This window comes from Lygodium microphyllum, chromosome 23 (genome assembly GCF_053477565.2).
Source record: "Lygodium microphyllum isolate KBCC chromosome 23, Lygodium_microphyllum_v1.1.10, whole genome shotgun sequence".
NCBI lineage: Eukaryota > Viridiplantae > Streptophyta > Polypodiopsida > Schizaeales > Lygodiaceae > Lygodium > Lygodium microphyllum.
In genome coordinates, this window is record NC_141157.1 from 60,772,740 (window position 1) to 60,916,918 (window position 144,179).

Consider the following 144,179-nt stretch of genomic DNA (forward strand, 5'->3'; position numbering starts at 1 on the left):
AGCTCCAACTGACCCGCAAGCTATCTAGGAGCGAAACATCATTCCTGTGGTTGCCCTTTTCACCACTCAACCTTTGGCCCATGAATCAAGCAGTGCCCTCTTTGGGTTTATCCGCGGTGGATCATGGAGGTGATTCACCCGTGCAAAATATATTTCCTTAAATAAATCCTTTAAGAATCAAGCACAAACAAGGCATTCAACCCTAATGTCATTTTCCAAGAAAACATTCATTTATTCCCATGGCGACTTGTCATCACAGACCCTTGCCATGTTTTTACTATAAATCACAAGCACTTGGAATAATCATCCAAACAACAACTAACAACCAGTTGAATGTGAAAGCATTTAGGATGTTGTTCAATTAACCAACAAAAAAAACCAATTGTATTCTTGTCAAACAATGCAAGAGTAGTCGCGATAACATTTCCATTGCATATCTGCTCTCCCTCTCGGGATCAATGAGTGATTCAATATCAAATTTACTGAACACTTGTATGCACATTTTTTAATGTCATGATTATGCCATTCATAACCCTTGACCAATTCTTCCTTGTAATTGCTCTATTAACGAATAAGCTACATGCAACTAGGTGCAATTAAATTTCCTTGATATATGCACTTCGCAAGCTCCATCTTACGAATATGTGAGATGAAATGATCTATACTCGTGCATCATAGTATGGGGCCTAACGTGTCTCACACAAGAATCAAATCAACTATCTATCAATTTGGAAATACATTACTTACGATCGGAATCGCAGTTGGATTGATAGTGATGTCTTTGCCCAAAGCTTTGTTTATGGTTATGGGATTTCCATCCACACATGATATTCTTCGCTTGGGGGCCATCGTCCGCAAGTAGACTCAAGAGATTAAGAAGGTGGAATAGATTTGTGATGGGAGAGTGTATGAGAAGATGGCTAAGTTGAGAATCAAGATAGAGGGAATTGTGCAACCTCTCAGGGTAACTCCTCTCTCTCTCTCTCTCTCTCTCTCTCTCTCTCTCTCTCTCTCTCTCTCTCTCTCTCTCTCTCTCTCTCTCTCTCTCTCTCTCTCTCTCTCTCTCTCTAGTTTGCTCTTTCTCCACCGCCGATGTACCACATCGTGCATCCAGGAGGGATCACCTGCTATTAGCGACTTCGATGACTGCTACTACATCCCAAGATAGTATATCTCCCTACATCTGTTACATATACACATCGCACCACTTTATCACAGCCGACAGTTGTTCCCCTATCACTATCTACATTTGTTCCCCTTTTGTAGCCATTATCTGGAGTACCAGAGCTACATACACACATACACATACACGACACTTATCACACTCACAGCACTGTATTTTCAGTTTCCAGTTTTTAGCTTTTCACTCAGCACTTTTATTTTGGATAGCTGGACCTCATCAGTTGTATCACAGTTTGTCTCATAGGTCAGTTTTGGTCTTTAGAAGACGTTAATATAACTTTCTTTCTTTCTTTCTTTCTTTCTTTCTTTCTCTCTCTCTCAAGCTCTCTCTCACAATCTCTTGGAGGGGTATCCTTATCTCTACCTCTCTCTCATAGCCTCTTGGGGTCTCCTTCTACTCTTTTGTGCCTCCCCATGCCTCATATTTATAGTGAATTAGAGAAGAGGGCTTGTAGTTGAGATGTAGAGCTCTTTGTGGAGGGGGATCTTGAAAAGATTAGTGATCTGATGCTCAGATCATAAATATGATGGTTCCATTGGCTCCGAAAGGGGGGTAAAACCCCAAGACACGTGGTTAGAAAGCTCTTGGTTCACTCCTTCTTTTCTCTGTTTGAAGTGTTGTTTTCTATCTATAGACTGTGATCGCAACGCGCGTGGTTTCGCAAATCCTCTCTTTTTTTTTTCTTTTTATAAAATCTCCAAACTAACTAAAACATCATTTGTCTTTTCTTAATGACATCCAATCCTAGAAATCTCCATATCTTTTTTTAGATAATATCTAAAATGTTATTTTTGCCCAAAATCTAATATTTTTGGACCATCCCAAACTATACACATTAATACTAGTGATTAATATAACTCATAAGTCTCGTTCATGTTGTAACTTACGTGAAGGGCGGCTACGGTCCTTGTCAATCCGAGAAAAATATCGGATTTACGACTCAATTTTTCTAAATAAAATATTTGTAATTAAATAAAAATCATTAATTATTAATGCTAGTTAGTTTTTACATTAGTTAGTCTTTAGTTAGTAATCTTACTAACTTATTAACCAACCAAGTTTTATTGTGCGGAGATATTACATTCTCCTCCCCTTAGAGAAATCGAGATGTCCTCATCTCGAGAGAAACTGGGGATATCATTTTGGAACCTGTGGGTTATGGTCCCACCATGCTTTCGTTGCGCTACTCTGATCACTCACAGATATGCAGTCTTTTGAAGAAAACAACCTATTATATTTGGTATATCCGAGTCTTGATGACAAGAGAAATTTTATTGTAGTTATATCTCATGGATATCTTCTAGGCTTTTCCTAAGCACTTGGTATATTCTGGATCACTGGAGCTTGTACAACTTTATTTCTTGTAAGCTCAAGTTTTCTTCGACTTCCATTGGGACAATTGATATAGTTATGTCCAATGTTGTGGCACTCGAGAATCGGTGTTTAGGGTGCTTTGGGCATTCCCTTTTGAAATGACCTAACTCCCTGCAATAGAAATAGCGCGGAGCTTTATCGCTTGTGGTCACAAGATTCTTGGGTGTCCTTGGTAGGATTTTCTTCTTTAGACCAAAGTGTCTTAGGATTCTTTTAGTAGATTGGAGTGGTCCTTTATCTTGGAAACTACATTCCTAGATTGTCCTCCTCTTATATTGGGACTAAGCTCCATGGATAATTGAATTTGCTTGTAATACTAAAGAATACTTCCAAGCTTTGACATTCTGGTAAGACCCAATCTATATTAGTTGAGAAGGAATGACTAAATAAAAATTCATTGCAATTTATAAAAATCATTCCTTGCCTGTGTATCTCTAATTATTTACAAGTTATAGGCTCAAAATAGATGCAACTCATATTGCTCAAGTTAACTGTAGTTACAAGAGTAAAATTTATTCCAATACAAGTTGTATTTCATGTCGACAAAATTTCTAGAATTTCTAGTCATCTGGAAGAGGTGTTGTCAGATTTAGGCCTTTGTCTTCATCTGATTCCTCTATATATCCATAGACTACACTTGTGTAGCTTCGTTTTTCTTGGAGGCTCAACATCTTCTAGACTTAGATCAGGGTAGTCTGCTTGAATGTGTCCTAACTCATTACAATGGAAGCATTGACGGTAGGGATATCTCCTACGGATGTGCCCTATCTCTCCATATGTATGGCATTTCATACCCAGATCTCGGGAGTCATCTTTACTACAATTTCCGGATTTAAATTCTTGGACGATTGGATTCGCTCAGAGTAATGCGTCTTGTAAGTCCGTTGGGCACATTGCTTCAAGACCGTGGTTCAGAGGAGTGTTTAGGCCATGGCAAAACTTGGTACTTGGTGTGCAATATCCATTGGTGGTGTGTATTTTAGTAGGGTTACAAACTTTGAGTAGTAAGCTTCCAAAGTTAATTCTAGCTACTTTAGCTTAAAGAATTCATTCATCTTCAAAGTCTGGTAGGTTGGTGGAAGGCATTATCCGCGTACAGCATCTTTCAACTGAACCTAAGTAACAACGGCTTCAGAAACACCTTCATCTTTGCACCATTGCTTCCACCATAATCAAGCCTGGTTAACTAACTTACGTTTGGCTATCATTGCTTAATTGGTAGAGGCAGTTCCCGAAGCAAAGAAATAGTCATCAATCGACTCAATCCAATATATCTCTGCCTCTGTTGCGATGTCTATCCCTTCTCCGTCAAACCAAGATGGGAGAGTGTAGGAGAAGATGGCTAAGTTGAGAATCAAGATAGAGGGAATTGTGCAGCCTCTCAGGGTAACTCTCTCTCTCTCTCTCTCTCTCTCTCTCTCTCTCTCTCTCTCTCTCTCTCTCTCTCTCTCTCTCTCTCTCTCTCTCTCAAGCTCTCTCTCACAATCTCTTGTAGGGGTATCATTCTCTCTACCTCTCTCTCACAGCCTCTCAAGGTCTCCTTCTGCTCTTTTGTGCCTCCCCATGCCTCATATTTATAGTGAATTAGAGAAGAGGGCTTGTGGCTGAGAAGTGGAGCTCTTTTGGAGGAGGATCTTGGAAAGATCAATGATCTGATGCTCAGATCATAAATCTAATGGTTCCATTGGCTCCAAAAGGGGGGTAAAACTCCAAGACACTTGCTTAGAAAGCTCTCGGTTCACTCCTCCTTCTTTTCTCTATTCGAAGTGCTGTTTTCTGTCTATGGACTGCGATCACGACGCGCACGATTTCACAAATCCTCTCTTTATTTTTTTTCTTTTTATAAAATCTCCAAACTAACTAAAATATCACTTGTCTTTTCTTTTAAATGACATCCAGTTCTAGAAATCTCCATATCTTTTTTTGGATAATATCTAAAATATCTAAAATATACTAATTTTGCCCAGAATTTAATATTTTGGACCATCCCAAACTATACACATTAATACTAGTGATTAATGTAGCTCATAAGTCTCGTTCAATTGTAACTTACGTGAAGGGTGGCTACGGTCCTTGTCAATCCGAGAAAAATATCAGATTTATGACTCTCAATTTTTTAATAAAATATTTTTGATTAAATAAAAATCCTTAATTATTAATATTAGTTAGTTTTTACCTTAGTTAGTCTTTAGTTAGTAATCTTACTAACTTATAAATTTACTAACTTTTGAATTAATCAACCAACTTTTATTGTGCGGAGATATTACACACTCCATGAACCAATGGTAACTATGATCACTCCAATTGGACAAGAAGCCCTTATGGGACACCTCCGATGGAGCTAGTTGATGCATCGAGACCTCAGTTGTTGTCAAATTAGGACCCCGAGCTTGCAGGTTGAACCTCATGGGGATGGCCGGTATCTTCCGTTACGGGGTGGACTCTAGGAAACCTAGACAATAGAACCCATGCATTCTCGTGAGTGTCGAGCGAAGCCATCTAGGATAGTTCCCCGATGGACTACTAGAATGTGCTACTAGGAAATTGTTAGGTAGGCACATGACACTTACAAAGGCAAACAAAACAGAAATAGAGACTCAACAGAGGCTCAACACGAAGCATCAAAAAGTCCTTAGCTCACTTAAATCATTTCAAACCATCAAAAATCAACCAATAAGCTCCCAAACACTCTCAAACTTCATCAATCATCATCCTAACATCTTATATAGAAGAAAAACGTAGCAAAAAAGAAGCTCAATAGACCCAAATAGACCCAATTAGACACTATCAAGACATCAATAGAACATGTCATGACATCGTATCTCCATTATAAACCATCATGAGCTTTAAAACCATAATCAATCTCATCCAAAACAATCTCAAACACTTTCAAAACAACTAAACATCATACAAAATCCATCAAAAATCAATCATTTAGTCCAAAAAATAACAAAAATCAGCCAAAAAATGAAGTCATTTCAACTCTCAACACACATGAGTATAGGCATGTTCCCATTTGAGGCAATATATGGCTACAAGGTCTAAGTACCTTTAGTTTGTTTCATGATGAAGTGAACCTTCTTGCTCAAGAATAGTTTGAAAAGATGGAAGTCTTAATGAAGCAATGCAAGAAAAATATCAAATGGCACAAGAGATTATGAAATCCTATATGGATGATAAATGATAGTATGTGGATTTTGAAGAGAAATGATGGGCTTGAAAGTACCTAAGTTTTCTTATACATCTCTAAAGGGAGGACATAATAACTGTTGAGAAACATAGATCTAGAGCTAGTTAGCTATGGTGGATGCAAATAAAAAACATGATACATCATCAAAATGAGAGATTGTAACTCAAGTGAAATAAGTTCCAAGATAGATTTGCTTGGACTCATAAAGACAGTCTTGAGTAACTCAAACTAATAGCTCCATTGCATTGAAATGAGTGTCAACTACATGCTTATATAGCTTTTTGGATAGTACCACTATTCCTCACTGTGCTTATGGGATTTTTGGCATCTCTTCCTAGAGCATTCATCATTGTCTCTCTCTCTCATACAAAGCTACTTTTGGGCAAGCCTCTTTTGGGCACACATCTAGCCTCTACAAGCATTCATGTTAAGTATCATTTGCTATTCTCAACAACCCCTCTCAAATGATGAGTCTCTACCCTTGCTAGCTTTTTGCCCCCCCTACATGATGACATGGCCCGAGAGACTAGCTCTTTGGCAGCCTAGTCAAGTTAAGGCTTGAAACTTTAGATCTTTGGTAAGGGGTTTTCCATCCACTATGGGAAACAAATCTACTAAGTGAAAACAAGATCCATGATGGAAAATTTCTGCAAAAGATTTTGTTTGTAGCAGCGGAAAGTATCTTCTTCTTCATGCTTCTTCGGCATTCTTTGAATTTGTTCTTTGTCTTCTTGGACTTCTTTATCTTCATTCTCCTTGGCTTTTAATGTGCTCCTTATCCCTTTTGTTGATGTGTGGTATGTGCTTTTTACACTAGTCTTCTTGACACATTCTTTTTTCTTCATTCTTTTACCAATGGACACACTGATGGATACATGGCCTTGTATTAGGATTTCATACATGGAATTGATCATTTGCACATGGTGTAGAAAAATCATTTTAAAGTGTGGGAAGGTCTTACCAACTGGATTTTCGCTTAATGGTAGTGTTTAATCTTGATTACAAAATGCTTCAGAGAAATTGAGAAAGCACAATGCTAGTATCAAAACACACTTGATGGGAAAAAAAAGGGTAGATCACCTTAATGTCAAGGATTTTAATGGACATGTAAGGAAGATGATGTGGATGAATGAGTGTGATATGAGTAGGCTAGTGTCAATGAGGTTTTAGTCAAGGGCTTAGTGTAGCTGGTTTGGAGAGGTAGAGTGTGTGAATGAACTCTATTGACTAAGCTTAGCTTTTAACCTTAGTGAAAGGTTAATGAATAAGCTTCTAGATAAGCTAAAAAATCTTATCACAACACGAATGGTCATTTTGCACTAATTTTGGTAGTAGTAAAAAGAACAGCACTGATTTTCTGGAGTTGACTTTTGCAATAGCAACCCCTCGCCAAGCCTTAGAGCTTCAAGCTCTATCACTTCTTCTCTATCTCTTTAATTCTAAGAAAGCCCAATGTTGTGACTAGCTCGAGTGCATTTTCAAGGTCTAAGATTGGACATAGACAATGAGCAAAATGCACTGCCACAAAGGCAAATCTCTGACACAAAGCTTCTCATTAAACAAGATTAAGAAGCCTATTGTGATCTGCTAGAGCCCTAAAGTGGCATGACCTGTGGCCTAACATTGTACACAATGTGTGTGCTGTAACATTCCTCCATTTCTACATACATCCAATGCACTTCTATGATGTTTGCAACAGCTCGCGGCCCTAATAGACAAGAATACACTTCAAAGATGGTCTAAAACTTCTTCCTTAGAAACCATGTTTTGAGCTACTAGTCAATTACTATCTCACCTTACTGTGAAACGACATACAATCCTTAATAGTCCACCTCTAAAGACAGATAGTTTCCTCTTGCTATTTGTTGGATCACTCTGCAAATAATATGACTTCTCAAGGAGCTCAATGAAATGAGATTGAAAATGGTAGCACTCACACTGAAGAGCTACACTTCCAAAACTTTGATCTCTTCTCCACGATTTCTTGAACTGCAACACTTCCAAAAACTTGGCAAAGCCTCAATACTTGAACCTCCTAATCTTGAAATGAAGAACACACATTGGATAACTATGAGAGATGGAGAGAATGAGAGAATGGAAGAGAAGAAGATTGAGAAAGTGCACACACACTAGCCAATTAGCTCGGCCATGGCTTTGATACCATGTTGAGAAACACAAAACTAGAGCTAGTTAGCTATGGTGGACGCAACTCAAACACATGATACATTATCAAAATGAGAGATTTTAACTCAAGTGAATTAGGTTCCAAGATAGATTAGCTTGGACTCATAAAGACAATCTTTAGTAACTCAAATTGATCGTTCCATTGCATTGAAATGAGTATCAAGTACATGCTTATATAGCTTTTTGGATAGTACCATCATTCCTCATCGTACTTATGGGATTTTGGACATCTTTTCCTAGATCATTCATCGTTGTCTCTCTCTCATAAAAAGACACTTTTGGGCAAGCCTCTTTTGGGCACACATCCAGCCTATGGGCATTCATGTTAAGTATCATTTGCTATTCTCAACAATAAACTTGCTCATCACTATTATGGTCTATATCAAATCACATGGAAAGTTGAAAATCTTACTTAAAAACTTATTTTTTCTTCAACTACACACATTCACAATGTCTTTCATATCTTTCAACTAAAGTATGTTGGCCCTGACATCCAAAGTAATTGGTCTATCATCAAAACTCAATATGAAGCATGTTGCTAAAAAGTGAAAATAATTGAACTATTGACATCCAAATTGATTTTTGATGGTCTGGATGGATACCTTATGAATTCTAGTTCATTTCTATTATCATATGCACCAATTTGACATTCCTATCCAAAATTATGGGCCATTTTCTATGACTACCCTATTCAAGATAGCATTCCAAACTTCAACAATTTTGAACTTCTAATGGTGCTCCTTTCCAATGGAAGATTCATTTTCATTCTTCAATGGAGAAATTCTACAATGATATTTTAACATTGGGCTCTTACTTTTTCATATCCTCCATTTTCCATTTCAATCTTCAAAGTTTCAAGGACAAAACTTTTGGGTAGAGATGGATTGTAATAAAGTAAATTTTATATCCTTTTGGTTTGGTAAATTAGCTTATTTTAGGATGGGGTATAAAAGGCTAGAGGGCGCAAATGTAACATATCTTTCACAATAATTTGTGAAATTCTCCATTCTTAGAGCTTGAGGTTTTCATACCTCCCCACCAATGTTGCAATGATTTCTTGTAGTAGCATATCATCTTAATTCTCCTTGTACTTGATTCAATCTAGCTATGGCTACCTTGTGTTATAGTTTAATGTAAAGCTCATGGTTATGGCTAGTTATCTCATAGTGATTTCTTGATTTTCTTGGTTTTGAAGAGTATTTCAAATCAAGTTAGGCATTGTTCATTTCAATCAATATCACCACCATTCCAAGAGCTCTTAATTCTTAATAATATATAGAAATACACAGGGCTAAGGCAAGACTTTTGCACTAGAGTGATAGTAGAGTCTCGTGAGGATGAAAGGGATGTTATTGATAATTCCCAAGAGAGATTCCATATATTAGACTCAACACTTCAGATTTTGTTCTTGCAAATGATGCTTTGAAGTTCTATCTACATGTGAGGTGTCCGCTAGTCTCAATCCAAGGCGGCACCTTTTAATAGTCCATTAGTAGGTTTTCCAAAGTGATGTCGCTCGACACTCCCTTGGAGTATCACGGGGTTTGTTGTCACTTAGGCCCTATTGATTCTACATCGCAACAGAAGAGTTCTGATTAACCCACTAGGATCGACCTAAATTTTCAAGTTCCTAAAATCAGACGGGTCTCCTAATAGCCAGCTAGCATCAATAATTTTGAGTTTTCACTTCCTACATGATTACTCAAACTAAAGCAAACTTGCCATTGCACTTGTTGGTTCAAAGAGAATGGGAGATGGAGGGGAGTATAGTACATCAACCCTCCTTCCCATAAGGCAAAATCCCATTCTGTCCCCCTAAAACAATACAAGTTAGTTCTACCTAATAACTAGTTGGTCAATTTATCATCTTCATATTTCTATCGCTGATTTAAAAAAGCTCCCAGCTAACCGAGACCACCCTACTGTTGGATGGACCCGCCAGATTCATCCCCACCCGCTTTCCTTTGATGATGGTATCATCTTTAGTTTTTTAATTACCTACATCACATTTATTGAAACATACACAACGAGCTTCCTTAATTAGTCAGTTAAATCACAGGTTCCTTCACGTAATTTATTTCACAGACATGCATACAATTCAAACAACTTTTGAATAAAAAATAAATTTCTTTATTATGTTGGAAGTTTATTACAATTTTCATCTTTTCGATCTCTTGTGAAAGATATACATAATTCCACGAGGGTATTCTGTCCACCAAGATTCCTCCCTTGTAACTAGTATTAGGGTTTCAGGATGGCTCGTCTAATTTTGGGAATAATGCGGAATTTATGGCCAGAGTCCCCCTTGGCATCCATTTTTCCTATTGCTCGAGACTATCCCTACGGATAGACCTTTCCACTATGGATCCAGTCTAAGCCTCTCGAAGCAATAATCATGACCCCCTTGGAGTAGGGTCTCACAGCTAGCTTGGGGGTAGCCTAGTGCAATCTTTCCTTTTATCCTATTTGTTAATCTTTTTAATCAGAGATCTAGATTCTAGCAAACACAAACAATCCTTTCAAATAATAACAATCACACCATCATGAAGTTCACAGTTTCACATAGCCAAGGTCGATCCTTAACCCAAGGCAACCTTACATTCTAACAAGGATTCTTCTTCCCATAAAAAAGCATTGAGTACAAATCTTTCAACATTGTTAAGCAAGACACAAATTTCCCGCTTAGGGCTAACTTGCCCAACATAAGAAAATTTCCTTTAGTTGGTACTTAGAAAAATATTGCGATAATAATTTAATTACCCACACTCGTGGCAAGGACAATGTAGTGGCTGATGCACTCTCTCGCATGTGGGCATGCAAGGTTTTATCTATCACTGAACTCCACCATGATTGGATTGAAGAGCTCCAAGAGGCCTACTTGCTTGATGCTGAATTCAGCCCTCTTTTTCAGAAATTACAGCAAGGTGTTATGGATGACAACTCTCAATATCAGCTCCACAATGGCCTCATTTGGATCCATGGTCGTATCGTAATTCCCCATGCCTCTCCTTTTACCCAAAGGATCCTTCAAGAGATGCATTCTTCACTGATTGCTGGCCACTTAGGGGTCTTCAAAACATACAACCGCATTTCAAAAAGCTTCCATTGGAAAGGCCTATGGCAAGATGTTAAAGACTTCGTGTCTAGATGTGTGCCTTGTCAACAAAATAAAGATTGCACTCTTAAACCGTGTGGATTGTTGCAGCCCTTACCTATCCCCCCGAAAGGAAAATGGACCCACATTACCATGGATTTCATCACTAGTTTACTTAAATAGACTTTCACTTTTTAAGAGGTAATCAAATTCTAACCATTTTTATGTTTAGCAATAAATATATCAATTTACTTTACTAATCTCGAGTGTGCATAACGTCCTTTACTCATTTCGTGCAATAACCTCCTGTAACTATTTCCATCATGATTCTATGAATTAATTATATGTAGCAGTTAACCATTTGTGCATGTATTAATATGCTCTCTAGATGAAACTAACATCTCATGTAAGTGTAAATGAAAAAGGTAACATTTTATGCACTTAATTTTGGAAAAAAAGAACCTTATTACTTTATGTGTCGATATGAAAATAATAGCCTATTTTTGAGTTGTGAGCAACTTGGTTTAGCACAATGTCATTGGAAATTTTATATTTGATTGTGGTTGCATTGGCCACACCTGATGTTCCCTTTGTAGTGGCAATTCTGGTAACTTCGGGTATTCATGTATCTCTGGCAATAGGTTGCAGTGGATTTCATGGTCTTTCTGCCTCATTGCTTGGGAGCCATCATTCGCAAGCTGGTTCGAGAGATAGAAAAAGTGGAATGAATTTGGGATGGAAGAGCGTGAGAGCAGCTTGTCAAGTTGAAGACCAAGACAAGGGAAGGTTGAGTTAATTCGTTTCCTCTCTAATTCCCTATCTCGCAGCCTCTCGGGGTCTTCTTCCCTCTCTCTTTCTTTCTAATTCTCTCCCTCTCTAGCTTTCTCTTGCAGCCTCTCAAGATCTTCTTCCCTCTCTCTCTCTTTCTAATTCCCCCCCTCTCTAGCTCCCTCTCTCGCAACCTCTCAGGAGAGGGGGGTCTATCCTTCTACCTCCCTCTCTTTTCCTCCTACTTGCTCTATACTCCTAAGCAGACTCTCTCAACTGCTCCCTATGCCTCTTATTTATAGCTAAATTAGAGAAGAAGGGTTGTGGCTAAGAAGAAGAGCTATTTATGGAGGAGATATTGGCAAAATAAAAAATCTAAAGCTTCAAAGATGCAATCTAATACTCAAATCGCAAATCTAATGGTTTCGTTGGCTTCGAAAGGAGGGTAGAACTTCAGGACACTTGCTCAGAAATCTTCCAAATCACTTCTTCTTATTCTCCTCGTTTGAAGTGTTGTTTGCTACTTGTAAATTGCGATCGCAATGCACACAATTTCGTTATTCCTTCTTTTTGGATTAAATCTCCAAAACTGGCTAAAAAAGCCACTTGCTTTTTTTACATGACACCATGTTCTAGAAGTTTCCATAGCTTTTTAGGATATTTACAACAAATAATATCCAAAATATAAAAAATATGCTAGTTTTGTCCAAAAATCTAGTATTTTTGGACCATCCATACTACAGACACTACACTAATGACTAATATGGCTCATAACTCTCGTTCACATGGTGACTTCCGTGATAGATGACTACAGTTCTTGTCAATCTAGAAAAAATGTTGGGTTATGATGGACCTAAAAACGGGCCGGCACTGGCTCATGCACTAGCCGGACCTCGTCACTATGCACAAGACAACCCCTCGGCCTCGCGGCCAGGAGCGTCTATCAAAATCTCTGCCTTCCTAAACATTGCGTTTGTAATACGTTGTAGTCCAACTGATCCTAACCTAATATTACTCCTTAGAGGGAGTCCCTTTCACATAGCCAAAAGGCTCGAATCACATACACATGGGGTTCCTCCTACGGCTGAATGCCGTCAACCCTCTGCGACTCTCCTACACCTTGGGGATTGGCCCCTCGATGCGTCGCTCAACATTTAGACATTTCGCACAAACGTCGCTCAAGGTACCCAATAAGCGTGTCCAGGAATGTACCATTGTCCTTACTTGATTTCCCCTTTAGGATCCCACAACTAGCCTACAGCATGGGTATCTCACTGCCTCTCAACGTAGGTCATGTCCTCATAAACCAATTGCAATGCATGTCCAGGAGCTGATCACCGATACTCTTAAATTCTTTTCATGCTCTATGCATTTGGTGGATGTCTAGTGCTCAAACATTTAGCAAAACAGTATCGTGCACAAGTGCAAAACATTCTTTTAATGGTTTCCAACTACCGTTCGTGCTTCGTTGCATGGGCCTAGCACCGAGGTGATCCTCGTGCTACTAAGCTCTTAATTTTAATTATCATCCGTCCTAAATGCTATGCATAGAAATCAGCAACTTTCCCATCATCTCACACGGCATTTAGACATATTTCAACTTCTCTACCCTTCCCCGTTTAAGTATTGCATCGTTGGATAGGTTTATAGGGTATTTCACCATCATTTTATGTGGAAAAAACAGAAAAAAGACACACTAGAACAAGAAGGTGGGGTTGAACTGAGGCAAATCCTCATGCTTCAGTCCCCACAAACATTCACAAACATTGCTCTTATTTATCCTTATTTTTCGGAACCCAAAATGTATTTTTCCCCTATTTTTTAGGGTTTTTCCACCATTTTCTTGTATTTTCCCTTATTTTCCTACATTATTTAATTACTGAAAATTCAAAACAGGTTATGGGCTGTGGCCCTTAGTTCCTTCTTGCAGAAAAAATGAGAGTTTAGTTGATGTTCCTGTTCACTTTCCCATTTTTATGCCAAAAACCCTCATTTTTCCTTGTTTTTTCATGTTTTTCGTGTTTTAGCATATTATTTTGAACCATAAAATGCATATTTTTCTGATTTTTTGATTATGACCAGCAAGAACTCATAGAAAACAGTAACATGAACAATTTTTATCCCACATGAACAACATTTCATCCATCAAAACCCATCAAAGCTCAAATTTCCTTTGAAAATTTTAAATTACCGCTTATTTGCGTGTTTCGGGTTTCATGTCCATGGCTGTAGATTTGGAAATCAGCAGCACTTCATGTCCAGCACAATCACCAATCACCATTTCCAGCCCGTGGAGCAATCCGATCCATGCCGGACAAGCCTCCACCATTCTTTCTTCTTCCTTCTTCTCCCCACATGAACTTGCCTTTAGAAGAGAGAGAGGGAGGAGAGAGAAAGACTGAAATCAGAATTCTCCAAAGAGGGCATCATTGCGCGAGCGAAGGGCGGCGAAATGATTGGCATCCAGGAGGGAATGAGGGGCAGTGATCAGTTGCAGGGGTTGTTTGCAGGCTGCCATGGTGATCACCAAGCATGGAGCGCAAATTTCGGCGCCTGCTGTCGTGATCCTCTTCTCTCTCTCTCCACGATTTTTTTCTCCTTCATTTTATGTAACATTTCATTTTGGGCCCCAAGGGTCACTTACTCATTTGGCCAAACTCATGTCCACCTTTTCAAATCTTGCCCAATTCTTGGCCATTTCCCCGTCCGATCTCCGAATTAAGCTCTGAAAAATCCTGGGCGTCTGGCTTAGCATCCCGCATTGGCCAGTAGCTCGTGTCAACCCGCACGACTGTCTGAAAAATTATGAAAAATCAACAAGTGTCGCTCGGGCGCCTTTAAAGCGCTTTGGCGCTTAAAATCGTCCTAGATCGAGCCGCCGCCTTTGACAGTGAATATTTTTTCCTTGATATTCATAATTTTTAGCTATTTTTAAGCACTTCCCGTCACCTAAATTCCGCTCTCATTGGCGACCACGGGATAGGGCGACACAGCCCATCGAATCCACGAACATATCTGCACATAAACAACCAAAGAAGCATCAAACTGATACAAAACAATTATCATCATAAAACTCAGCACAATGCTCCCCCTACCCCTGGCAGAACCAAGGCATAACATCCACAAGGAGTAGGCCTAGCATCATTTAATAGAAGATCCGAAGCGAGTCACTAACCAGCTGCTCCAACACAGCCAAACTAAAAAAAACCTATCAAAGAGGTTGCCCTAAGTGGTAGTCTGCACTACTTACCAACTAAAGACAGCACAACTAGGAGCTCCTGCAAGGCGAGGACTCCTATAGCCTGATCAAAGTGTACTTTCTTCCAGTACATGTCTTCTTTTGGGGTTTGTATTGGATGAACATACTTGGGCATGTAAAAAGGAGGGAGCTGAGCGTAGTGACCCAAGGAGAACAGGGCATCGGTCTCAGGACCTGTCTCGGCACCCAAGAACCTACCAAGCCCTCACAAGGCGACACTTAATCCTTTTCTAACGCTCACTTTTATTTTCGCTCCACCCTTCCTTGTTTTGGTATTATTTATCCAGCAAGAAGCCACCCCTAGGAAGACAAGGTATCGGCCCCGGGTTTGACTCGTCCCCAGGAACCTACCAGGCCTTCGCAAGGCAATGAGCAACGGCTTATATATTTTTATTTCTTTTCTTTTCTTTGATAGGGGTTAGAACCCCTTTTTACACACCTTCGTATTGATATTCATCTTTTAGGATATTCAGGATTTCTTGGCATCATTATTCTTATCTTCTGGCAGGCTTCTCTAACTGCCTCACTACTAACAAGAACTCTTAGAACGGCTGCCTGGCAGGCTGGCAGAACAGGGCCACTAGGACTTCCTTCTCAAACAGGTCTTTCAATGCCTAACAATGTCTTTACAGGAGGGAATGACTACTCCGACCTCCCTCAAACATACTTAACCTAAACCTGGACTTCATGCCTTGGTTGCCGGTCCCCAACAAAAATGTATCCCCTCAACAAGTACAAATACATATATAACAGGAAAGAAAGATACTCGTAAAGGAGAAATATCACCTGGATTGGCCACAAGAAGCTTCCATCGCAGCAAAGGCTCCTCCAGGCTCCATCAAATTCCACAAAACACGAAATCTGTCCAGCACAACACTAAAACAAAAACCCAATTAAACGTACCTGCACTAGACAGGAAAATGGCCCTCTTGGCCTAATGAAATGAAACACTTCACTACAAAACTGAATCGGCCCTCTTGGCCTAATGAAATCAAACAATACTATGTAGAACATCCACCTGGGAACAACCATGATAGACATCAAAGCATACTATTCCCAGGGGAATAGAGGCTCGTAGCCCTATACTAAGTGCATTAAATTATGACCTATCCCTCCTGCATATATCGCAAGAGGTGTTCGCATCACATGTTGTCTAACCAGTCTGTGGGTCCAAGATAATAAAGGCAGATGAGTCTCACTTACCCTCTGCATCACCCAGATCAACCATCGTCTGCCAAAGAGGGCATGTTCAGAAAGCATACCCCACAAGCAACCAGGTCCTGTCTCATCGTCAATAGATATATCGGGACAAGGGCCACAATTAAAGAAGAGGTCTTCTTCATACGCAAGATTAGCCAATGAATCAGCAAACTGATTCCAATTCCGTGGAATCAGCTGAAAAGACACTCTATCAAATTCGTCTAGCAGGGCTATGGCAGTATGATGGTACATACAAAGGATGGGGTTTCGTACCATGTACGTCCCATTGAGTTGATTTAAAACCAACTGAGAGTCCCCTTTTACCAACAACTGGCGGATACCACCCTTCTTTGCAATATTCAAACCCATGATCAGGGCTTTGTATTCGGCCATATTATTAGTAAAATTCGCCCCGAGATAAGCAGCTAACTTCATGACAATGCGTTGTCGGGGGTCTCGGATGACAACTCCTACACTTCCTTTTTTACATGCACCCCTGGACGCCCCATCAAAGTACAAGGTGTACGTCCATAAAGGGTTTACATATCCCGCCATCCCGGACTCTACTCGTAATTATGGTAATCGAAATTCAGCATATTCAACGGGTGGACTGTAGGCTCCATCCCTCCATCATCATTGAATTCAACAGGGATGCTCGTCAAAATTTGTAGGCAGTGATGGCAGAAGACCTTGATTTCCCAAATAAATGTCCCGCCTTCTTGCTCAATCACTTTGTATCCTTTGCTCCACCAAATGAGCTTCCCCTGATGATACCTCTGTTCTAAATATGGGTGTTCTAAATAAGGGATCAGATGACCCATCAACCTCTATCACGATTTCCTTGCAGATGTTTGATCGATCTTGCCTAGACCTGCAAGGCAGTCATAGCATTAGTGCAATCAGAAGTAATAAGGTTTAATCTTATTAAGATTAACCTTATTTTTAAATTCTATCCCCTCAAGGTCAGCTAACAACACTGTAGATTTATTCTTTCCTATCCTAACGATCTTATAGGGCCCATCCCATTTGGGTTCTAACTTGCCTGGGAATAATTCACGTTGTGCGTCATAATACAGAACAAGATGTCCTTTCTTGAAGGTGTATTTCTTGGCTTTGAGGTCGTGTAGCTTCTTCATTCGGCGCTTCGCCACTTCTTGGTGCAATAAGCTCTACAACTTAAGCTCATCTAAATGTGCCAGTGTCGTCAAGCGCTCAAAAAGAGTGTCTTCATCGCTCAAAGAATGATTGATGGCAAACCGAATAGTCGGCAGCTCAATTTCTAGAGGCAAGACACACTCCTCCCCATATACTAACTTGAACGGGGTATGGCCAGTGGCTCGTTTGAAGGTCGTATTATAAGCCCACACTGCCACGTATAACTTTTTATCCCAATCCCGTTTCTTTTCTGAAACAATTTTGGACAGGATGCCCACAAGCTGCTTGTTGGTGCTTTCAACTTGCCCATTGGCTTGCGGATTATAGGGGGTTGTCTTGTTATGCTTGATGTTCCACAACTCTGTCAAACCTTTGATCACCTTATTCAGGAAATGGGTTCCGCAGTCCGACACTAATTCTTTCGGCGGACCAAACCGGCATATTATCTGCTCTAAGAGGAAACTAGCAGTTTCTTTAGCATCATCTTTCCTTGTTGCACGTGCTTCTGACCACTTTGTGAAGTAGTCAGTTGCTACAATGATGTACCGCTTTTGCGTAGTCGATGACGGAGTAATAGGACCCACAAAGTCTATTCCCCACTTCTCAAATGGAAGTATCGCCATAATAGGGGTGAGTGGTCGTTTCCTATTCTCTCGACTATCATGTCGTTGGCAAATATCGCATCGCTTAACATACGCAAACGCATCCTGGAAGATAGCAGGCCACCAATAACCTGCTCTCAAAGCCTTTTGTGCTGTGAGCCGTCCAGCAAAATGGCCACCGCAAGCAGAATCATGGCACTCATCCAAGATGAAGGGCACCTCATCAGGCATCACACACCGGCGATAGATATCATCAACCCCTTGCCGATATAATGTACCTGCGATCAAAGAAAACTTTAACGCTTGCTGCTTAATTTTCCTTCTCTCAGCCTTAGATAATTCGGATCCCGCCTCTCCGTTGATAAATAATGCGTTATTGCAGCATACCAGGAGGGAATAGATGCCGTATCTATTTTAAATAACCACTCCATGTCACTACCTTCAGCCACAGATTCTTTCGGTTCCCCAAAGTCCACAAGACATTCCACGATGCCTTGCAACCTTGGTGGCTTACTCCTGATTTCATAATCAAATTCTTGCAAAGTGATTAACCACTTCGCTAAACGATCAGGCGGCTGTAACTTATTCATCAATAGTCGAAGTCCCTCCGCCTTCGTATAAAGCACGACTTTCTCATAGAGAATGTAATGCCTGAATTTCTTGGTCCCAAAGACCATCGCTAGACACAGCTTCTCCATGTAGGTGTAATTGATTTCGGATACCCCCAGCTTCCGACTAGCAAAAGCAATCGGGTGGTACCACTTCTCTTCCCAAATTTGGGCTAAACAGCAGCTGATACTATACATCGTGGCTGCTGAAAAGATATAAAACACCTCACCTCTTTTAGGTGCTTTTAAAGCGGGCGCTCTTGCTAGCTCTTGTTTCACATCCTCGAATGCTACCTTACAAGGGTCACCCCATACAAACGAACAGCTAAAGGACAATAAATTTGTAAGTGGCAACGTTCTTTCTGCTAAGGCGTTGATGAATCTACGGTAGTAACCAACCGAAGACAGAAAGCTATGAACCTCTTTCGGAGTGCGTGGTGGACCCATGGCAACTATAACTTTGACCTTCTCGGGGTCTGTCGCAATTCCTACCGAACTGACCACATGACCCAGCAATAGCCCATAAGGTACTCCAAAAACACACTTCCGTGGGTTTAGGGCGATGCAAAATTGTCTACAACGCTCAAAGCATTTTCTTAAAATGATCAACTGCCTTGCTCTCACGGTGGCAGCCCCTAAGTCATCAATAAACACCTTCAACTCTTCAGGGGATATGTCACCGAATGTCTTATCTGCTGTTCGTTGCCACGAACCAGGCGCATTGCATAAACCAAAGGCCATCACATGGTACGCAAAAGTACCAAATACAGTGATGAAAGTTGTTTTCAACTTATCCTCTTCTGCAATTGCCATTTGGTTATATCCTGCAAAGCAATCCATAAACGAATATATCTCCCTACCCGCTAATTGATCCAAAATCTGGTCAATAAATGGCAACGGGTAGTAGTCCTTAACTGTCTGCTTATTCAACTCCCTAAAGTCTACACATAAACGGATCTGATTATTCTTCTTCTTTCTAATCACAACTGGCGAACACCATTCCGTGTGTTGCACAGGAAAAATCAAGCCCGCTTCTTGAAGCTTCTGTAACTCTTCAAACAGCCCGTCCCTCAATTCGAAAGGCATACGCCTTACTTTCTATCGTACAGGACGACTGCCCTCTTTCAACGGAATTGTATGAACAGCAAGACTAGGAGGAATGCCTCTCAACTCATCATAACTCCAGGCAAAAATATCACGGAATTCCTGGATCAAGGCCACATAGTCCTCCCTTTCTGCTGTGCTGAGCATAGAGCCTAACTTGATTGGCCGCGAATCACCAAGCGTACCAAGGTCTAGCTCGATAACATCTACATCTCTTATACGCTCTTGGCCCTCTATCGGCTCGTTCAAAGTGATCTGATAGATGTCCTCCGTGGTGGATCCCTCTTTGGACTCATCACTCGATGATGTCTCACTGGCAGATAAATCTTCTAATGTCTCCAATTCTGTAGAAGATAGAGGAGCTCTCTCACTCTGCGGGGACTCAGGATAAGCATCAACCACCACACGTTGGGCACCTCTGCCGAATATCAGTCGACCGGCGGGTATATCTACTTGGCAGTCCGCTTGCAAGATCCAAGGTCATCCAAGTAATACTTAGTAACTTGGCCGCCCTGCAAAACGAATCACCCTAAAGTCCAACATGCATTCTACATTTGCAACAGTGACATGGACCTTAGTAGTGCAGCCTTCCGGCTGTCTCAAACTGTCATCTGCCATTCTGAGAATTGTGGAGGTATCTTTCTGAATCGCAAGACCCAACCTTTCCATCAGTTCAGAACTCATAATGTTAACAGATGATCCCGTGTCGACAATGGCATAATCTACTAATATCCCATCGACATAGGCTGCAACCCTTGGGCAATGCTTCTTAGCATGCTCGAACCAGTCATCACCAACTCGTGCAATACCCAAAGGTTCTACAATATACCCGGTACGTAGGATCTTTCTAAATTCATTACGTACTCCTGGGGAAAGCTTAATAAGCTGTAAAAGATTCACATCCGGTTTGACTTCGCAAAGAGAGCTCGCCAAATCGAATTCATGATAGTTCGATAGAGCTCGCTTTTCACACCAAACCATCCGCTCTTTAGGTCGTTGAACCGGCTTTATTGCCTCTTTCTTAACTTTCACCTTCTTCTTTGGTGGTTCCTTATCGGCTTTACTTTCCACGGGCTTCAAAGGTCCCCCTTCCATGGCAGGATCCAAAACTTGCGCTCCTTTGTCGCCTTGTTTAGGGTTTCCGTCGACAGGCTTATCCCTGTCGGCTCCTCTACCCTTTTGACCTCTTGTAAGAACAGCTCGCAGATTAGAGGTTTCAGCATCATTAATGCGTACAGCCTCAATCAAACTAACCCCACTACCACTTGGTAGCTCCTCCACTGTAGTCTTTGGTCGTTGAAGTATTTGTTTAGGCCCATTTTCTGGCTGGGAGTCATTTCCTTGGGCACAATGATTAACAGGCCCTGGTTGCCGACTTCCTCGCTGGAGGGAACTGATCTTACTCCAGCAAGTAGCTGCTAAATGGCCAGATTTTCCACAAATGTTGCACTTAACATTTGGGCAATTTCTTGGATAGTGCTGCCCGCTACACCATTTGCAACTAAACCTCGACGGTGCACCCTCCTCCGGGTATCTACTTCCTATCAAATTTTGTTGTTTTTTAAGGAAGTTGACATCAACAGCTATTTGTCGATACTGCTCCGTAATCATGTCGGTATAATGCTTCATCATGTCCTTAACCTCGCCAAGAACATTGGAAGAACTCGACTCATAGCCTTGGTCATTACCATGTCGTTCAATCGGCCTAACAATTCGATTAGGCACAGGCTGTTGAGCTACAGGCATGGTGCTAGAATTGACCGCCTGGCCTCCACTACTTGGAGCCATTTGACTGCCCGTAGGCATCGACATGCTAGGGGGAGCTGGTAATAAAGGGACATTCTGCATCATGTTCCCTCTCCCATTAGGATTAGCCATCGCTATCCCTTGACCACTACTGCCATTGGTCATTGCCACATTGTTTCCCAATACTAAACCCATATTCGAATTGCCGTGAGAAGCATAGGCTGCTTGTAGTCGGGATTCCACCTCTTGTGCTCGTGTAATGGCAGTATCTATATCCCCCAAGGGGACATTACTCAACTGCAATTGGATATTAAAGTCCAAACCATGTAGGAAATATTGCAATTGGGCAACTACGGGGATAGGAATAGAGGTGTCCAACTTACGGAAAACCTCTTTTATCTTCTTCGCATAAGCACGAATATCTTCGTGTGGTTCTTGGCGGGTCACGTTGAGTACACGCAACCAATATTGCCCACCCCTTTCAGGGGCAAACTCCCTTCGAAAAGCTCCATAAAATGCATCAATGTTCAATATGGTTCCGGCTTCTAAACCATGATACCATATAGCGGCTCTTCCTTTGAGAGTCATATTGAAGAACATCATCAAATGTCCTTCCTCTTGAATGCGACAGTTAAACATCAGCTTTTGAAACTCCCTAATGTGGAGTTCCGCATCTTCCTCAACTAGCCCATTAAAAATGGGTAGCGGGTAACCTAGAGCCGGCAAATCCGTCGTCCCTGCTAGAATTGCAATAGGCTGCGCCATGACGAGGATTGGATTTGCACTAGGAATAGGGGACGATGGGGTTACACTTCCCGTACTTGACGTGGACTGGCTTATAGAAGGAAGGGGAGCACTAGAGCTTCCGCCTTCTCCTAACTTACTGCTTGTGGTCCTAAGACCACTAGATCCACTCCCTCGTAAGGGTTCAGCACCGCTACGCTTAGGGGAATATCTCCTAAAAATTTCAGCACGTCGCCTAGCTCTTTCGTCTCTTTCTTGCTTTTGGACTTCTGCTAGACGATGCTTATCAATAAATAACGGATCAATCTCAGTATCCTCTGGCATAAACTGCTAGTTGGTCCTTAAACAACCAGGATTCGAGAACAGCCACTTTTAAGCGGCTCCCGGCAGACGTACCACTGATGGACCTAAAAACGGGCCGGCACTGGCTCATGCACTAGCCGGACCTCGTCACTATGCACAAGACAACCCCTCGGCCTCGCGGCCAGGAGCATCTATCAAAATCTCTGCCTTCCTAAACATTGCGTTTGTAATACGTTGTAGTCCAACTGATCCTAACCCAATATTACTCCTCAGAGGGAGTCCCTTTCACATAGCCAAAAGGCTCGAATCACATACACATGGGGTTCCTCCTACGGCTGAATGCCGTCAACCCTCTGTGACTCTCCTACACCTTGGGGATTGGCCCCTCGATGCGTCGCTCAACATTTAGACATTTCGCACAAACGTCGCTCAAGGTACCCAATAAGCGTGTCCAGGAATGTACCATTGTCCTTACTTGATTTCCCCTTTAGGATCCCACGACTAGCCTACAGCATGGGTATCTCACTGCCTCTCAACGTAGGTCATGTCCTCATAAACCAATTGCAATGCATGTCCAGGAGCTGATCACCGATACTCTTAAATTCTTTTCATGCTCTATGCATTTGGTGGATGTCTAGTGCTCAAACATTTAGCAAAACAGTATCGTGCACAAGTGCAAAACATTCTTTTAATGGTTTCCAACTACCGTTCGTGCTTCGTTGCATGGGCCTAGCACCGAGGTGATCCTCGTGCTACTAAGCTCTTAATTTTAATTATCATCCGTCCTAAATGCTATGCATAGAAATCAGCAACTTTCCCATCATCTCACACGGCATTTAGACATATTTCAACTTCTCTACCCTTCCCCATTTAAGTATTGCATCGTTGGATAGGTTTATAGGGTATTTCACCATCATTTTATGTGGAAAAAACAGAAAAAAGACATACTAGAACAAGAAGGTGGGGTTGAACTGAGGAAAATCCTCATGCTTCAGTCCCCACAAACATTCACAAACATTACTCTTATTTATCCTTATTTTTCGGAACCCAAAATGTATTTTTCCCCTATTTTTTAGGGTTTTTCCACCATTTTCTTGTATTTTCCCTTATTTTCCTGCATTATTTAATTACTGAAAATTCAAAACAGGTTATGGGCTATGGCCCTTAGTTCCTTCTTGCAGAAAAAATGAGAGTTTAGTTGATGTTCCTGTTCACTTTCCCATTTTTATGCCAAAAACCCTCATTTTTCCTTGTTTTTTCATGTTTTTCGTGTTTTAGCATATTATTTTGAACCATAAAATGCATATTTTTTTGATTTTTTGATTATGACCAGCAAGAACTCATAGAAAACAGTAACATGAACAATTTTTATCCCACATGAACAACATTTCATCCATCAAAACCCATCAAAGCTGAAATTTCCTTTGAAAGTTTTAAATTACCGCTTATTTGCGTGTTTCGGGTTTCATGTCCATGGCTGTAGATTTGGAAATCAGCAGCACTTCATGTCCAGCATAATCACCAATCACCATTTCCAGCCCGTGGAGCAATCCGATCCATGCCGGACAAGCCTCCACCATTCTTTCTTCTTCCTTCTTCTCCCCACATGAACTTGCCTTTAGAAGAGAGAGAGGGAGGAGAGAGAAAGACTGAAATCAGAATTCTCCAAAGAGGGCATCATTGCGCGAGCGAAGGGCGGCGAAATGATTGGCATCCAGGAGGGAATGAGGGGCAGTGATCAGTTGCAGGGGTTGTTTGCAGGCTGCCATGGTGATCACCAAGCATGGAGCGCAAATTTCGGCGCCTGCTGTCGTGATCCTCTTCTCTCTCTCTCCACGATTTTTTTTCTCCTTCATTTTATGTAACATTTCATTTTGGGCCCCAAGGGTCACTTACTCATTTGGCCAAACTCATGTCCACCTTTTCAAATCTTGCCCAATTCTTGGCCATTTCCCCGTCCGATCTCCGAATTGAGCTCTGAAAAATCCTAGGCTTCTGGCTTAGCATCCCGCATTGGCCAGTAGCTCGTGTCAACCCGCACGACTGTCTGAAAAATTATGAAAAATCAACAAGTGTTGCTCGGGCGCCTTTAAAGCACTTTGGCGCTTAAAATCGTCCTAGATCGAGCCGCCGCCTTTGACAGTGAATATTTTTCCCTTGATATTCATAATTTTTAGCTATTTTTAAGCAGTTCCGGTCACCTAAATTCCGCTCTCAGGTTATGATCCTCATTTTAATTTTTGCTCCAGATCTTCTCTATTAAATGATTTTAGAGTTCTTCAAGTCCACTTTGCTAGAAGTTAGGAAGGTTTTAAATCAAAGTTGGGATACTACATTACAAAAGACTCTTGAGCACTTCAAGATAATTCCATCTAAAAAGGAGTTTCTAGAGGCCCAAAGGCGAATTAAAATTGAGAAAATGGATAAGAAGGTGTAGTAGAACATATTTTGGATGCGCCTCTTCATGGTTCTATTGATTTGTGGATCAATGATAAGGTTATATAGGAAGAAAATCCTCAAAATGTAATTTTTCTATCTACTATTTCTTCTTTCCTCTTATTTCTTGAATCTTCAATTGAGTAGTTGTCTCATATCTTCCACAAGTATTGGTATACAATGATGATGGTTTTCTTGCTTGTTCTGGTGTCACACAGACCAAGTTTGAGCAAGGCTCTACCCTTCCACACTACTTCCCAAATCTTGATCCAAATGTTGTAAAGATTTTCCATTCAAAGTATAGCAATAGCCCATCCCACACATAAAAATAAAATTAAACGAATTAAAAATTATGCCACAATTGAGTTTTCTGGCTATGCTCTAGGATGCAAAGGCTTAAGGAGTGGATGCTTTCTATGTTACAGTGCTTATGCCCTTCCTACCAATCCCTTGAGAAACCCCTCTTTGCAAGGGTATAGGAGGCAAAGATATCTCCTACAAAACAAAAGTAGCACATTTTTTCTAGAGAAAAATAAAGACAAAGAACATGGGGAAGTAGAGAGGAGCAAAAGAAAATGGCTCTTCGATTGACCTATAAGCCATATATATATATAATATCCTCAAATGCATTTATAGAATGCTATAAAGAGTAAATGATCTCCAAGAAAATGTGATGACAATCACATTATATATAAAGTCATTTTGCTAATGAGAATATTCATTTTAAGTTTCATGTCAATTCTCTATGGATTCCTCAGTTTCCTACATAGTGCATATTGTTTTAACATACCTAAGCTATTTTCTATAAAAAGTATTGAATATTTCACATAATGATTTTGTTTTTTTCATTCACCACCACATCTCATGGTTCTAAAGTAGAATGTTCTTGCTTGATATAGTGAGACTTGTCTATGTCCTATGTATTCCATATGAATAATAGTCCATAGTTTTCAACAAAGTATGTTCCATGCTTTAGTAAAACATACTATAGAGAAAAGGAGAATATCAAGTGCAAGAAAAAATGTAGTTATAAGATAAAGCTCCAAGTATCATACTCACCAAGTGAAATGTGATGTTTTTCTTTACCTAAGCTTTAAATATTGCTTCCACTAAACTTTTTATAGCCTTCTTGTGGTCTAAAAAATAGCTTGCACTACTCTTGCTTTGGCCTAAAAGTCTTAATAAGTTATCGAGATTGATCCGAACCTTCATACAATTATTTGTTACAAAATGATCTGTAATGTGTCCCCTTGTTCACTTGTAGGACACGTCTTAACAGCCCATCGGGAAGAGAGTCTAGAAAGTGCCACCCGGCACTCACAAGGAATGTCGCGTGGTTTGCGATCTAGGTTTTCCCGAGTCTGCCACGAAGCGGAGGCACCTGGCCGTTCCCACTTAGGACCGACCTGAATCAGGGTTTTCCTGATAGTTAAGTTCCTAGGAGGTAGCTAGCGTCGAGCCCCATACAAACTACTTTGCGTAGAAACATCAGGGTCGAAGCGGATTTATACTGCACTTGGTTCAAGGAGAATGGGAAACGAGAGGGATGTGAAACTCAACCTCTCTGCCCGTAAGGCATAGTCCCATTCCGTTCCCCTAAAACAGCATAAATCGGGACTCTAACCCTATAGATTCTAGGTTATTGTTACCTTGCTATCGATTCCTTTGAGAAAAGTTCCTGGCCAACCAGGACCACCCTTCCGTAGGATGGACCCAGAGTCACGTCCACCGCACTTTCCTCGGGTTGCTTTAGTTATCTAATTACCTACCACATTTAGTTTGATAAGCAAAGATAGCTTCCTTAATTAACCAATTAGTCACTGGTTCCTTTACGCAACTTAAGCACTGACATAGAAAAACAATGTCAAACAAGTTCCTTTTTCAACATTTGATCTTTATTTATCAAAGTCTTTGGAATACATCAAATAACTTGCCCGAAGGCTATTCCAGCAATCCTCAGGGATCGTTATTCCAAGTTCCGCCCGTTGACTAGTATATGGGCCTCGAGATCCCATCTCGAGTCACATCAGCCTCTTGTGCAGGATCTGGAGGCAAGGAATTTACGGCCAGAGCCTCCCCTGGCACCCAAGTGTCCTCCTACTCCAAGTAGCACCCACGGAGAGATCTTTCACAGCGGGTTCGGTCCACGTACCTGGCGCGGCTAACAACCCCCTTGGAGAGGGTCAGGTAGACAGTCGGAGGTAACTGGTACTACCTCTCCCTCCATGCTTTTAACCTGAAGCATTAGTTGTTTTTCCTGAATTAGTTCCTTGAGTAAAGAAGTACAAACAATACACCTAAGTGTACAAGCACGAGCTTTCCAGTGGTCGTTCGTACGACCAACTGCTAAGGTGTGATTCCTTCTCCCCAAATACTTCCAACATTCGATCCTGGATCAATCGCAACTTGGCAAGATCCCAAGGGTTTCGTAAGCTGAGTTGCTTGTTTACCCTTTTTCCTTGGGTTAGGGTTTATACCGTGTGTTGACCCAAATTGTCATTACCTTAGGTTTTCTTAAATTATAGTCAATAAATCGTGGGCAACCTTGTCTCCCTAACTTGGTTGGTCAATTGCTTTCTTAGAAATTCATTACTACCTTGGCTTCACAAATCAGCCTTCAAGGAAGAGTGTTGAAGCAGGATGCCTACTCAATTCCTAGGAAATTTAACTAGCAATTAGAACTCGCCAAACTTGGTCTAAGGTGTAGGGGTTCTATTTTGTGATTTAGATGCAAGAGCATATGACGTTACAGGTTGTTGCACGAGATAGGAGTCAACACCTAACTTGTGGGATTATTTTTCTTATCATATAGTATTCCTTGATCAAGAATACCTTTGATCAAGATATAGGGCTTGGGAGTCCTATTGACCCAATCCAAAACCCTAACCCTACTAGGCTGATAAACGTTTTGGCCCTAGGGTCCCTAAATTCCTTGCGGAGGTCTAGCATTTGGTCAACTGAATCTTAGGGTGAGAACCCTAGATCATTCTTGCACGGGTGATTAGATAATCCTAGCATTTCAAGAATGTGGGACCCTTAAGATTGGAAATATCAAATCGGCATCCCAAGTGCGATACTAGGCAGAATTTTAACATAACTTAACCAAACCCAGCACTTTGAGGTGTTCATCATATGCTAACTATTCACGACTTTATGATTTTCATTTAAGCTACTCAATTATATGCAGATTACTTAGTTGATCTAACCAACCCATGATTAAAGATGATCTTCCCTTTAAAGATGCAAATACTCTCTCCATTTTCTGTTCCTCTGTGTTGCGATAAACATTACCCCCTCTAGCGGAGTGCCAATCCCATGGCACTGGGGTGGGGAGCAGCAGCAAAGTTGGGATTATTGCTAAGTGGAATTGGCAAGCAGATGATGGCAATTTAAAAAAAAAAGGTGCTGCTGTGAAGGAGACATGATGGGGTGTTGATTCTGGATGATGTAGAGAGGTTCCAGCTTGCTTTGATCTTCATGAAGGTGCTCAGCCTTTGCTACCCATTTGGAATTTGTCGTTGGCGATGACTGTCACAACCAAGCCTCCACAAGCCATGGAAAAACACATGGTTCCAAAATCTATGCCAATGGCAGGCCCCGATTGGGTTACAAACAACCTGCAAGAGAAGGATGTGCACTCCCTGAGGGGTGTGTCTACCTCTCGATGAGGTGTAAGTGCATGTGCAATGGAACTGGGAGATGGGTCTAACCTTGGGCAAGCCCTCGGTAATGTCCCACACTTGAGGACCTAGTTTGTGTGTTGTTGGAGGTGCAGTGCAAAGCTTAGGGTGACAGGTTTGGGAGTCCTGCCCTTGATGTGCCCTAAGCGTGAAGTGGGGAGAGGGGCTAGGGGTGAACCCTAGGTGCGGTGAGCAAAGTGAGTTTTTTTTTCTTTTCTTTTCTTTTTCTTTTTTTTTGTTTTTTTAATAATAGAGACGGTATATATAGAAGGTGTTTGGCTAGTGCCGATCACCTCAGCCAAAGCGCGGGGTGGTTGCAAGCATTGGGATAGAAAGGCACGACTTTGGAGGTATTCTTTAATAGCAGCCCGGGCCTTCAGAGGTGTGGATGACAAAAAGGGATGGTTACACCTTGTGAAGCAGGTGTCATTCATGTTTTCTAAGAGTTCTAAGCAAAAAGAGGGAAGGAGGGTTGCCCTCATCATTAATCTAGTCATAGCTCTACTATATATTCCTAGATTGATGTCAAAAAAGAGGGGGGGAAGGTGGGCTTCCTCAGCAGTAGGCTTCTGTACTAATAGGAATTTGATCAACCTAAGATAATTGCAGGTGGTTAGGAAGGGGGGATCCGGGCAGGAGAAGAAGTTCGCGAGGAAATAGTTGGTGGATGGAAGGATATCCTCTACTCTAAAAACTAAGCATTCCTCGGGAGTTCGGGCATTTACATTATATATTCTAGGAAAATCAAAACCCCCATGAATAGTGCAGTCATAATCCACTCCATGCTAGTGGGGGTAGGGCATGTAGGTGGGGTCATTTTGTTCCTCGGGGAGTGAGTTGCAGAAGGCGGTCCATGCATCAAAATTGGTGTCCCAAATCCTCCTCTGCCACTTCGGCTGTGCCTCGTAGCCTTGGATGGATTTGGGAATTCGGTTCACCTTGTCCTGCCAGTAATCTATGGGCTCTTGCCTCCACCTAGTTATAATTAGGCATGCCTGGTCCAGCGAGCGTGGATAGGAAAATGACAGCTCAAAAGGTCTTGTCTGGAACTCTCAGTCATGCCAGATGATCAATTCCTAAGGCCAATCTATAGGGTTGGGGTCCCCTCGTAGTGGTACCGGCTTGTCAGAGAATTGTCTGGGTAGTGACCGTGCTCTGCGTTGTGCATCCTCTGCCAGCTCCTGCCTCCTTCTGGCTACCACCACGATGTGCTCTGGCATGTGGGCATCTTCAGGCTCGTCTGGTGGGAGGTATGGTAGAGGGGGACTAGGCGTTTTTCATTGTTCTTTGTCGACCTCCTGCTCCAAATCCGAGCCCTCCTCGGTATCTTGTTTGGCCACGGTTGGGGTCATTTGTGGTGGTGGTGCGGGCTGCTCCTGTTCTTCGAACTCCAGTTCCTTGAGCTCAATGGTGGAGAGGCCGGCACTGCGTAGGTAGTGGAATTGCTACTCCTTGGTGAGTCCCGTGCCGGTGGGGAGCTCCTATTCTTGAAGGCCATACCTTAGCGCCCATGTAGTCAATTCTTGTTTCCTTCTCACCCTCTCCACTGAATCATCGCCCTATGCTTGGGTGACATGTAGCACAGTGCTGAGAAAGGCTTGTCTTTGCTGACATTGGGGATGAGATAGAAGACCCTTCTATGTTCAGGAGGATGGTAGGGAGTTTGATTTACATGACTATCATAAGGCCAGACTTGAGCTATGTTGTTGGCCTTGTCAGTCAGTTTATGCTGATGCCTAGAAAGCCTCATTTGGATGCAGTTAGACGTATATTGAGATATGTAAAGTCCACTTTACATTATGGACTTTTTTATGAGGCAAGCAAGGATGTACAGGTTTTTGGATAAATAGATGCAGATTGGGTTGGTAGCATGTCATAGATAGAAGATCTACTAATGGGTTCATGTTTTCCCTTGGTAGTGTAGCAGTTACATGGAGCAGTAAAAAGCAACCGACAGTTGCTTTATTGAGTACAGAGGCTAAGTATAGAGGTGCTGCTATGGCAGCATGTGAGGTGGTATGGCTGCAAAAGTTATTAGATGATTTGGATGTCCAGGGAGATGGTCCGGTTGTCATTCATTGTGACAACATGAGCAACATACAGTTAGCTAGGAATCCAATGTTCCATGCTAGGACAAAACATATCAAGGTGCACTACCGCTTTATGAGAGAGAAGGTACTTGCAGGAGAGATTGACTTGGTACATGTCAACATACAGGATCAAATAGCTGACATTTTCACAAAGGAATTGGGTGTAGAGAAGATTCAAATGTTCGAAAGCTTACTTGAAGTTGCAGAGATAGAGTTGAGCTTGAGGGGGAATATTGAGATGGCAAGCTCAACACGTGCGGACGTTGATGATGGACTGCCTGGCTAGATGAGTCCGCACGTCTACACTTAACACGTTGGTGGTCATTATGATACTCACATGGCCACTAACTTATCACTTATTATATTTAATTTGTTACACCTACCTATATCTGGCAAAGATATAGTGCCAGTCGATTGGTGTAGTCTGTTATGCGCTGTTTGACTTAGTAGACCACTTTCCTTTATGTTGTATCTTATATATACTTTGTGTGCATCGTATAGTGTGTGAAAGAAGAAGAATAAATCGGCAAGAAAACATTTTTGCCTCCATCTCTCTTCTTGTGCTCTTGAATGAGCTTCCTCTTGTGTATACAATGTGTGTTTGACGCAACAGCTCAAGCAAGTCCCCCCATCACATGATTCTTGACATAACAGGCTAATGCGTGACATTTTTTGACCGTATCTTGATGATTTTATACTTGTCTTCTTTTATGACACCTTGGTTTATTCCAAGGAAGAGGAGGATCATGAATCCCAAGTTCGCATCATCCTTGAGACCATGAGGACTCATAATCTCTATGCTAAGAAGAAAAAGTGTGCCTTCCTTAAGAGGCAAATCGAATATCTTGGATTTATTGTGTCAAATGAAGGAAACTTTGTAGATCCTACAAAGGTTAAGGATGTCCAAGAATGGCCTCCAAGTTGATAGTACAAGATCTTCATTAAGGAGTATGCCTTAATCACAACACCCCTCACAAATTTGCTAAAAAAGCAGGTTGCCATAGTGACTTAGGCACTTTCAAGAGCACTAAATCCCCATCTTGGAACTCCACATCCCATCTTTTGTCATCGGCATAAAGCTTCATTTGATCTTGGGCTCTCTTCAAGTTAGCTTTACACTGCTGAAGTAAGGCATGCATTCTCTCCAATTCTTCCTTGCTTTGTGGATTTATTTTATCATTGAAGATTGCCATAGGAAGGGGCACCTTGTAGCCATACAAGGCCTCGAAAGGTGAAACTCCAATGCTAGCATGTGTGAAGTTATTATAGGCAAACTCAGCCAAGTGCAACCATGAGTCCCAAGCATGCTGCACATCATGACAAAAATGCCTCAAGTAAGTTTCCAGCCATTTGTTGACCCTTTCTGTCTAACCATCTATCTATGGATGGTAAGTAGTGGAAGGTGCTGAGTGTCCATAGAGCTGAAAACTGCCTGCCAAAAGTTACTCATAAACTTAGAATCTCGGTCATGCACAATGACATGTGATAAGCCATGCAATTTGAAAACATATTCCATGAATTGGCTGGCTACTTGAGAAGCATTATACTAAGTCTTCGTGGGAATGAAATGGGCTACCTTTGTGAGTCTATTCACAACTACATAGATGCTGTCCCAACCTTTTTTGGTCACCGGTAGGCTGGTGATGAAGTCCATAGTGATGTGTGTCCACTTGCCTTTAGGCATAGGCAATGCTTGAAGTAGACCAGTTGGCTTTAAGGTGTTGTCCTTGTTTTGCTGACAAGGCACGTAGCTCAAGACAAAGTCTTTCACATCTTTCCAAAGGCCCTTCCAGTAAAAGCTTTTAGCAATTTTGTCATAGGTCTTAAAGACTCCCAAATGACTAGCTATGGGGGTTGAATGCATCTCCTGCATGATTTTCTGCTTGAATGAGGAGGTATGAGGGATGGCAATTCGGCCATCATACCATAAAAGCCCATTTTTCAGTTGATACGAAGAGTTTTCCACATATTGTCATTGCTGTAATTTTTGAAATGCATTGCTGAAATGAGCGTCTAGTAGGTAAGCCTCCTGAAGCTCAGGTATCCAATCACTGTGTAATTCCATGATAGCAGAGACTTTACATGCCCACATTCTAGATAGGGAATCAACCACTACATTGTCCTTCCCACGAGTGTGGGTGATGTCAAAGTCATAGTTTTGTAAAGTGGCTACCCATCTCCTTTGCTTCGGAGTCAAATTCAACTGAGACAAGAAGTACTTGAGTACTCTATGGTCGCTTTTCACTCTAAATCGGCTGCCATACAAATAGTGATGCCATTTCTTGATGGCATGAAGGATGGCTAGCATTTCTTGATCATAGACATTCATAATCCTCTCATTTTCAGCCAGCTTTCGGCTCTCAAATGCTATGAACCCATGTTCTTGTAGCAAAACTGCACCAATTCCTCTCCCACTAGCATCGCACTGAATGGTGAATTCCCTAGAAAAATCAGGGCATACCAAGATAGGGGCTGAAGTAAGCAAATATTTCAGCTAATTAAAGCTTCTATCTGCCAATGCATCCCATAAAAATGCTTCTTTCTTCAGCCTATCAGTGAGAGGGGTTGCAATAGATGTATAGTGCCAAATGAATCTGCGGTAAAATGAGGAGAGACCCAAGAATCCTCTCAAGGAGGTGGTATTTGCAGGTGTGGGCCAATCTCTGACACACTGCACTTTCTTTGGGTCAGCTCTAATGCCTACTTCACTGACAATGTGTCCCAAGTACTCAACCACAGTCTGCATGAACGAACACTTTGCCTCCTTAGCAAAGAGTCTATGTTGTCTAAGTATATCAAATATCTACCTCATGTGCATAAGTTGAGCTTCCTTTGAGCGGCTATAAATGAGGATGTCATTGAAAAATACCAATACAAATTTGAATAAGTAAGGCTGAAGTATTTTATTCATGAAGCTCTGAAACGTGGCTGGTGCATTAGTCAAGCCAAAGGGCATGATTAAGTAGTAGTAGAGCCCACAATCGGTCCTGAATGCAGTCTTTATCTCATCCCCTTCACGCATGCGTATCTAATGGTAGAATAGGGTATCTATTTTTATAGTGACCTTATTCAGATCTTTGTAATCAATGCACATCTTGAAAGTGCCATCTTTCTTTTTGACTAGCAAGACAAGTGATGCAAAAGGGGATGAGCTAGCTCAATGAGTCCCATATCTAATAAATCTTTGACCTACTTGGCCACTTCTTCTCTTTCACATTTGGATAGCCTGTAAGGGGGTTTATTGACCGGCTTGGAATGGGGCTCCAAATCAATGGGATGATCAACTGCTCTCTTGGGAGGTAATGCTGTAGGTAGCTGAAACAAGTCACCATACTCCGCAAGTAGAGCCTTAAGGGCTGAATTATCCTGCATTTTTCGAGACTGATCTACGTTTTCCTTGTTTAATTGTAGCACAAAAATCTGGGAGTGTTTCTTGAACTCTTTCTTGAGCTGCTTGGCTGTAATAAGCTGAAATTCACTGTTGTTTTTAATTCCCTGCAGCAGGTGAACAAGCTTTCCAGCCTTGAAAAATTGCATGTACAGCAATTAAAAATCCATGGAAATGATGCCCAAAGTTTTCAACAAATTGTAGCCCAACACAATGTCTATCGGTCCCATATTGAGTGTAATCAAATCCACTTTCTGCTCATAATTTTCAGCAAGCTTAATAGGTACAATTGGGCACACATGAGCACTAATTTCCTCACTCCCATTGGCCACTTACACCCTCAGTGGTTGTTGTAAATCAGAGACAAAACATTTCACCCTGTCCATGACTGCTCTATTTATGAAACTGTGTGTGCTACCACTATCTACCAAGACAAATACATATTTCCCGTGAATCTTGCCTTGAAGATGAAGAGTGTTGAGGCTCTTAGCTCCTGTCCAAGCATCCAGGGAGATAGTACAAGCAGTGGTAGTAGCATGTGAATCATTCTTATCACCCATATTCGCATCCACATGATGCCATCAAAGACCCTGAAGCGGTGTACAACCCGGCCCGGGGGGAACTTTGCCCACCTCCCGGTGATTCGGAGCCCAAAACTCGTTTGCAGGTGTAGGTACTTCTTGGGAAAACTGAGAATGGACTTGGCATGATGGAATTTTGATGACTATGACATGACACACTCTTGTGTGCATGGGATGTACGGATGTATCTCAAAAAATGTACCCTTAGATATGGATGTAGCCATGTATGTAGTGATGAATGGGAATGCATTGCCATACTTGTGTTGAAGATGGATGTTTGTATCATTGGATACACCTATGCAGTAATGGCAGTGATTACACATGTATGAGAGCCTACCTTGTTGATACGGTCATGGAAATGCTTATTCTCATACTCAATAATGCTGAAGTGATTCCAAACATGCTAAAGGGTGCTCAAGTGATGCATGATGCCAAGCAAACAATGAATCCCATAGTGTAATAGAAGGAGAATCCAATTTTAGCCCTCTTGTGACTGTTTCAGAGTGCTGGAGAAATTGCTTGCATTTGCAGAGGTGTTGCCACTCCCAAGAATTGAGATGCTGACCTTGGAGAGTGCCTTCAATCCTTGCCAAGAACTCCGTTCAATTTTGGATACCCACTTGGAGCATACAAAGTACCTACAGCCCACAACAGACCTTTCCTAGGTGTAGACAGGGTGCTGAACTGCACAGAACAGTCCCACATTTCTGATTACAAAAATTTCTGTATAAAACCTGGGAACACGTCCATATGCTCATCTTGAAGAGGCATCATTGGCTTTGTTTTGAACAAAAAATTAAGTCAATCGGAGTTTTCTAGCTCTAGTTATAGCCAAAATAGTGACAGGTGGTCTCATGGGACTGCACCTAGACATGGCAGGTAATAGGGGGAAAAACAAAGCAAATGAAGATGTTCGGCAACAAATAAGGGATGCACACACCCCAAGGGATGACACCAACTTTGATGTTGAAGAGGAAGACCTCTCCCAGTCCATGGGAAGTCTTAGTGCACTCAATCATACCCTCAGCTCACAGAGACTAGACATGCGGAGAGGCATAGGGAAATAATGGAAGGTCAAGCTCAAATGGTGACAGAGATGCGCCAAATGACCTCTACCATGGAAGCACTTGCAGCCAAGTTCTCAATGTGGATGGAGTCCCAAATGAAAGGCAAGGAAAAAGAGGATGGACCAAGTATGCAAGCTGAAAGAGTGACCATTCCATCCGTAAATGTAGCCTATGCAAGTACCCAAGGTATTTTGGGAAGAATGGGCATTCCCAACATCAGCTTTGAACAAGGAGAGCCCTCACAAAGGCACGAAGAGCCCACAAACAATGGGATAAGAAGTAATTCTCAACCACCAACCGCGCCCATGCCACCTATGTTTGCTCAGCCATCTTTTGGAAGGAATCACTCAAACAATGGGTCATTTCTTGGCAGCCCAATGGATTAGCCCCATTTTTGGTATATGGGACAGCCCCCAAACCATGAAAGGGAGTTGAGAGACAATATCATTTTCTCAAAGTTCAATGGCCAGTCATCCTCCCCAGCTGAATTAGAAGAATGGCTCTCGAAGCTTGAAGACTACTTTGACATAATGCTAAGAAATGATGACCAAAAGATACACTTTGCCACGATACACTTAGAGGGCTTTGCCCACACATGGTGGTGGTACATAAAGGGGGAAAATTAGCAGCTTGTTGACACTTGGGATGCATTCAAAGCCCTTATGATTCAAGTCTTTGTATCTTTGACTGAGAAGGAGAAGCTTGCAAGGCAATGGTTTAGAGCAACGTGGGATGACGGTGCATGACTACACAAACCAATTCCTCAATCTCACAATGTATGTTGAGTCCATTAGTGACGATGCAAAGCTTCACAAATAATTTATGGTTTGGATCCCCAACTCTTGGCTAATGTTTCAGCCCAAAGGCCATCAGATTTTTTCAAAGCTATTGAGTTGGCTGAGAGGTACTCTTGTAAGTACCGCCGAGATGCTTCATTTCAGCATGGGTAGCAAAGAGGGGCATTTTAGCCATTGTTTGGGCAGCAAAGAGGACTTATGCAGTCACATTTTGGGCAGCAAAGAAGTGTTGTAAGACCCGTGCAGTTTGGAGCAGTTTTGATGGTGGAAATATGCCATTCAGCATCCCGAAGATCCCCACATACCCACCTTTAATGCCTCTAGGAAAAATAGTAATTTTAGGATTGCAAACCAAGGGAGAGCTGAAAATAGACAAGGGGACAGCAAGGAGAAAAATGTCTCAGCTTTTGGTGGTCAATGCTCTATCCCGATGGACCTCTACAAAGAGAGGAAAGAAAAAGGACTTTGCTTTAAATGCGGGGAAAATTATACAGCTGAGCATGAATCTAAATGTGCTTACAGGAATGTAAAAGCAAGGGTACATAGCATGTTAGTCTTTGATGAATTGGATGAGGATCATGAGGATGCTAGTGCCTTTGCAATCACGGCTGAAAATGATGAGGTTGAAGAGGAATGTGGGCAAGAAGAATTCTTTGACCCGGCTGACAGTAGATGTCATGTTCTCCTTGGGTCACAATACGCTCAGCTTCCTCCTCTTACAGGTCCGAGTATAAAATATTGAAGGAAAAAATATATGATTTTCAATAAAACAAGTTATAGAAGTACTCACCTAGCAGGAGTTCCTGGTCCAATTATCCTAGGTTAGATATGTAGATTAGACCACTACTTTAGATGCCTCCTTTGATAGTTCTTTTTAGCTGGAGCACTTGATTAGACATTAGCTCGAGATTTTGGTACAGACTATGCTAGGCCTATCCCTCATGGACTTCATGCCTTGATTTTGTCAGGGGATAGGGTGAGAGCCGTGTTGTGTTATGTCATGTAATTTTATTTTAACCAATTTGATGCTCTTTATGGTTCACCTTTGTGCAAATATCAGTTTGTGGGTTTGACGGTTTGAGTCTCCCTTGTAATATTCCTGCTCGTAAATATTGACTCCCCGCACACCGCGTAAACCCTACACAAGGATATCTTCCGCATTGTAATTGCCGGCAGTCTAATCCGTAACCCACACACATGAATACGGGACCTCCACATTGGCAAATCAAGCCGGGGGTTCAAATCCGCAAACCTCAAGTAAACACCCTCTTGGGAGGGGCAAAAAGAATAATATTAAAGCAAATTTTTTTATGTTTATCCCTCTCCCCCAATCGATGCATGCCTGGAGGAGAGGGAGTGAGGGGAGGGATGGGGCTAGGTGGGAGTCATGGGCTACATGCATAGTCCACATGGTGGAGCTCCCTTCTCCCCCCTCCGGCTATATAAACCCCCCTTAGTGGGGAGGGAAGGGGGACTGAGAGGACGCCGTGCTGGAGACGCCGCCGCTGTGGAAGTCAATCGCCGCCAAACTGAGGGACGCCATCGCCTGCAGCGCTGACAGCCACCGCCATAAACGTCCTCCCTCACGCCATCATCCTAATCTTCCCTGTCATCAATCCTTCCCTTCACCTAATCAATTGAATTCACGTAAGATTCTCAAGCTCAAAAGCTTCCTTGGAAGCTTCCACAAGGGGCTTCCTTAAGCCCTGTTTTTGCATGGCCACCCCGGGTTTTTAATCCGGGCTTGTTAAAGCCCCCATTCACCCCAAGCCTTCTCGTAAAGCCCCATTCGACGTCATCCTTCCTTTTCTTATTACCCCTCAAGCATCACCTTGATCCCACGTGTTTCTTGGGGAAGCAGAATCTTCCTAGATCTTTGGAAGCTTCTTTTTAAAAAACAAGGCTTAAAGCCTTGTGCACACGGGTTCCATCTCGGGTGTTAAAAACCTTCCCTTAAAGACCAATTCCCGTAAGTTTTTTTTTCCTATAGCTCCATTCGTAGAAGCCCCATTCCCAGAAACAAGCTCCAACCCCCACAAGCCCTCTCATAAGCCCAAACCCCACAAGCCTGCTCGTGAAAACCCCAAATTCCTGCAAGTTCTCATCCGAAGTTTGGTGAAGGTATCTCCTACATATGAGAGGGAGAAGGGCAAGATCTTCAGGCTGCTTTACGAAGGCTGAGGAGTTCACCGCCGATTAGGTAAGGGTGAAGGCAAACCGGAAGTCCGTAATTACGCCTATGATGGCCCCCAAGAAGTCACAAGTCACGCCTGCGGGAGGATCTTCTCCTAATATTCATGTGGATATTTCCCCGAACCCACAAGCCCAGATTTTTACTATTTTTGATTCCACGCAAAGTAATGCATTATGCACGATAATTTCATGGACTAGGAAGCACCTATGCATGTCGAATTTACCTAGCCTAGTTAAATGCAATTGGAAATAAATTGACTATTTGAACAATTAGTTCATGACATGAAATTGGTCATTGGTATTTTCAATATGATGAACGAAAAAAATGTAAATTGTCTATGCATCTCACGACCTTATCAATAGTTTCCCTTTCATGCATTTCAAAGTGACAAGCCTAGAAAACCTATTGCCTATCATTATAATGATGAATTATTAAGTGCATCTTTGACTAGACATGGAAAGATTAAGCGTAGGTCGCATTTTTAGGCAATATCTTCATTGTAATGATTCATTAAGGAAAGTCGTTAACACCTGTAGGAAATAGCAGAGCATGGAAATGATTCTATAAGCTTGCATGGAATAGGTTAACTCTAGCTTTATTTGGCATGAATTTCATTTAACTACATTGTATTTAGGAAAGGATTGCATGTTGCACATTCGTCGTGCGCAAAAAAAATTCATCCATCAAGAGTTGAATTTAGGAAAGGTTGCACGGTTTATTAAAGCATGAAATTCTAAAAGCTAAGAAAAAGAAGTGTGGGCATGATTCTTTAATGAAAGTCCTAGTAGGTTCAATGGAAGTTATTCTGCAATTTATCTTGCGATTTGATTTTAACAAGAAAAGTTAGAGTTATTGCGAATTTAGTGGTACGTAGAAGCAATGACTCACGTGCTTACGTGAATTGTGACATGTTGCAACTAGTTTTCTCCTTTAGATCAAGTTAACATCTCTAGGAATAGCTCATCCTTGTCGCAAGACAAGTAGATCAAATTATCTAAATCACCTAACCCGCAAGGGATTCGTATAGGCATGGTAACGTCGATACAATAAATACCCCAAGTGCTAACTAGGGTTTAGCACGTTAAGGATTCGGCCTAGTTTCACACTTGTTGCCAGGTCGAAACCCTCAAACCCAAAGGTCCTACCCACATTCACAGAATGTTGGGTCAATTGGATGCTCATGCAAATAATGATCTAGGGTTTCTACCGTAAGGATCATTTGGCCTAATGCTAAAACTCGGATTGAGTTGGAATCCCTAGGACGCCTAGTGAAATTAGGATTGGGCTGGGTAAGAAGACACCCTAAACCCTACTTCTTGTCTAAACATAATTTCTTGACCAGGAAACGCCGTTCAATGGGAGAAATGATCCCATGGAATAGATGCGACACTTGTGCAACAAGTTGCAACATCGCATGGTCTTGTGGTTTGATCACAAAAGAGTTTTGCCATTCCTTGGAATGAGGTTGGCAGGTTCTTGCGCAAGTTTAACTTGCAAAAGGATGAGTAATCATCCTGTTTCATCACCTTTCTTGGGGAAAATTTGCCAAGTTAAGGAAAATTAGGTATTTGCTTGGAAGCAAAGGATCAGTCAACAATTTGGAGCGACATGGTCGCCAAGATTTATGGTTAATGTATGAAACCTAAGGTATTGGTTAAGTTGGGTTAACAGGATATGGCCCTAACCCAAGGACAAAAGTATTAACAAACAAGCCCTTAGGGATCTTGCCAAGTCGCAATTGATCCCGGATCGAATGCTGGATGCATTCGGAGAGAAGGATTCACTCCTTAGCAGTTGGCCAAATAAACGACCATTGGATTTGATTGTGCTTGTAACAGTTTAGAAGCACTGTTTGCATTGTTTGCTCAAGGAACTAAAGGATGGACAGATATTTAAATGCTTTAGTTTGAAGGCCTGAAGGGAGAGGCAGCTGCAGTTACCCCCGACTATCTGCCTGACCCTAACCAAGGGGGTTGTTAGCTACGTCGGGAACATGGACGGAACCCGCTGTGTGAGGTCTCTCCGTTGAGTGCTACTTGGAGCAGGAGGACGCTTGGGTGCCAGGGGGCTTTGGCTGTAAATCCCTTGCCTTCCGGGCCCTGCAAAAGAGGCCAACGTGACTCGGGATTGGATCTCGAGGCCTGCATACTAGTCTACGGACGGAATCTTGGATTAGTAATCCATGTGGATTGTTGGATAGCCTTCGGGTGGAATAGGGATAGCCTTCGGGCAGATTATGGATTAGCCTATGGACTGGACTTTATGGATGTATTCCAAAGATAAATAAGATAACATGTTGAAAAGAAACTTATTTGAGATTGTTTTTCTATGTCAAGTGCTAAGATTACGTGAAGGAACCAGTGTCTAATTGGCTAATTAATGAAGTTGTTTGATGGGTGTCCAACTAAATGTGGTAGGTAATTAGACAACTAAAGCAACCCTGAGGAAAGTGCGGTGGATGTGGCCATGGGTCTGTCCTACGGATGGGTGGTCCCGGTTGGCCAAGAACTTTTCTCAATCAAAATGGACAGCAAGGAGATCTTCTCAAAGGAAATGAACAGCAAGGGCACTGACCTAGAGTTTAGGTTACTAGAATCCCGATTTATGCTGTTTTAGGGAAACGGAATGGGACTATGCCTTATGGGCAGAGAGGTTGAGCCTTGTATCCCTCTCGTTTCCCATTCTCCTTGAATCAAGTGCAGCATGAATCTGCTTCATCCCTGGCATTTTTGTGTAAAGTAGTTTGTTTGGGGTTCGACGCTAGCTGTTGTTTAAGAAAATGACCATTAGGAGAAACCCTGATTCAGGTCGATCCTAAGTGGGAATGACTGGAATACTTCCGCTACATGGCAGACGTAGGAAGTCCTAGATTGCAAACTCCGTAACACTCCATGGGAGTGCCGAGCAGAGCTTTCTAGACTCTCTTTCTGATGAACTGTTAAGACATGACTTGAAAGGGAACAGGTGGACACGTTATAGCCCTATCCCATGGTTGCCAATGAGAGATGATTTTAAGATAGAGAGCTAAAGCACAAAAGTGGCTTGAGATTCATAAAAGATATATTTTTGTCAAAAAATGGAACAATCACAGATCAAGGAGTTAGAGTTTTCCTAGATGCATTTCGATGCTGGGCATCCAAATGCAAGTGTATGCTAGTTGATTAGAGTCCATCTGTCCCCTATTTAATGGCCACAAGGTTTGGAGTTATGAAGCAACTATTGGATCAAAAAGCTAAAAAGCTAACGGACGCCAAGATAATAGATTTCAATGCTAGAAAGCTCGAGTAAATTACTCATGAATATGTGTGCATCACGTGGGTTCAAAATAAGGTATTTTTAAAATACCAATTTTTACATACAAAAGAGTGTAATATAAAGGGATTATTTACAAATTGAATAGAAAAGGGTTATGTTTTATTCAACAACAATTCATAGATAAGGATATTTATAAATAGGCCTTGAATGCAAGTGATGTAGAAGATATACATATAGTAACTTCCCCAAGCTAGAAAGTCACCCATCCAATCAAATCACAAATTCGAGGTTGTTTGCCCCTCTATCTGGCCCGAGACCACTTGCGGGATAGTGTGAATGTGCTAGAGTGAACCAATTTTTTTAAGTGATTAATAAAGTTTAAAATAAGAAACTAACACATTGGCTGCCCCAACTCTGGATTCGACAAGCACTCTCTCGCACTCTGCCACCGCCAAGCGCTCCGTTAATTGCCTAATTCTTTCAAAGTTGTTTACTTCCCAAGTGTTGGCCCTTTCATCCTCCTGGGGCTAAGGTGCTATAATTCTTTGCTCCCAATCGCTCTAGACCACACAACATTTGACACATTGAATGAAAATATAGAAATTCAATATTTCTCTCTCTTCTTTCTCTCTCACCATAAATGTGGTTGACATGGGCTGAGAGGATGAGGATGAATGGGTACCAACACATGACGAGATAGAATAATGGATTAAGAAAGTGCAAAGAAGGCATCATCAACTTTTCGTTTTTTAAATACGATGCATGCATGTGTGGATTATAGCGTAAGTGTTTTTTATTGAATTTTTATGATGAACCTTTTACTCTTGATATGAAAATGATTAGAAATGGTTGAATATGCTTCACCAATTCTCGTCACCAACTACTTCACTAAACTTCATAGGCTCTTTGTGACCCATCACTGTTGAATATCCACTATAAGTAAGTAGCCTATAACATCTTCCTTTTGCCTTTATCTAATCTCCCCCTCACGGGCACATCTATGTCAATGAACATAGAACCATGACTTCACAAGCAACCTTTCCAAAGACTAACAATAAAGAATGTGTCTCTTATAGGCCCACTAATAATGGTACTATCCATAGTATAAATTTCAGTATGAGTATCATTTGCTAGTCCATTAGAAATAACCACATTTGGACCACCATATCATTAAGTTAGCTCATCAAACACTACATCCTTGCTAACCAACATCTTATGAATAGTTGGATTGTAGCATTTGTAGGCATTTCTATGCTCCTATGAGTAGCCAATGAAGACACACTTAGCAGCCTTGGATCTAACTTCTTCCTCTTCTCATCTAACACATGTATAAGATCATAAATACTAGCTATACAAGTTTTGTTTAAGACATATACTATAGTCATAACTACTTCATCCCAATAATAGTTTGATAAATCCTTATCATTTAGCATGGCTCTTATAACCTCCATAAGCACCCTATTTCTCCTCCTTGCCACACAATTCTATTATGGTGTATAACTGTATTAAGCTGCCTTTTAATGCCATACTCAGCCAAGTACCTATCAAATTCATGAGAGACACACTCACCACCTCCATCATATTGCAAGTATGAGATATAACATCCAAACTCTTTTTTAGCATGTGTTTTAAAATCCTTGAAAAGATCTAGGACTTCATCCTTATGCTTTAGAATATATAGCTAAGTATATCTATTGAAATATATAAAAAACGGGACATAATATCTTGTACCAATGAAGGATGTATTATGTGTCAAATTATGAGGTGCCTCCTCCAACAGACCTGGAGGAGTCCTCTTAGTAGTCAACTGAAACTCATATCCATGTACATCACCATCTAGTTTCCCCATGAAAAACCTAGGACTAGTTGAACATGGGAATCTTAGTTCTACTTCATAGGGGAAGGGTGGACAAGTCACCCCTAATAGCAATCTAATGCCCACCTAAGAAAGACCACTTTGTAATCAATCAAAGGCGTGAGTGATGTTAACACCGCACTTAGTTCAAAGAGAGTGAGAGACAGGGGAGAGTGTAACTTGATCCCCCTATCCATAAGATAAAATCTCAGCTTCAGCCCCCTAGAACGGTGTTAAGCATGGTAATTAATCTTACCAATATTGGGAGAGTCACGATTTAATCAGCTCTATCTAGTGTTGGAAAGTTACCTAGCTTATCGGGTCCACCCAGCCATAGGCATTCGGTCATCAAGATCGAAGCCTCCCACTTTCCTCGATTGGATTTGCTTTAGTTTTCTAATTAGCAAAGCATACTACCACATTGTTTGGACATATAAAAATAGCTACCTTTTATTACTCTATTAAACTAGGTTCGTTAAACTCAATCTTTAGCACATAACAAACAATTTAGAAATCAGATGCTTTATTTCATAATAACAAGTAGAACCATCACTCTGCAGAGTGGTACAAATCTGTCTTTCCATAGAAAGACAACATCCAAGACCTTTCAATCCCTTGGGATTGGGCTATATGTGATCACACTCCATCCGCGGTCATCTGTGGTCAATAGAGAATTCATTGACTTAGAGCCCCTCTAAGCTTCCTTGAGCCTCAGGAGCCGTCCTACATAACAGGGGCACTTATCACTCGGCCCTTTGCCCTCTCAGGTTCTTGAGTGAACTAAAACCAAAAACACCTGCCTCCCTCAGGAGCATATGACCCCCACCCGCAAGTGAGTTTTTCCACACTCCGTAGAGTGTTAGGGAGCATTGCATTGGGGACCCCAACGTCCTGAAACACCACAATCCACAAATCGTTCTGTTATGCAAGCATGGAATCATAAGAGCCATAATTTATCATTCACAAATCCAAAAGCAATCATAGCCATAAAACATTTTTAACACACTTGTCAATGTATAGAATGTATAGAATCTATCCTCTCCATCAATTCCTATGTTTCTTCCTAAAAAACAATTGATAACACTAACATGCTTTTGTAAGTTTAAGTATGTTCTAACTGATCGTAATCTATGTAACAGACTAACTTATCCCTCATTAGGAAGTTGTAGAGTTAATAGCTTAAAAGTAATCTTTTTCTTATGTACTGAATCTGATTATCTCCGTTTGGCCCTCCATCGTGATTATGGGTTATGCCCGCAACCTTAGTTTGCTATGGAATAACTGATCCTTTGGGTTGAATGGATTAGGGGGTAAATTCCTTTTGCACTTCAGCTTTTTGTTGAGTTCCCTCAGCAAAGCAGCTACTTGCTCACATTGGGGAATTCTTTGAGCATGACCTCCCTCAATATCTGAACGTCTCCTAGGAGCCATGGAAGAAGCTTGATATATTTGAGCAATACTTCCATGTAGGTGTGGAGAGGGGGGCTTGACTGATTGCAACAAAGCTTTGTCGTGTCAACAGAGAGACTTCTACAAGGGTTGTTCTTCTCACATGACACTCTACCCGTGTTTATATAGTAAAGGGGGGAGGGGTAAACGAGAGAATGCTTGCTTTTTAGCATTTTTGATGACATCATCGATGATAAAGAGAGGATGCTTTCTTTTAGTGTCTTCAATGATATCATTGATGAAGTCAGAGAGGGGGCTCTATTTTTATAGTGTGAAGATAAAAATTTATGAATATATGGGCGAGTACTGCGCGTTGCGTCATTGAGCGGCGGGTATCACTCCAAGGCTCATGAACAAGGCAACGACTAAGGTGGCGACCAAGGCATAGACCTTAGCATACTTGGTAATGGGCTACAAAGGCTTCATTGACACCATTGGCTGTGTGTGGGAAGCTCCCACTAGTTGTAGGAAAAGTTTCTCGGGAGGTCATCTACGGCAGTGTCGTCACCCAAGTGCACTTATATGCCAAGTGACTATCCCATTAGGCTAGTTCTTTTTGTTGTTCTATACTACAAATATAGTTTTAAAAATCTTATCTTGGGAGGATTTCCCAAGAGTTCCTTCCATGAATTGGCATATAATACATCATTAATAATAACAAGTATCTTCATATTAGAGATAGTTTTAAAAATGTGAAATTTTGTTTTCAACATAAATCAATTTTTGGAATATATATGCACTTTGTTTATAAACTAAGTAATGGGGACATTACACTCTTCCCTCCTTAGAGAAATCAAGATGTCCTCATCTTGAGAGAAACTGGGGGTATTCTTTCATAAGGGTTGCCTCATCAATCCAAGTGGCCTCCTCTTCAGGATAATCCTTTCATTGCACTAGGTGTTCTCTTAGGATTCAGCTTCTTAGAGATTTCTCCCTTGTATCTAGAATCTTCTCAGGTTGCATTTCCAGAATTCCTTAGACAAGCATGACTATTATTCCTCATTAAGCAAGCATGACTATTATTCCAGAATTCCTTAGGCAAGCATGACTATTATTCCTCATTAAGCACATAATTGGGGTTTGGTACATAAGGTTTCAGTAGGCTTACATGAAATACATTGTGAATCTTGAGATAGGGTGGAAATTTAAGCTTGTAGGCTTGCCTTCCCATTACTTTTATTACTTCATAGGGTCCATAATACCTTGGACTAAGATTTTTGTATTTCCTCAAGGATAACAAACATTTTTGGGCCTTACCCTTAGAAACACCATGTCACCTTCCTTGAATGTTCTTATGGATCTTTCAAGATCTACATAAGACTTTTGCTGATCTTGAGTAGCTTGAATGTCATGTTGGATCAATTGGTCCATCTCTTCAAGCATTTGAATGTCATGACGGATCAATTTGAGTTGGATTTGTTGGTCCATCTCTTCAAGCATAGCATTAGAAGCCTCTACCTTGAGAGTGGGATCTAAGAAGTTTAGAGGTGTACAACATTCTTGCCCATACAAGTGTAACATGTCCCGATCGTCTGCTTAAGGGACACATCTTAGCAGCCCATCGGGAAGAGAGTCTAGAAAGCGCCATCTGGCACTCGCAAGGAATGTCAGGGTTTGCGATCAAGGTCTTCCCGAGTCTGCCCCGAGTGGAAGTGTCCGGCCATTCCCACTTAGGATCGACCTGAAGTCAAGGTTCCTTTCCTATCAGCAAAGTCTCTAGGAAGAAGCTAGCGTCGAGCTCCAGATGAACCACTTTGCGTAGGAACAATAGAGTCGAAGCAGATTCATGCTGCACTTGGTTCATGGAGAATGGGAAATGAGAGGGATGAGAAGCTCAACCTCCCTGCCATAAGGCATAGTCCCATTCCTTTCCCCTAAAATAGCATAAACCGGGATTCTAACCCTACTAATGTTAGGTCTTCATAGTCTCGTTGTCTCATCTTTTGAGAAAAGTTTCAAGCTAACTGAGACCACCCTTCCATAGGACCTGGACCTAAGTCACGTCCACCGCACTTTCCTCAGTTTGGTTTAATTATTTAATTACCTACCACATTATGTTTTGACATGCAAAAGCAGCTTCCTTAATTAATCAACTTAATCACTGGTTCCTTCATGTAACTTAGGCACTAACACAAAAACAATTTCAAGCAAGTTCCTTTTTCTCAAATATCTGCTCTTTATTTATCATAATCTGGAGTACATCAAGTATCATGCCCGAAGGCTATCCTAGCAATCTACAGAATTGCTGCTCCAAGTTCTGCCCGTAGATTGGTACACGGTCCTCGAGATCCAATCTCGAGTCACGTTGGCCTCTTGTGCCGGATTCGGAGGCAAGGAATTTATAGCCAGAGCCTCCCCTGGCACCCAAGCGTCCTCCCGCTCCAAGCAACACCAACGAAGAGAACTCTCGCAATGGGTTAGGTCCATATACTCGGCGCGGCTAACAACCCCCTTAGATAGGGCCAAGCTTGGGGGGGTCACTCATAAATATATGTATATATAACGTGAGTTCAAAATAAGGGGTTTTTTAAAGACCATTTTTATACAGTTTTTACATATATAAGGGTATCATATAAAGGGGTTACTTACAAATTGAATAGAAAAGGGTTGTGCTTTATTCAAGAAAATTTCACAAATTAGGATATTTATAAATAGGCCATGAACACACGTTATATAGAGAATATATATATAGTGAACCCCCCAAGGGGCCAGGCAGATAGTCAAAGGTAAGTGTTCCTGCCTCTCCCTCTTGGCTTTTAACCTGAAGCATTAAGTGTTTTCCTTGAATTAGTTCCTTGAGCAAAGAGATCAAATAATGTACCTAAGAGTACAATCACAAATATTTTGGAGGCCATTTGTACAACCAACTAAGGTGTGATTCCTTTTTCCCAGATTCTCCTAGCATCCAATCCTGGACCTTTTTCCTAGATGCTCGCAGCATCCGATCCTGGATTGTTACAACCAACTACTAAGGTGTGATTCCTTTTTCCCAGATTCTCCTAGCATCCAATCTTGGACCTTTTTCCTAGATGCTCCCAACATCCGATCCTGGATCATTTGCAACTTAACGAGATCCCAATAATCTCAAATAAGATCATGCAAGCAAATGTCCTTGGTAAGTTAACTCATTTTGACTTGCTCTTCCCCTTGGGTTTTACCTTATGGTATTTTAACCCTAACTCAAAGCATTAAATGGTCAACCAAGGCAACGGACATGCCTTATTCGTAACCCAACCAAGGGTCTTTTGTTCTTCTAGTTCTAAACAAGTTTAGTTAACACAATTGGCAACGCAAGATTCTTCATATAGGCCTTCAGCATACAATCTAGGTGCATGCGTCCCTTCCATTTCTCTTAGTGTGGTACTATGTAGAGTTTTCTAATTATCCTTACCCATCATGCACATGGTGCATTTAGTATATTTGTACATTCTAAAGGTCCTTTAACTCTGGCAACGAATACTTATTCCTAATGCACTGGATCACATGTGACTTGCATATATGAAAGTCTAGGTTTCTATCCATCGGTGCAATTGCCTCTTACGAACGGAAACTATCATTTCATGTGTTTCTTTTAATCATGATCGTGAAGCATGAATTCTAAATGACTATTCATGCACTGAACTAGTTTAAAAGCTATTATTTTATGTGAAATAATGCAAAAACCTTATCATCCTATGTGTGTAAAAGCTATCATTTCATGCATATAAACTTATGTGAACTCCATACTCTACCATTTCATGCATGCAACCTAGCGCTTAGAGTAAACAAAAATCCTAAGACTCGTTCTTGTTCCATGCATGTAGCTAACCCCTTCGTTTCTTCCATGAGAAATAATAAAAATTTAATTATAAAGCTTAGGATATCTAAAGAACCTAGGTTTGATTTGTGATCGTAGGGACATTTGTTGCATTGGTCCCTCTGCTCACCTCTCCCGCATTACCGATACCAATGGTAGCTTTGGCACTTACACTTCCCGTGACTTTCTTTTTGGGAGCCATTTGCCACGTGGAGTTTGGATAGTCCTGACCTTAACGAGCCTTCAAGATGACATGCTCGGGAAGGAAAGGCCATGAGAAGGGGTTCTTCGCCGATGAGGGGGTGGCTTGAAGAGTGGCTCCTTGAACACGGCCCTCAACACCTTCCCTACTCACTAACTCTCACTCTCTCTCTCCCTCTCTTCTTGTTATTCTCCTCTTTTCCTTCTCTCTCTCTCCCTCTTCTTCTTCTTCTTTTCTTCTCTCCTTTTCCTACTCTATCTCTCCCTCTTCTTCTTCTTTTCTTCTCTCCTTCTCCTACTCTCTCTCTCACTCTTCTTCTTCTTTTTCTCTACTTCTTCTCCTTCTCTCTCTCCCTCTCCTTCTCTTCTTCTCTCTCTCTCTTCTTCCTTCTCTTCTTCTTTTTCTCTTCTTTTTCTTCCCTCTTCTTCTCCTTCTCTCTTCTCTCCTTCTTCCTCTGCTTCTTCTTCTTCTCTTCTTCTTCTTCCTCTCTCTTCTCTCCTTCTTCCTCTTCTCTCTCTTCTCTTCTTCTCCTTCTCCTACTCTCTCTCCTTCTTCTTCTTCCTCTCTTCCTCTCCTTCTCTCTCTTGATTGTTTGTTGAAAGGCAATGTTATAAGCAAAATCCACCAAAGGTGGATGTTCAATCAAGAAGAAGAAGCAATAATAATACCTTAGAATATCTTGACTGTTTGTTGAAAGGCAATGTGATAAGAAAAATCCACCAAAGGTAGATGTTCAATCCACTGTCTCAGTTATTTGCCATAATAATACCTTAGAATATCTTCAATGGCCTGGTTCACCCTCTCAGTTTGGCCATCATTTTGAGGATGATAAGCAGTACTAAAGCATAGATGCATTCCAATTTCTTGGAATAGGCAAGTCCAAATCTTAGAGGTGAACCTAGAGTCTCGGTCTCACTGATTATTCTCTTTGGCAATCCATGTAACCTAAATACTTTTTTGATAAAGACTCAAGCAATGTCAGATGATGTATAGGTCATTTTGACTGGGATCAAGTGTGCAACTTTTGTCAATCTATCAATCACTACCATGATGGAATCATCTCTACCAGCAGTAGTGGGTAATCCAACAACAAAGTCCATACTTACTGACTCCCATTTCATTTGTGGAATGTCCAAGGGTTGTAACTCTCCAGGCATCTTGATCCTTTTTGCCTTGACTCTTTGACAAGTCAAGCACTAAGTTACATACTTTAATACATCCCTTTTCAATCCTAGCTACTAGTGATAGCTCTTACAAAATATGTTGAGTGTATTGGCATACCCCAAATGTCCTGGAATGGGGCTATCATGTGCTTTCCATAATATCTTTGCCTTCACTTCTGGTCCTTTTGGGACACAAAGGCGATCATGGTAATATATATAACCGTTGCTAGAATGATAATCCTTAATATTAGACCTTTCTTTGTTAGATCTTCATCCTTGAAGTACCTTATCCATGAGTCCTTTATATTCCTTATCCTAAGAAATAGCTTGGTGTACAAGCTCAAGTATAGGGTTATCAAATATGGATATAGTTCTTAATCTTTAAACTTCGACAATGCTGTTAAGAAAGGCTTTTTGGCTTAAGGCATCTGCAATAGTGTTGTCCTTCCCTGGACAATATTTGATTTCAAAATCAAACTCTTGCAGTATCTCTATCCATTTTCTTTGCCTCATGTTTAGGTCAGCTTGGTGGGTGAAGATCCACTTAAGACTTTTATGGACTCGTAGAACTTCAATTTTCTGGAAGTATAGGCCACTGGTCTTTCTTATTGTACTAGCACCCCACCGATTGCAAGTCCACTGGCATCAATGATCACCTCAAATGGTTGACTAAAGTCAGGGAGTTTTAGTACAGGAGCAGTGGTTATAGCTTCTTTAAGCTTATCAAAGCTTTCTTGATGCTCAACGATCCAAATGGTTATTGTATTTTTCTTCAAAATATTTTTCAAGGGTGCAGTAATGAGGGGATAATCTTTGATGAAGATTGGGTACCATCCTATCAGTCCCAAAAATCCTTGGATTTCTTTTATTGTCTTAGGTATTGGCCATTCTAGGATATCTTTTACTTTGGTAGGGTCTAGTGAGATTCCATTAGCGGAAACAATGTATCCAAGATATTCAATCCTGTCAATGAGAAATATGCATTTACTCATCTTAGCATAGAGATGATTTTCATGGAGTATGACTAGGGCAACTTTTAAGCGACCTTCATGTTCCTCTATTGATTTGGAGTATAGTAGTATATCATCAAAGAATACTAACACAAAATCATCTAGATGTGTTCTAAAGATGTCTTGCATTAGATGGTTGAATGTGGTTGGGGCATTAGTTAATCCGAATGGCATTTCCAAAAATTCATAATGACCATATATCTAGTGTTGAAGGCAGTCTTTGGGACATCTTGGTCCATGATTTGAATTTGATAGTATCCAGACGTTAGATCAATCCTAGAAAAAACCTTGGCTCTGTGTAGGCGATCTAAAAAGTTCATCTATTGTGGGTATGGGGTACTTATTCTTGACCATACTAGTTTAGTCCTTTGAATTCAATGCAGAGTCTAAGTGTTCCATCCTTCTTTTTTTGGAAGAGGACATGCGCTCCCCAAAGGTGAATTACTTGGGCAGATAAATCCTTGCGCTATAAATTGCCTTAGTTGCTCCTTAAGCTCAATAGCTTCAAGAATAGATATTTTGTACAATCGTTTTGATACTGGTCAGCTCCAGTAACCAATTTTATTTCATGATCAACCTCATGATTTGGAGATAGTTGAGTCAATTCTTCTAGAAAGACATTCTCAAAGTCATTGATCTTAAAATGTAGAGTGTCTTCATTAGTCTTTTTAACCTTATTCAACTAAATCATGTAGATTGGTTGACCTTTCTTCAATCATTTCTAGAGTCGGCTTGCCTTGGCTAGTTGGGACTCTAGTTCTTCAAGCTTTCCCATATGCCTTTACACTTTCTCCTTCCAAGTCTTGAAAGAATATTTCCTCTTCAGCACATAGAATTTGGGCTTTGTTCTTCTTGAGCCAACCCATTCCCAGAATGCAATTGTAGGATCCTAGTGGTAGGATTCAGAATTCTGCTTCAGTTGTATGGCTATGTGACTCAAATTGAAGTTTCCCTACAGTTTTAGTTGAGGTGATTTCCTTCTCGCTAGCCAATTCTACTATAATTTTCGTTGTCCCCCTAGATTCTAGATGCAATCTTTTAACTGTTTTGGGTGCAAAAAAGGAATGAGTGCTACCACAATCAATCAAGATTATAAACAACGTACCCTTATAAGTAGCTAGAGTTTGAAATACTGAACATTGGTGGTTTTCTCCTTTCATTTCCACAGTAGTAGAAATGGATCCTCTTTCGATTTCTTCACCTAATGTGCATTCCTTGAGCTGTCCAATCATGGTATTCACATGGGCACCAGCTGCTCTTCCACATCCACGGTGTGGGTTGTTGTTGTTCCCTCGGCCTCTTCCAGTAACCTAGTTTGGGTTAGGATTTTGAGGATGGTTAGGACAATTTGCCCTTAGGTATCCAATCCTTCCGCACTAGTAGCATTGCATGTTGCCTATCCCATTTGGTCCTTGGATGATTGCATTAGCTCTACCATTCCCTCTAGCATTGGCCATGTTGACACCACAGTTTGGGGAGCCCCTTCCATAGTTGTTTATTGGGCAGTTCCTTTGGCCATTTTGAGTGATTTCCTTGGCCATAGGCTTTGCTTGTATAAGAGCATCTTCGAGATTCATTGGTCTCATTGATTCAAGGTGAGTGTCCAAGGGTGAATTTAGTCCTTGGCAGAACCTTGCAATTTATTGAGACACTGTCATTGGGGGTGCATATTTGTGAAAACTCACAAACTTAGAATAGTATCCTTCCAAGGTTAGGTTCAATTGTTGTAAGTTGTAGAATTCATTCATCTTAATTGATTCAAAAGATGGGGCAAGATAATGTCCTTTCACAGCTTCTTTGATCTTCTCCCAAGTTTGGGAAGCTTCTGTTACCCCTTAATCTCAACAAAACTGTTTCTACCAAAGCTTACCTTTGCCAATAAGATGAAGATGAGCAGTCATGAAGTGATTTGTAGCAATAGTTTCAACAGCTAGGAAATAGTCGTCCATAGCCTCAATCCAAGCTTCTGCATCTTGCTCCACCTTGGGTCCTTCACCATTAAACCTAGGTGGTAGTGTTTGCTTGAGAAGAAACTTCTTCTCTTGGAGTTCCTTGTATGTTTCATCAATTCGCACTAGTTGGCGATTCTGGTTACCATACAAACCATACAAGCTGAATGTTAGATTTGATTTTCCAAGAGTTAAAGTACCTACTCTCTCTTAGTCAACTTTAGAAAATAAGGTAATCTTTATTTTTATCAAAAGAAGAAATACAATGGAGATTAGTCATGGACTTTGTGTAATGGTACATTTACAAAGTAACAGGGTTTCTTATCTATCTCTAAGGCTCTACAAACTAAGGGTAAAGGAGGGTATCCTCTGATAGAGTCTGACAGAGTAGCCATTTCGGGCATGTCTCCCATGGACTACTATACGGTCAAGAGGTATAATTTGGATGACTTGTTCATACACCCAACAATGTAGGGATATTATCTCCCCATTAATTGTCACAATATCATTAACCCTCTGCCCTTCAAATAAGAAACATCAAACTGGTTTTAGTTCTTCAAGCCATTTCAACAACTTGAGATGGACTTTCACATCTTTGTACAAAGTTGAGTAAAAGTAAGGGGGGCATCTTGTACCCAAGTTGGGCTCTAGTTGTAGTCCCTTTGTAAGCTTAAACAACTCCATAGATGAATCTTCTCTATGATAGCCATTATGCTCTCTCTTAATTCCAACATATTTGACAAGCAAGCAGCGGAATATATGATCTCAAAAATCAATCGCATCAAGTGTACTTCATCATTAACCTGTCAAAGCAACTCAACTATCATCATAAGCTCATAACTCACGCTCTTCGAGACTTTATATCTATGAAAAGTATTTACAAAGATATATTGATCATACTATGATCTACCAATACACCATCTCATGGATCCTTTTCTCATGAAAAGTATCAGGACATATGCTGTCATATCTTGGTGGATTCTCATGTACATGGCAAACAACATAATATGGTGGCTCTTGGGGGTAACCAAAACATCCCGTGCCAAAATAAGGCCTTCTTAGCACTACAACAACTTTTTCGTGTGGTACTATTTTGTAGCACTTTCCGATATACCCACAAGGTTTCAAGTATAGGCTCATTCCCAATGTCTAGTGACCATTCAGCAAAGGCACTAAAAAAAAGTTATATCTTAACTATCCTTAGCCGTTCAGCCTATCGAATCCTCCATAGCTCATAATGAAGAAGGATGTTACGCCTACAAAATATCCCCATATGTGACATATTCCTTGGCGAGAAATCTCTCATCATGCATCATGAGTTAAGATAAGGTTGCAATACAATTGGAGGAATAAAGATCATTTCCATTATCTCAAATATAGCCTTGCGGTATGAGAAATTATTCGACCCTAAGGCTCCTTGATACATTTGATGGGAAAAATATCCGGTAAACGTGTAGCTTCCTCATCTCTAAGTTCTTGTGGTTACAATGTGTATGCAAGATAATCAACAACAATTTTGTTCAAACAAGTGTGGTTATTTTATTAATTTATTTTATACTTTGACTACTTAACTTTACACTAAAAGTTCTTTTGAAACCTAGGCTCTGATACCATGTGTGAGATACCTTCTCCAACAAACTCGGGAGTCCTCTTAGTAGTCGACCATGCACATCACCATCTAGTCTCCCCATGGAAAACCTAGGACTTAGTTGAACATGGGAATCTCAGTTCTACTTCATAGGGGAAGCATGGACAAGCCACCCCTAACAACAATCTAAGGTCCACCTAAGAAAGACCACTTTGTAATCAACCAAAGGCATAAGTGAGGTTAACACCGCACTTAGTTCAAAGAGAGTGAGGAATGGGAGAGAGTGTAACTTGATCCCCCTACCCATAAGGTAAAATCTTAGCTCCTGACCCCCTAAAATGGTGTTAAACCTGGTAACTAATCCTACCAATATTGGGAGAGTCACGATTTAATCAGCTATATCTAGTGTTGGAAAGTTACCTAGCTTATCGGGTCCACCCAGCCATAGGCATTCGATCATCAAGATCGAAGCCTCCCACTTTCGTCGATTGGATTTTCTTGAGTTTTCTAATTAGCAAATCATAATACCACATTGTTTTGACATATAAAAACAACTTTCTTTTATTACTCCATTAAAATGGGTTTGTTAAACTCAATCTTTAGCACATAACAACAATTCGAAAATCAAATACTTTATTTCATAATAACAAGTAGAACCATCACTCCGTAGAGTGGTACAAAACCATCTTTCTACAAAAGACACCATCCAAGACCTTCTAATCCCTCAAGATTGGGATGTATGTGATCACACTCCATCCACAATCAATAGAGAATTCACTGGCTCAAAGCCCCTCTAAGCTTTCTTGAGCCTCAGGAGCCGTCCTACATAACAGGGGCACTTATCACTCAGCCCTTTTCCCTCTTAGGTGCTCGAGTGAACTAAAACCAAAAACAACTACCTCACTTGGGAGCATATGACCGCCATCTACATGTGAGTTTTCCCACACTTTGTAGAGTGTTAGGGAGCATTGCATTGGAAACCCCAACATCCCGAAAATACCACAATCCACAACTCATCTATTGTGCAAGCACGGAATCATAAGAGTCATAATTTATCATTCACAAATCCAAAAGCAATCATAGCCATAAAACATTTTTAAGACACTTGTCAATGTATGGGATGAATAGAATCTATCCTCTCCATCAATTCCTATATTCCTTCCTAAAAAGTAAATGATAATACTAACATGTTTTTGTAAGTTTAAGTACGTTCTAACTAATCGTCATCTATGTAATGGACTAACTTATCCCTCATTAGGAAGTTGTAGAGTTAATAGCTTAAAAGTAATCCTTTTCTTATGTACTAAATCTGATTAGCTCCTTTTGGTCATCCATCATGATTTACGGGTTCTGGCCCGCAACCTCAATTTGTTGTGGAATAACCGGTCCTTTGGGATGAATGGATTAGGGTGTAACTTCCACTTGCACTTCAACGTTGTGTTGAGTTCCCTCAGCAACGGCTACTTCCTCGCATTGGGGAGTTCTCCGAGCATAACCTCCCTCAGCATCTCGACATCTCTTGGGAGCCATGGAAGAAGCTTTGTGTATGTGAGCAGCGCTTTTGCGTAGATGTGGAGAGGGGGGCTCAGTTGATTGCAACAGAGCTTCATCATGTCAATAGCACAAAGACTTCTGCAAGGATTGTTCTTCAAACGTGGCGCTCTATCCATGTTTATATAGTAGAGGGAGGGAGGGGGGTTAAAAGAGAGAACACTTGCTTTTTAGCGTTTTTGATAGCATCATCGATGATAAAGAGAGGATGATTTCTTTTAGCATCTTCGATGACATCATCAATGATGTCACAGAGGGGGCTCTATTTTTGTAGTGCAAAGATAAAAATTTACAAATATATGTGCGAGCACCACGCATTGCGTCATGGGATAGGCATCACTCGAAGGCTTACGACTAAGGCAATGACCAAGGCATAGACCATGGCATACTTGGCAATGGGCTACGAAGGCTTCATTGGTGCCATTGGCTGCACATGAGAAGCTCCCACTAGTTGTAGGAAAATCTTCCCAGGGGTCACCCATCCCGGCAATGTCGACACCCAAATGCACTTATCTACCAAGTGACTATCCACTAGGCTAGTTCTTTTTGTTGTTTTATACTACAAACATAGTTTTAATAAGCTTATCTTGGGAGGGTTTCCCAATCTGTCCTTCCATGAACTGGCATATAATACCTCATTAATAATAACAATTATCTTCATAGTTAGAGATAGTTTTAAAAATATGCAAAAAAAATTTCAACATAAATCAATTTTTGTGATGTATACACACGTTGTTTATAAACTAAGTAATGGGGACATTACACAAACCCCAGATATCTGAATGTACCCATTATAGTAGTCTAGTACTATTTATGCCATATCTAACAAAAGGAAGTATTTCTTGCTTTCCAAACTAGCAAGTGAAGCATAGATGTCCTAACTCCATATACTTAAATTTTGGCAAACCAAGTACAATCTCCTTCTATTGCATGGTTTTTAGGTATTGTATGTTTACATGTCCAATGTGCTTATGCCAAATTTTCACATCTCTAATTGCTCTAGTGTCATGAGCAAACATTGCTATTTTTAACTCAATAATAGTAGCATCTAATGTAAACATCCTACCATCCCTTCTACCTTTAGAAATTACCTTGCAACCATTTTCATACTCTAATAAAACATTCATCTCTATTAAATCTAACTTGTAGATTCTACTTTGCTATTTATTCAATAGAATATACATTTTTAGTGATAGATAATACATGCAACACATCATACAGACTCTTTCTCTTCCCATCATTGCATAACTAGGAGTACAACACCTGTGTGCTTGATGTCATGTTGCATATCATCAGCAATACATACATAGCCATGAGATCTTGCAATTATCTCATCAAACCATTCTCCATGTGGAGTCCTATAATATGAGGCACCTAAGTCAATGTACCACTTTTCATTAGCCTTACCTTGCTCAGGCATACTCCTCGATACATGTGTCATAGAAAATAGCCTATCTGATTGATCATCGGTAGCATTACTAGAGGATGCATAGTTACCATGATATCTACCTTTTACTTTCATGTCAACCTGATTTTTATGAAAATCTTTTGTTATACGTCCATACCTACCATAGTAATGACAATCTTTGTCTCTATTTGATTGATCTTGTGACTACTAAGATCCACTTCTGTCTCTAGGTGATCTCCCCCTACCTCTAAAAGATCTTGATCCTCTTTGACCTTATGTATTTTGATTCTACTAAGCATTTTGTTGGTACTCTCCCCTCCATAAGCATTTTGAGTGTCACCACAACCTTGAGAGGCTCTATGAGCCATGACATCTCTAGCTCTCTGACTAGAGTAAAAGATGGTATCTCTACTCTGAGAGGTACTCGAACATGTATTCAAATCAATTTTGACTTCTTCATGCAACAACAATGCAAGTAACTCATCCCAATCATGGGGATCTATTCATACAAAAGTCAATGTGTCAAAGGCTTTATATTCCTTACCTAAGCTATTCAAAGTAACTACAATCATATCATCATCCTCAATGTTTGATCCAATAGAAGAAAGCTGATCTACAATGATCTTAATTTCTATGTTATAAGCCTATATGCTTTTCCCATTTCTTGACATGTCATTGAACTATTGCTTCTAACGATTTTTACATGCATGACAAACATTGCCATAGTTTTTATAAGAATCTCCCATGCATCCTTTAGGGCCCAACAGTTTGATTTGCATGGCCATAACATCAAATATGGATAAGGAGAACCGATGTAGAACTTTACTAGTTCTTTCCATCCACTGTTTATGAGCTCTCTATTTCTCAAGAGTAGGATTTCTATCAAGCAATCAGAATTCAGCTTCATCTCCAGTACATAAATCCTAATAACCTCTTCCAATTAGAAAGTTTTGCATTCTAAACTTCTATAGAGCAAAGTTCTTATTGTCCAATTTCTTTCCCACAATTTGACTAATGTAATTAGTTCCTATTGCATTAGCCGTAATACTACTAGTTCAAGACAATGCAATGTCTTTTCAGTTATGCAACAACAGTGCCTTCAAATAGTCCCCAAAACCCTATTACAGTTTACTAGTTATAGCTACAAATATCATCAATTGCATAAGATATAAACCAATTGTATTTACCATAGTCAGTAGTAGTGTAACCAATATTCAAAATAGAAAATGTAATTTAGATATATAGCTTCAAAACTCCCATAAACATCTTCATCATGTACATGACACCCAAAGATTCCATACATCCACTAGAAGTACTCAATCGATATCAAATTGCTTTATGAATGACCTGCCAAATGAGTGCTGGCTGTAAAGTATATTACAATAGCAAAATAAAAATTTAATTAAGCTCAATACATGGCCAAATCAACTTTAAAACATCTTAGGACATCACGACAATATCCCAAAATCAAAACATGTCCATACAAGTACTAGTAGATGCATAGAACTCATGAAGGAGATCCTTGTTGAGAATAGTAACTTGCATAAGACCTATCATAACCAACTCTAAATTGACCAAATAATGCTCAAGGAATCAGACATTGCAATATGGAAGCATCCGGAGCATATAAAGAATAAATCTACAGTCATCACTATCTTGTATAAATCAATGCCTTCATTGCCTAGCAAATGAGATACAATAGTAAAATATCATTGAGGAGCTCTAATGCATCAATTTTTACCATCTATAAGCGTTCTTAAGAATTTTCAAAAGATTTTTCTAACATCTCAAGCCAAAATGAGAGTGTTTTCCACTACAATAAATAGTCAGTTTGCACAAGTTTGTCAAATCTGTGCAGAATTTAGAAAAACTTTCTTTTGCAGTGTTGTAGATCGGGTTAAAACAATTAGGGATCATGAGCCATTTCTCCAAAATCCATTGTTGCAACAAGATATGGCTTCTATAAAAAATTGGTTGTTGCAAGGTCTCTCACAAACTTAAGGTTCACAAACTGAAGGTCAAGTCCAACTCCACAACTCTAGCTCTCACGAAGCCGAGCTCTAATACCATGTTCAAAGAGAGAAGAATAGATAGACAAGAATACAAGCCATGAGTAGAGAGAAATGTACGCTCTTTTCTTCCATTATTCATTCCGTATATAACAAACAAAATATTGTAAGTCTAAGTCATACATACAATGTATGAAAGTAGGTCACTAATAATTGACCAAACATCTATAACCTAAGTTAAGTCTAAGCAACTCATTGTTATGCTACATGACTGGTAACAACTAGCTACAATTGTATTAAGTAGAGTCAATGTCAATACCACTAATGAGCTTGATTTCCAACATGGATTGTCAAGATTGTGGGAGAGAAGGAAGGAGTCTCGCTTGAAGCTTTCTTGCTTGCACAATGGGGGAAGACACACAAGGGTGGAGGCTGAAAACAATTTTCCTCTTCTTACTTGTGTAAGCCAAAAGAACTCAAGTACAAACAAAATAGAAGAACCCTCTATATGGGTCTCAAACCAAACTCAACTAACTAAGGTGGCATACTAACTGAGCCACGAACTAGAGTAGATAAGGATAGCTATCATGTAGCTATTATTCATGGGCGGTGTACCAACCGCGTCTGCAACTGACAAGTCGGTGACATAAATATACAACGGTCACCCTGGCGTATCACGAGTGGAGCTCGATATCTCAACACTCCCCCTCGAGCTCAATCCCAATTCCTGCACACCAAGCAGGTCTCTGAACTTGCGCAGCTTCTCTGCGCCCAATGCCTTCGTGAATATATCAGCTACCTGATCCTCTGTGCTGACATAAACTAGATCAATAAGACCTAGTAAAACCCTCTCTCGCACATAGTGATAATGCACCTCAATGTGCTTTGTTCTAGCATGATAGACTGGGTTATTTGCCAAGTGTATACTACTCATGTTGTCACAATAAATGACAACTGGCCCATCTGTAGACTGATGCATATCATAAAGTAGCTTATGCAACCAAGCTACCTCACATGCAGCCATTGCTGCACCCCTGTACTCAGCCTCTGTGCTCGACAAGGCAACTGTAGGCTGTTTCTTGCTGCTCCAAGTGACTGCAGCACTCCCAAAAGAGAATACATATCCACTGGTAGATCGTCTATCAGAAATACTACCAGCCCAATCAGCATCAGTGTATCCATGCAACTGTATCTGAACCCCAGTCTCATAAAATAGTCCATACTGCAATGTGGACTTCACATACCTAAGTATGCGTCTAGCCGCATCCAAATGTGGTTTCCTTGGAGCCTGCATAAACTGACTTACCAATCCAACAGCATAGCTCAAATCTGGCCTGGTAATAGTCATATAAATCAAACTTCCTACTATGCGTCTGTACATAGTAGGGTCTTCTAGAAGCTCACCTGCATCTGTGCTCAGCTTCACATTTTGCTCCAAAGGAACTGAAATAGGCTTACAGCCTGTCATCCCATATTTGGACAGCATGTCCAATCCATACTGCCTCTGCAAGAGCTGTATCCCACTTGGTGATCTAATCACCTCAATGCCCAAGAAATAACGCAGCTCTCCCAAATCCTTCATCTCAAACTTCTGCTTCAATAGCATTTTCACATGAAGGATGTCTTCATCACTGTCACCTGTCATAATCAAATCATCAACATAAATGACAAGTAGCATAATACCTTTCTCTGTTTTTCTCACATAAAGTGAGAAATCTGCCTTGGAAATCTGAAAGCCAATAGTGACAAGATACTGTCCTATCTTGTCAGACCATGCTCTAGGTGCTTGCTTCAAGCCATACAAGGCTTTCTTCAATCTGCAAACAAACTCACGATGAACAGCATGCACATAACCTGGTGGCTGCTCCATATAGACCTCTTCTTGCAAATCACCATGCAAGAAGGCATTCTTTACATCCATCTGATGTAAAGACCATCCCTTTGATGCAGCCATAGCAATGACTGCTCTTACGGTTGCCATCCTTGCAACCGGACTGAATGTTTCTTCATAGTCAATGCCATATGTTTGTGCATACCCCTTGACTACTAATCTTGCCTTGTATCTATTCACAGAACCATCTGCATTGTGCTTCACCTTATAAACCCACTTACAGCCAATTGCATTTTTACCTTTAGGCAAAGGTACCAATTCCCATGTAGCATTTGCTTCCAAGTCATCCATTTCTTCATCCATGGCTTTCTCCCATTTTTCTTTTCCCATGGCTTCCTCAAAAGAAGTGGGTTCTGGTTCCTGTATCACTTTAACCATATATGCATAGTGAATGGCTGTAAATCCATCATATTTCAGCCTATCCACAGGATACCTAGCTCTTGTAGACCTGCGCAAAGTAGGTTCACTCCCAGGTGCTCTCAAAACATCCCTGGTCTTCCTTACTCCAGGTGTAACAATAGAAGGAATACCCAACTCATCATCAATGCTCTGTTCTGAGCCACTGGATTCACCATCCACATAAGAGTGACCTGCATTCACATCAAACATGGGCTGATCAACCTTCTCTTTTCCTTTTCGTGATACCTGCATACCACTATCTGCATTGCTTTGAGAAGATTCTCCTGATCTCAATCTGCCTGTCCATGGCGAAGAATGTGAACCACTGCTAGAGGACGCTCCAGGTCCACTAATATTTTGTGACTGCTGCTGTGAATTCTGTGTAGCATTACCATTTTGTGCATCTTCATCATCAATCACATTTACTGGTTTATACCAGCTACTCATCTCATCAAAAACAACATCTCTGCTCACTGTAAACTTACGAGTAGAAGGGTTATAGCATCTATACCCTTTTTGCTGCAGAGAGTAACCAATAAAGATGCACTTCTCAGCTTTTGGATCCAACTTGGATCTCAGCTCATCTGGCACATGTACATAGGCAATGCAACCAAAAATTTTCAAATGAGAAATATCTGGTTTCCTACCAGTATACCTCTCCTCTGGAGTCATTCCATGTATTGCTGCAGTGGGAGTCCTGTTCATTATGTAGACTGCTGTAGCAACTGCTTCAGCCCAATAAAAATCTGGCAAGTCTTTTTCATTGAGCATGGCACGAGATACCTCTCCAATATGCCTATTTTTCCTTTCTGCAATTCCATTTTGTTGTGGGGTATAACTGCATGAATATTGCTGCTTTATGCCATGCTCCTGCAAGAACTTTGCAAACTCATTTGAGAGGTACTCTCCCCCTCCATCTGACCTTAGGCATTTTATCTGCAAGCCTGTTTCTTTTTCAACCATAGCTTTAAGAGTTTTGAAATGCCCAAAAACTTCACTTTTCTTTTTCATAAAATACACCCAAACTTTTCTGCTATAGTCATCAATAAAACTGACAAAATAATGACAGCCTCCAAGAGATGCAGCTTTAGTTGTCCACACATCAGAGTGAATTAATTCCAATGGCTTCTCACTCTCTTGAACATGTCTAGGAAATGGTTTCCTTGCCTGTTTTCCAAACTGACAGGCTTCACATACCTTATGCATTTCTGCAACCTTGAATTTGGGCAATCCTTTAACAATATTTTGGGCCTGCATTGATTTAAGTCGCTGTACATTAACATGACCAATGCGTTTATGCCAGATATCAATATCTGCAACTACACCGATCCCATGTGCAAACATTGCTGCACTCAATTCAGGCATGTCTGCATCCAATGTAAACATTCTGCCATTCTTCTTTCCTTTTGCTATCAAGCGACCTTTATTTTTCATATCCTCAACAAAGCATCCATGAGGATTAAATCTGACCTGCAAGCCCTGTTCAACCATTTGACCAACAGAAACCAGATTCTTGGTGATATTCGGGACATGAAATACATCGGACAGGTATTTCTTTTTTCCATCCTGCATAGACAAAGGAATTTTTCCAATCTGCACAATCGGATGTGCAGTATCATCACCAGTCTCCACAAATCCTGGTTTTTCCATTTTCCTTGCATCCTCCATCCATTCTGCATGACCTGTCATGTGGTTTGATGCACCTGAGTCAACGTACCATACACCATTGCTTTCTTCTGCACTTGTCACAGAATTGTTCATGTGCTGCACCATGAACAAATGCTCATTTCTGTCATCACCCTGTCTGCTAGAAGATGCATAATTCCCTTGTTGTAGTTTTCCATTCATGATGTCATTCTGCTTTTTATAGCAGTCTTTAGCCATATGACCCATTTTACCACAATAGTAGCATTCAACATTACTGTTTGCATTTTGGCCTCTTTGCCATCCACCACGACCTCTTTGGCTCCCCCTGCCTCTAGAGTTACCACGTCCTCCTCCATAGGACTGGTTTTCTTGAGTTTGCTGCATATTCTGATTTCTACCACGGCCTCCAAATCGGCCTCCTCTACCTCTGCCTCTACCTCTTCCAGCATTTGAGTAGAAGACAGCTTCTTTTGAAGTTCCTCCTGAAGAAGATGCACCACCATTTCTCTGCTCCTCAGAAATTAGAAGAGCAATCAACTCCTCAAAATTAGGAAATCTTTCACAAACTGAAATGGATGTCCGAAACTGTGCATAATCCTTTCCTAGACCATTCAAGGTCACGGAAACTAAATCATCATCTTCCACTGGCGACCCAATGGAAGCAAGTGCATCTGCAATCTTCTTCACCTTCATGTGGTAGTCATTGATGCTCATATTTTCTCTTTGCACATTGTGCAACTCTTGCTTGAGCTGCATTTTCCTGGCTTGTGTATTTGTGCTATACATCTTTGACAGAGTATCCCATGCCTCCTTTGGCGTACTTGCATCTTGAATATGCACAATCATAGAGTCTGAAATGCTGATAGACAGCCAATACATAACTTTCCTGGCTCTCTCATGCCATGCTTTAAATGCCTGCATTTGCTGTTGATTGGGAACATCAGGAAGAACTGGTTCTTCTTCATTTCCTGCAACAAATTCCCAATATCCTTTTCCCATAAGGAAATTCGTCATTCTAAACTTCCATGCTTGGAAGTTGTTCTTGTCAAGCTTTTCAGTGACAATCCGTGAGAGAGAATCAGACGCCATTATAGAATACTGCAAAAAATTCTGTCACTGCAAAGAACACAGCTTCAGCCTCACAAGGGCAAATCTGCAAAACTGGCGAAGGTGGTATTTGACCACACAGTCACTTCCTAGTGACGATTTTGCATAAACAGGAACCAAGGATGATTCTGTAACTCCCAATGTCTCTGCACATAAGCATACGATGCAATTTCTACAGTAACTTTTCACCGACCTGTAGAACAGTGGCTGCACAGCATAAAACAGGGCTTTTTTCTGAGTGCGTGCAGAAAACTTCCGCCTCCAAAACAGGCCCCGAAATGGCCTCAAATCAAAAAAACAGGGTCGCCATGAGCTAAAGCTCTCTCCCGCAGCATATACTGCCCTCTTGCTTCAGCGCGAAGGGCGTCTCAACCTGAGACAATGCACTCCTGCAATTTCCGGCTGTGCTACCTGCAGAGATCTGCTCCCAAAACAGAAAATGAAAGCAACACTGCTCCTCTTACCAGAACACCGCGAGCTTGGCTTGCTTTCTTGAGCTCCTTACCACGAACAAGGCTCTGATACCATGTCAAGATTGTGGGAGAGAAGGAAGGAGTCTCGCTTGAAGCTTTCTTGCTTGCACAATGGGGGAAGACACACAAGGGTGGAGGCTGAAAACAGTTTTCCTCTTCTTACTTGTGTAAGCCAAAAGAACTCAAGTACAAACAAAATAGAAGAACCCTCTATATGGGTCTCAAACCAAACTCAACTAACTAAGGTGGCATACTAACTGAGCCACGAACTAGAGTAGATAAGGATAGCTATCATGTAGCTATTATTCATGGGCGGTGTACCAACCGCGTCTGCAACTGACAAGTCGGTGACATAAATATACAACGGTCACCCTGGCGTATCACGAGTGGAGCTCGATATCTCAACTGGATAAGGTGCATGATAAATACATTGTTTTGTGACTACTTTCAAATAATTATTTGACATTGTCCTTGTGTCAATAATAATAAACTACATGAAGAAACCAATGTTTAATGGCTAATGAAGGAAGCTATCTTTGTATGTAGAACATAAATGTATTAGGTTAATTAAATAACTAAAATGCACCATCGAGAATAGTGGAAGGGTGGAACCCTCAATGGGGTATATCCTATGATGGGTGGTCTTGGTAACTTAAGAGTTTTCCTTCAAGCCACTAGGGTTAGGGAAAGGCCAAATGTTTGATTTCCTAGTGTATCCTCTTAGATCCTGATCAATGCCATTTTAGGGGACTAGAGATGAGATTATACCCTATGGGTAGAGGGACTGAAGCATATCACTCTCACTCATTTCTTACTCACTATTATGAACCAAGTACAACATTGATCTACTTCACCTTGAGTTGACTTGCAAACACAGTGGCTCAAAGAAAAATGCTAGATAAGCTATTATGTAAGCTTAGCATCAAATTAGGAGCCTAGTTTCAAGTTGATCCTTATGGATTATGACCAAAACCTCCTATTGCAAAGTGGTAATAAAGCCTAGGTGATAAACCTCCTATTATTCCAAGGAGTACCAGATATCATCACTTTTGGAAAATTCTCTTGATAGACTACTAAAATCGTGTTGCTAAAGTTATTTCAATCGAGCATATTACACATGGTATCAAAGCAAAACGAATAAGTTAGGAATAAGCAATGCATGTGTTGCCTCAATATTTTGACTTTTAAGTTTAGGAGAAAATATTTGAAGCTATCCTAAGAGCAACATCCTCAAGGATGCGATTTTAATTACTAGGAACCTTCTATAAACATGGATGGTACACTCCAAGAAAACAAATTTGTTGAGTGTTGAAATGACTTGTTTTTTGGCTGATTTTTGTTGTTTTTGAGAGCTGAATGGTTGATTTTATGAGATGATTGATTGGTTTGGAAGTGGTTTGAGAGTGTTTTGGATGATATTGATTGTTTTTTGGAAGTTCATGATGTTTATCAGTGGTTCTGTGATGTTTTGATATGTTCTGATTGGTTCTGTATAGCTTCTATTTTGTTCTGTTTTGTTATGATTGTCTTCTGTAAGGAGGGATGGAGTATTGATTGATGAAGATTGAGATATTGTGAAAGCTTATTGAATGGTTTGTGAGAGTTTGGAATGGTTTGAGTATGAGTTATGAGGTTTTGATGACCTTCTGTAACCTTCTGTAGGTCTTCTGTAGAGCTTCTGTTTCTGTTATGTTCTATACTGTAGCTGTTCTGGTACTGTTCTGTGACTGTTCTGTATGCTTATGTATGTGTTCTCATGGATGAGAGTGTAGCTTGGGAAAGTTTTATAGCCTTGGAAAGAGGTGAATACAAGTGTAAAAGAGCTGAAAGAAGTGAAAGAAGTAGCTGCTGAAGACTCAAGTGAAGACTGGAGTGAAGTGACAGTAGTGAGTTATGAAAAGACACTGTAGTGGCTCTGGTGACTCTTCATATCAGACATACCTCTTGGGAGGGGTATCCACGACCTAAGAAGGATTATTGAGAGTGATTATGAGAGATTTTAGTGAGGATATGATGTATTATTGATGGAGAGAGAGAGAGAGAGAGTCAGAGATAGTCAATTCTACTAAAACAGAGTGATTGTATATGAGAGATTAAGAGAGAAGACTATGAAGATATTGAAGATGAATACTATGTGATGTATTTCCATTCAAAGATGGTGTATTCCTTTGCTTTCTTTGTTATATGGATAGATTTTGTGATGTTTAAGAATATGGTTGATTCTATCAAATCCGTGGGAGATCTACATGATGCTGCATGAAGATTTGTTGTGCCTGGTGTTCTTTTCTTCATTGTGATCATATGAAACCTAATAAACAAGCTTGTTGATGTTACAAGATAGATTTTCTTGCAAGAGAATTCCCTTTTCCTTGGTGTTTCTCTTGGGGCTCCATGTTTTTTGTGTGCAGCCGGGGAAACTTGCCATCAACAAGCACCAGAAGAGGCTAAAAATGAAGGAAATGGCATTGCCAAGAAGAGAAGAATTCAATGGATGATTGTAAAGTTCCTTCTTCCACTGAAGAGTTGGAATTTCTCATAATCAGAGCCACTTTTCACAAAAATTTCATCCCACAATGGCGGAAACACATCACCATCATGATGCATGCTCTATGTGGTGGACAGTTTCCTCTTCCTGTTGAAGCAGCAGAAACTTGCATCTTGGTGGCAAACTGTTTGGGGACAAACTAAAGAGAAGAAACGGAGAGAATGACCATCCATGGAAGATTTGGCATTCATTGAGAAGTTTCCAGACATCATCAAGTGGGAGATTGTGAAGAAGCTTTAGGAGTCTTGGTCTGTAGAGGTTCACAAAGACAAGAAGGAAAAGAGTTGGAATTTGTTCGTGGATGCTCAACAGCAAGATACGTGGGATGCTTGGTACACTGATAATCTTCTGTTTGTTCAATTAGCAACCCACTGGAAGTTGGTAGACAGAGTGTTCTTTACAACATACACTGTTGAAACCATCAGAAGCTGGCATTACTATGATAATGGCACCACCACAATGCTCAGACGTATGCATTTTGACACCTTCAGAACCGAATACCTTCCTCTGTGCAATGGCATGAAAGCAGAATTCAGGGACGTTGAAAAGGAAGAAGTAGAAGAAATGTTGGCAAGAGAGTCCTCCAGAGACTGAAGCCTTCTGTTAATCCTCTGTGGAGCACTAACAACATAGTGGAGCCAACCCCCTGATGAATGACGCAATAAAGAGGCAAGCGTTAGAACGAGTCCAGAGGTACGTGAGAAGAGAGAAAGCAAAAATCAAGGCTAAGAACGAGCTCACAGTAGAAGCCGCCTTTGAAGCCCTTGCGGAACTCTTTGCAGAAGTCCCAATGGCACACCAAGCCCTTCCTCCTCTTGCTGGAGGTCCACTTCCAAGCCAGATCCATCCTGGAAATATTGATGACAGGCCAGCGAATGTAGTCCCATTGCCAATTTTTAAGGGAGAGTACAATGAAGACCCGATCTTCATGTAGCAGAGTTTATGGTAGCATGTGTGGCTAACAATGCTAGAACCCCTGAGCATTGGTCGGCAATATTTCCTGCCACTTTCAAGGGTGCGGCGTTTCAGTGGTATGAGAGACAAGTAGCAGGAACTTTTGGCACATGGGATGACCTGAAGTTGGCCTTCCTCACTCAATTCAGGCTTGAAGGTTTTGAAGAGCGGATGCGAGAGGAATTTATGAACCTAAGTCAGTCCTCTGGAGAAAGAGTGGAAGCTTATGTCTCACAAATGGAATCCATCCTGAAGAGATGGACTAACCATAATCTAGATTATGGCATTCAGAAGGGGGTGTTTCTCAGAGGATTACAACCGGAAGTCCGTAAGTTTGTGGAGCTGCAAAGACTAGCCACACTGCAAGCTGCAACAGAAGGTGCAAGACTGTACAATGAAGTAGAAGCTAGATTGGCGATGAATCCAGGAAGAAGAGTCTTACCTCCTTTGATGCCAGGAATGATGTACCCACCAAATGTAGTTCCGGGGACAGTCCCCTACCCTTACCCATAGATGCCCTCAATATCACAGTACAGTGCACCAAATCCACAGTGGCCACAATCAATGCCTCAAATGATGGTTCAACCACAACAACAATGGTCCCAACCAATTTCCTCAATGCCAAATCGGCAGCAACAGTGGAACCCTACCAACTGGAGCCAACAATCAACAGTTCAAACAGGAGCTGTGAATCAGAATCAGAGCAGAGACCCCTCTGCACCAGCCCAACCTGTTTATGCAGTGATTACAGAGACTCCTCAAAACCCTCTTACTAGTGCCTCAGGAGGAGAAAGCTTGAAGGATTACTTATCCAACTCCGTTGCAAATATAAAAAAGGAGTTGATGGATGTGATTACAGAGCAGCTACAGACACTCAAAGTGAATACCGCTAGCATATCCAACGTTGCAGGAGCAGGAAGAGATGTGATGCAGTCAAATACTTGGTGTGGTAAGTGTCATCAAGCAGGCCATTTAGCCACTGAATGTACACGAAAACCAACCATCCCTGGAGCTTTCTGTTCCTACTGTTTACGTAAGAACCATACAGAGGATATTTGCTCTCTGAAGGAGATGCATGATAGGAGACGAAAGGAAGAAGACGCACGATTCAACTTGCTAGAATCCAAAATGACAACACAGGATATTGGACCCAAGCCTAGAGAGTTTGATCCTAATTTCAGACCCAGAAGATTTCCATCCCACAGTTACAGAGGAAGACAGTCTGGCGGTGGTCAGAGATCAGAAGTGGTGTTATAGATGCGGAGAAAAGGAACACATCTCACCAAATTGTCCAAATTCCAGAAGGTCAGTGGATTATAAGCCCTTATGCAGTCGTTGAAAAGGAGAAGGTGACACTGCAAAAGGCTGTCCTAGCCCAGCCCCAGTGAAAAACAGTGCTACTGATAGTTCGGCTAAGGCCCAAGAGCCTACCTCCAATTTAGTGGAATTGGAAGTTGCTGCCATCACACGTGCAAAGAAGAAGGAACCACCTATCCAGAAAGAAAATAATCCTCCTGCTAGAATAGTGAAGTTCAATCTTCCACCAGAAGAACAGAACAGAACAGAGCCTGACAGTGCCGTACAGAGCACTACAGTGCCACAGAGAGTTACAGGGACAGTTCCAGAGACATGACCAGAGGTCCAGGAGATAGAAGAGGAGGAAGTGCCACAAGGGGCAGAAGAAGTTCCCATGATTCCTCTGTTGGAAGAAACAAGAAAAATGAAAATGGGTGTTGCCCCATTCCCTAACCGATTAGAGAAGCCAGTGGATCCTATTAAGGAATACGATCTGGTCAGAGATCTAGATACCTTTAAACCAAATCTCACGTTTCGACAATTATTGGTGTTGTCTCCTAGTTGCCGAAAAAGGTTCAAAAGTATACTGACAAGAAGACATGGATTAAGGATTGCTCCTTCAACAGTAGCAAAGTCCAACAAAGCTCCAACACCTGTCAAAGAAGTGGACGTAGCTAACGCCTTCCTAGATCTGGGTACCCCAGAGACTAGCATGTGGATAGAAGGCTGCTTCATTGCAAATGCACTGATTGATGGTGGTTCATCAGTGAACATTATGACGGATGTGACAATGAAGGATCTAGGCCTGCAAGGTGTGCAACCAACCCAATGGCTCATCAGACTGGCGGATCAGAGTAGAATCAAGCCTTTGGGCATTCTCCCATATGTGAAGACTACAGTGGCTGGAAAAGATTATTGGCTAACCTATGTGGTGATGAAGCCAAACTCTTATGGTACATCCTACCCTCTGTTACTAGGCAGACCATGGCTTTTTGAAGCCAGAGCAAGGACGGATTGGTTCAAAGGAACCTTGACCTTGGGAAGAGGACCCAATAAAGTGGTGCTGAAGCTATATGGTGCTCAAAAAGGACATGGATCCACCTCCTTGGAATTATCTTCTGACTCCCCTAATGAGGCTACAGATGGAACATCAGTAGACGAAGATGCTGTCAAACAGATCCTTCCCAAGAAAATAGTGGCACGTTCCTTAACAATGGATATTGTAAGCCGACTTCCAAAAGATGCAAAGCCATTATCAATGGGTGAATACTTCCTGTCGGAACCAGGAACGATTTTTGAAATCACTTCTGACAGTGAGATAGAAGCATGGATGTACTACTCTCCCTGTTACATGGCCATAGCAGAGCTTGAGACAGAGGCAGAAGATGAAATAGAGAACCTGTTCTTCTCTTACAGAGCTCCCACAGAGACAGTGACAGAGACAGAGACAGAAGCAGAGACAGAGACAGAGACAGAGACAGTAGAGGATGAATATGATATGGACAAAGAAGGTTATGAAAGTGAGCCAGAAGAATCTATCCCACCCAAAGAGGATACATATGAAGAAGAAGTTCCAGAAGCATCAGAAGCAGACGAGCTCATGCTGTGGGACAGAATGGCAATGGTACCCTTTGGTCTGGTAAACGGATCTTCTCATATGCAAAATCTTTATAAGAAATGGTTAAAGAAGAACAAGCCGTCTTTCAACAATGGCTCTTGCCGCCCTCACCCACCCTTGCCAAAGAAAGATGATGATGATGCACTGTCCAAACAAGCACCAGTCCCACAAACCCAACAGAAATCAGAGGGTCCCTGTTATGTGACATTCCTGGATGTGTCATCAGAAGATGAGTCTTCAAGCCAAGAGGTAATTAATCTTGAAACCAAACCCGAAACGGTTCTAATCCCATTCCAACATCTCAAGGAGCAACCTAAGTCTCCACCAAAAGAAAAAGTTGATTCTAGTGGGACATCAGAAGAGGACACCACTCCCTTGAAGGTGTCGGATCTGTATCCAGAAGCAGTCTGCGGGACCTTCATCCGTGAAGTAGAAGATGAAAGGCAGTTAACTTTTGTGGATGCCAATGGCACTGAACGCCACTTGAAGGTGGGTAGCAGCCTCCCAGAAGAGGAGTTGTCAACCTTGTACAATTTGTTGAAAGAGAATTTGGACGTGTTTGCATGGTCCTACAAAGACCTAAAGGGGATTGATCCCACAATATGTCAGCATCATATTGACTTGGAGCCTGATGCCAAGCCAGTAAGGCAATGACAGAGGTGAATGAACCTGAATTATTCGACCTTGGTGAAAGCAGAGCTGCTGAAGCTTCTGGAAGCCAAGTTCATCTATCCAGTGGCAAATAGTGAATGGGTTTCACCCATTGTGGTTGTACCCAAGAAGAATGGCAAATTGCAAATATGTGTGGATTTTCGCAAGCTCAATTTCAAAACGAAGAAGGATCACTTTTCGATTCCCTTCACAGACCAACTGTTGGACACAGTGGAACGACATGAGCTTTATTCCCTTCTGGATGGATTCAGTGGATATAACCAAGTGCAAATCGCAGAAGACCACCAATCCAAAACAACCTTCACCATAGAATGGGCGATCTACGCTTACCGAGTGATGCCATTTGGACTCTGCAATACCTCTGCTACTTTCCAGCGAGTCATGATGGCCGCATTCCAAAATCGTCTGCATGATTTTATTGAGGTATATTTGGATGACTTCTGTGTCTATAGTTTGATCCGTGAACACTGGGGACACCTAGAACAATGCTTTGATCGATGCCGAGAGTATGGGATTTCCCTCAACCCTAACAAATGCATCTTTGGGGTCTCTTCTGGAGTTCTATTGGGCCACATTGTCTCTGCACAAGGGATATCAACATACCCTGCAAAGATCAAAAAGATTACAGCTCTGACAGCACCCACCAACCTCAAATAGTTGAGGGGATTCCTAGGCCATGTGGGTTACTACACAAGGTTCATAGCCCATTTTGCAACAAAGACAACCTCCTTGCACAAGCTTCCGAGGAAAGATGCAGAGTTTACTTGGACTGAAGAATGTGACAAAGCCTTCAACACTCTGAAGCGGTGTTTGATTGAGGCACCCATTCTGCAACCTCCTGATTGGAAGGAGTTCCATGTACACACTGATGCCTCAATTGAAGGCTTGGGCGCAGTTCTCTGCCAAAAGGGCTCCTCGAAGCTGGATCAATCGATCTATTACGCAAGCCGAAAAGTCACTGATCGAGAACGGAACTATATAGTGACAGAGCTGGAGTGCTTGGCAATGGTGTTTGCCCTAGAGAAGTTTCACCACTACCTCCTATCTACCCACTTTAAATTTTATGTGGATCATGAGGCCCTGTCCTTCTTGATGAACAAAGCAGATGTGAAAGGACGAATGATGAGATGGCTCCTTCTATTCCAGGAGTTCGACTTTGAGGTGATTACCAAACTTGGTCGTTCCCATGTTCTGGCTGATCATATGTCGCGTATCCCACAGACTACAAACGAGGAGCAGGATGATCCAGACCTCCCTGATGCTTCCCTATTCCTGGTAGAAACTATAACCCCCTGGTATGCAGACATTGCCAATCTGCTGGCAACCCAACAGTATCCTCCTGGCATTTCTAGTCGGGAAAGGAATAAGCTTATGCTAGAATCAGCCCCCTACACCCTGCTAGGCAGCGCATTGTACAAGGCAAAGATGAAGTGCTCCGAAGATGTGTTGCAGGAGATAATTTTGGGATTGTTCTGAAGGCTTGCCATGACGAGCCATGTGGAGGCCACTTTGCAAGAGAAGCTACGGCCAGGAAGGCTCTGCAGGTTAGTGGTGGCCTACCCTTCACGAGGATGCCTATGATTATTGTAAAAGATGTGATGCTTGTCAGAGAATGGGGAAACCCACCAAGACAAGTGCCATGCCACTTCAACCTATCCTTCCTTTAAAGCCGTTTGAGAAGTGGGGCATTGACTTCTAGGCCCAATCGATCCTCCTACCAAAAGGAAACAGAACCGATACATCCTCATATGTACGGATTATGTCACAAAGTGGTGTGAAGCTAAAGCCCTAAAGCGGGACGATGGTAACACCGTGGCCCTGTTCATGTACGAGAATATCATTACCCGTTTTGGCAATCCCTTAGAGCTGGTAAGTGACAGAGGCACTCATTTCATTAATAAAGTCATGGAAGAGTTGGCAGAGTTGTATAAGATCTGCCATTGTAAGTCCACTCCTTATTACCCCAGAGCCAACGGCCAAGTCGAAGTCACCAATTGCATCCTTTGCTCGATTCTGACAAGAACGATTGCCGCACATCGTCCTGATTGGGATGATCGACTTACAGAGGCCCTCTAGGCGTACAGAACCTCCCATAAAGCAGCAACAGGACAGACACCCTTCCAGCTGGTGTATGGTACAGAAGCTGTTTTTCCTGTTGAACTGGAATTACCCTCTTTGAGAGTGGCCATCAAAAAGTGTTTGGGGGATAATGATTCACTACAACGCCATCTCTTGCACCTAGAATGTTTGGACGAAACTCGCAGAATGGCTCTACAGTGCATGGAAGCCACGCAAGCTCGACGCAAGGCTTACCATGACAGCTTCATCAAGCACACGGAGTTCAAAGAAGGTGATTTGGTCCTAGCCTATGATTCATGATTTGGCAAGTTTCCTGGCAAGCTCCAACAGTGGTGGATGGGCCCATATAAGGTACTTGTCGTCAACCCTAATGGCTCTGTCCAAGTGCAGACCGTTGATGCCTCTGATGATCCCTTCCTGATCAATGGATATCACCTAAAGAAGTACTTCCCTCCTTGGGGATCCTGACAATCATGGTCACCTGATCCTTTCCCTCGTTGGCGTGGCACTGTACTTCTTATGATGTTACTTCTGATAGCCGTTCTTCAGCCACTCCTGATAAGGTGGATGCAACCCTCTGTCCCCTCAGCCTTACCTTCCAGTCGTGATCTCTTATCCTCTATTTTCCACCAGCGACAGTGGTGAGGTGGGTTCTGATACATGGTCTTTCTACCATTCCCTTGCTTAATTCAAAAAGAAAAAAAAAAGAAAAAAATGCATATCGGTAATGGGAGAAAATGACTTAGGTCCCTGTCATGCCGACCTATTCTTCGAGAAAAGGTGGAAACACCCTCGAGAATAGGGAAAAACAAAGAAAAAAAAGAAGAAAAAAAAAACAAGAAAAAAAAACAGAAACAAATCTGTTATGAGAGAAAAGGAAGCAATTCCCTGTCATAGCAGCCCTCGTTCCACGAAAAGGTAGCAAACACCCTTGGGCAAGAAGCTGGATGTGGAAAAGGTGGTAACACCCAGCAGTCCAGAAAGTGGATTCATTAATGGATATCCCCAGGATCTAGTTCTGAAGCTACCTCCCTTGGTACGCTGTGTCTTGGGTCTCTCTGCAGAGTGTCTAACTGTCCTCTAGCAGACGACATGTTCCTATCCAACACAACGTTCGATTCGATGGCTACCTCCCTGGGTATGTCTCTTCAGCAATTGATGACGCAATCTTCATCGACAAACAATTGAGTGATGCAAGCTTTCATCCTAACCGGATGGGGAAAGTGAGTATGGGTTGCCCTCTGTAACTATCAACAGAGTGTGAGACAAAGGGTGGGCCGAGTGACCAGTCTTTTCCCTTCAAATCAAATGAGGGGTGAGTAGTGCGAATGAAGTGTTGCATGCACGGGATGGGCCTCTCAATGCACAAAGCACGATTTGTTTCTGTGCACTGCACTATAAGGCTCCCTGGCCTTCCTTCTCGCACCGTATGCTAGCACAGGGCGGGATGCACAGTTGCACCATCAAATGCGCACAAGGCATACAACCTTTGCACACGTGACTGTGAGGATTACATCAATGGGTTTCAGGACATGGTTGCCCTCCTGTATCTATCAACAGAGCGTGAGACAGAGGGTGGGCTGAGTGTGACTGGAGTTTCTTCAATCAATTACCGAGAGGTGAGATTGAGGGACGTTACGACACTTGGAGTAAGGTATGTTCCCGTTTCCCTAGGCACCCACGGGATGGGCCTCTGCCCTCATCACAGGACACGTCACCCTGTTGTGTACACTACACTGTAAGGCTCCCTTGCCTTCCTCCTTGCACTTATGCCAGATGGGTTCAATGCACTCATACACCATCAACTGTGCACCTTGGCATACTCCCTCTGCACCATCCCCTTGTTGATTCCTAAACCGGGTACGAGATATGGGTTTTAATCATTTTTTCTCGAGTGATATTAGTCATGGGGCGAGTGACAACTCTTTCATTCCATTTGAGTGATTGTGAGTTGAGTGTAACATCCCTTATCATCGACAAATTTCTTGTGATCCCTTCAACCAGCTACCTCCCTAGGTGCTGTCGTGTGGTCCCTGCCATGACGGATGTGTGTTGTAAAGATGCCTTGGTACCTTCTGCAGCCGACAAAGACAGTGGAAGTGCCATCGACAATAAACCGTGATCCTCAACGAAATGGGCCAAGTTTCTCAGTGATGATCATGTTTTAAGTGTGGGGACGTTAGTGGATGGTCTGTTGTGTGGTCATAGGTCCCTGTTGCTCGGTTAACCCTATCCGTTAAGGTTTTAAGTGTGGGGACGCGTCCCTGCGCGTCTACATTGCATACCCTTCTGCATATGCCTCAACCTGCTAATGCCTCTATGCCATGACTTGCTTTTACCCTGATGGGGTCCCTCCCCACTCAACCGTTCATTTTCCACCCACCCTTGGGGCTGTTCCCTTGCAATTTTCCTTTATTCCCTACTTTTGTGGTTTTGCCATGTAAACGCACCCTACATTCACCGAAGTCCAAATCCAACCTTATAGCCATGTTCCTCCTTTTGAACTGACCATTTTTTCTTTTTAGCTACCCCTGTTCCGATGCACGATTTTTGAGTTATTAATTTTGGAAGCATTTTACGCAAATTAGTCAATTTTCCATGTGAATGCGCTTTTCTTGCTTCGGAACCGTGATCTGATGGCATAGCCCTGACAACCACTTTTTCCCTGATATTTTTCCTTTTTACTCCAAGTCATTCTAATGCACGATTTGTCCAATATTAATTTTCCGGTTTTTCGAGACTTTTTCGTGCGTCTTTTTGACATTTTTTCATGTGAACTTGCCTCGTTTGCATCGGAATTCCAATTTGATTTGAGAGCAGTGTCTGTCGTGCCTTCCCCTACCTTTTTCCTTTTTCCTTCCCCCTCTTTCGCCTTCTCGTTTTTTTATTATTCATTTTTAAATGTGTTTTCGGCCGTATTTTTTGTGTTTTTCGCATGTGAACCCCTCCTACTTCCACCGGAACTGCGTTTTAACATGACAACCCTGTGCCATCCCTTTTGCAGACATTTTTCCTTCTTACTCCATGTCCTTCCGGTGAACGGTTCATCCAATATTAATTTCTGATCCCATTTTTGGGTCTATTTTTTGGGTTTTTCCCACGTGAATGCATCTTATCTCAATCGGAACTATGTTTTGATGTGATAGGATTGTGGGGCACGTCTTTCTACACATTTTTCCTTTTTCTTGCACCTCGTTCCGATGCACAGATCTTCCGATATTAATTTTTAATTACATTTTTTTGTTCATTTTTGTGTTTTTGCACGTGACTGCCCTTTACCCCCCACGGAACCTCCGTTGCGTATTTTCCTTGTCTTCCCCGTGCCGTCCTGTCCACTTTTTGTTTTTACACCATTTCATTTTGACGATTGGATTGGGAGTTATTAATTTTTCTTTATTTTTATGTGTTTTTGCACGCCCCGTCCCGCGCGTGAACGCGCCCGTTTTTTATTTTACGTGTCTTAACGCGCCCCGGTTGTGTCCGCGTGCCTCGTCCCAGCATTCGGGCGCCCTTTTACTCTCGTCATGGCAAAATTTTTTTACCCCGCCCCGCGCACGCGCGCGAGACGGGGGTACGCCTCCTTTTTGGGTTCTCACACTAACCCTAACCCTAACCCCTACCTCGCCCACTAACCCTAACCCCTACCCCGCCCACTAACCCCAACCCCTACCCCCTACCCCTACCCCACCCCTTGGGCACCCACCCTATGACCCCCTTCTACCCCTACCTTTCCCCGGGCACCCCCAACCCCTGCCCCGCCCATAACCCTACCCTACCCCGCCCATAACCCCACCCTACCGCTAACCCACCCCCTGGGCACCCCGCCCATTCCCACCCCTAGGTACCCCCCATGGGCACCCCCCACACCCTTCCACCCCACCACACCCTTTCACCCCCCCCTCCCCACCCTTCTCTCTCCTCGACCCCTCCCCACCCTCACTACCTCCCTTCCTCTCTCCCTCTCCCGCTCCTGCGTGTCCCCCTCCATCCCCTCTCCATCTCCACTTCAACCTCCATCTCCTTCTCTCCCATCTTCATCTTCTCCTCCCCTCCCCTCCATCTCCTTCACCCTACTCCTCTCTCCTTCCCCTCTTTCCCCCTATTCAGCCCCGCCTCTGCCTCGTCCCCGATGCCCCGCCCCGTCTCTGCTCCGGCCCGCCTTCGCCACCGACGACGCCCTCCTGTGGTGTCCTACAGCGCCATCGCCGCCCTCCAGCCGCGCCAACCTTCAGGCTGCCTGCCCACCACGACACCCTGTCGCCCTCGTCCACGTCGGCAGCGCCCGCCCGAGCCGCCCCGCAGTCGCTCGCGCCTGCCGTCGTCCTGGACGCCTTCCGGTCGCCCGTTGCAGTGCCCCTCCTCGACGTCCACCGCCTCGCCTCTGAGCGCTCCGCCCTCTCCCACGTCCTCGTCCGCGCCGACCTCCCGTTGACCTCCTGCCCGTTGGCCTCAAACACTCCCCCCATTTCCCTAACTTAGCCCCCATTCCCCCAGCAACCACACTCCCCCCCATTTCCCTAACTTAGCCCCCATTCCCCCAGCGACCACACACCCCCCATTTCCCTAACTTAGCCCCCATTCCCCCAGCCACCACACTCCCCCCATTTCCCTAACTTAGCCCCCATTCCCCCAGCTAACACACACCACCCCACCTACACCCACCTAAGCCCCCCTTCCCTCACAACACACAAATCCCCTCTAACCTCTTCCATAACCCCTCTTTCCCTGCAGCACCACAGAAACCGTACCCCTTCCCAAACCCCTGTTCCCCCACAGAAACCCCACCAGCCGAACCCACCGTCCCCCTTCCTAAAACATTGTTCACCCACTGAACCGCAGAAAACCACCCTTTCTACACCCTTGTTCTCCCTCGAGCCGCCAACACACACGCGTGTGGTTGAGTTTGATTGTGCGGGATCGTGTGCGGGAGCTAGTTAGCTGGTTGCTGACACGCAGCTGCCACGCAGCCTATTTCTGGGTATTTTTCCAGATTTTTAATTCAAACACCCGAAACCTTTAAAATACTAAAAAAAACAATCAAAAAATAAAAATTAAACACATAACAACCTTTAAAATTTTGAAAAAATACAGAAAAATCTAGAAAACTTCCTCTTATTTCTACAACCCATGGCCATATTTTTCTAAACCTCTAAATTTCGGAAAAAACATTTTCGACTATTTTAAAATTCCAAAATCTTTTAAAAATACCCAAAAAACGAAAAAAATCATTAAAAATGCTTAAAATTTCCAAATTCATTTCTGAAAAATTCATAACACTTCCATTAACATTTTTATTTATTTTTGGCATATTTTTCTAAGCTATCACACTATTTCATTTCACACCTAAATTCCTTAAAAATACAAAAAAAGCATAATAATTTTTAAAAAAAACCCTTTTTCATCCAAACACAAACTAAACATCTAGCAAAACAAATCCAGATATTTTTGAATTGAGGAGAGCGCATTCTTTACATTTCCATACACCCACTACCAGGTATTTTCCATTTTATTTGTTATTTTTTTCAGCTACCCCAAAACCCACAATTAATATAAAAGTAAAAAACAAACAAGAAAAAAAACCCAACAAACAAACACATAATTTAAAAAAATGAACCTTAACACCACCATGGCACGCGCATTCACGCTAAACACACAATTTTTTTAAAAATAAAAAAAAACCGCCGTTCACTTAGCACGCGCTAAGTGTGCTAAAGAGGCACTTTAATATTTTTAATTCAAATGAACCAGCCGTCACAAGAGCACACGCTGGCAAAAAAGCGATCCACATCACCTTAATTTGTAATCAATAAACTTGCATTTAGAGACCCAGTCTGGGTATCGAAGTCCGAGATTCGAATTAAAGCATCGCTTTTACCTAATAATTGGTAATTAAATTTTTAAGAAGGAACCGCCGTTTTCTTGCTAAGGTTTATCACTTAATAAAACTTCACCCATTTCTTAATAATTTATTAAAATGAACCTTTCATTAAATTAATTCCCCCTCATTGCACTTAATTTCCTTTTAACGAACCCGTTTCGTGGGATGGGTATGCGAAATCTTTGGAGTTATTTCCATGGTCAAACACTGGTTTATCAAAGTTGTGGTCTTGATATGTGTAGGTTGTGGTGATGTTTTGGTTTAGTGTCTTTGTTCCGATTAAGGGTACGGTGTGTAGTTTTTCTTTTATTGCCTGATACGGGATTTTGGGTGTTTGTATGATGCATAGCATGAAGCTTTCGGTCGCATATGTCTCGAGGTCATGTCGAATTTTTTCTAGGCTATGGTTTGCTTGGGGATAGTTGGTCGAGTCACGTTTTATCGTTTTGGTTGTTCTCTTATCCTTGGTTTTTTTTGTATGTTGCTTTGCAGGCATTCTCCTTGATTGTCTGTATTTGTGGTGTGTGTGTAACCATATGAATGGCGCCTTCTCACGCTCCTCCTCCTATCCAGTATGTCCCACTAGTCAGTAGGGATTACTCTTCCCTACTCACTTTTGATCCTCTCACGAAGGCGGGACTCGCTGCTTTTGTGGCTACCTCCTTTCCATTGCTTCCAGAGGATCTGTCGTTGTGTGATGAGTTTTTGGCCTCCTACAGCAAGAAGTCAGGACTGTTCCAGGGTATTTCTATGACTTTGACACCTCGAGGTCTAGGGAAGGCTCTGTCTCTTCCCTCCAAAGGTAAACCCTTTGTTACCACTCGTTAGCTTTTCTCTAATGAAGAGATTTTGAAGCTGTTACAAAAATAAACAAGGGAAATGCTGGATGTTAAGAAGGTGATAAACTCTTCAGGAGTTTCCTTTTCCATGATCACTGATCCTATATGGAAGATGGTCTGTCAGTTTCTCCAGGACAGGTTTATGCCTGCCAAAACGCCATCCTAGTACTTGTCCAAAGAGCTTTTCACAGCTTCAAGGATGGTGCTGAAAGGAGTCACTATTGATTGGAGCACTTATCTCCTCACTAAAATGGATCAACATTTCATCAAAGTCACCAGGGGTAATGTTACCAATGTCACCTATGGATTATACTTGTTTGCCTTCTTGACCTACTCAGGTTTACAGAAGAGTGTGCCTCCACCTCCTCCATTAGATCCAGTACCTCCTCCTCCACCTTCAGATGAGTTGGAACCCATTGACATAGAGGATGATGATTCTCCGCCTCCCCTGGTTATACAGCGCAAACGCTTGAAGCGGGTAGCGGATAAAGCTCCTTCAGTTCTTCCTTCAGTGCCCATTCCTGCTACCTCTGGCAGTGATCTCCCTGGGTATCTCACTTGTAATAACCTATTCAGAGCACATCGTGAAGGATCATTGGACATATCAGTTCCCTCACTGAATAGTCTAGTCTTAGAAGATCCAATTCCTTTCCTCTGTAAAGACATTCAGAGTTCCATTGAATTGTCAATGACAGCCTGTGTTCAACAGCTGTACGCTTCCTTTTATGAAGAGATCATGCAGTCTAAGGACCAGTTGCATAAGGCAACATCCGAGTTAGCCTCTGCTAAGGATACCCTCGCAGATTTGTTTAAGCAGATGGAACAACAAACCCAACTGGTTGCAACCCAACGAGATGAGATCTCTTCTTTGAAGATCCAGTTACTAGAGGCTCAATCGGAGGTTACTAGCCTTTCAGAGGAGAAGGAGAGAATGTCCAGAGAAGCGCAGGAGTTCCAAACTCTTTTAGATGCCAAACTTTCAGCCTTACAGACTGCTCATGACACAGTGGAATCCCAAGCTTCCCAAATCAAGCAGTTGCAAGATCAACTGGCAAAGTCACGGTCTGTTCCTCCAAGCCCTAATGTTCCCTTGATTCCTTCTCTCTCACAGCAGGACTTGGCTGCTCGTCAGAGACAGGCTACCTTGTGTCCTCTCTTCCAAGATAAAGTGGAAAGATTGCAGTCCAGAATGGATTTGTTATGGTCTACATTTGAGCAGTTTCAAGAATATGTTCCACCAGACCATTCTTTCTTTGTCCACTACCAATTACAGAAGTTGGTCTTCTACATTAAGCTTTCCACGATGGATTTACCTCTTCCAAAGGATGGATGGAGTGGGGCTTGGTCTGTTAAGTTACTGACAGAGGTGGTAAGGATGGTGTTTGAAGATTCTATCACGACAGATACCATGTTGATGTCCTACATGTATCTACAAGGAGACTTGTTAATTCCAGATGAGGTGGATATGGCATGGTATGTGGGAGACGTGGTTCTACAAGCTATTTTGTATATCAACCATTTGGAGTTGCACATAGCTGACATGTTCCAGAGTTACTCCTCCAAAGTGGCTGATTGTCCTGATAATTCCTGGCATACCATGATTGATTCTGTGGTCCTGAATCAAAGACAGAACACAGTCCCTACTGTCAGAGAGAGAACCAGGGAGAGAGAAAGAGGAGAGAGAAGACTGCAAAGGAGAGAGAAAGACTGCAGGAAGAGAGAGAATAAGAGTGGAGAGGAGAGAGAAAGACTAGATTTAGAGAGAGAAAGACAAGAAAGATGAGGAAGCCATAGAAGCTGTGAGCAAGAAGGGAGAGAAAGACTGTAATTGTATTAATGTGTCAAAAAGATATGAAAATTTACATCTTCTCTCCTTTTATACCAATGTCAGTGTAACATGATATATTATCAACATTTTTAACTATTCCCAACTTCTTACAATCCATCCCTTCCCAAAAGTTTTTGTCCTAAAAAACAAACCTAGAAACAACTAGAGAGGAGATGGATAGAACAGAGTACTACTCTGTTTTACAGCTTTACAAATGGGAAATGAATGAAGAATGACCATTACAAGAGCTGAATTTGAAGAACGGAAGTAAGGCTCAACTATAGACATGATTTGAAGTACTTCAGAAGCAAATGGAGCCATAAAATCTTCAACAAATAGTCCCAGAACAAAGTAGACAGCTTGCTGAATAAACAGTCCCTGTTGGACCAAATCTGCCATAACTTTTGATAGAAGTGTCCAAATGAGATGTACCATATATCAAAACGAAGCTCTTGAAGAGTACTTTAAGCCCATGTAGATAGCTTGATTTTGAAAATTAGGTACAATAAAAACTGTTCTAAAATAGCGTGATATCCTGAACCAGTCTGCATCAATACTAGCTCCATAAGCAATAGGCTTTAGCCACCAATGTCTCCCTCAAGTATGGATACTCATCCAATATAGAATCAGGTCTCCAAGAAGCCTCTTCAAAGGGTAAACCTCTCCATTTGATCAAATATTCCACAATAGAATGTGATCGAAGCTTCTTTTCGCGCTGACCTATAACAACCTCTGGGATGTAATGAACAAGACCACCTTCATCAATAGGTGGTAGCTCATCAACTATATCCACTGGATCACCGTAATAGGGCTTGAGCTTACTAACATGGAAGACGTTATGAATCTTTGTAGAAGAGGGAAGCTCTAGTTTGTATGCCAAATCTCCAATCCGCTTAAGGATCCTGTAAGGGCCATAAAATCTGTGGGCAAGCTTATTACTGGATCCATCTTTCAACGTAGAGTACTTGGATTTGGGCCCCTTCAACAAAACCAGCTCTCCTTCTTGAAACTCTAAAGGCCTCCTCTTCTCATCAGCATACATCTTCATTTGATCTTGAGCCTTCCTTAGATTCACCTTGCATTGCTGAAGAAGGGTCTGCATTCTTTCCAACTCTTCCTTCCCATGAGGATTGATCTTTTCATTAAAGATGACTGTGGGTAAGGGCACCTTGTAACCATACAAAGCCTCAAAGGGTGAAACTCCTATGCTCGCATGAGTAGAATTGTTGTAAGCAAACTCAGCCAGGTGTAACCAAGAATCCCATGAGGTTTGGACATCATAGCAAAAATGGCGAAGATAAGTCTCCAACCATTTATTAACTCTCTCTCTCTCTGTCCATCAGTTTGGGGATGATAAGCCGTAGATGGATCCAACTTAGTGCCCATAGATGTAAATACCGCTTGCCAGAAGTTACTCATAAACTTTGAGTGTCTATCATGGACAATCACCTGCAGTAATCCATGTAGTCTAAAAATATGCTCCATTAACTGATTGGCCACTTGAGAAGCAGTAAACTGAATTTTTGTTGGGATAAAATGAGCTGCTTTGGTGAGTCTGTCAACCACCACATAAATACTATTCCACCCATTCTTGGTAGTAGGTAAGCCAGTGATAAAGTCCATAGTAATATGAGTCTATTTACCCGTAGGAATAGGCAATGGCTGTAACAAACCTCCTGGCTTATGGGTGCTATCCTTATTTTGCTGACAAGGCATACACTTCATAACGAAGTCCTTGACATCTTTCCTTAGTCCTTTCTAATAAAAGCTCTTGTTGATCCTGTCATAAGTCTTGAAAACTCCCAAGTGTCCAGTGAAAGGCAAAGAATGTAACTCCTCCATAATTTTCCGCTTGAAAGAAGAAGTAGAGGGAATAACAATCTTGCCCTTCCACCAAATAAGACCATTTTTAAGCTGGTAATGCGAGTTTTCTTCCATAAGACCTTGCTGTAATTTCGAAAAGATTTGGCTGAATTCCTCATCTAAAAGATAGGCCTCCTGTAGTTCTTCAATCCAATCATTATGTAGTTCTGTCATGGCTGACACTTTACAGGCCCACATACGAGAAAGAGAATCAGCCACTATGTTATCTTTGCCCCTTGTATGAGTGATGTCAAAGTCATAATTATGTAATGTAGCTACCCATCGTCATTGCTTTGGAGTGAGATTTGACTGAGTAAGGAAATACTTGAGTACCCGATGATCACTATGTACTCTGAATCGGCTGCCATATAAGTAATGGTGCCATTTCTTGACTGCATGCAGGATAGCCAACATTTCTTGGTCATAAACATTCATGGCCATCTCCTTATCTGTAAGCTTACGGCTCTCAAATGCAATTACACCATGCTCCTGAAGCAAAACAGCCCCAATGCCACGGCCACTAGCATCACACTGTATAGTAAACTCTTTGGAGAAATCCGGGCATACTAGGATAGGAGCAGAAGTAAGTAGTTCCTTTAATTGGTTGAAGCTGCTATCTGTAAGAGCATCCCAAAAGAAAGCCTCTTTCTTCAACTTGTCAGTCAAAGGAGTTGCAATCGCCGCATAATGCTTTATAAATCGGCGATAGAATGAAGATAGACTAAGAAATCCTCTAAGAGAGGTAGTAGTAGTAGGCGTTGGCCAACCTCTTATGCATTGCACCTTCTTGGGATCAGCCTGTATTCCTTTTTCACTGACTATATGCCCCAAGTATTCCACTTCAGTCTGCATGAAAGAGCACTTCTTCTCCTTAGCAAAAAGCATATGATGTCTCAACACATCAAAAACCTTCCTCATATGTGACAAATGATCCTATAAAGTCTTGCTATACATCAAAATGTCATCAAAGAACACCAAGACAAACTGAAAGAGGAAAGGTTGCAAGGTCTTATTCATCAGGCTTTGAAAGGTATCAAGAGCGTTTGTAAGCCCAAATGGCATCACCAAGAAATGATAGAGCCCACGATCAGTCCTAAAAGCAGTCTTGACTTCATCACCCTCTCTCATGCGAATCTGATGATACCCTGATCTCAAATCAATCTTCGTGAAGAATCGAGCCCCCTTAAGCTCATCAAGCAAATCATCAATCCTGGGTATAGGATACCTGTTCTTCACTGTTATCTTATTGAGATCCCTGTAGTCAATGCACATTCTGAAAGATCCATCTTTCTTTTTGACTAACAGGACTGGAGATGCATAAGGTGAAGAACTTGGTTCAATGAATCCCATTTCAAGAAGTTCTTTGATTTTCTTGGCTACTTCCTCTCGTTCACATTTTGATAGTCTATAAGGTGGCTTATTGATTGTCTTTGAGTTGGGCTCCAAATCAATGGGGCGATCCACCGCTCTCTTAGGAGGCAATGAAGTAGGTACTTCAAACAAATCTCTATACTCCTCAAGAAGAGCTGTCAAGGCTGGATGGTTTGCTGAATTATTGGGCTGATCCTGTGTTTCTTTGTTCAAATGCAAAACAAATATATGTGAGCGCTTCTTGTACTCTCTCTTGACTTGTTGAATGGTGATAAGCTGAAAATCAGATCTACTAGGAATTCCCTGTAAATGGATGAGCTGTCCATTAGAGAAAAACTCCATATATAACTGTGAGAAATCCATAGTGATCCTACCTAATGCCATCAACCAATCACAACCAAGTACAATATCTATGGGCCCCATTTCCAAAGTGATCAGGTTTACTTTGACTTCAAAATTTTCAACCCAACTGCAAAGAAACCTGTGGGCAAATCTGTGTGCTGATTTTCCCCTCACCATTAGCCACTTGTACTCTAATGGACTGCTGTAAGTCTGTGGGAACACAATTCAACTTGTCCATAATGGACTTATTGACAAAATTGTGAGTACTACCACTATCTATCAGGATAAACACTGGCTTTCCACATATGCTTCCCTTCATACGAAGTGTATTAGGGCTCTTAGATCCCGTCCAAGCATCCATAGAGATAGAACAATTAATGGCAGCAAGCGACTCATCACAAGATCCACCAGGATCAAATGGAACATCTCTACCTGGATCAAAAGGAAAAGAGTCAGCCGGATCATAAAAGTACTCCTGTCCACCGTCATCCTCAAAATCTTCATTTTCAGCATTGATTGTCACTGCATTAGCTTCATCTATGTCATCTTCTGGGCAAATCCTTCTAGGTGCAAGGAAGCAAAGTAAATCTTCATATCATCAGTTTTAAGATATATATCAAAGTAGGACTCCATCTTAGAGGTCCATTCCTCTAATTCTGATGGTGAAGATGACTGGCCATTGAATTTGGCTAAAACAATTTTGTCCTTGAATTCTCTTTCATGAAAGGGTTGTTGTCCCAAAATTGGCTGATCAGGATTTCCAAGTACAGAACCTCCAAATTGAGACTGAAATCTTCCAACAGGTGGCTGAGAATTACCATGTAATCTTCCTGTTGGTAAAGTACCCCTGGAATTTTGAGTATGCAGTCCAAAAGCTTGAGTATTGGCCCCATTCAAACTGCCCAAATAGTCATCATGCCTTTGTGAAGATTCTCCTACTTCATACTGACTATTTGGAATGCCTCTTCTTCCAATAATCCCATTTCCATGACCATTCTGGTTAGATGGCTGAAGTGGGACTGAAGGGCTACTGTTTGAACAAGCCTTCTCATTAACTTCCTTTGATGCCATTTGCAACTGCATAAATTTAGCAATTTGTGCCATGAGTTGTTCGTTGGATTCTACCAACTTATCAATAAAAGCCTTAGTCTAATAAGTAGATTGAACCATCTGCTCCATTCTTGATAAGATGGCCTCATGTCGTTCCCTATGTCTTTGTTCATGGGCACACAAAGTATCAGTGAGTATATTGATTTCTCCTTGTTATTGAAGCTCTTCAGGGTTCTCTTGAAGTGTGCTATCCATCATGGAATCCCTGATTTGCTGAGCATAATCCTCCTGGACCTTATTTTTGCCTTTATGTCTTGCCATATTAGTGCAGTCTTGCAGTACCCCCTGTCAGTAAAACGGCTATAACTTTGGCTAGGAAGCTCTGATTTCAAAACTTTTTTATGTGAATCGAAGCTAACAATGCCCTCTTCGAGATGAGCTATAGCACGCTATAACAGGTTTAGGACAGAAAATTCTGTAGCTGGATTTCAGAGTCTGAACTGTCGAGTCCTGCACCCTGTCTAGACCTATAAGTGCCCTGTTTTGACCCTGTAATGCAAGATAGTAACCCCAAATGGCTACCAAACCCTGCAAAGGGGTATATAGGACCTGTGGGTACCCTGTAGTACCTGCACCTGTGCTTCAGCAATGAAGGGTGTACCTGTATCCACCTGTAAATACCCTGTAAGTGACCTGTAAATTCCCTGTTTTACCCTGTTTTGGTCCTTAGGTACTTGAGTATTTGGAAAGTCTTCAATATTCAATCCTCCACTTGTTGTACCTATGTGAGGGATAAAACGGCATGACAAGCTCCCTACACGGGCTCCGAATCACCGGGAGGTGGGCAAAGTTCCCCCCGGGTCCGGTTGGTTGCACCCCTTTGGGATCTTCGATAGTGAGGGAGGGTCACCTCTCTTTTGTCCCACTATCTCCCCGGCATCCACCTTTTTCCTCGGTGAGAATATCAACATGGCAGAGACTAGTGTGCTAAGCAATCAGCTTGATATTCATTTCAGAAATATTCATTTAGCCTTTCATGAGATGCAATTGATTGAGATAAGAAAATTTTGGATAGGAGAAGGGTCTTACCGCTACAATTCAGTGACTCACTGATTGCTAGTACTTACCCTTTTACAATATTTCAATTTGGGCAAAAGAAATTCAGCCAATCAAGTGGGTTAGAGTAACAAAGGCATCAATCAATGTATTCAGTCAGTAGGATTCAAGTGTTATGCTGAAATTTCAAATTGAAGCCTCTAATTCACTGATGAACTAATATGCATTAAGCAAGCATTGCATTCATGAATAGATGGATTCAAGCAAAGGTTGGCTGAGAATTTAATGAATAATGTTCAATTCTTTAATCTCTCAATCAAATGGATTAAGCTCAGCAATTGGATTAATGAGAGAGATTATGAATTGAAGAGAAGTACCTTGACATGTTTGAAGATGACTTGATTAATTCTCAAATGCTTTGAGCCCCCGGTTGTCCAATGTTGGTAAAATAATCCATAAGGCTTGCTTATCCGGTGCTTGAGACCAATCTTGAAGCTTCAAATGCTTGAAATTGAAGCATTAATCCCGTTTCCCCCAAATTTTTGCTCCATAGAAGCTCTTGATCTTCAATCTTTAACCATTCCGTGCTTAATCCTTGCAATTTGTTGAAGAATCCTTGCTGAGATGATTCCACGGGCCAAAAGGATGAAGAATATTCAAGAAATTGTTAAGAAATGAAAGCTTGGGCTGAAGCTTTCATGGCTGCCCATGGACTGTTCATGTAGGGTTTCAAGAGAGTGAAAAGTTGAGAAATATAGCTCTATTTTGGAGTAAACACACCAGGACCTTAAAGGAATCACTGCCAAGGATGAATTAGAAGCACCATAGCTGAAGATTAGCTAAGAAATGATGGAGAACAAGGCTAGAAAAATCAGCGCAAATTTCGGGCTACTGTCCAGGCCACGTGGCAGCTTCAATAGGGCATGAAATGGTGCTCTACTTGTTGCATTTGATGTCTAGAGTGCCATTATGCAGGCCATTGTTGATGGAGAGCAAGGATCAGTGAGAAAAGAAGAGATCTCAGCTAGCAAACTCCATGAAAGCTTGGGTAGAGCTTGAAGAAAGAGGAAAGGAAGACCTCTTTTGAAAAATAACTGTAGTTTAGTCTCTAACTAAGCCCGGTTAACCATCCTTTACCCTAGTTACCTCCATTTTTGCATAAAATTTGATGACGTCCAGCCATTTAAGCCTTTACCCTCCATATCTGACCTTGGATATCTCCAGATGTAGTCTCTTGCTAACTGTAGGTGTCCTGCAGCACTCCACTAGTCACTGTCTTGTACCATTTTTTGTCTGAAATTGGTTTTGAAATAGGAAAATGGGACTGAAAATGGAAGAAAATAATGGATCAAAGACTGAAGCTCTGATACCACTTGTCAGAGAGAGAACCAGGGAGAGAGAAGACTGCAAAGGAGAGAGAAATACTGCAGGAAGAGAGAGAATAAGAGTGGCGAGGAGAGAGAAAGACTAGATTTAGAGAGAGAAAGACAAGAAAGATGAGGAAGCCATAGAAGCTGTGAGCAAGAAGGGAGAGAAAGACTGTAATTGTATTAATGTGTCAAAAAGATATGAAAAATTACATCTTCTCTCCTTTTATACCAATGTCAGTGTGACATGGCATATTATCAACATTTTTAACTATTCCCAACTTCTTACACCTACCTATGCCCAAAGTACTAATTAACTGAGGGTGGATCTCTTAGCTTATCTTTCAAAATATAATCCATTTGATTCTACCTTCTTTAATGCCTATCATAGAAGATCTCTCTTAGGACCTTCTGTTCCTACCCTCTTGTATTACCAACAAATGGCTCACCGATATGATCTATATCTTTCCCTTTGTCAAACTAATTCCACAACTATTTTACCCCTTCTTTTCTAACCTTCATCTTTCCCTCAAATTCCCATCTTTACATACTGTTCCTTTATTGAGGATAGAGTATTTCCCCTTCTCCACCATGTCCTTCTCCATCCATTCATGTACCTTCCACCTTTCCTATTTATCAGTTAATACCCTTTTTAACTGATTCTCTACAAATTTCTGCCACTCCTTCTTTAAATCATTCTTCCTTTTATGATTTTTCCTATCCCTCACTTCATCCACTTTTCCTTATTCCACTTCCCTCTCCTAACACTTCTATATCTCAACCACCTCAGTTGGTTAGTGACTATGACGGGTTTGATCATCAAATTTCCAGAAGAAGGGGATGGAGCTTGAATGATTCCCTTACAAGACCTCAGATAAATTGGCCAGTAATTCCAGGAGAATGGACAGCTGCCAGTCAAGCTTATCAGAACTATATTCATTTTGCTCAGCAGTATTCACAGTCTACAAATCCTTCAGTGAGATTAACTACTCACTTTGCTTGGTACCTGGTGTATATACATAGGCACTCTCATAATGATTCCAAGCCTATTCCAAAGTTGTGCATGAATGTCAATGTGAGCATTGATTCCCAACAGCTGGATATATTGTGTTTTCATGCCCTTTGTTTGCCTAGCAGATACCTTGTCCTATTGGAAAGGATGTGATGTCTTCAGTTTTTTCAAAATCCTCCCAAAAGATTTGTAGATGAATCCGTATCTATGGATCGTTTCCGAAATCATCAATCTTTCAAGAGGGATCATCTTCATTGATACTTTTCCAATGTATGGTGGATGCTTTTTAATGAAAATCTCTCTTTTTGGAAGAGTCATTCAGATGGTTGTGTTGTGTGTAGTGTTTATGTTGTGAGTTGCTTTATGTAAAAATAACGTATTGGATTGGATTTCGTACAAGCTACATTTTGGAGAATTGTGGTGATGGGGTCGTGGTTGGAGAGTTGAAGCTGATGAAGAAGAAAACTCTTATATCCTTTACAAGTTTGTTGTGATTTTCTAGTTTGATAAGAAGTGTTAATGTATAAAGGGTTTTTCTTTCATTGTATTTTTATATCAGATACAGGTTATAAGTTGGGGTCGTGGTTGGATGGATTGTTTTTGAAGACATATTGAAGATCAAAGTTGAGCTTTTAAATGAACTTGTATTCCCTTTTTCCTGGGTCGCGAGGATGCTTCCTTATTAAGTGTGGGATATGTTGAGTGTTGAAATGACTTGTTTTTTGGCTGATTTTTGTTGTTTTTGAGAGGCTGAATGGTTGATTTTATGAGATGATTGATTGGTTTGGAAGTGGTTTGAGAGTGTTTTGGATGATATTGATTGTGTTTTGGAAGTTCATGATGTTTATTAGTGGTTCTGTGATGTTTTGATAGGTTCTGATTGGTTCTGTATACCTTCTATATAGCTTCTGTTTTGTTCTATTTTGTTCTGATTGTCTTCTGTAAAGGAGGGATGGAGTATTGATTGATGAAGATTGAGATACTGTGAAAGCTTATTGAATGGTTTGTGAGAGTTTGGAATGGTTTGAGTATGAGTTATGAGGTTTTGATGACCTTCTGTAGGTCTTCTGTAGAGCTTCTGTTTCTGTTTTGTTCTGTACTGTAGCTATTCTGGTATTGTTCTGTGACTGTTCTGTATGCTTATGTATGTGTTCTCATGGATGAGAGTGTAGCTTGGGAAAGTTTTCTAGCCTTGGAAAGAGGTGAATACAAGTGTAAAAGAGCTGAAAGAAGTTAAAGAAGTAGATGCTGAAGACTCAAGTGAAGACTAGAGTGAAGTGACAGTAGTGAGCTATGAAAAGACACTGTAGTGGCTCTAGTGACTCTTCATATCAAACATACATCTTGGGAGGGGTATCCACGACCTAAGAAGGATTATTGAGAGTGATTATGAGATATTGTAATGAGGATATGATGTATTATTGATGGAGAGAGAGAGAGAGAGTTAGAGAGTCAATTCTACTAAAACAGAGTGATTGTATATGAGAGATTGAAAGAGAAGACTATGAAGATATTGAAGATGAATACTATGTGATGTATTTCCATTCAAAGATGGTGTATTCCTTTGCTTTCTTTGTTATATGGATGGATTTTGTGAAGATGTTGAAGAATATGGTTGATTCTATCAAATCCGTGGGAGATCTACATGATGCTGCATGAAGATTTGTTGTGCATGGTGTTCTTTTCTTCATTGTGATCATATGAAACCTAATAAACAAGCTTGTTGATGTTACAAGATAGATTTTCTTGCAAGAGAATTCCCTTTTCCTTGGTGTTCCTCTTGGGACTCCAAAATTCATCTTGAAGCAAATCAAGTTGATTGAGTTCACTAAAAAAGAATCCAATGTTGAGACTGATGCTAAAGTTTGTGTTCAATCCCTTGAAGTTTATTTTGATGCAACTAGAATAAGTGCATCTAACAAGGCTATGATTGCCAAGCTAAACTTGATAAGTGGGGCATACTTATGGTGGTGAAAGCAGTGGTGTGCCCAAACAACAATACCATCAAAATCCTTGTAAATTAGAAAGATATCAAGAAGGCCATAAGACAAAGATATTTGCTGCCTTCTTATTGCACCATCAAGATGAATGAGTTCTTTACCTTGTACCAGTTAGGATTAAGCCTAGAGGCCTATTATTCTTAGTTCATGACACTTCAAAAATATGTGCCACCAATGAATATTATCCAACAGGTGGCCAAAATTCTTCCATAGATTAAATCAACCGTTGGATACCCATCTAGAGTCCCTAAGGCTAACTGACTTACAAGACACTCTTATACAAGCCAAAGCTTTGATCAAGCCTAATGGAGATCAACTTCTTGAGGATAATTACTTCCTAGCAAACACCAATGAAGACTAGATGACTCAACAGACAAGGAAAGAAGTGTAATGAGTGAGGTGAGATTGGGCACATCCAAAGGAGGTGCCCCAATCATCAATGCTCCCTTTGTAATGAGCTAATACATGTCCAAGCTTATTACCCCAAATTGGATCAACAAGAGTAGGAACTGGCAATAAAGCAAAGCCATGCAAGTTCAGCATTGAGCTTCTTTTTAGAATTGGATAGTGCTAAAGGCCTAGAGCCCATTGAAACCTTTGAAGATGATTACAAAATCAAAAAAAGATTCCCATGTGATATAATAAGCCATATACTTGTAATGCATCCCTACTATTACAATAGCAGTTCAATTATAGTAGGTTTTCGAAAAAAAGCCTTTGATTTCATTGCATTATCTTGAATTTTGAGTGCTTATGTGTAATTAGAGTAGTGTAGGAGAAGCTTGGTGGGTCATAACCCACAGATTCTATGATACAACTTACCCTAAAGGATAATATCCCTAAGTTTATCTTGAGATGAGGACATCTCAATCCTCTACAGGGGAGAGAATGTAATATTTCCCTCTGTTTTCACTTCTTGTGTGAATGGGGGATAGTGGAGGGACTACTAAGGTTTAAAAATTATAATTATTTAAAAAATAGAAGAATTAAAAAAACTTTACTTAATTGTCAAATGCTATCATGCCATCCTTGACTAGCATTCCACCTCCTCCATCGTAAACATAAACCTCCTATTCATAGCTACAAATTCAAAAGACCCCATGCCATGCAACCAACCACCTAGGTGTGTTCAATGGTAGAGGGAGCACTGACTGATAATAATGAGGAGGAGAGGGGAGCTTGCCCTCTAAGACTAATATAAAACCTTAATATTTTAAGAAATTGGCATAGAATTTGGGTGAAGTGTTGCTACATGGAAAAGGAGAGAGAGAGAGCTAGGTAGGTAAAGAATAGAGTGGAAGAGATAGAGATGGAGAGATCTAGATAGAGAATAGAGAGGAAGAGAGAGAGAGAGAGAGAAGAGATAGGGAGAGAGAGAGAAAAAGATAAAGACATAGAAGAAAAATATGGCTTTGTGATGAAGGAAAACATGCTCTGATGATAAAGCTTCTACTCTATCATTTTTCCTAGCAAGTTTGAGTAAACCTACTACTTGCAAAGGATTCTAGGTGTTCCTAGTCCGCCCTCTTAAATGTTGATCTATCATTTTTGGCTAATCATAATAAGTTTTCACTAGTCCTCTTACACTCATGATTTATCACTTTTGACTCATCATAATATGTTATGCTCCATAAAAGTTGAGATTATGATTCTCCTATGGTTCTATTCTAAGCATCACACCATCGAGGAAAGCAAGAGGGCGAAATCCCTAATGGATCCATCCTACAAATGGGTGGTCCTCGGTGAGCCAAGAGTTTCCTTCAAGGAGCTAGAATTAGGAAAAGGCCAAGTTCTCAATTGCCCAGTATGCCATTTTAGATCTTAATCAATGCCATTTTAAGGGACTATAGTTAACACTTTAGGCTACATGTAAAGGGGGTGATGCCACATATCACTCCCTCTCATTTGTCACTCACTATTTTGAACCAATATGGCATTGATTTTATTTAGTTTGAGTTGACTTGTGAACGAAGTGGATCAAAAATTTTAATTACTTATCTACATAGGTTATAGCCTCTTCCACAATGTAGGTCAAATTGTAATTACCATTGTAATTACCAAAGAAAACAACAATGATAAAGATGGAAAGAATTGCTAAGTCCAAGGGAAAAGGGACTTATTGAAGAATATGTGGAAGAGACATTGTTGGCGAGTTGAACAAAAGGTGGAGTCCATGTCAATAAGCTCTTGAAGAACATGTGACTCCATTGAATCAACTACACATAGGAGCTATTATAATTGTGGTGCAAGTGAATCAGGGAGATAGGTCTAACCATGGCAAGCTAAGATTTCCTAGGTATGTCATGACCTTGATATCCTCTAAGAAATTATTCGGGGGAATGGGAAAAGAGCTAGGGGGTTAGAGACATAGCCAGTAGATCAAAGCCACTAGACACATACTTGAGGACCCCTATATGTGATGTAGTGCACGCAAGTGTATATCTCTCTCTTTTTTTCTTTTCTCTTTCTTTTTTGTCTCTCTTATTTCCCTTCTCTCTTTTTTTGCATCTCTCAGTGATTTTTTTCTTTTTGTTTCTCTGTTTCCATGTTATCAACAATGATATTTCCATACAATTGAATATACAACCTTATAAAGATAAAGGAAAGTAGGAAAGATCTAAAGGCAAACTATGTTGAGAATAGCAAATGATGCTTGGTATGTATGCCCATAGAGGCTAAATGTGTGCCCAAAAGAGGCTTGCCCATAAGTGGCTTTGTATGAGAGATATGACAAAGATGTATGCTCTAGAAGCTCTAGGAAGAGATGTCCAAAATCCCATATGCACAGTGAGGTACAGTAGTAGTATTCAAAAGGCTATAAAGGCATGTACTTGACACTCATTTCAATGTAATGGAACTATCAATTTGAGCTACTCAAGATTGCATTTATGAGTCCAAGCTCATCTATCTTGGAACCTCATTCACTTGAGTTACAATCTCTCATTTTGATAATGTATCGTGTGTTTGATTTGCGTCCACCATAGCTAACTAGCTCTAGATCCGTGTTTTTCAACATGGTATTAGAGCCATGGCTGAGCTAGATAGCTCTAGATTCCTAACATTCCCTTCTTCCTTGCATATTCCAAATCCTTTCCATCTCGTTCTTTTCCTTATACATGCTTGTCTCTATTCTAATTTTTCAAGCCAGAGTGTTGTGTACGAGGTGAAGAAGCTTGAGAAAGAAGGTTCTGCACAAGGAGCTCAATTTGGAGTTCACATTAGAGGTATTAAGGTTCATTTCCCATTCAGAAGCTGTCATTAGCTTTGTGAGAGCGATGAAGGCTGCTAGCAATCCATAGGCCCATAGGCAGATCTGCAAGAAAAACTTGATTGGTGTGAAGAAGAAGAAGAAGAAGAAGAAGAAGACGACGAGCAGAATCCTACTCATCAAACCATGTGGCATGGACTGACAATCGTGTAAAGCAAAGTGGATACCCCATGAATTGATTTGCTGTAGAGACAGTGAAGATGCAACACTCTCCCTCTAACTACACTACTTCCCAAGTTCTTAGCCATAACATTTCATACAAATATTGGTGTTGGTTGCAGACACCATGGCTCCTACTGCTCTTGCGAATGAAGATTTTGCTCCACAGTCAATTTGCACAATTGTTTTCATCGTCACTATGCAGGCAAAAGCTCTCCCCTCATTAGAGGCTCTTAAGCTCGAGCAAGATGACAGATCCATGTTTCCGCAAGGTGTTCACTGGGTAAGTGACTTATGCTTCAATCCAAGCTCTACATCCAGATCTGATTATCAACATGGGAATAGCTGATGGATTCAAGGCAAAGGGTGCTAGGATAGGGGATGCTTTTGTTGCAACCCAGGTCCTCATCAGCTTGTACGATGAAACCCTAAAATCCGTGGAGCCTATCCCTAAGTCTGCCCATTGCCGCACAGCTGTGGAGAAATTTACCAAATCCAGGCTTCAGGTTTGTCAAGGAGAAGAGGATTGGGAGAAGATCAAAGAGAGGATCGATGGCGGCAAGTCGAAGAGAGATCTGCGCGCGGGCATGAAGAAGTCGTCGAGAGGTTGCAGCAACATCGTATTTTTCAGCCTATCTTATCCTTCTAAATCCCTTAAGATTTTTTTTTTAAATTAACCTTATGGTTAATTCACACCCTCTCCAAACCTTATTGACATTAAGGTGATCTACCATTTCCTTATATTTGCCATCAAGTGTCTTTTCACACTAGTATCGTGTGCTTTTTCAATTTTTTCTAAAGTATTTTGTAATCGGGATTAGACACTGCCATTAAAAGAAAAGCCAATTGGTAAGACCTTCCCACATATAAAAAATGATTTGTCTACACCATGTGCAAACGATCAATGCCATGTATGTTAAAGAAATCCTAAGACAAGCCCATGTACCCATCAGTGTATCCATTTGTAAAAGCATAAAGCAGAAAGAACGTGTTAAGAAGACTGGAGTAAAAAGCACGTACCACACATCGACAAAAGGGATAAGGAGCACAACAAAAGCCAAGTAGCATGAAGATAAAGAAGTCCAAAAAGACGAAGAAGATCAAAGGTTGCCAAAGAAGCAACAAAACAAAAAGAATGAAGAAAATATTTTCTGCTGCTACAAACCAACAAAATGTTTTACAAAAATTTCCCACAGAGGATCTCCAATTCCCTTGAGTGGATGTGCTTCCCATAGTGGATGTAAAAACCCTACCAAGATGTAAAGTTTCAAGCCTTAACTTGACTAGGCTGCCAAAGAGGTAGTCCCCTAGTCCATGTTCACATGGAGGGGGGGCAAAAGCCAGCAAGGGTAGAGTCTCATCATTTGAGGGGGGGTGTTGAGAATAGCAAATGATGCTTGGTATGTATGCCCATAGAGGCTAAATGTGTCCCCAAAAGAGGCTTGCCCATAAGTGGCTTTCTATGAGAGATATGACAAAGATGTATGCTCTAGAAGCTCTAGGAAGAGATGTCCAAAATCCCATATGCACAGTGAGGTACAGTGGTTCTATTCAAAAGGCTATAAAGGCATGTATTTGACACTCATTTCAATGTAATGGAACTATCAATTTGAGCTACTCAAGATTTTGTTTATGAGTCCAAGCTAATCTATCTTGGAACCTAATTCACTTGAGTTACAATCTCTCATTTTGATAATGTATCGTGTGTTTGATTTGCGTCCATCATAGCTAACTAGCTCTAGATCCGTGTTTTTCAACAAACTATACATAATAAACCTAGCTCAAAAGAGTGGAGTTATGATCAAACTATATCCATGGAAATGGAAGATTGAGCCTTGAAACTTGAAGCACATTGCCTCATTCTTGATGAAGCGATTACTCATGAAGAATAACCTATTTGCATGGATAAGGACTTGTGTTCTTATGGATGAAACAAGTTGCAATTTCTCCTCAAGAAATAGACGGCCATTAGATGATGTAGTCAAGATATGCTATTGATGAAGAAGTTAATTGCCATATTTGATGGTGCTTGGATATATTTTTCTTTGGTTAGAGTCACTCAAGTGATTTTGTTGGCATAAGGTGGCCAGAGCTTTGAATCTTCAAAGAATGTTTTTTTTGTCGATGATGGTGTTGTCTTCATGTGTTGTAGCTTGAATCTATAGATATCTCTTATTATCTAGGATATTGTTATCAAGTCTTGACTGTGCAATATTGCCTTGCTTTGTCTCCTCTCATTTGCATGCATTCACTTGGTGAAGCTTTGAGAATACTATATAGTAGATTCAAAGTCAAAAGATAGAAAGAATTACAAATAGATTTTCTGCATTTCATCATCGTATCTTGAGCAAAAGTTGTGATCTTGTATCTTTGATCTTTCCCTCACATAAGATGTAGTGTCTTTTCAAAATTCAAAGGGCTTTGGCTCTTGTCAATGCCATAAAATAAATAACTATGTACAAGGAAACTAAGGTTAGTTATATATAAGGATTAGTATTTTGTACTTTTTGGAATCAACCAATCATCATAGAGATTCGGATGGCAATCCAACTCAACAAAAGCATCTAGGTTAGTTGGTTTCATAGCAAATTAAAAAATGTAAGCAATCTATTTGCTAAGTAAGGATGATCATGCAAAGCGACTAGCAATGTGTAGCTCCTCTGTAGTCAAAATATTATTGAGCAATGGGTGATATTTCAACTTTTAATATAGCATTATATTCCAAGAGAGGATGATAGAGGAAGTGGTATCATAGTAAGTTGGATCAAATTGAAGTGTACTGACTATACAACATTGCTCAGTTATTGTCATAAGACGACTACCATCACAAGCAAGCTCAAGTCAATAAGAAAACTACTTTTGTAAAACTAGACTCGAGAAATTGCAATTTTGCTCAAGCTCATCAAGTAGTAATTGATCTTTGATTTTAATCACAAAACCATAAGAGACAATAGGTTGGCATGACTACAATTGCTCCTAAGAAAGGGTCGTAATATATTCATCTTGAACCAAGAGGATTTTGTGGTAGAGGTATTCACTCTCTTCCACAAGTGGAATGCCATTTGGAAGCAACTTATATCGTCTCATCGTGGACAAGGCATAAATCAATCATTGTGAACAGCTTGGCATAAGTAGTGAATATGACATTAAATTGGAGTAGACATTCTCTGTTAGAGAAATGAAATGTCCTTCCCAAATGAGCAACCATGGTACTTAAGGGTTGACATACTAGCAAAGCCTAGAGGCCAAAAGGAGGATTAGGTTTAATAGGGTTGAACTTTTATTATCAGCACCTAAGGATTCTATCTTCTCCTTCTTTGGGTTGGCTATTTTAGCATGACCAATGCAGTTTTTAAAGCCCTATAAAGTGGGGAAAAGAAGCAGATATGTGTAAATTTTAGGCGGGAATTTAAAACCGATGGAAGTGGAACTTGAATATCCAACAATTTTAGAGACCAAGGAAGATGGAAATGCAAAACTTTAGCCGTTGCAATGGTTGTGGATTTTTAGTATTTTTTTTTACCTTAAAATTAAAAAGATACAGCTTCTTGGCCGTTCGGAATGCTGAGTTGGTCAGACAAGATTTTTAGGAACTCAGTTCAGGCGTCAGATGGACGATATGTGAGTAATTAGGCAATTCAAAGGTGGAAAATGACCAACCAAATGGAAAAGATTGGGCATGGCCCTTTGGGAGCCCAACGGTCCCCTAAAAAATTTTATTTGGGGGGGGGGGGGGGGGGGGGGGGGGGGGATGTTTTTTCAAACGATGGCAACCTACAGCAAACATGCCCCTCCATGGCGACGTTTTTTTAAAGGGGGGCTATGGCAAGCTACAAAGAAGCCATGCAATAGAGATTGGCAATGAACATCTTCCATTTTTTTCTCTCTGATGCCGGTCTCCAATCACACAATGGCTGCCTAATGGTGAAGCTACAATTCTAGTATTTCTCTCTCCTCCCTCCTCTCTCCTCTTGAGGGTTGTTCATACACATAAATCCATGGAAGAAAGGGGATGAATTGGATGCGAGAGGCTAATGAAATAATGGTCACGGGGGTGGAGAATATCATAAATCAGAGTTGGGAAGATAATTACTGGGGGCAAAAAATAAGCATCAACGGCCTCCCAACGATGAAATACACGTAAGCATCCATTTATTTGTTTTATGAAATATGTTTGATGAAATTGTTTGTAAATGGATTTCTTTGATTGATAATGCTGAAATTTATCAAAAATCTTAAAGAAAACCAAAAAAATTAATCATTTAATCATTTACATCAAAACATGCAAAACCCACAATTATGCGATTTTCATGAAAATGATAAATTTTGGGGGTTTTTGTTGTGATTTTTAGGGTTTGTATGGAGTAGAAATGAATATAAATTCATTGTTTACTAATTGTGATCAGTCTCAACACATAAATCAGAAATATCAAAAGTTTTATTTAAATAAATAGAGAAAAATAGTGAAAATTTGGAAATTTTTATTTTTTTTCGCTAAAAATTTAAGAAAAAATATGTTATATGTCCATGAATGTATGGCACGGCTGTAGCACGAGGGATAAGCCTCAATTTAGCCTTTTCTTTATGTTAAAGTCTATTTTTACCGCTTTTTACAAGAAAAACACATGGAAAAACCAATCTTTACACCTATCAACGATGCATAACCTAAACGGTAGGGGAGAAGAGGGGTTTTGATGCTTATTAGTTGTTGAAAGCATATGAAATTCTAATCTACTTATTTTTGTATACCATATAGGACATTTATAAATTAAATAAAAAGGGGTTAAGCAGCATGAGGATGCTCAGGGCTTTGACCCTTAGTAACATAGCATGACGTATAGGCTGAAATCATTAAAAGGAATGTTTGTTGCACTCCACAATGGTAATTTATAAAATGTTTGAGCATGATGGCATTCACAGTTGCATCATGCATATCACATGGTAACTCTTGGATGCATTGCAATTGGTTTATCTATATGGCCCACGCTGAGTTGTGAGACACCTAAGTTGTAGGTTTAGGCATTTAAGTTCCTTGGAAAATTGTCAAGTGAGGAAATATCTTATCTCTTGGATCGTTATAAAAGAAGAGTGGAGTTTTTAATGCCTGTGTTATTGGTGTTAGCGGCGCATCAAGAGGACAATCCCCCCAGTGTAGGAGAGGTGCAATGGGTCCATGGCATTCAGCCAGAGGGGTGCCTCCTTTTGTTTGTGATTACGAGGTGTTTGATACCGATCTATGTGTAGGGACTCCCTCTAAGGAGTGTGGGGCTTAATCGTTGGACTACACCTTTAAAAAAATGCAAGATTCATGATAGCAGTTAGGGCAACGTGTCCCTTATATGCTCCTAGCTACTGCGAGGTGGTCGAGGGGGTGTGGTTCTTTGAGTATAGAGAGGCTCGACTAGTGCTTATAGCTAATGTCGGGCCCGTTTTAGGTCTCGACAACCAATATCACTAAGAAGTGGTTGCTTTCTTTCTTGCACTTGACTCAATGACTTCTCAAACACTAATAGGTCCTTATGTAAATTAGCAACTACCTCAAGAAATTGATCTTTTGAAATTATGGATACTAGTGTCACAAAAATGAGCTTTTTGTAAATCACTAACTTGTTTGTTTTTGGCTCCTCAAGCATCTTGGTCCTTGACCTAGATTTACATTTAGCCCTCTTTCTCTTTTGCTTGGATTTTGTTAGAATATAGGCATGGGAATCCACCCTAAGCAAGGGTCTGTGAGAGCATATGTATGTGAATGGCCTTAAGGGGTAGGGGAAACCCTAACCCTAGCTTGGCAGAGGCTATATAAATAGCATATGGGTCATATCAAGGTAGAAGAGAGAGTGTACCCAAGTTGTACTCTAAGCAACTTAGTAAGCAAGATTTTGTTCTTGTACTTTGAGCTCTCTTCTCCCCTCTTGTGCACATTCTTCTTACTGCAAACTCTATTTTCCACATGCTATTAGAGACTCCTTTAACCCTTTCAAATTCCTCTATCCTTAGCTTCACTAAGTGTACATGAGCATTCATCATCTTCATCTTTTCCTTCTTACCTCCATAGCCAAACCTTGACCCCCTGACCTTGGAGGACTTGGGAAGAACAAAGGAGGAGGTTTCAGCTCAAGGATTATTCTAAGGAACTCTTCCTCAACTTAGGGCGACTTGGCATGGTACATTAGAGGCCAACATAAGGCGTCATGGAAGGCAACATTGCACAAATTGCAAAATCTAGCGCAGAGTTGCGGCCTGATACGAGCTGAAGCACAACCTGGAGAAGATGCAATCATGGCGAGATTCTTGGGGCAATCGTAGTCTGCAAGTGGGCTTCCTAACTCTAAAAGGGTTTGGAAAAATTCCCTCTCCGATGGCCACACATAAGCAAACCCTAACTGCATGTTTCCTGGATGCCAACAAACCTCAAGCTTTCTTCATATTTCAATTTTTTCACACTACTGCTATCACTAACAGTGATTCTAATCATTGATTGATCTTATCCAAAGTTAGTGGATTAAATATTTGAAAGCTCTATTTCAAAGTCTCTTACCCTCGATGGACCTCCTTAGCTCACAAACAACCCACACTTCACATCTCAAGTGGCATAAACTTTGAGATGAGTGCTTGTAAGCACTAATGTTGCATTTTATAATCATGTTGCTAGCTGGATATTTACTCAATCTGGTGTTTTTATCAAAAAGTTAGATCCATCAAGTGCCTTATGTCATTAACCTCTTCTTGCTTGGTTGTAAGGCTATGTGTACATTGATCAACACATAGACCATATCCTAATATTATTTTGCTAATGGTAATCAGATTTAAATCACTTTAGCTTGTTACTTGGTTGATCCAAGCATTATTAGCTTCTACTCTTGTGTCAATTTGTAAGGGATTAGACCTTGCCCTTTCTTATGCAACTGGTAAGACCTTCCCGCATTATGCACCAAGATAGCTACATTTATCTTGAAGAAAAAGAGGAGTATCACAGAGGTTCTTGTAAACCATTTGCTTCATCGGCATTCAACCGCAATATAAGCAAACCTTCAAGGCCCCTTAGCTCTTAACTAGAGGTGTGGATTAGCATTGGAGGATTTGGCATATTATCTAAGTGCCATCAACATTGACATTCTCCTTATTGAAGATTTTTCCAATAAGGCAAACCTCTACTCATCTGATCCACATACACAAAAGTAAGAGTGGCAATCTTGCATTGGTCTTTGTGGTAGAAGGACCAAGGTGCCTAATGACAGATTAAAATGTCATGTATCTACTCAGCATGTACGTTATCCCAGGATCATACTTTGTAAGAGACATCAGCATACTATAAGTCAAATGTTCTCATTTCTTGAGTCATCAGAGAGGTTGCATCCTAAAACCTCTTGACACTTATCTTAGTCTCTAAAGCCATTGTAAATCCTCTACCTATGAATATCCTTGTAGCTTGATTTATAAAGGCATCCCATTTGATTGAGGCGGGGAACTTTAACACGTCTTGTGATGTAATGCCACCCTGGAATTGAGGGGGGGTGTTAGAATATAGGCATGGGAATCCACCCTAAGCAAGGGTCTATGAGGGCAGATGTATGTGAATGGCCTTAAGGGGTAGGGGGAAACCCTAACCCTAGCTTGGAAGAGGCTATATAAACAGCCTATGGGTCACTATCAAGGTAGAAGAGAGAGTGTACCCAAGTTGTACTCTAAGAAACTTAGTGAGCAAGATTTTGTTCTTGTACTTTGAGCTCTCTTCTCCCTCTTGTACACATTCTTCTTGCTGCAAGCTCTGATTTTCCATAGATTTCAATGGGACTTGAGCTATGGTTAGTGGAGTAGCTTTGCGGGTGGTCTAGGCAACTAAATCCAACAATTTCCCACATAAAACCCTTGAGCATGTAGTGATGCTTTGGGAACCCATCGTGATGTGTACTAGGTCTCCATCAATGCTTTGTCCAATTGTATACCCTATGTCTCCTCTACTTTTGGATGAAATTCTCTTCCTAAGAGTTGGAGAAATCAGCGTACTGGTCCTAACAACTTTGGTCTTTCCCTTGGTTCCAAAAGGAGTCTTATTTAGTGGCTCTCTCTTGTCGTCATGTGCATTGATCAATTTCTTTAGAACTCTTTGGTTGTCCTCACTATCATTTTGATTTGGCTCTAAGACATGCTTCTTGCCCTTCTCAAGAGAAGAGACAAGGTTTCCTTTACTAAAAGTAGTTACAATCTTTATACTTGGCAAGCTCCAGTATATGTAGTGTGCCACGTATTCACTTCACATTGGGTTGCATGTTTGGAAGGCCTTCCAAGCATGACTTCTTGCCCATATCTTCTTAATTTGAAAGCGCATAGAAAATGATGGTAGGCTCTCAATCTCTACACTCAGAAGAATCTTGCATCATCCTAAGAGGGGATAAGGTGATCCTCCATAACATCTTATGACTACATTTGTTGGAACTAGTTCAAGTTGACCAATCTCAATCCATACATCATAAGGCCAAGATGTTGTAACTATAACCTTTTTCAATGAGAGCATCAATGATGAGATCTTACTTAACAATTAGTTTGACCCTAAGATGTGCATGAGGTATTAGCTCTACATCTTTCAAGTCAATGTTGGTGGCTTTGACATTTTGGATGTTAGGTGCAATAGACCTAGTTAGGGTGCTATTGGATGCCTTACATGTTGGAAAATCATGATACATTTGAGTGATGTCACACTCAATGCATCGTAAGTTAGCCTTTGTGAATGTCTCTATCCCCATCCAATTTGCTAGTTGTGGCCTAAGCTCTTGAGTTGCTAGCTTAGTCATATTGTCAATGGATAAATGGATGGGAAGATTTCCCTTTGTTGTTGACTCCTGGGATTTTAGGACTCGTAGACTTCATAGTATAGTCCACTATTCTACCATGTCAAAAGAGTTTCAAGCTCTTAATAGCTAGATGATCAACTCTTCTTTCAACTTCTTATGTGTTTCCTTATGTGTGTGTTCTTCTTGATCTCTCGACTTGTGTCTTGGGGTGCCTATTCTTCAAGTTTATCTCTCTTTTGCTAATCTTCCTTGTGATCATGGTGCACAGATTGGACACCGTATGCGCGCATAGTGAGCATCAGAAGGTCCCTAAGAACAAAAGAACTCTACTTTTTACACAAAAACCAATGAAGAAAGCTTGCACGATATGAAAAAGAGACCAATTGGGTGCAATCTTCCCCCATGCCTTGTGTGAGCGCTCCACAAAGCATGTATTTAATATATTATTCATCTTCAAGCTCAAATAATAGCCCAACTTACAAAATAGCACGCTTTAGCTTTTGAGTTTTCTTTTGTGAAAGAATTAAAGCTAATGGGCGCCCAAGAAGTCAGGCGATACCCCAAATACAATGTCCAATACAAGTATTTAAGTTGTGCGCCCATGCGCATACAAAAATAATAAATAAATATCAAGCGCTTTGATAAATAAGTGCGACAAAATATAGGCGCCATGCCTAAAATACGCGCCCATAAAAAATTGACGATAACTTGAATACACGCTATCCTCCAATGCTTCCCAATGCCATCGCTGCTCACTCTACACATCAATTGAAGCATTCACAATCGTTAGAAAAATAATACAATTAAACCGACAAAAGTGAATACCTAGCAGTCTTCAGCTACATAAATAAATTGGTTAGAAATCAATCCTAACCTTAATTTATTATGAGTGTGCACTCTAAACTCATAAACATTTATTAATTTAAATATGTATTTTGCGGAATTTCCCGCTATGGAATCACCAATGTACACATAAAATTAACAAAATGCCCGAAACCTCATGGAAACCACTGTGGAATATGCCTCCTGGCATCATACCCCCGGGGTGGGATAGCAATTGTCCTCAATTGCTATTAGCTCAATGTGGAGCTAACAGAGTGGGAAAAGCATTTAAGTCTCTAGCATGCATCCATTGGGCCTCTTCAACAAGATGATTTTTAAACTTGACCAAATATCTAGAATATCTACGGTCAGTTCTAGTGGTCATAAAGTCAGTATCTATAATAGTTTCAGGCTCAAGGATTTTAGTTTCATCATCTAGTAAAGGAGGGTTTTCATAGACAGGGTGTATAGGTAGTTGGCCTCTAAAAGGTCGTAATAAACTGATATGGAAGGTGTTGTGGATTTTCCAATGTTGTGGTAATTCTAGTTTAAATGCATTGTCATTGATTTTGTGTATGATCTTGAATGGCCATAAAATCTAGGTGCTAATTTCACACAACTGGGTGCTTATCTACACTTTGTAATCTTCGTTTTTCTATTTGTAACCAAACATAATCATCAACTTTAAAATTCATAGCCTGTCTTTTCTTATTTGCTTGTTTTGTGTATGATTGCTGGGCTTTCGCAATCATATCTTTAACTTCATAAAAAATAGTAGCATGCATGTTAGCAATATCATCAACAGTTTGAATTTTTTTTATAATGATGCAACAGGTGCAGGCAATCGATATCCATAAATAACATCAAATGGTGCTTTCTTTGTAGCTGTATATGGCGTATTATTATATGCAAACTGAAGTAAATGTAGATATGTATCCCATGTGTGTGGTTTTGAAATGGTGTAAGCACGCAAAAGATCTAAAATAGTACTGTTAGTAGCTTCTGTTTGACCATTTGTTTCAAGATGAAATGCAGATGAAAAATCAATCTTTGTTCCGAAGTTAGCAAACAAAGTAATCCAAAAATTATTACAAAATCTAGAATCACGATAAAAAATAATGACTTTTGGTAAACCATGATTAGTGAAAACAGTTTTCAAAAACAATTGAGCAGCTTGAGATGCAGTTAAATTTTTCTTGCATGGAATAAAATATGTTTGTTTGCTAAACCTGTCTACAATAGTCCAAATCATATCATGGTTAGCTTTAGTATTAGGTAAACCAGTGATAAAATCCATTGAAATCTGTTCCCATGGTCGTGATGGAATAGCTAATGGCATTAGTAAACCATATTGTTTACCATGGTGTCTTTTAACTCATTGACAAACTAAGCATTCAGATACAAAGTTATATACATCAATGTCCATATGTGGCCAATAAAAATCTTCAGTCAATGTACGCAAAGTAGATATAATTCCTCTATGACCTTGATATGGAGGACAATGAATTTCATGTAAAACAAATGATCGAAATGGAACTATCACACAATCTTTTTTCATAAAACATGAATCCATTATTGTAAGACAGTGAATCAATAGGAATCCAATTATTTGCAACTAGTTTATTCCAATCAGCTTGAAAAGTAGGATCCTGATGATAAGTATCTTTCATAGGAATAAGGGAATCAAATGATATCACAGAAATATTTTGAATTGTCGGTCTTCTACTCAAAGCATTAGCTACAACATTCTCTTTTCCAGGTTGATATTGTATAAGGGGATGAAAACTTTGAATAAAAGCGGCCCATTAAATGTGACGGTCAAATATTTGTGGTTGACTAAGGAGATGTCTAATGCTTTGTTGGTCAGTTTTGATCATAAATTCAGATCCCATTAAATAATGTTTCCATTGACGTAAGGCTTGTACTAGAGCTAGCAATTCCTTGTCATAGGTAGAATATTTAAGTTCAGATGGTTTGAGTTTATAGCTATAGTAGGCTATGGGATGAGAATCTTGCATAAGGACGGCTCCTATTCTAGATCCACTAGCATGAGTAACTACTAAGAAGAATGGTCTATTGAAGTCAGGTAGTTGTAATACAGGAGCATGAGTTAAAGCATGTTTCAACAAATCAAAGGACTTTTGTTGATTGTCAGACCAGTTATACACAATACCCTTCTTTAAAAGTTTTGTCAAAGGTAATGCAAGTAATGAGAAATTCCTCACAAACTTTCTGTAAAAGCTAGCAAGACCTAGAAAAGAACATAATTCATGCACATTTTTGGGTATGGGCCAATTTAAATTTGCTTCTATCTTTTTAGGGTCGACTTTAATACCTTCTAATGAAATTATATGTCCTAGATATTCAATTTCTATTTGGAAGAATTCACTCTTTTCTGGATTAGTATATAATTGATTGTCTTTTAACAACTTAAAAACTAAAGACAAATGTTCATAATTCTCATTCTCATTTTTACTAAATACTAATATATCATCAAAGAAAACTATGACACAATGCTGATATTTCAAAAATATGTGATTCATCATACAACTAAATGTGGCTGGTGCATTAGTTAAACCGAAAGGCATAACTAGAAATTCATAGTGTCCAAATTGTGTTCTAAATGCAGTTTTGAATATATCAAATTTGTCCAATCTTACTTGATGATATCCAAATTTAAGATCTACCTTACTGAATATGGCAGATCCTTGTAGTTTATCCATAAGATCATCTACCCTAGAAATTGAATATCTATTCTTAACAGTAATTTTATTTAGGGCACGATAATCAATGCACATGCGATAAGTATTATTTTTCTTTTTCACTAATAAGACAGGCGCACCAAATGGAGAACTACTAGGTCGAATTAATCCTCTGTTAAGCAATTCTTCTATTTGATTTTGAATTTCTTTCTGTTCAATTTGATTATGTCTATATGGTGCTTTACATGGTGGTTGTGTTCCAGGAATTAAACCTATTTTGTGATCTGCAGGATGTGAAGGTGGTAATCCGGGTGGTAAATCAACAGCAAAACAATCTTGAAATTGGGCAAGAAATTGTGTATGCCTAGGATGCATCTGTTTTTCTTTAGCTTGAATTTCATTCACCCATATTAAATAAGATTTGCTACTTTTACGTAATGCACGTTTAGCCTGAGTATGAGTAAGCAGTGGAAAATTATTGGAAGCATACATACCATGCAGTGTGATTTGTTTTCCTTGAAAATAAATTTTAATTGAATGCGTAGAATAATCTATATCAGGATTGTATTGATGATGCCAAGGCATTCCTAAGATAGTGTCACTAGACTACAAAGGTACAACTAATAAATTTTTTCATTCAATATAATCACCAATTTTAATTTCTAAATTATGCATCTCTTGTGTTCCATTATATCTCGTACCTAAGAATGCAGCCTTGATGCGATAATGTGTAGAAACAGTTTGTAAATTCAATTCTTTGACTAATTTTGCAGAAATAAAGTCATGTGTGCTCCCATCATCATGTAAAATAGTCTTTTCTTTACCATGCACAAAACATTTCATTGTTAATAAAGAATGGGGAGTTGGCATACCTGGCAAAGTATCCGAAGTAGTACCAATGTCATCATCATCTTTCGTAAAGTTCGACATTTCCTCACGTTCTTCTTCTTCTATTTCTTCCAGATAATTTATATGTACGGATGGCTTTTTGGATTGGCAATTGGCTGCTAGATATCCAAGTTGATGACATTTGTAACAAACTATGGGTTTTGCTTTAGATACATTATTGGTAATGGCATGAAGTTTAGGAATGTTAGGATTTGACTGTGGGGATGGCTTAGGGTTTGGATTGGTGTTTGATGGCAAGGCAGGTGGTCATGTCCAAGATTTACGAAATGAAAATGCAAGAAAATGACTTTGATTGAATCTTCGAAAATTTGAATTGAATTGTTTGGAACCATAGTTACCATTAGTTGGAAATTGTTGTGGTCGCTTGTCTCGTCCGCAAATCTTGTCTTCGGTGTCATGGGCCAAGGAAATTGCATCTTCAAGTGTCGTTGGCTTGAACATATTGACTTCTGCATAGAAATGTCCAAGTAGGCCAGACATAAACTTGCGTTTATGAGTTGCTTCAGGTACATCTTCGAGCATACGTAGTTGCAGTAGAGCATTCCAGAAACGTTCAGTGTATTGGGAAATAGGTTCGCGATCCCTTTGTTGTAGAAGGTCCCATTGCTTGATGGCTTTTTCATGGAATTGAGGAGGAAGGAAATTCTAGAAATTTTTATTTTGGAAAGTCTCCCATGTAGTGAAACAATCAGCACTCTTGTGGACCATAGTTCACCATAAAGATGCTCGGTCAACTAAATGGTTAGTGACACATTTAATTTTGTCTTTCTCAGCATATGTTTTTCTTTTACTTATCTTTGTTTCTTTGCGAATGGATTGGGCTTCAAGTGTTGCATCGATGGTACGTCGTATAAGATCTTTGGGTTGCGATCCATCTTGATCGGTGGTAGATCGTTGCAAATTGGCCATTTGAACTTGCAAAGCTTGTCGGGCTCTTCGTTCTTCTTCGAGCTGCATCATAATCAAATCCAACTTTTGCTCCATTGTTGGTTCGGGTAAATCACCTTCAGCCATAAAATCGTCCATGTTTTGTTCAGTCATCCTACAAAATTCCAAAAGACCTCACACACTCAAAATCTTATTAGCGGGATGAGCATAGCTCAAAGGCGGGTTTACAAGGCTTGTATATTTTGTTTGGCTTTTGTAGTCTTTCTCCTTTACGATTGCGGAATTCGTTGTCACAACCGTCTTCCAAGAGAATAGTGTTGCATAGAAACTATGTATGAACTTCTGTTTTTACTGAAACTGGTTCAGCAAGACTGCGAGTGTGAACAGGGACTTCTCGAAGCTCCAAAACCAATTCAGCTTACACACAGTATGAACGGCCGCTATAAGAGTTGTTGGAGATGACTTGAGTGATTTTGGTGACTTGCAGCATTACTTAGAAGCCTTGGAGTATTAAGAATCTTTGGTGGTTGAAACTAATCGTGATTTTGAGGACATCAATATCTTTTCGGCAGAATCGGCAGTAGTCGGTTTATACTGACGCCGCAAGCGGAAAAAATTGTGTCATTAAGCTTTTTAATAAGCTTATTATTAAGCTTAATAAGCTTATTGCTAAAGCTTTGAAAGCTTTGAGCTACGGAGTAAAGTTTTTCTTATCTGTAAGTCCACGACTTGATGAAGAAGCTTTGTCGGTTGGTCCTTTGCCTACAGAGGCTGGTCTCTCGTGATCAGAGGGTGCACAAGGAGGTTCTTGACTGCCAGGAACACGCTGGTATCGACCGTTCGTGATGAGACTAATTGTAGAGCTCAATCATTCCAGGAGCTCCGCCTTCATGCGAGATGGTAAGCGATTGGAAGCTCTCAATCTCAGCTTCGCTCTGATACCACTGGTGCATAGATCGGACGATGTACGCGCACGTAGTGAGCGTCAGAAGGTCCCCAAGAACAAAAGAACTCTACTTTTTACACAAAAACCAATGAAGAAAGCTTGCACGACATGAACAAGAGACCAATTGGGTGCAATCTCCCCCCATGCCTTGTGTGAGAGCTCCACAAAGCATGTATTTAATATATTATTCATCTTCAAGCTCAAATAATAGCCCAATTCACAAAATAGCACGCTTTAGCTTTTGAGTTTGCTTTTGTGCCACTAAAGAATTAAAGCTAATGGGCACCCAAGAAGTCAGGCGGTACCCCAAATACAATGTCCAATACAAGTATTTAAATCGTGCATCCATGCACATACAAAAATAATAAATAAATATCATGCGCTTTGATAAATAAGCGCGACAAAATATAGGTGCTATGCCTAAAATATGCGCCCATCAAAAATTGACGATAACTGGAATGCACGCTATCCTCCAATGCTTCCCAATGCCACTGCTGCTCACTCTACACATCAACTGAAGCATTTACAATTGTTAGAAAAATAATACAATTAAACCGACAAAAGTGAATACCTAGCAATCTTCAGCTACATAAATAAATTGGTTAGAAATCAATCCTAACCTTAATTTATTACGAGTGCGCACTCTAAACTCATAAAAATTTATTAATTTAAATATTTATTTTACAGAATCACCCGCTATGGAATCACCCATGTACACATAAAATTAACAAAATGCCCGAAAAGGATAAGCGTCCCCATCGACTTCTTGCACAAAGAATCTACTTTATGTATGAGCCCCGGTAACAAAATTTTATGGAATCCACCGCAAAATCTCATGAAATCCACCGCGGCATGGAATCCACCGTGGAATGTGCCTCCTGGCATCAGATCATGCATTAAGTGCAAGTATTGAAATTGTGGACCCCATGGTTAACTTCTTCTCTCAATCACTTTGATCTTGGCGCTTTTCTTAAATGGGACTTGAAATGATTCGAAGTTGGCCAAGGACTCTCAGCAATTTGGTCAATAGATTCTTACTCATCATCCCATACAATGATTGAAATTCAGCTCATGGTGATAGCTTGGATAATCCCCCCCTTTCAACTTGCAATGGGTCCTATGGCTAGATACAGAGTTAACAAAATATGTTTGTGGCCTAGATATGCAATATGTGGCAGGTCCTTACAATGTGACAAAGTGTCCCCTTCGTTTAACAAGCTCCTTGTTGATTTCTTACAGCATTATGGTATTTAATTGAGATTCTCAATTTCAAAATATACAAGTTCAAGGCACTTTGCAACACTTTGATTCCAAAATTCACAAGAGTGATTTGTGTAAAATCATGCTTTCCTTCTTTGCAAAAGCAAGGTGCACTTGTGCAAGCAATACCGCATGTATCATAGTCAACAAGATATCAATGTGTCAAGACTATTCATACACAATGAGATGCAATTGATGTAGTGCAAGGATGGACAAGTGTGTGCATGAAATTGGGTGTGTGTGGGGGTAGTTGAAAACAAACAAGAGGGGAGAGAGTTGGAGCACCCAAGAGCACACACACACAAAAGCAATACTAGAGACTTGAGCACATAGAGAGATCAGGTTGAAATCTTCTTTTTCTTCTTTCTACTTTTTCGACTAAAGAAATAAGTCTACAACATCATAAAATACTAATATAAAAGTACCACAAGGTATGTACATGCGATCACTAAGTGTGAACTCACTAGGAAAGAAGAGGTGGTACAATAAATGTGTTAGAATAAAGAATAGACTGCGTATTAAAATCAACCCAACTATTAAATTGTAAAATGAATTGTTGTGGTTGCACAAGCACATGGCACAATAATCCACATAACTTGTAAATTAAAATCAAAACCCTATTCATAGTGCATGCATACACACCCTACATACACATCAACTTGTAATTAAAAATAAACCCCCACCATCATGACAGTGACTACTGATGAAGATTAAAGGACTTTGCCCAATGTCACAACAACTTCTACAACCTCCTCCACCAATAGGGAGGTATATCCATAAGCTCAATCCATACTAGGCACTCGTGAACAAGGGTATGATGTTCATGAAGGTAAGAAAGTTAAGCCTTGTCCTTCAACATGTTGGGAGATTCCTTACAGCAATCGAAAAGCTCAAGGAAAGATATGAAGGTATTTTGGATTCAAATTTCAAGGTGTGGGGGTCTTACTATTGCAAACGAGTGACTTATTGATTGCATACTAGCTTACCTTGCACAATAAGGTCCAATGCACATATCAATGAAAGCATAAAAGAATTAAGATATAATAGCAATTGAAATTGATTCAATGTTGAAAACTACTCAAGATGCTTTAATCAATCTACAAATTCATCCATCTCTTATTTATAGTTTGTTGGAAGCCTAAGAAAACCATAATCTCCCATCAACAATTGGATAGGCTTGAAAATTCAGATAAAGAAAAATTTGAGAGATTGAAACATAATTCTCTGTAGCCATAATCTCCATAAATCTGTCTAATCCAAAGCTTATAGAGTATATAACCTTGAGTTAGATGTGTCTTCAATCCCTTTTAATGCTTAGTAATGAGTTATTTGAGGTCTATATGTGAAATCGTGGTAAAATAGTGCTTCATAGCATAAAAATATTGTTGAAATTTGTATGCCACACAACGTGGAACTAATATATTTTTCATACGTGCATATCCACAAAGACTTTGCATGTGCACATGTGCAATAGATTTATTTTGAATGTATTTATTAGAATATATATATATATATTTTGTGTAACTATAAGGTTTATTTTATTTATTTTCAAAAAGGAAAGTCGTACAAGAAAAGAAAAAGCAAGAATACAAACATATGCATTCAATGTATTATAAGCACAAAAGCTTAATTCAATATTACAAATAAATGGATGGGAGAGGTGCTCACCCAATGGAATTATGTTTATCAATATACCATAGCATGAGTATTACATGGGAATCACTTATGTATTCAAAGTCTCATGATTTAGAACATAATGCAAAAAATGTTTGGGGATTGCGGTAGATGTGACATTAACAAGTTGATAATGTGTCTTGATGAAACTTTGATTGGATAGTAAGGTCATGACTATGAAGATCTTCATGGATATCTCAATAAGGCAAGTGGATGCATATGGGACTAAGAAGAAAAGACAAGAGTTGTTAGTACAATGAATGAGAAACTCTACTTTTATTAACATATTCTCCTCTCATCTTAGGCACTTCATCAAGAGTAACTTTGTATTTTGATAGCAAGCACGTCAATTTAAAGAGTACTTGATGAAGTCTCCATCTAACGTTGTTGTTTTACTTACTTTGCAAAGAATTACTCATTTAAGATGTAGAATGAGATACATTTCATGCACTAAAGTCTAATCAAGTTATGATACATGTTCACATAACTTATTATAGGAATGTAGGAGATGCTATGGAAAAGACACTCCATTATTAGACATCTAACGATAAGTTGCATGATACTCTCTTTGTGCAATGACAAGGGGGTAAAACAAAAGGATTATTCTTTACAATGTCATTGGGTATGGTCAAATAGTGCAATATCTGAGTTCAAAGCTCAAAAACGTTTCTCATTTGTGGATATGTATTATCACTTGAAGGGTTTGCAAATAATGTATAACTTTTCACCATCAAGATATGGAAAGGGAAGGATGAAGCTAGGGTAGTCATAAAGAGTATCCTCACTCACAAGGAGTTTAATGAGATGGGTGTCCTATGAAGATTGCAATGAATCTAGTCAACTATTCAAATAAGAGATTTGAGCCTAGAAACAAGGTGCATAGATGCAATACACAAAGAGTGTTTTGGTTAGTTCCAAGGATGATGTGCAATGAAATGTCCAATGGAACTGCGAGCATGTTGTTGGCTCGTGCTCCTTTCATTGAATTAATGGATATTCAAAGAATCATGAATGATTGCAAACAACAATGAGGATGATGATAATAGAGACATTAATAGTTCTAATTTTGATTTTCTAATGCAAAATATCTATACCATGTCCATTTACAAAGGAAACCATGATCATGAGTGTGAGTTGTTGTTCATTGTAGACAACTTTGTAGTCAAGGTAGTAGAGAAACATGAGGATTTCTATATCATCAAATGCACCATAACTATATATCAAACAGTGAAGACATAAAAGGATGCATGGGACACAAAATTGTTAGAGTAGTAAAGTAATTGAAGTCTTGTACCATGGCCAAGTTGAAGGCAAGAGTGACACATACATTCTTCTAGATCATACATCTTTGATTATGATCTATTCACACCTTGTAAGAGCAATCAAATTTTCCATGTAGCTTGTCATTAGATGCAAAAAACAAATTTAGGTTATCTATCAAGATTTATGAAAGTGTATATAATAGTATGCATATGATGATGATGATAATCAAGATGCTGCAATCTTGTAATAGACAATACCAAACAATCTCGTGGAAGTTACTATATGTATATCCTCTACATCACGTGCATTCAAGGCATTTTTATAAATATCCTTATCTGTGATTTTTTCTTGAATAAAGCATAATCTTTTTCTTTTCAATCTGTAAATAACCCCTTTATATTGCACCTTTCTGTATGTAAAAAATGTATAAAAATTGTAATTTTAAAATACCCTATTTTGAACTTGCATGATGCACACATATATTCAAAAGTAACTCACCCAAGCAAACAATGGAAAAAACTACCACATGACACCTTCTTCCAACACAAAAAATCCAACCATATAGTTCTTTTGATTAAAGAGAATCATTTTTGTCCCTCTCTTGAGTTTCTTCTATTTTGATAGTAGCCTAATGTCTTAGAATACCATGTTTACAATTAAATACATATCTACTATCTAATAGTACTAGATTTGGTTCTCTAGACTATCAAAGTTCTTGATTACATGTACAATTTGGTCTATATTATACCAAATGTTTGAATTCTTTTGTTGTTGATACTTTAACACAATACCAAAATTGGAACCACGTAGTACCAAATTTTTAAATTCTATTGGTCTTGTCACTTTAATATAGTTCCTAGTTTGGTTTCATGGAGTACTAAATTTGGTACTATGTCATAATAAAATTGTCAAGTAATTTGTTATTGAGTTTTTGATACCATATCAAATTTTGTATACACAATACCAAAGCTTGATGTTTGTTGTTCTTCATACTTAAACACAGTACCAAACTTGAAGTTGAACAACATTGATGGCTTTAATTCTTTTGTCCTTGCCAATTTAATATAGTGCTAAGTTTATGTCATACAATACTTTGATATTTTTGGACCAAGCTTGGTACTATAAAGCTAATATCAACACCAAAGGTACCATAATCCCCATTAACATTTTTAAATGTCCTAAGATCACTACATAGTGTTATCTACAACATCATAATTAACAAAACCTAATGACTCCAAAAATTCTTCAAAATATCGGAGCAAACAAAACATTAAAAGATATCAAAAACTAGAGATAAGGCTAGAAGTACCAAAAAGAACTAGAAAAAGACTTTGATACTGATAAATCAATACATAGTGTGGTAGATAGGAGTGGTTGTGAATAGCAAGGCTATCGTACAACCTTTAACCTTGCGGATGAATCATAAAAATGAAATACAAAGTGTATAGAATATCACAAGCCATCTAGGACGAATCATAGGGTCTAGATCAATATGAATAACCTTTCATTTGAACTAGATAACTAGCCATTACTAGGGATAATTCATCTTCAATATAAAATGTTAGGTGTTTCCTAGTGTAGGACAAAAACCAAGGCTCAACTATATTTAGCAGATAGGCCGAACCATCAAGTGGATCTACTTCTAGCTCATAGGAATGAATTGTTAAGTAGTTTTCATTATTCATCCTTCAAAGACATGTAGCATGGGTCTTCCAAAAGTATCATATTACTAGCATCAAACTGGGGGTGCTTTGCCCACACTTTCTATAAGTTCTTTAAAAACACAAACTTTCGCCAATATTTAGCATCAACATAAGGAGTGTCACGAAAAGTTTCATGTTATAGTTCACACTCTTCTTGAGAAAATATAAATGTCCATACAGAGAAGATGCATAAGACTTAATCAATATGACTATAAAACACATAGTTATTAACAACCTCCAAGTAGCTTTACTTGTCAAAACATTTGTGTTTTTCACAATGAATGGAAAGCATGCATATAAAATTTACATTAGTTTCACCTTATGCAATAGCTCCAAATTATTATACTTGCTCAAGATCCAAGTTTGAGAAATAACATTTTGGAATTTGTCCTCACCATACACAAAAATTTTATATTAATCTATATTCATTTGGACCTCTCCAATAGCCAATCCTATTTATTTGGTGTATGTAAATCCTTCAAGAGCACCCCATTGATATCAATAACTATCAATCTACCTTTTGATGTAGAAAGATCATTTGAAAGCTTACTTTCTATGGCATTATGCTCATTAATCCACTAAGGTCCTATGGCTAGAAAAGAAATTAACAAATAAGACATGTGCAAGAGACAAAACAAATAGTTGAGCTAAAAAAACACCAAAAATAAAGTTTCATTGTAGACTTATAACAAGAGGTTGAGTTACAAGGCCACATAGTGCTTACAAATGCACTACATCTTGCATGCATGCATCTTAGACATACACACAAGGGAGAACTTTATTTGCTACTCGTTTTCTATACATTCAATAGTAGGCTTCTGTCCCTCTAGCTCCCCCTTCTTCTCTTTATAAGCACAAGATTTAGTGGGTTTCTTCTCTCCTTCGAGCTCCCCCTTCTACTCTTCATAGATAGCAGGGTCAATGGGCTTCTTCTTTCTCTCTCTCTCGGTCCCCCTTTAGTAGTTTACAATTAGTACATTTAGTTGGCTTCTCCTAACCCACCAACTCCTGCGTCATAATAGACTCCCTCCCTTCTAGTCCTTGACTCCCTCCCCCCACAAACACATAATAATATTTATATATTCATACCAAAACACAACACTACAAATTTTCAAGCACCAAAATTCAAAACTTGGTATACAAAGAACATAATATGGTATCAAAAAGATACCAAAGGGTTTTTTAAAGTATCTAAGATAGAAATATGTACCAAACAATACCAAAAAATTCTCTTGAGGGTACTAGTTCTTCCCTACCAAAACACAACACTTCAAATTTTCGCGTACTAAATTTCAAAACGGAGTACACATAGAATCCAACCTAGTTACAAAAAGTACCAAAAGGTTATGAGAGTTATTTGAAATACAACAAAAGTACCAAAAGTAGAAAATCATAGCTCTCAAGGCTATCAATACCATACCAAAATACAATGCTCCCAATTTTAACTTTCAAAATATAAGTGCCAAATTTCAAGACTTTATACATAAAGAACCCAATTTGGTACCAAAAAGTACCATAAGATTTCATGAGGTACTAAGAAATAGTATTGAGTACCAAAGCACATGATAGTCATGGAATGAAAGATCTAATGGACATAAGGTGTCAAGACATTGCCAAATGGAATGAAAAGGTTTTTCATTTTTCATTCGCAAAGACCTATGGGAGATTAATGACATGCAAAAAGATTAGCCATAGGTGCATGATGATGGATGCATTCATATACCAAAGGCCCCATGGATAACGTTAAGAGCAAGGAAACACAAGGGAAATAGCATGATCTCAGATATTTGTATATTGACAGGTTACACACACACACACACACACACACACAAAATGCGTGCGTGCGTGCGTGCGTGCGTGCGTGCGTGTGTGTGTGTGTGTGTGTGTGTGTGTGCGTGCGTGTGTGTGTGAAAGTATAGTTTAGTGTTACCAAAATTGTATCCATTTTTTGTTTGCCCCTTTGGTTCTTTTGGAAAACTTGGAGGGAGTTTAGATTTTCTTTTTATGCCTTTGATGATATGTTGAAAACCTTTGTAACAAAAAGTTTAAAAATAAAAAAGTAAATGGAAAGAGGATTGTTAATGCCATATTAGAGAATTTTAGAATCTCTTAAGTCCCACTTTCAAATAAGGGGTAAAGATTTGGCCATGTGGCCAAATCTTAATTCAAGTAAGGGGACAAGATTTGATCATACATCCAAATATTAACTATATTGGGAAATCCCAAACTATATGAGAATTTCCAAATTCACTAATATAGTTTTTATTATGGCTTCGACATTTGACAATTAAACATGCAATGGTGACAATATGGAAACTTTTCTCTTTTTAAATTTTTAAATGTGATATGAGGTCCTAAATGGGATATCTTTATCAATGCTAGTTTGCTTGATGCTCTCGTCTTCCTACTCAGAGTTTCTAGGGTTTTGCTTGTTGCTGAGGACTCTTATGTTAGCCTTCTTGAAGGTGTAAAGCTATTAGGTTTTCAGAGTAAGTATTGTTCTCAAGATTATTGTGAGTACTAGATGCTATGAGGACACCAACTCACAAATTCACACCAAAGATAACTCCTAGAGACATTGTGCAGAAATGATCAAAGACAAAGGAGACCAAAATATCCATAAACAAAGCGATAAGAAGACTTGCAACACCAAGAAGGAGTGATGTAACAACATAGGTCTAGCACACCCAAAGAGGGCATGGATTGATCATTAGAGAGGATAAACTATCTCTTTGGTGATATGACACTAAAAAATTCATTTGTGTAGTAGAACTAATTGACCACAAAGAAGAAAGGTAAGCAATTGTATCATCAATTGCATGATCAAATGTAGAACTTATAGGATGAAATTTTTGTGAGCACTATGTAGTAACTAAATAAATACCTATGTATTGTAGGGAAAAACAAAATGGATGAGTATCATGTACTTGAAAAAATTTTCTTTACAACATAAGAACTACATATGTATTGTAGGGAAAACAAATGGATGTGTATCCTATGCTCAAAAAAATTTATAGTAGAATAACTACATGAGGAGTGTGGCTTGAGCCTCAAGGGAAAGGTCACTCATCATGACTATTTGATGCTAACCTTTTGGATGATCATTGGCTTTTTGTTTTCAAGCTAGGCATCAAAAGAATTCAAAGGATTACCTAAACCAACTATAGCTAGTTTTTTTTTAGGATTGCAAGCTGCTTTTTCATAAGCTATACCATGCTCCCCCCCCCCCCAAATTATGTAGGGGACCACAACAAAATTTACTAGGTGTTATGCTTTCAAGAGGTGCAATGCTACCAAAAAGGACCCATTAGGACCTAAGATTGCTTGGGCAAAGTTTGGGGAGAGTGTGTTGAGAATGTGTAGAAGTAAGCATTGAGGGTTGAAAATAAAATTGCACAATTAGTGAAAGGCCAATGATACATCTTAGGGTGGCCCTACGTCCCACAGAAAGACTGATTGCACATGGGGTACCATCAATTGAATCAGCTATAACTAATTAACAAGAACTTTTCAAGCATAAAAAATTCATGTGATGTCAACCTAAGAATTCTTTGTACCTAGGAATTTCATGCATGGTTCATATTAAGATCCTTCACACTATCACTGAGTATGCTTGCTCATATCACTTTACTAGAATGCTTAATGATCATACATGAAGCTCTTCAACTAGAGATTGGAAGTCGACATCCATATTTTTCACCTTGTACTAATTGATAATTAGAAGACTAAGAATGGGATGACCCTTCTTTGTTGTGAGTCATGGATGAATATTACAATTTACTAAAACCATAGGCCAAACATTATATATGGTCACATGTTGGCCAAAATGGTTGACCCCATCCATGGCAAGACCCAATCTCAAGTGTCGAGGCTCTTTCTCTAAGTCAAGACACTACTTCTCAATATGTTTCAAAGCTTTAGAATTTATGGGGGCACAACACATCATTTAAGGACCAATTTTTGGAGTTCTAGGACATAAGGGTTACCAGATTATTTGACTTGAACATACATTGGATCAGTGGTATCAATAGAAAATGATGAAGTGCTCTGACTAGCACTATCTCACCCTACAAGAAGTGAATGAGATGTAGTTTTGCACCATGTTTTGGGCATGAGTCAACTTTGCATATTCATTTATAAATAGAATACATTCATTAGGGAAAGTGTTGACATGGTTTTCATCAATACCTAAAAATTGTAAGATCTTGTTTGCATCATCATGAGTGTGAAGAATTACCTAATTTTCATAAGATCATGAGTGTCAAAAATTACCTAATGATTGTAAGATCATGAGTGTTAAGAATTACATTTGTTGCTATCAAAATATGAATTTTAAATAATTCAATAAATTAATAAACAATTTTATGGCCCTAAAACATGAAATATTATGATGTATGATACAAACATTAAATTGTGTACTCGAGTAAGGTTGCCATACTTGCATCATTCCATCCAAAAAGAGATTGAAAGTTTAACAATGGTAAAGGCATCTTTAGTCTGGATATTCTTGACCCCTTGTAGGTGGCGTATTTGCTTGCTTTTTTAAGGCTTGCACAAAAGGGTTATTGTCATCAAGAATATCGTCCATTATTTCATATATCCCTATCTCAATTGGTGTCATCTTTATCTCAAGGGACTCAACCCATCGAGTAGATGCCTTCTTTGGTCATTGTCCTCATCTAGAATTTGTAAATGGTGCATTCTCTTAGTGGCAGCATTCACCTACTACCTTGGAACATGTCTCCTTGATTAATACACACTAGCTCTTCCTGAGAACTCCTCATCCTATGGTTCATGAATATTTTATTTTATAATCATTGATTAAGTATCCATAAATACTTATATGTAAAATATTGGATCGTGTCATTAGTCACACTAAAGATGAGTTAGCTTCTCACAAGACTTGAGGTAATTAGGAGGCATCAGTTATTCCATAGCATTGAGCATCTCGTAGGTGATGAAGCATTACTGTCTAGTAATTGTCTTGCATTAAGTACATGGGCAATGTATTCTTTGATTCATCCATCCCTTGTTTAGAAAATTTTGTCGAGCCTTGTCCAAACTAGACAAAGTTGTTGATATATCTAAGTTAGAGCTCAAAATATTTAGTGTGGACTAAGCCCATTCTAGCCTTTAAGTCTATGGTGTTGTTAAGCATGGATTTACTACAATTTTTAAGCTAATATGAAATAAGAGTGTGCACATATGTACATGTGGCTTGAAGAAACCCTCATGTTTATTTAGCCTATCTCTAGTGTGAATCTAAGAATGGACGAGGATTTTGCTTACACGTAGATACTCTAAACTAACTTCAATTATATCATGTATGTACATAGTATACCATCTCATGAGAATACAATAAATGTCTTGCATGAGGAAAACATGTCAAGATTGTGGGAGAGAAGGAAGGAGTCTCACTTGTAGCTTTCTTGCTTGCACAATGGGGGAATACACACAAAGGTGGAGGCTGAAAACAGTTTTCCTCTTCTTAGTTGTGTAAGCCAAAAAGAACACTAGTACATAGAAATAGAAGAATCCTATATATGGGTCTCAAACCAAACTCAACTAACTAAGGTGGCATACTAACTGAGACACGAACTAGAGTAGATAAGGATAGCTGTCATCTAGCTATTATTCATGGGCAGTGTATCAATCGCATCTGCAACAATTGACAAGTCGATGACATAAATGCACAACAGTCACCCTGGCATATCATGAGTGGAGCTCGATATCTCAACACTCCCCCTCGAGCTCAATCCCAATTCCTGCACACCAAGTAGGTCTCTGAACTTGCACAGCTTCTCTGTGCCCAATGCCTTCGTAAATATGTCAGCTACTTGATCCTCTGTGCTGACATAAACTAGATCAATAAGACCTAGTAAAACCCTCTCCCGCACATAGTGATAATGCACCTCAATGTGCTTTGTTCTAGCATGATAGACTGGGTTATTTGCCAATTGTATACTGCTCATGTTGCCAAAATAAATGACAACCGGCCCATCTGTAGACTGATGCATATCATAAACTAGCTTATGCAACCAAGCTACCTCACATGCAGCCATTGCTGCACCCCTGTACTCAGCCTCCGTGCTCCACAAGGCAACTGTAGGTTGTTTCTTGCTGCTCCAAGTGACTGCAGCACTCCCAAAAGAGAACACATATCCACTGGTAGATCGTCTATCAGAAATACTCCCAGCCCAATCAGCATCAGTGTATCCATACAACTGTATCTGAACCCCAGTCTCATAAAGTAGTCCATACTGCAATGTGTACTTCACATACCTGAGTATGCGTCTAGCCGCATCTAAATGCGGTTTCCTTGTAGCCGGCATAAACTGACTTACCAATCCAACAACATAGCTCAAATCTGGCATGGTAATAGTCATATAAATCAAACTTCCTACTATGCGTCTCTACATAGTAGGGTCTTCCAGAAGCTCACCTACATCTGCACTCAGCTTCACATTCTGCTCCAAAGGAACTGAAATAGGCTTACAGCCTGTCATCCCATATTTGGACAGCATGTCCAATCCATACTGCCTCTGTAAGATCCATATCCCACTTGGTGATCTAATCACCTCAATGCCCAAGAAATAACGCAACTCTCCCAAATCCTTCATCTCAAACTTCTGCTTCAATAGCATTTTCACATGAAGGATATCTTCATCACTATCACCTGTAATAATCAAATCATCAACATAAATGACAAGCAACATAATACCTTTCTCTCTTTTTCTCACATAAAGTGAGAAATCTGCCTTGGAAATCTGAAAGCCAATAGTGACAAGATATTGTCACTATTGTCACATGAAGGATATCTTCATCACTATCACCTGTAATAATCAAATCATCAACATAAATGACAAGCAACATAATACCTTTCTCTCTTTTTCTCACATAAAGTGAGAAATCTGCCTTGGAAATCTGAAAGCCAATAGTGACAAGATATTGTTCTATCTTGTTAGACCATGCTCTAGGTGCTTGCTTCAAGCCATACAATGCTTTCTTCAACCTGCAAACAAACTCAGGATAAACAGCATGGAGATAACCTGGTGGCTGCTTCATATATACCTCTTCTTGCAAATCACCATGCAAGAAGGCATTCTTTACATCCATCTGATGTAAAGACCATTCCTTTGATGCAGCCATAGCAATGACTGCTCTTACGGTTGCCATCCTTGCAACCGGACTGAATGTTTCTTCATAATCAATGCCATATGTTTGTGCATACTCCTTGACTACTAATCTTGCCTTGTATCTGTTCACAGAACCATCTACATTGTGCTTCACCTTATAAACCCACTTACAGCCAATTGCATTCTTACCTTTAGGCAAAGGTACCAATTCCCATGTAGCATTTGCTTCCAAGGCATCCATTTCTTTATCCATGGCTTTCTCCCATTTTTCTTTTCCCATGGCTTGCTCAAAAGAAGTGGGTTCTGGTTCATGTATCACTTTGACCATATAGGCACAGTGAATGGCTGTAAATCCATCATATTTCAGCCTATCTACAGGACACCTAGCTCTGGTAGACCCGCGCAAAGTAGGTTCACTCCTAGGTGCTCTCAAAACATCCCTGGTCTTCCTTACTCCAGGTGTAACAATAGAAGGAATACCCAACTCATCATCAATGCTCTGTTCTGAGCCATTGGATTCACCATCCACATAAGAGTGACCTGCATTCACATCAAACATGGACTGATCTACCTTCTCTTTTCCTTTTCGTGATACCTGAATACCACTATCTGCATTGCTTTGAGAAGATTCTCCTGATCTCAATATACCTGTCCATGGCGAAGAATGTGAACCACTACTAGAGGACGTTCCAAGTCCACTAATATTTTGTGACTGCTGCTGTGAATTCTGTGCAGCATTACCATTTTATGCATCTACATCATCAATCACATTTACTGGTTTATACCAGCTACTCATCTCATCAAAAACAACATCTCTGCTCACAGTAAACTTACGAGTAGAAGGGTTATAGCATCTATACCCTTTCTGCTTTGCAGAGAGTAACCAATAAAGATGCACTTCTCAGCTTTTGGATCCAACTTGGATCTCAACTCATCTAGCACATGAACATAGGCAATGCAACCAAAAATTTTCAAATGAGAAATATCTAGTTTCCTACCAGTATACCTCTCCTCTGGAGTCATCCCATGTATTGCTGCAGTGGGAGTCCTGTTCATTATGTAGACTGCTGTAGCAACTGCCTCAGCCCAATAAAAATCTGGCAGGTCTTTTTCATTGAGCATGGCACGAGATACCTCTCCAAGATGCCTGTTTTTCCTTTCTGTAATTCCATTTTGTTGTGGGGTATGACTGCATGAATATTGCTGCTTTATGCCATGCTCCTACAGGAACCTTGCAAACTCATTTGAGAGGTACTCTCCCCCTCCATCTGACCTTAGGCATTTTATTTGCAGGCCTGTTTCTTTTTCAACTATAGCTTTAAGAGTTTTGAAATGCCCAAAAACTTCATTTTTCTTTTTCATAAAATACACCCAAACTTTTTTGCTATAGTCATCAATAAAAGTGATAAAATAATGAAGCCTCCAAGAGATGCAGCTTTAGTAGTCCACACATCAGAGTGGATTAATTCCAATGGCTTCTTACTCTCTTGAACATGTCTAGGAAATGGTTTCCTTGCCTGTTTTCCAAACTGACAGGCTTCACATACCTTATGCATTTCTGCAACCTTGAATTTAGGCAATCCTGCAACAATATTTTGGGCCTGCATTGATTTAAGTTGCTATACATTAACATGACCAATGCGTTTATGCCAAATATCAATATCTGCAACTACACCGGTCCCATGTGCAAACATTGCTGCACTCAATTCAGACATGTCTGCATCTAACGTAAACATTCTGCCCTTCTTCTTTCCTTTTGCTATCAAGCGACCTTTATTTTTCATATCCTCAACAAAGCATCCATGAGAGTTAAATCTGACCTGCAAGCCCTACTCAACCATTTGACCAATAGAAACTAGGTTCTTGGTGATATTCGGGACATGAAATACATCCGATAGGTATGTCTTTTTCCCATCCTGCATAGACAAATGAATTTTTCCAATCTGCACAATAGGATGTGCAGTATCATCACCAGTCTCCACAAATCCTGGTTTTTCCATTTTCCTTGCATCCTGCATCCATTCTGCATGACCTGTCATGTGGTTTGATGCACCTGAGTCAACATACCACACATCGTTTCTTTCTTCTGCACTTGTCACAGAATTGGTCATGTCCTGCACCATAAACAAATGCTCATTTCTGTCATCACCCTGTCTACTAGAAGATGCATAATTCCCTTGTTGCAATTTTCCATTCATGATGTCATTCTGCTTTTTATAGCAGTCCTTAGCCATATGGCCCATTTTACCACAGTAGTAGCATTCAACATTGATGTTTGCATTTTGGCCTCTTTGCCATCCACCACGACCTCTTTGGCTCCCCTTGCCTCTATAGTTACCACGTCCTCCTCCATAGGACTGGTTTTCTTGAGTTTGCTGCATATTCTAATTTCTACCACGGCCTCCTCTACCTCTACCTCTACCTCTTCCAGCATTTGAGTAGAAGTCAGCTTCTTTTGAAGTTCAACCTGAAGAAGATGCACCACCATTTCTCTGCTCCTCAGAAATTAGAAGAGCAATCAACTCCTCAAAATCAGGAAATCTTTCACGGATGGAAATGGATATTCGGAACTGTGCATAATCCTTTCCTAGACCATTCAAGGTCACAGAAACTAAATCACTTGCTTGAGCTGCATTTTCCTGGCTTGCGTATTTGTGCTATACATTTTTGACAAAGTATCCCATGCCTCCTTTGGCATAGTTGCATCTTGAATATGCACAATCATAGAGTCTGAAATGCTGATAGACAGACAGTACATAACTTTCCTGGCTCTCTCATGCCATGCTTTAAATGCCTGCATTTGCTGTTGATTGGGAACATCAGGAAGAACTAGTTCTTCTTCATTTCCTGCAACAAATTCCCAATATCCTTTTCCCATAAGGAAATTCGTCATTCTAAACTTCCATGCTTGAAAGTTGTTCTTGTCAAGTTTTTCAATGACAATCTGTGAAAGAGAATCAGACGCCATTACAGAACACTGCAAAAAATTCTGTCACTGCAAAGAACACAGCTTCAGCCTCACAAGGGCAAATCTGCAAAACTGGCGAAAGTGGTATTTGACCAGACAGTCACTTCCTAGTGACGATTTTGCATCAACAGGCAACAAGGATGATTCTCTATCTCCCAATGTCTCTGCACACAGGCATACGATACAATTTCTACAGTAACTTTTCACCGACCTGTAGAACAGTGGTCGCATAGTATAAAACTAGGCCTTTTCTTGAGTGCGTGCAGAAAACTTACGCCTCCAAAACAAGCCCCAAAATGGTCTCAAATAAAAAAAACAGGGTCTCTTGCTTCACCACGAAGGGCGTCTCAACCTAAGACAATGCACTCTTGCACTTTCCGGCTGTGCTACCTGTAGAGACTTGCTCCCAAAACAGAAGAATGAAAGCAACACTGGTCCTCTTACTAGAACACCGCGAACTTGGCTTGCTTTCTTAAGCTCCTTACCACGAACAAGGCTCTGATACCATGTCAAGATTGTGGGAGAGAAGGAAGGAGTCTCACTTGTAGCTTTCTTGCTTGCACAATGCGGGAATACACACAAAGGTGGAGGCTAAAAACAGTTTTCCTCTTCTTAGTTGTGTAAGCCAAAAAGAACACTAGTACATAGAAATAGAAGAACCCTATATATGGGTCTCAAACCAAACTCAACTAACTAAGGTGGCATACTAACTGAGCCATGAACTAGAGTAGATAAGGATAGTTGTCATCTAGCTATTATTCATGGGCGGTGTATCAACCGCATCTGCAACTGACAAGTCGGTGACATAAATGCACAACGGTCACCCTGGCATATCACGAGTGGAGCTCGATATCTCAACAAAACATACTTCACAATGATTTACATACCAATAAGAATGCCATGTTTCACTTTTTAACATCAAGATGAGTGTTTATTGGGGTGTGGCAATAGAGTTTGACACATATGCTACTTATCCTCCCTAACCTTGCCCTCAATATACTAATCTCAATCCTAAATTTAGTCCAAATCATAATCTTAATTAAGAAATTTTTTTAGAAATGTTCTAATCCTAATTAAGGACTTTTTGAATATTTTTTAATTTAAATCCTAAACTTAATCCTATTTAAGGAAATTTTAAAAATAGTTAAATCATAATCATTATACTATTCATATTTTTTATCTTATTTTTAATTATGATATTATTATTATTTTAAATGCCATGTAGCATATCTCACATGATTTTTTTTTAAATTTTCATGTAGTATACCTCACATTGTAGGCTTGATGAAGATACCAACATCAAATATGTGTCCATGTGGCCTCTTCACATCTCAAATCTCTCCCCACCAATATGTGACCTATGAGCAAGTTTATAGTTTAGCCTAAACTACACATCCCTCTCTCTCCCCACTAGTGTGACATATGAGCAAGTTTGTAGTTCACATCCCTTAAGCCTCTCCCCACTAATATGTGACCTATTGGCAAGTTCATGGTTTAGCCTAAAATACACATCCCTCTCTCTTGATCTCTCATCCCTTCCTCTCTCTTTCTCAAGGTCACTCATTCTCTCTTATAGTCAATTTTCTCATTCTCTTGATGTATATCTTATACATACACTCTCTCTCTAAGCTTCTCTCCCTTATTCATCAACTCTCTCTCTCTCTCTCTCTCTCTCTCTCTCTCTCTCTCTCTTTGTAAGAAGTTGGGAAGAATAAGGATTTAGTGTGTAAATAATATTGATGCCATGTCACACTGACATTGGTATAAAAGGAGAGGACATGTAATTGTTCTCATCTTTTGACACATTAATACATTATTGTCCTTCTCTTCACCTTACTCTCAGCTTCAATGGCTTCTTTCTCTTTCACGTCTTTCTCTCTCCTTATCACTCTATTTCTCTCTCTTCTGCACTCTTTCTTTTATCTCTTCTACAGTTTTCTCTCTCCTCTTTCTCTCTTTCCAGTTCACTTCTTGACAAGTGGTATCAAAGTATTGGTCTTTGATCCATTTTTCCTTCTATTTGAGTCCAACTTTAGTCCAATTTTTCTCCATAAAAATCAATTTCAAACAAGTACTACATGTACTTGACAAAGACAGTGACTAACACAGGTTTGCAAATCATCTACAGTTAGCAGGAGACTATATCTAGAGATCTTCAAGGTTAGATATGGTAGTGGAAGGCTAAAATAGCATGTCATCACCAAATTTTCATGCAATTTAGAGGTAACTAGGTAAAATGGGAGTTAATCGGACTTAGTTGAGAGTTAAACTGTGGTTACTTTTCAAGAGAGGCTTCTCTTTCCTCTTTCTTCAAGCTTTCATGGAGTTTGTAGCAGAGATCTTCTCCTAGCCTTTAGCTCATGAGGTTTCACAAGCATTTCATGCTTGAATATCTATCTATTCTTTATCCTCAACAAGTGGACTACCTATTTGTGCCTGCTTGGAGTTGTAGACTATAGAGAAGAGCCCCCAAAATTGCGCTAAATTTTTGGGCTGATTCTAGGCCTTGATTCTCCTCCTGCTGATCATACTGTAGTTTATGGCTTTGTCACTGATCTTTTGCATGCTAAAGCTCCCACAAATTCATGGCAAAAGTGGCATTCTCCTCTTCTCCCGTTTTTGAGAAACCCTAGCCATGGTAGCCATGAAAGCTTCAACCCAAGCTTTCAATCCTCATCAATTTCTTGAAGATTCTTCATGATTTCAGTCCGTGGGATCATTTTAGTAAGGATTCTTGAAGAAATTGCAAGGATTAAGCACACGATTGGTCAAAGATTGAAGCTCAAGAGCTTTCATGGAGCCAAAATTTGGAAAATTTTGGTTTAATGCTTCAATCTTAAGCATATAAAGCTTCAAGATTACTCTCAAGCATTAAATACACAAGTCTTGAAGATTATTTTGGCAACACTGGACCAATGGAGGCTTTATCAAGCATTTGGGAATTGATCAAGTCATCAACAACCATTTCAAAGATACTCTTCTTTAATTCTTAATCTCTCTCATTAATCCATTTGCTAAGCTTAATCCACTTGAATGAGAGATTAAATAATTGAAAATTTTCCATCAAATTTCAACCAACCATTGCTTGAATCAATCCATTCATGTAATGCAATGTTTCCTTTATACATATTAGTTCTAATAAGTGAATTAGAGGCTTCAATCTGAAATTTCTGGCATTACATTTGATCCAATTGATTAAACCTATTGATTGATGAGGTTGATCACTCTAATCCATTGATTGGTTGAATTCTTTTACCCAAACTTGAAATATTGTAAAAGGGTAAGTACTAGCAATCAGTGAGTCCCTGAATTGCATTGGTAAGACCCTCTTCCTATCCAATTTTTCAAGATTCCATCCAATTGCATTTCATGAAAGGGACTGAATGAATATTTCAAAAATTCATTTCATGTTGATTGATTAGAATAGCATGCTACTACCATGTTGATATACCCACTGAGGAAAAAGGTGGATGCCAGGGGAGATAGTGGGGCAAAAGAGAGGTGACCCTCTCTCACTATCGAAGATCCCGAAGGGGTGTAACCAATTGTCCCGAGGGGAACTTTGCCCACCTCCCGGTGATTCAAAACCCATGTAGGGAGCTTTTCCTACCATTTTATCCCTCACACAAGTACAAAGAGTGGATAATTGAAGATTGAAGTGTTTTTAAATACTCAAGTATCTTCAGAAGCAAAACAGGGTAAAACAAGGACTTTACAGGACACTACAAGGTATTTACACATCCTTACAGATACAAAATTCATTACTGAGGTATAGGTGTAGGTACTACAGGGTGCCATAGGTCCTACTCAGCCTCTTGTAGGGTTTGGTAAACATTTTGAACTACTAGTTTACCTTACAAGTGGAAACATGGCATTTATTGGTTGAAATAGGGTGCAAGCCTGGACAGTTCAGACTCAAAGATTGAATTGTAAAATTTTATCTCCTAAACATGTTATAGCGTGTTATAGTTCATCTTAAAGAGGGAAACCTTAGATTTGATTTGAATTTAAAAAATTGGAATGGGAGCTTCCTAGCTCAAGTTATAGCCGTCTTTCTGACAGGGGGTACTGCAAGACTACACTATTATGGTAGGGCATAAAGGCAAAAATAAGGTCTAGGATAATTATACTCAGCAATTCAAAGATTCTATGCTAGAGAACATACCCCAAGAGAGCCTTGAAGATCCCCAAGAGCATGGAGAAATCAGTGCACTTAATAATATCTTGTGTGCACATGAAAGAAGGCATACCCAACGTCATGAGGACTTATTATCAAGAATGGAGAAGAGGGTTTTGTTTACTAATCAAATAAAGTCTTGTATTGAGAAATTAGTGGATTCAACTACTCAAAAAAAGACTTCTATTGACAAGTTAGTAGAATCTAATGCTCAAATAATGGCTCAATTCTCCCAATCGATGCAAATGAAAATGGGATCTAAAGAAGCCCTCAGTCCTACTTCGGCCACCTAACCAAAATGGTCTAGGTCATGGAATCATTGGACAAAGGGGTATCCCAAATAATCAATATGAAGTACGTGAGACTACTATACACCTGATCATGCCACAAAGTGTATATACAAAAATTCCAAAGTCAAGCTTCATGGTATGTTAGTTTTTGAGGATTTTGAAGATGAGATTGATGAGGCTAATGCAATTGCACCTAATTTTGAAAATTATGATCTTGAGGAAGAAGTTTGGGAAGAATATTTTTATGATCCATCCGAATATTTTCCTTTTGATCCAGGTAGGAGTGTTCCTTTTAACCCATGTGGGACTTATCATGAGCCATTTTCTGCCTCTAGTTGTTCCATTTCCATAGATGCTTGGATAGGTTCTAAGATCCCTAATACACTCCCTATAAAGGGTAACATTCATGGGAAGGCTATGTTCATTTTGATAGATAGTGGCAGTACACACAATTTTGTGAATAAGTCCATTATGGACAATCTGAATTTTCTTCCCACTAACTTACAATAGCCCATAAGAGTTCAAGTGGCTAATGGTGAAGAAGAAATCAGCACACAAATATGCCCACATGTTTCTCTACAGCTGGCTAAAAATTTTGAAGAAAAAGTAAACTTGATTACCTTGGAAATGGGGCCTATAGATATTGTACTCATTTGTGATTGGTTGATGACATTAGGCAAAATCACTATGGGTTTTTCACAGCTGTATATGAAGTTTATCTTTGATGGACAACTCATCCATTTATAGGGAATCCCTACTAGATCAAATTTTTAGCTTATCACCATTCAACAACTCAAAAGGGAGTACATGAGACGTTCACAAATATTTGTTTTGCATTTGAATAAAGAGATTGAAGATCAGGCCATAAATTTAGCAAGTCATTCAGTCTTGAAAGCTCTTCTTGAGGAGTATAGGGATTTATTTGAGGTGCCTACTTCATTGCCTCCCAAGAGAGCAGTAGATCATCCTATTGATTTGGAGACCAACTCAAAGCCATCAATAAGCCATCCTACAGATTGTCCAAGTGCGAGCAAGAGGAAGTAGCCAATCAAATCAAGGGACTTCTTGAGATGGGATTCATTGAACCTAGTTCTTCACCTTATGCATCTTCAATCTTGTTAGTCAAAAAGAAAGATGGATCTTTTAGGATGTGCATTAACGACAGGGATCTTAATAAGATTGCAATGAAGAACATGTATCCAATACCCAAGATTGATGATTTGCTTGATGAGCTTAAGGGGGCTAGATTCTTTACAAATATTGATTTGAGGTCAGGGTATCATTAGATCCGCATGCGAGAGGGTGATGAGATCAAGACTACTTTTAGGATTGACCGAGGGCTCTATGATTTCCTAGTGATGCCATTTGGACTTACAAATACTCTAGCTGTGATGAATAATATTTTTCAGCCTTTCCTATTTCAATTTGTCCTAGTCTTCTTTTATCACATTCAAATTTACAGTAAGACTCTTCAAGACCACCTATCACACATGAGGAAGGCTTTTGATGCATTGAGACATCACAGACTCTTTGCTAAGGAGAAAAATGTTCTTTCATAGAGACTGAAGTGAAATAATTGGTATATATTGTCAGTGAAAAAGGGATACATGCTGACCCCAAGAAGGTGTAGTGTATTAAAGATTGGCCAACACCTACTACTACTACTTCTCTTAGAGTATTTCTTGGTCTATCTTCATTCTATCGCTAATTCATCAAGCATTATCCAACTACTGCAGCTCCTTTGATTGACAGGTTGAAGAAGAAAGCTTTCTTTTGGGATGCTCTTATAGATAGTAGCTTCAACCAGTTAAATTAACTCCTTACTTCTGCTTCTATTCTAGTATGCTTGGACTTTTCGAAAAAATTTACCATACAATGTGATGCCAATGGCCAAGGCATTGGGGTTATTTTTTTACATGAGCATTGAGTGATTGCCTTTGAAAGCTGTAAGCTTATAGATAAAGAAATGGCCATGAATGTTTATGACTAAGAGATATTGGCTATATTGCATGCAATAAAGAAATGGCACCATTATTTGTATGGCAACCAATTTAGAGTTCAGAGTGATCACATGGTCCTTAAGTATTTCTTTACTCATTCCAATCTTACTCCTAAGCAGCGTAGGTAGATAGCTACACTGTAGAATTATGATTTGACATCACTCATACGAGGGGTAAAGACAATATAATAGCTAATTCTTTTTCTCGTATGTGGGCTTGCAAAGTTTCAACAATGACTGAGTTGCATAGTGATTGGATTGAAGAACTACATGAGGCTTATCTTTTGGATGAAGAGCTCAGCAATATTTTTTAGAAATTACAACAAGGTCTCATGGAAGATAACTTGCATTATCAGCTTAAAAATGGCCTTATTCGGTTAAATGGCAAGATTGTCATTCCTTCTACCTCTTCTTTTACACAAAAATTTATGGAGGAGTTGCATTCTTTGTCTTTAGCTGGACATCTTGGAGTTTTCAAGACCTATGATAGGATCAGCAAAAGCTTCTATTAGAAAGGGCTATGGAAAGATGTCAATGACTTTTTCATGAAATGTATGCCTTGTCAGAGCAGAATAAGGACAACACCCATAAGCCAGGTGGTTTACTACATCCATTACCCATTCCTACAGGTGGACGCACATTACCATGAGCTTCATTACTGGCTTTCCTACTACCAAAAAGGGATGGAATAGTATATATGTGGTGGTGGATAGACTCACCAAGGCATCCCATTTCATTCCAACCAAGACCTAGTTTACTACTAGTCAAGTGGCCAATCAGTTCATGGAGTAGATTTTTAGACTACATGGATTACCGCATGTGATTGTTCATAACAGAGACTCAAAGCTCATGAGTAACTTTTGGTAAGCGATATTCACATCCATGGGTTCTATAGCCTATCATCCACATAGTGATGGATAGACAGAAAGGGTACATAAATAGTTGGAGACTTATCTTCACCATTTCTATTATGATGTCCAAAATTCATGGGATTCTTGGTTACACTTGGCTGAGTTTTCTTACAAAAACTTCACCCATGCTAGCATTGGAGTTTTGCCCTTTGAGGCTATGTATGGCCATCTATATGGTTCCCTTACCCATAAACATCTTTAATGAAAGAATCAACCCTCATGGGAAAGAAGAGTTGGAAAGAATGCAGACCCTTCTTCAACAATGTAAGATGAATCTTAGGAAAGCTCAAGACCAAATGAAGATGTATGCTGATGAGAAGAGGCGGCCTTTAGAGTTCCAAGAAGGAGAATTGGTTTTATTGAAGGTGCCCAAGTCTAGGTACTCTACTTTGAAAGATGGATCTAGTAACAAGCTTGCTCACAGATTTTATGGCCCTTATCGGATCTTGAAGCACATTGGAGACTTGGCATATAGATTGGAGCTACCCTCTTCCACTAAGATTCATAATGTATTCCATGTTAGTCTGCTCAAGCCTTTTTATGGTGATCTTGTTGATACAATTGATGAGCTGCCACCTGTTGATGAAGAAGGTCTTATTCAGTACATCCCAGAGGCTGTCATAGGTCAGCGTGAGAAGAAGCTTTGATATCATTCCATCATTGAATATCTGATCAAATGAAGAGGTTTACCATGTGAGAAAGCTTCTTGGAGGCCTAATTCTATATTAGATGAGTTTACTTTCCTAAGGGACACATAGGTGGCTGAAGCCTACAGACTATGGAGCTAGTTATGGTGCAGATAGGGACATCACGCTATTTTAGAATAATTTTTTATTATGCCTAATTTTCAGAATTATGCCACTTACATGGGGTCAAAGTACTCTTCAAGAGCTATGTTTTGACATGTGGCACACCTCATTTGGATACTTCTAAGATTTGGTCCAACTGGGTATGTTTACACAACAAGCTGTCTACTTCATTTTGAGCTCATCAATTGAAGACTTTATGGCTCCATATACTTCTAAAGCGTTCCTGATCCTTTTGTTCTTTCATTTCAATACATATGTCTATCATCTTTCATTCATTTTTCCATTTATAAAGCTGAAAAATAGAGTAGTACTCTGTTCTATCCAAGTCTTTGTAAGTTTGGTTTTGAGAGCAAAAACCTTTGGGATAGGATGGATTGTAAGAAGCTGGGAAGAATAAGAAATTAGTGTGTAAATAATATTGATGCCATGTCACACTCACATTGATATAAAGGAGAGGACATGTAATTTTTTTCATCTTTTGACACATTAATACATTACTATCCTTCTTCTCTTCACCTTGCTCTCAACTTTAATGGCTTCTTTCTCTTTCCTATCTTTTTCTCTCCTATTCTAGTATTTCTCTCTCCTCATCACTCTATTTCTCTCTCTTTTGCACTCTTTCTTCAATCTCTTCTGCAGTCTTCTCTCTCCTCTTTCTCTCTCTCCAGTTCACTTCTTCACACACACACACACTCTCTCTCTCTCTCTCTCTCTCTCTCTCTGTCTCTCTCTTACATTCCACACTAAAACCAAGTTAGAAATGGTAAAGAAAGCAAATATTAAAGGAAACAAAGCAAGCATTAAACCTCTTCTCTTCTTTCTCTTAGTTTCCTCTTTTCTTATTTCTCTCTTGTATACAATTCATATCAACGTCAAGCCGAGAATTGTGTAAAATGTCTTACATTGATATCATTATTTGTGAACTGTTCCAAATAAAACATGACACTTTTCTATTCAATTTTTCAAATAACCCATTTATATGGCATACTTTTGTATGTAAAAAAATATACAAAAATGGTATTTGAAGAATCACTTACAATGTATCCACATGATACACACATAAATTTTTTTATTAGTGACCTAGAGCTTAAAAGCACATTTCATACTCAAAATAATAACATGAAATATAGTTTTTGAACTAGGCTTCCTACACCTCAAATAGTTAAATATATGTTTCTGTTTCACAAACATCTAGCTTTCTAAAGGACAAAGAAACACTAAGGTATGAAATATCACCCTCAATATAGCATCAAATGTATGTTTTTGTGCCATTATATGGAGATAAAAGAGACTAAAAAGACTCGATAATATCTAGTTGTGCAACATGTAAATTCTTGATCATTTCTTGACTATGTTATGTCCCAAAGCACTAATAGTAGTCTTTGCCTCATATATGGAGCATGATATGGAATCTGAATGAACTTTATCATGTCTAGTATGGGACTTGAATATTTTTTATCATCTAAATTAACTTTATCATGTCTTGAGTGTGTTATGGGACTTGAAATTTTTTTATCATGTCTAGAGTGTGCTATGTCCTAGAGAATTAACTCTAGTACTTACCTTATCATGAGTTTTTCTGATTTTATAGGTTTATTCTATTTGAAGCGTGACTTAAATAATAGATTAGATTAGTAGCTATACGAAAACTTCTAATTTTGAAGAGTGGATATGTGTTGAATGTGTGCTAATCTCAAATCTGTTTGAAATGTATATGCTACTCTATAAAGTGTTGTTAGGGTTTCTCTCATGAGGTGCTCATAGTGACTCCTCTCGAGTCTCATCTTCTTGGGGTATCATCCTACTTGCAGCTTACATAAGATGAGAATAGAGTGAATGAAAATCAAGAGGGCAGGTCCCACAAGGATACACTACAAGTCAAATGAGAACAAAGTGAAAGAGACTCAAGAGGACAAGACCCAAAAGGATTCACAATAAATGCCTCATAAGAGAAATCCCAGTATCACTTATAGAGTAACATACATATTTTTTATTTCCCCTTGATAAAATAATATTACATGGATGCAAATAGACTAGATATGCCTAATAAATAGCATAAATAAGGCTCTTCCAAGTATGAAGCATAGGTTGAAGAAACAACTCCCTACATGTGTTAGCTCACCAATGTCCAAGGTAGTCCAAGCAAGAGCTTCACAAAGCTCTAAGAGGACCATCAATAGTCCTTAACTATATGTAGTGTCAAAGGAGGCCATACAATGTCAAAGAAGTAGAATCTAATCCCAACCCACGAAGTAAGGTAGGCACTAGTCTCAAGAATCACTACAAGGAAACGCATGTATAGTGATGGTGGGTAGCGATGCAGGAATAGCAGCATCGCTATTTGCCTCGCTATGAGCATCGCATTTGCGTCACAAATAGCAACGCCCCACAGGGAAAAAAAAGAGGGCTGAAACCTGAGCGCGTTTCATTTCGCCCATTCGTGAGACATTGAGAGAGAGAGAGAGAGAGAGAGAGAGAGAGAGAGAGAGAGTGTGTGTGTGTGTGTGTGTGTGTGTGACTGTTTTGCATAGAGGGTGAGAGAGGGAGAGAAAGAAGGCTTGCCGCTGCTGTCGCCGCCGTTGCCATTCATGAAGGAGAGGAGGTCACCGTCACGAAGAGGAGCCGCCAAACCCTCGCCAAATCTTTATGGTGAGTCCATTCTCTCTCTCTTTTACTTGTTTAGGGTTTAATTTGTGTATATTGAGAGAGAGAGAGAGAGGAAATGATAGAGAAAGAGAGGGAGAGGGAGAGGGAGGGAGAGAAAGAGAAAGAGAGGGGGAGAGAAAGAGAAAGAGAGGGAGGGGGAGGAGGGGGAGGGAATGAGAGAGGTAGAGGGAGGGAGAGTGCATTCTCTCTCTCTTTTACTTTTTTTTATATAATTTGTGTATATATATTGAGAGAGGGAGAGGAAATGAGAGAGAAAGAGAGGGAGAGGGAGAGGGAGGAAATGGGAGAGGGAGGGAGAGGGAGAGAGAGAGAGAGAAAGAGAGGGGGAGGGAGAGGAAATGAGAGAGGGAGAGAGAGAGGGAGAGGAAGGAAATGAGAGAGGGAGAAGGAGGGAGAGAGAGAAAAAGAGAGGGAGAGGGAGAGGGGGAGGAAATGGGAAAGGAAGAGGGAGGGAGAGGGAGAGGGAGGGAGAGGAAATTAGAGAGGGAGAGGGAGACATTAAACATAATAGGGAAATGAGAGAGGGAGAGGGAGAGGGGGGGGGAGACGAAAATATAATAGGGAAATGAGAGAGAGAGAAGGAGGGAGAAGAAATGAGAGAAGGAGAGGAAGAGAGCAAAAGGAAATGAGAGAGGGAGAGGAGAGAGAAAAAAAGAGAATGAGAGGAGAGAGAAAAAGAGATAAGATGTTAAACATAATAGGAAAATAGAGAAAGAGAGGGTGTGGGTGAGGGTGAGGGTGAGGGCAAGGGAGGGAGAGGAAATGAGAGAGGGAGAGGAAGAGAGAAAAAGAGATGAAGATCATTAAACCTAATGGGAAAAGAGAGAAAGAGAGGGTCAGGGTGAGGGAGGGAGAGGAAATGAGAGAGGGAGAGAAAGAAAGAAAGGGAGAGGAGAAAGAAAAAAATGAGAGAGGGAGAGGAGAGAGAAAAAGAGAAAAAATCATTAAATCTAATAGAGAAAGGGAGAAAGAGAGGGTCATGGTGAGGGAGGGACAGGAAATGAGAGAGGGAGAGAAAGAGATAAAGGTAAATGAGAGAGGGAGAGGAGAGAGAAAAATCATTAAACCTAATAGGGAAAGAGAGAAAGAGAGGGTCAGGGTGAGGGAGGGAGAGGAAATGAGAGAGGGAGAGGAGAGAGAAAAAAATGAGAGAGAGGGAGAGGCGAGAGAAAAATAAATGAGAGAGAGGAGAGAGAAAAAGAGAAAAATCATTAAACCTAATAGGGAAAGAGAGAAAGAGAGGGTCAAGGTGAGGGAGGGAGAGGAAATGAGAGAGGGAGAGAAAGAGAGAAAGGAAAATGAGAGAGGGAGAGGAGAGAGAAAAAATGAGAGAGAGAGAGAGGAAAGAGAAAAAGAGAAAAAAATCATTAAACCTAATAGAGAAAGAGAGAAAAAGAGGGTGAGGGTGAAAGAGGGAGAGGAAATGAGAGAGGGAGAAAGAGAGAAAGGGAAATGAGAGATGGAGAGGAGAGAAAAAAAGAAATATGAGAGAGAGAGGGGAAAGAAAAAGAGATAAAAATAATTAAACCTAATAGGGAAAGAGAGAAAGAGAGGGTCAGGGTGAGGGAGGGAGAGGAAATGAGAGAGGGAGAGAAAGAGAGAAAAGTAAATAGGACCTTACAATAAGCTTAGGGTACTATGATAGTGTGTACTAAGAATGAGTCCACCTTACTAAGAATAGGATTGGCGATTCACCTCACTAAGAATGAGTCCATGTACCTAGCACATACCATCATAGTACCCTCTTAGCATCATCCCCATAGCCTCATAGTATCCTAGAATCAAGCTTCCACTTGTGTCAACATAAGGGTACCATCGTATTTTACCCTCCTGCTCTCTATATTTGTGTATGCATCTAGGTACAAAGGGTACAAATACATTATCCTAGAAACTACATTATACAAGCTTCCACTTGTGTTGGCACAAGGGTACCATCATATTTCACCCTCCCCCTCTCTATATTTGTGTATGCATCTACGTACAAAGGGTACAAATAAAAACAAACAGAAGAGAAGCCAAATAGACAAATGTAACAATATGTGGGTATAATAGTCAGTGTTACAACTTCTCTTCTTCTTTACTACCCATATTTGCTATTGTACCCAAGTATTATGAAGGTAGATATATAGATAGAAAAATAGATAGATAGATAGATAGGTAGGTGGGTAGGTAGATAGATAGATTAATAGATAGATGGATAGATAGATAAAGAGATAGATAGAGACATAGAAAAATAGTTACATAGATAGATCTAGTACCTTCTACTTATTACATAATATCATGGTATCCTAATATTTACTATCTATTCAATATTATCATGCTAATGAAGTATTTACTATCTATTGCATAATATCATGCTAGCCAAGTATTTACTATCTATTATATAGTATCATAGTACCCTAGTATGTACTACCTTGTACCTATTACATACTATCATAGTACCCTAGAACCTCACATCTACTGCATAATGCTTAAGGTACCCTAGCACCTGCTACATAGTATCATAGTATTGGGTACTTGGCAATATGGTACTCGAGTACTAGGTGCTAAATACTAAGATGCTATGATATTATGTACTAGGTATTGAGTACTAGGTACTAAATACTAGTGTTCTATGATACTATATGCTAGGTACTAATGCTAGGTATTACATAACCGTGGTCGTGGTCATAGTCGTGGTTGTGGTCGTGGTCGTAGTCATAGTCATAGTCATGGTCGTAGAAAAAGAGAGAGATGGAAGGAGAGGATAACAATCTAAGAAAAAAAAAGAATGATAACAAAAACAAATTGTTTATTGTAACGTAGACAAAATTGAAAACGATGAAGGTCCTGTTATTCAAGATCGTGAGGCGTATCTTAATCAGCATGTCCCATGTCCTTGCTCTCAATGCAAGCTGGCAATTAGACGAAAACAACGATTGTCTATAGAATACGTACGATGATTTGGCAAGTTTCAATCTGAGATCATTGATCAGGTGATTGCAAGATTTTCAGCAAACGATAAGAAAAGTTAATATCAATCATGCATTGTATTCGCAAGCTAATTGAATATCATATACAATAAGATTGGGTCTCACTGGCAAATTTTCTATCCAGGGAGGTGATGTCTCATCCCAAGGAGGAGTGCACTCTTTGCGGCCAATTAGAAGAGTTCGTGGGCGTGCGATGAATGGAGTGCAAGAGCCAATCTACCACTTGCAAGGCCAATCTATACCGTCAATGCCAAAGGAGACAGGCAACCTTCCAGACCTACCTACAATCTTGGAGCCTAAGACAGAGGCAATGATCGATGCATTGATTCCCATGGATGTCGAGACTTCTGATCCGCTTAGAGAGGAAGCATCCATACCATTATATGATGGGTGCCGAGTATCTCGCCTGAAGACACTACTTGCACTCTTAAGTGTGCAAGCAAAATATGGGTGGAGCAATATGAGTGTGACCGAGTTGTTCAGGTACCTTGTACATATGCTTCATTGATTTTTTTTTCGGCACTATTATTACAAACATTTGTGCTTTTTCAAGGTGTTTATGATTTTTTTCAAGTTATTAAAATATTATATATTACCACCTGCAAATACCATACCTGAGTCTCGTGATGATAAATGACATGTTTTACGAAAGCTTGGCATGGACTACAATAACATCCATGCATGTATCAACGATTGCATAATATTTCGAGGAGAATACAAAACTATGGAGACATGTCCAAAGTGTGGTGTTCACAGGTATCGACAGGACTTGCAAGGGCAAACCATCCCTCAAAATGTTCTCAGACACTTTTCTCTTATCTCCTGCATAAACCACATGTTTCATACATTCGGCATGGCGAGCTTGACAACGTGGCATGCGCAGAATAGGTCCACGGATGGAGTTCAACGAATATCAGCGGATTCACGCGCATGGAGCCACATTGACTCTACCTTCCCAGGCTTTGCCCGAGAGCCAAGGAATCTTCAGCTCGGTCTTGCAATGGATGGCATGAACCCATTTAGTCTGCGCTCTAGTCTACACTCAACTTCTTACAGTGTGTGCCCTATAGTCCTTGTCAACTACAATATCCCTCCATGGCTTTCTATGAAGAAAGGACATCTCATCCTTAGCTTACTCGTCCCCGGCCGCTATAAAGTCAAAAATATGGACGTGTATCTTCGTCCATTAGTCGATGAGCTTAAGATTTTGTGGGAGGAGAGGGTCACCGTGCAAGATATGAGCAAGCGCAATGGTCGGCAGCGGTCAGCCAATATTCGAGCCATTCTCATGTGGGCGATGCATGACTTTCTGGGATTCGAAGAGTGCTCAGGTAAACAGGCCTCCGTTTTTGTTGGTAATATCTATATTTTGTCTCGTTCAAGCAAGTATTTATTGGGTCGTGGTGTTGGAACAGGTCTGGTTACCTCAGGTTATCATGCATGTCCATTGTGCAGGCCATAGTTAGACTCCCGAAGGTCACAAACCATGAAGAAGATGGTATATCAAGGATACGCTACTTTCTTGCTAGAGGATCATGAACTCAGGGAAGGTTTCCTTAGACAACCTCCAACATATATGAATGCCACAAGCTGGTACGAGCTAAAAATTGTCCACACGAAATCACATCCAAACGGAATGCGGCAGTTCTCAATTTTCTAGGAGTTGCCATATTGGACCCACTTACAGGTGGATCCCATGCATATTTTCAAGAATGTGGGCAGCTTGCTATGGGACCACATCACAGGAAAGAGATACACTATAGGGACACAAATGGATTTGAAGGAGGTAGGTAAGATGGAGGCACTTTGGCCGCAGTCGAGTACTGATGGTCGCGTGCAGCTTCCTCACGCTCCTTGGGTTTTGTCCACTAAAGAAGAGTGCATTGTGAAGCAAGTAGTCAAGTCTATCCGCACTTCGACGGATATTATGCATTCTCTCAGGTTTGCATTTTCTAAAGACGACCAATTATCTGGGCTAAAATCCCATGATTGGCATAAGATATGTCACGATTTGTACTACGAATGGATTGTAATTAGCTTGCGCATTTTTCTATTTGGAGTGTAGCCATTATTCATAATGCTTTCTCATTTGTGGCAGTTTGTACTACCGATCGCGATCACAAGATGTCTTACTCCATAAATGTTGAGAATCAGCAATCACACTCAAACAGCCTCTTTGTATGGAATCTCAGGGTCAAGGATATGCAGGCTAACTTATCCCATATGCACAATAGTGCCTATTGCAGTTTCCTACTTTCCTATAAAGCATTGTACTTGCTTCCTTTCTTAATGCAATGATAGTACTCTTTTCATTTCAGTAAAGTGTCAATGTCATTGTCCACATACACAAGATTGTGTTTATGAGTCCAAGTCTCAATCTTGGAACCTAATTCACTTGTGTAACAAACAGTGTCCATTCCATCATGAGTCTACACTTCTCCTTCCATCCTCCATAGCTTCCGGTTATGTCATGCTCTAGATCCCTCATTTCTAACATGGTATCAGAGCGGGTTGAGCATGGCTAAGCTCTCCTCTGCTCTCTCTCAGTCCCTCTTCAACTCTAGGTAGCTCAGCTTGGGTACATGACTTCATCTT